The 142,642-nt window shown below is 41.8% G+C and overlaps 11 protein-coding genes, 3 long non-coding RNA genes and 7 pseudogenes across 20 annotated transcripts; 15 read left to right on the forward strand and 6 right to left on the reverse strand.

Moving 5' to 3' along the window:
• Positions 1–2,663: 2,663 nt before the first annotated feature.
• LOC113018215 (uncharacterized) lies at positions 2,664–20,144 on the forward strand. 2 transcript variants are annotated; one of them, XR_013906233.1, is made up of 4 exons: positions 2,664–2,913; positions 2,988–5,332; positions 8,394–8,753; positions 13,667–20,144. It is a non-coding gene; the product is annotated as an uncharacterized LOC113018215 (long non-coding RNA). The 2 variants fall into 2 exon arrangements; XR_013906232.1 differs by having other exon boundaries at positions 2,664–5,332.
• A 4,136-nt stretch (positions 20,145–24,280) lies between these two features.
• LOC145425540 (uncharacterized) lies at positions 24,281–27,091 on the forward strand. Its single transcript, XR_013906258.1, has 2 exons — positions 24,281–24,422; positions 24,529–27,091. It is a non-coding gene; the product is annotated as an uncharacterized LOC145425540 (long non-coding RNA).
• A 257-nt stretch (positions 27,092–27,348) lies between these two features.
• On the forward strand, positions 27,349–29,290 carry LOC113018248 (uncharacterized; annotated as a pseudogene).
• Positions 29,291–30,958: 1,668 nt separating this feature from the next.
• On the reverse strand, positions 30,959–31,338 carry LOC113018233 (histone H2A-like; the record flags this gene model as incomplete). The annotated part of the gene is made up of 1 exon (XM_026161300.2): positions 30,959–31,338. A coding segment is annotated over one exon (330 nt), but the record flags the coding sequence as incomplete, so codon positions are not given.
• On the reverse strand, positions 30,959–32,044 carry LOC113018208 (phosphopantothenoylcysteine decarboxylase pseudogene; annotated as a pseudogene). The gene has a single exon (XR_013906217.1). The product of XR_013906217.1 is annotated as a phosphopantothenoylcysteine decarboxylase pseudogene (transcript).
• A 252-nt stretch (positions 32,045–32,296) lies between these two features.
• Positions 32,297–33,634, forward strand: LOC113018221 (histone H3). Its single transcript, XM_080298618.1, has one exon. The coding sequence runs from the start codon at positions 32,333–32,335 to the stop codon at positions 32,741–32,743; it is 411 nt and encodes a 136-aa protein (XP_080154744.1). The 5' UTR covers positions 32,297–32,332; the 3' UTR covers positions 32,744–33,634.
• A 3,701-nt stretch (positions 33,635–37,335) lies between these two features.
• Positions 37,336–39,256, forward strand: LOC113018202 (acyltransferase PGAP2 pseudogene; annotated as a pseudogene). The gene has a single exon (XR_013906213.1). The product of XR_013906213.1 is annotated as an acyltransferase PGAP2 pseudogene (transcript).
• A 145-nt stretch (positions 39,257–39,401) lies between these two features.
• On the forward strand, positions 39,402–42,036 carry LOC113018212 (phosphopantothenoylcysteine decarboxylase pseudogene; annotated as a pseudogene). Its single transcript, XR_013906220.1, has one exon. The product of XR_013906220.1 is annotated as a phosphopantothenoylcysteine decarboxylase pseudogene (transcript).
• On the forward strand, positions 42,031–43,099 carry LOC145425511 (histone H2A-like; annotated as a pseudogene). The gene has a single exon (XR_013906222.1). The product of XR_013906222.1 is annotated as a histone H2A-like (transcript).
• A 793-nt stretch (positions 43,100–43,892) lies between these two features.
• LOC113018231 (histone H4-like) lies at positions 43,893–44,427 on the forward strand. Its single transcript, XM_080295767.1, has 2 exons — positions 43,893–43,939; positions 44,108–44,427. The coding sequence occupies exons 1-2, from the start codon at positions 43,893–43,895 to the stop codon at positions 44,382–44,384; spliced, it is 324 nt and encodes a 107-aa protein (XP_080151893.1). The 3' UTR covers positions 44,385–44,427.
• A 10,478-nt stretch (positions 44,428–54,905) lies between these two features.
• Positions 54,906–55,440, reverse strand: LOC145423375 (histone H3-like; annotated as a pseudogene).
• A 300-nt stretch (positions 55,441–55,740) lies between these two features.
• On the forward strand, positions 55,741–57,198 carry LOC113018193 (DNA/RNA-binding protein KIN17 pseudogene; annotated as a pseudogene). Its single transcript, XR_013906190.1, has one exon. The product of XR_013906190.1 is annotated as a DNA/RNA-binding protein KIN17 pseudogene (transcript).
• Positions 57,199–57,657: 459 nt separating this feature from the next.
• On the forward strand, positions 57,658–62,147 carry LOC145425514 (uncharacterized). Its single transcript, XM_080298621.1, has 4 exons — positions 57,658–57,993; positions 58,894–59,042; positions 59,741–59,905; positions 59,983–62,147. The coding sequence occupies exons 2-4, from the start codon at positions 58,986–58,988 to the stop codon at positions 60,070–60,072; spliced, it is 312 nt and encodes a 103-aa protein (XP_080154747.1). The 5' UTR covers positions 57,658–57,993; positions 58,894–58,985; the 3' UTR covers positions 60,073–62,147.
• A 4,638-nt stretch (positions 62,148–66,785) lies between these two features.
• On the forward strand, positions 66,786–69,992 carry LOC145425497 (keratinocyte differentiation factor 1-like). Its single transcript, XM_080298580.1, has one exon. The coding sequence runs from the start codon at positions 68,630–68,632 to the stop codon at positions 69,776–69,778; it is 1,149 nt and encodes a 382-aa protein (XP_080154706.1). The 5' UTR covers positions 66,786–68,629; the 3' UTR covers positions 69,779–69,992.
• An 8,252-nt stretch (positions 69,993–78,244) lies between these two features.
• LOC113018216 (mannose-1-phosphate guanylyltransferase catalytic subunit beta-like) lies at positions 78,245–80,085 on the reverse strand. The gene is made up of 2 exons (XM_080298589.1): positions 79,475–80,085; positions 78,245–79,292 (listed from the first exon to the last, which is right to left on the reverse strand). The coding sequence occupies exons 1-2, from the start codon at positions 79,692–79,694 to the stop codon at positions 78,565–78,567; spliced, it is 948 nt and encodes a 315-aa protein (XP_080154715.1). The 5' UTR covers positions 79,695–80,085; the 3' UTR covers positions 78,245–78,564.
• A 262-nt stretch (positions 80,086–80,347) lies between these two features.
• Positions 80,348–80,752, forward strand: LOC113018251 (uncharacterized). Its single transcript, XM_026161312.2, has one exon. The coding sequence runs from the start codon at positions 80,351–80,353 to the stop codon at positions 80,750–80,752; it is 402 nt and encodes a 133-aa protein (XP_026017097.2). The 5' UTR covers positions 80,348–80,350.
• Positions 80,753–96,609: 15,857 nt separating this feature from the next.
• Positions 96,610–98,767, reverse strand: LOC113018197 (keratinocyte differentiation factor 1-like). The gene has a single exon (XM_026161259.2). It carries the CDS (start codon positions 98,588–98,590, stop codon positions 97,469–97,471), a length of 1,122 nt encoding a protein of 373 aa, XP_026017044.2. The 5' UTR covers positions 98,591–98,767; the 3' UTR covers positions 96,610–97,468.
• A 285-nt stretch (positions 98,768–99,052) lies between these two features.
• Positions 99,053–99,484, forward strand: LOC113018218 (histone H3-7-like). The gene is given in 2 exon segments (XM_080299925.1): positions 99,053–99,359; positions 99,362–99,484. Coding segments are annotated over 2 exon segments (381 nt in total). The 5' UTR covers positions 99,053–99,101.
• An 8,163-nt stretch (positions 99,485–107,647) lies between these two features.
• On the forward strand, positions 107,648–113,707 carry LOC145425517 (uncharacterized). Its single transcript, XR_013906228.1, has 2 exons — positions 107,648–108,326; positions 111,424–113,707. It is a non-coding gene; the product is annotated as an uncharacterized LOC145425517 (long non-coding RNA).
• A 1,383-nt stretch (positions 113,708–115,090) lies between these two features.
• Positions 115,091–116,286, reverse strand: LOC113018195 (keratinocyte differentiation factor 1-like). Its single transcript, XM_026161257.2, has one exon. It carries the CDS (start codon positions 116,278–116,280, stop codon positions 115,123–115,125), a length of 1,158 nt encoding a protein of 385 aa, XP_026017042.2. The 5' UTR covers positions 116,281–116,286; the 3' UTR covers positions 115,091–115,122.
• A 23,095-nt stretch (positions 116,287–139,381) lies between these two features.
• LOC145425513 (histone H3-like) lies at positions 139,382–139,808 on the forward strand. Its single transcript, XM_080298619.1, has one exon. It carries the CDS (start codon positions 139,398–139,400, stop codon positions 139,806–139,808), a length of 411 nt encoding a protein of 136 aa, XP_080154745.1. The 5' UTR covers positions 139,382–139,397.
• The last annotated feature ends 2,834 nt before the right edge of the window (positions 139,809–142,642 follow it).

Consider the following 142,642-nt stretch of genomic DNA (forward strand, 5'->3'; position numbering starts at 1 on the left):
ATGCCCAATATCAATTAAACATAAATTTTCCAAAAATTTGGTGCAGGAGTGCATTTTTGAAAATGAGCCATGAATACCTATCAAAAGCTATCACAGTGGCACAAGAACATTCTTTATTTATTTTTAACTACCATGTTATAAAGAAGAGAACAAACTTGGAGCATCAGATGAATGACCTTCATACCCCTGAACAATCTTACAATAGTCCCTGTGTGGGCCTCATCGCAGTACCATTCCCCAACTTTGATTTAAAACATGGTTTTGAAGTACAATGACTCACACATGTGTCCCTGATGAATGACCTCTCACCCCCATGTGGAAATGTATCGCCTAAATTTTTGAGCGCCATTAAGTCACATTTGGACTTCTTTGCTTGCAGATGACACCAACACGTTGGCCCATTACGAGCTGCAGTAATACAATCCTGCCTTAATAAGTGTACTTGACTTTGTTGTATGCTGTGTAAATGTCACTTTTGGGCTGGGTGAAATATGCAAAGCAGAATGAATATTATATTTGCTAATTGCTAATGACTGGTTAGTGGCCAGTCATGTTACATGGTCCTACTATCAGTAGTAGGTGTTATTTTGTTTTATTTTATTTATAGTTATTTTTGGTTGATTGCTTTTGTAGAGATCACCTGGGGATTGTTTCCTCTGAAGTCTTCCCCCCGTGGATTACGAGTATGTTTTTTATTTTGTGCTGTACATTCAGTCATTGCACTCAGTTAAGTTAAGAGTTGTGTTCAAGGGTTGGTGCTGCAGAAGCTTACTATTGGCCTTTGCTGCCTTTTTTCCATTTTGTTTGGGTTTCCTCCTGTCCTTTCAGTAACTGGGCAGTAATTTGCTTTAGAGTCAGCTTTTTGTGTTAGATTTTTGTGGTGACCCAGAACATTTGATCTGTGTGTTTTACTTGGGTTTTGAAGTCTCCTTTTTATAACAGTGTTTAAACCACATGTGGGATCTATGGAAGCTATTAATGTTTTTTTTAATGTAAGTTATCTAATTAGTGAAGTTTGTTTCTGTAACATCTTCACAGTACTAATCGATAGGTCATCTGCTCTAAACTGAAGATTAAATTTATTTGGTAGTTTGAGTGTTTGGTTTCTGAAAGATGGATTTATAAATGCTTAATTTTGCTAAATCACTGGAATGATGCCCTTTTATTAGCTGCAGGTCACCAATATGTTTGTGCAGTAGTGTTAATCACAGAGGACATATTTGATTTCAGATTTTGAGTCTATTAATAAGTTATGTTTTTACTCACCATCTAAAGGCCTAAAGTGGAGGTGACTACTTGCCCTGGTGGTAAGATCATCCGTGGTTTGTGATTATTTATGCATCGCCCACTGGTAAGCCACAGCTCTGAAACAGCTAACAGCACACGCAAATAAATTATTGGCTCTTCTGATGTCTGTTTTACATTTCTGTTAATAAATTATTTATTTTACACTCTGAACCACGCCCGTGTCTCAGGTGTTGCAGACCTGGGTGCCTTCTTAGTAATTTGCAGTGTTTCAAACGCCCCCACCACGATGCCGCCCTGGGGAATTTCACCCAGAGAATATGGGTGGAATTCCCCAGGGCAGCGTTGTGGGGTTTACCCCGTGACTGTGAAACCTTCAACCTCCTAATCGCCACAACAACATTTTGTGTTTGCAAAATTTGATGAATTCGGGTCAGCTGTAGATAATAGCACCAAAACAGGCTAGGACCACCCCTGGTCCTAGCCTGTTTTGGTGCACTCCCTCCCTCAAAGTTTGTCCATTCTGCGCTGCAGATGGGTTGCTTGTGTTAAAAATTTTAATTGCCTTAATAGCGATAACGGCGTTAACCTTGATAGCCCTAGTTTTTTTTTTTTTTTTATATTGCGAGTTGGTTATTAGATGCCGCAGCCAGCCAGAGCATCCCCGCCGTCCCGCCCCTCTCCTCCCTGTGCAGCAAGCAGCAGGCGCACCTCATGGATGGAGGGCACCCAGTAAGCAAATGGGCAATAGAAAACGGCCTTTGCGATCGCAAGAATGCACTGGCATGATGTCAGGGCAGTAAGGGTGCGAGCAACCTTTTTTTCTTTTTAATACATGATGCACCACGATGCAGCCCTGGGCTACGGCCCATGTCGCCCATATCAAAAGCCGGCACTGATAATAGCGGCAATATACAGTAAACCCAAGTCTTTGAAAACCTGAATGAACTGAATTTGGATAAATTCCCTGAACTCTGTTTGTGTCTGACAAGACTGACAGACTTTGCAGTTAAATTATGGTCATTGGTTAGAACACATAGTTCCCCTTCCCCACAACCCACACAGTTCAAGGCCCTTCTCACTGTGGTAAAAGAGGAAATGTGAAATATGAGCTTTTAATATTGTTTTATGTGTTTGTTGTTTGTTCTGCTAAATTGCGGCCCAACATCTCAAAACAGAAACCATTCAAAGCAGTAAAGCATCATTATTATTTCTGATTCTGATTAAACATTAAACTAGTGACATATATACTCATGTGACTCCTCAAACAACTAACACGTTTTGTCACTTTACGTTATTTCTATGCTCTGTCTGCAGCTACATTTATTTCATCTCCCAGTCTGTATGAACTTCCTGTCCGTCCACGCTGGATGAGGAGTACAAAGTATTTTTGAATAATGTGTCCTGTAACCATGTGTGGCAGGATGAATGTTATCCCTCGGTCCAACCCACTTTCAGCCTGGCCCATTAGGGGGCGCTGGTATAAATAGTGGCCATATGAGTGTCTCTGCATCGCTTGCCTGTGATCTCTTTTTTGGTCACCTGACTTCCCCTCGGTGTGGTAGAGATCATTTGTGGGTTACTCCTCTAAAGTCTCCATCGCGGCTGGTCGTAGCTATAGAAGCCTCCTGAGCTATTCTGCTTACGTTCTGTGACACGGCTTACTTGGTACGTAATCAACTTTTGTCACGCTCTCTGCCTTCTATTGTTCTTTTATAGTAATTATTTATTATGTTTCGCAGGAAGTGTGGGCCGTAGTTTTGCGCCAAGCTACGCGAACTGAAGTGCTGCTGTTTTGCTTTGCTGTGTTTTTACCGTCTGTTCCCGTTGTGAGAATTCTCTCCCTGCTGCTGTCAGCTTTTACAGTGGACGTCGGCGTGGATAACGGCCATATGCATGCCGGTTATCTGAGTCAGCTGGCGTGCATATTGATTGACTGTTAACTTTTCGTCGTGTGGACGGCAAGTTGGAGCAGTACGGCGATTCCGTTTGCTCCAGATTTTAGAGTTTTATCCAGATTGTATGTTGTTTTATTGCTTTTGATTTGTAGTTTGGATTTTCTGTTACACCACTGGTGGGAGGCCCTTTTTCTAGCTGTGGATCACCAGTGTGGTCCTGCAGTTGGGTTATCCCCCGGTGCTACACATTAGTTTGTTGTAATATATTAAAATTTTCTTTTTCTTTTATTCAGATGCGGAGTGCCGACGTGGAGGAGACTAGGGTGCCTTGGTGGTGGGATCCCTTGAGTGTACACACCTGCCTTGTTTAGTTTATTAGTGTGATAGTGTGTTGCACCTGTGTGTTGGTGTGTTTTCTTTCTTTAGTTGTGTGTGGCATCCCTGCCCTCCACTGGTAAGCCTCAGCTCTGAATACCTTTTTAAGCATATTTGTACTTGAATATTTATGATTGTGCTTTTATATGGTGTTTTAAATAATTCTTAATAAATTATTTTGTTGATCATTGAACCTCGTCTCTGGATTGAGTATAGCGAACCTAAGTGCCTTTCTGGTGATTTAGTGTTACTTTCAGTATTCTCTGGGTGAAATTCCCAGGGTGGCGTTGTCTTTTTAAAACTGCAAAGAGTATTTACTTTATATCCCAACCTCGTCTCGCCACACATGCATCAAACGGTTGTTAAAAATAACACAAGTGGACCCCGGTAGCAGATCACTCAGACACGCTTGGTAGTAGTGAAACAGATTTATTTAGAATGGGAAAAACACAAAAACATTAAGGGGGCGAGGGAGCGCGCACACGGAGACACTCGAGCGTTAGTAAACAGGGAAAGGTGAGATACTTCAATGGTGGACATTGGTTGCACACAGATGTTTTACTTTGGCAGCAACTTAAACAACTGAGTCAAATTAACACTTAAATTCAAAACACATAAACCCAAGAAGGTGGTCAGTCTTCTTTTTTTTCAGTCTAAAAATTGGAGCGCTTACTTGTCACACATTTACTGAGGACTCGGACGAGGTGCGTGGACCTCGTGGCGGGGTTGGCCATGATAGTGTAGGCGGGCAGGGTGACTGACATCCAAAGGTGACAAACGAAGGAAAGGTAATGCAGACTGGCGAGCGCTGATGTGACCCTCAGGTTGTGGACGGCTGGGGTGACAGCGAAGCAAGGTGGCAGTAAAACAGGCGAAAATAATCCCAAAAAGACTTTGATTACTGGAGGATTTCCACACGAAACAGGACTGAGTCATTACCATTTGCTCAGACAATACTCTGACAACAGACTTCTACCACTCCGCTATTTAACAAGTGTGTAGGGAAATGCCGTGAGTCACCCCCCGCGCGCCTGCTACATAATGGGGAACCACAGCAAAACATGCGAAGCAGATGTAACAACAGACAGCTGTAGGGACCGAATGTTTTAAATGTAAAGGATATTTCAGTGATTATTTTGAAATATTGTCAAACGCTGTTACAGATTGTTCGGTTAATAAAGATGAAGTTTATACTAGACCGCGTTTGAGTGTGTTGGACAGCTGTAATTATGAAACGGGCTTGAGACGTGTGCAAATTTGAAAGGGTGGGCAGGGCTTTTCGGCTGAACTAACGAGGAAGTCCTGAAAGTTTTTTCTGCTTGAAAAGCTGCGTCATTTATTTATTCCCCATGTTGGGAGCCATGTGCAGCTGGATGAACAGTCGGAGCTCTTGAAACCCACGAAAACATCACCACAACTAATTGAAAAAAAAAAAAGTCGTTTGCATTTCTCCGCCTTGCATTGACAGGGCCTAAATTATTTTCTGCTCCTTCCATGTGTTGCTTGCCTGTGTTCCTGCCAGATGTCCAGAAAAGATAAAAAAAAAAAAAACAACAACAACCCCAAAACAACAAAAAAACGTGTCAGAATAAATGTATTACATAACAGCTGATAATCTAAGATGCACTATATAATAAAATACTTGATTGTCTACTGGAGCTGTGATATGAGTTATTTAATAAATGTTGTAAATAATGATGTAGTTAAATGTTCTCGTTCTGCGGTTTCACTCTTTAGGGCTCAATGAAGAATGCCAGGCTGCACAGCTCTCTTCTTCTCAGCATTAACAGCGACTCTCTTCTGTGCTGTAGTCGGTGAGTAGCTCCTAATGTTTCTGTTTCTAATGCATACACATTCTAAAAATAAATGTGTAAGCTAAAAAAATGTCAGTTTAAATTAATTTTTTGAGTTACGACAATTTATTTCAAAATTATATTGAACCCACAAACTATATAAAGTTAAGGGAATTTTGTCTCTACAATCAAAAGTCATTCTAATGAACCCTTACTTACTTTTGAGTAAACACCTTAAAATGTTTTTAAGTCAACCAATTAATATGTTCCTTAACAATTTTTCTACATTATTTAAAAGTATTTAATCTGTTATGCAGTTAATCACAGTCATTACAAAAGTTAATCATTAATCATTTAAAAAAATTAACTTGCTGATTTTCTTCATCATCATTTATTTTAGCGTTTTCTTGTTTTTGCATTTGTAATAGGTTATTAAATAAATTAATCTTAAATAAATTAAGTCAACATTGTCTAAGCAACTAATGATTTTATATGTAACTGTAGATATTTCAACACTTTATGTTTAAACATTGAAAATAAACTTGAAATGTTTTTTCCCCAAAATGTATAAACACATTAGCCTTCAGTAAATCGTTTGTAACATCAAAGTAAATTTACACAATCAGCCTTTATGTGTTTAACGCCACAGTAACAAATGTGTTGAATCTGTAACTCCACTTACAAAAAAACATTTAGCAAAAGGACTACCTTCAACCAATTGTTAAATACATGTTAACTTTCTATGCACTCTGAACCTCTTAAAGTCTTGCATCTTTCTTTTATATAATGCAGTAAAAAACGTTTAAAATCAGTTTTACACATACAAGACTCAGTTTTCATAACAACATAATTAACAGTATTGTGCAATGCGTAACAGAGTTCTATTATGTGATATTATGCACATGTGTAGAGCACAGCACCTTGGCATGTCCTGTCCCTCAAGGATTTTTGTTCCCTCCACCACACTGATTGTAGTCTTATTGTCAGATTCGGGCGTGTACTGGTCACCAATCAGCACACCAATTTTTTTAAACACCTGCTTTTCAAGGTTAGCCTTAAACTCTTCAGTATGTTAAAGAAAATCTAAAAAAAGGTTAGTGGATTATATCATACACTGTTATCCTAACTAAATCTTAATTAATTTAGATCATCAGTTTAGTTCTTATTTATTTTTTAAAATTACGATATCATAATACAAGTCAATAAAAACAGATTCACTATTTTTTTGTTTTATATTCCTCCCAAAGCAGATGTTTGGTTAATATATCTAACTCAAGTTATAATAATTAATTAGAAATTTCCAGTTTGTTATTAAATTTGTTTCCCTCTTCCACTTCTACTTCTATTTTGTCATGCAGACACTGAAATGATTAAGTGAAGCCCTAATTTCCTTATTTAAAAATTTTAAGGAGCCTTTTGCAATGGCCAACACCTATGCTGAATGGGCCACTGACATGTGTGTGATATGGGGCGATTATTGATCAAGATGTGACCTAAAGTGACTAAGACGGAATCATGATGAAGGGTATGCAGTTCTGAATAAATGGGTTTTGCAACATGATTTCAAAGTTGTGAGAGAGTGACTCACATTCATTCCTATGGGCAATTTATTGTTTCCAATTAACCTGTCCCCACCACTAACTGCCTGTCTTTGAACTGTGAGAGGAAGCGGGAGTACCTGGGGAGAACCCAAACAAACATGTAAAACCCACACAGAAATTGGTGGAATTGAACCCAGGCCATTCATGCTGTGAGACAATAGTGATAACCACCAAGCCCACCAAACTCCATGAAAAGGTTCTCTTCCAGGTTCAGTGGGTACTTCGATTGGGCCATTTAAGAAAAAACTCTAAGTATTGAAATAAGTATAAACCAACAAATTGAATTTTGAAGCCAAAGTTTTAATAATTATCATACTTCAAGACGCATGTCATTGATCTGCCCGATTCTCACTTCCCTTGATGAAACTACATCCATCAGTTTTGGGGTCCAGTGGTCAAGTTTAGCCATAAAAGTAGATTCAAGGCTTGCAGTGGTTATTTCCCCAAGAAACTTCGACCATTTTTACAAAAAAATGTCAGGCTTCACAAATATTTTCTTTTCAAAGCACACATTGCTTATGTAAAGTTTTAATGGCAAGTAGAGTCACATAGTCTTTGCCAGGATCATACTACTGAAAGCTTATTAACATATTCCCATATAGTCTGGTGGTTAAGCCTTCTGGTTTCCACCTAGGCGGCCTGGGTTTGACTCCTGGGAACTGTTTACATAATTTTGTTAGGAATTAATAAAGGATTCTGATATCATTAATATTGTCATATTAACATAGTATTTCCAAAAACGCAACTATTCCAAGAAAGGTAATAGTGATAGATACTGGTCTTAAGATCAAGAGCGATACTTCAGTTAAGCTTTATCACAAGCGTAACCGAAATAGTTTACAATATAATATAATGTGTTAGGCAAGTTTTATAAAGACAGAACGTGTGAGGCAAACAGACCAACTCTACAGGACCCCTTCTCACAGACGTATTCACAGTTTAAAGGCTTCTAACTCTGGTTAAAAAAAAAGAAAGTGATTGAAATTAGATAGCAAAATTTATAATATATGTATATAAGTCTTATCCATTCATATGCTAAAGTTCAAAATGGCTAAATAACATTGCTAAATAGTAGCATTACTTACATGTGGTAGTGCAATATTAGGTTGATGTAATTACCAAAATTATTAAGTCAACAGAACCCAAAAGCTCAGAAGACGTATCTCAATAATAAATTTGAGTTTTTCTGTTACAGCCATGCATTTAATCAAGTGGTGGTAACAGGTTTGATGAATTGTTTTTAGGGTGTGTACATGTACACATACAGACATGTACATACTTTAAACCTTTAAAAAAATGTATTTAGATTTATTTTCTTTAGAGCAGTCTAACTTCTGAGCTTGTCAGTGTGCTTAATGAATTTGAACGCCCAGTCTAACGGCTTGATTTGTCCGCTATTTGCTTATATACTCATTTAGTTTTGAGCATTTTTTTTAATTACTCCTAATTATTCTGTGTTGGTTTCTTTTTAACCCCTGAAGGTCAGACTAAATTCACTGTGAGTGCAAAACAGGAGGTCTACCGTGCAGAAGAAAACACTAACGTCACGATGATCTGGCTGCTCCATTTTGACACGAACAGGCCTCCTGACTCCCTGCTAATAGACCTAATGAATGTGAGAAGGACGACACAGATTTTCTTCTATGACAGTGAGAGTGACACTGAAGTGTACCCAGATGAGAACTACAGAGGGCGACTACATTGTAATCCACGGCTAGCCAGGAAAGGACGGCTTGAATGTCTTTTAACTGATGTGAGGCTCAATGATACGGGGTCATACGACTGTGTGATTGTCCTTAACAGAGAAAGTAGCTACAAAACATGTGACCTCAATGTTAAAGGTAAGACGACATCACCATCTCCTTTGTTGGTATCCAGGACAATAACTAGACAGGAAAGAAATATTTTGACCTGAATAATCAAGGGATACCCAATTAGTGTGTTTCTTACACTAAGGGACATTTTTCCAGCTTTATCACAGTCAAAAAATAAATGAATAAAAAGAATAAACAAATGTGTCATTTCAGGTTGGGAAAATTCACAAACTGTATATTAAAATATCTACATAGCCAACTTAATACTACTTAATACTTTAAAGGTATCTCCTTGAATGAAACGGTAACTAAACCCCATGCTATATTATCAAAATATAATATTAGAATTGCAATGAATGTACTCTGTTTGAATCTGCTTATGTAGGATACATACAGTAAATTTTATAGATTTTTTTTTTTCGTGCTACCTACATTGTAGAGAGTAACTTTACCTCCACTCCTAAAAAGAGAAATTAGTATGGTATTACAGTGGGATTCAGCAGGTGGGGGGACCCTAAGACCTGTGTAGTGTCTCAGCATGGGGAAAATAATCACAACTTACATAATTAATATGAGCTTCAGTAGGTTTTCTTAGTGTACATGATGTGTTCAGCTGACCTGCTGCTCTTTGCGGGTTTACACAACTGAATTCAACAAGTAAGCAGTTTCACATGCCATCTTGGCTAATGCCCATCAACTACACTCACAATATATGGAGAGATGACCCAAATGCAGGACTCCAGGCTGGCTAAGAAGGTTTTATTACAGCGATATGAGGAACAGGTAAATGTGCAGGGATGGTTTGGGTCCTGGCCTCCCTAACCCTAGGAGCAGGAACAGGCGTAGGAACTCCCTGGACACCAGCCCTCCCCACCCGAGGAACAGGTACGGGTGAAGGAGTGGACTGTGTCTCAGCTGCCCTCGCTCTGGGAGCAGGCGATGGCTGGACACTAGTTGCCCCCACCTGAGGAACTGGCACAGACATGCTGAGCCCTAGCCCCTCTAGGAACCAGGACAGGGACTGGCTGTGCCCTAGCCACCATAAGCCAGGAAACTAAAGTAGTAGTAGTAGGTTGGGTCTGAACCACTCTGCAAGCAGAAACAGGCAGTGAGAGAGGTTCTGGCATGACCACAGGAGGAGAAAAATGATCAGGTTCAAAGTCGTAAATGTCCTTCGTGAAAGCCTCAGAGGGCGGAACAGTCTTTATGGATGTAGCTGGGTACTGAACAGTCACTAGCGCTTTAGCAGAGTGAACAGAATCTTTGACTTGGGGTGAGCAGGAGGATGTCTATATCACTCACCCAAGGGAAGTGCTCTGCATGAGAAGAGCAATAGCAGCGGGAGCCTTGCCTCCCCTTGGCGGAGGGAGCAGAGAAACTGGGTGATTAGTCTCTGGAGAGCCCAGACAGGAGGCAGAGTTGCTGAGCCATGTCAAGGAGGAAAAGCTGGCATGAACCATGGTTTCCACCTCAGTTTCCTTTCCAAAAAGGAAAGCGCTGACTACTGCAGCTCATATTTTTCAGAATCCGCTGGGTCCATTCCATGTTCGAGTCACAGGTCTCGTCATTCTGTCATGTTCAGTGGGTGGAAAATGGAGAGAGGACCCAAATGCAGGGGCATTGAGGGCTTAAAAGAACTGGATAATGAGGAGGGTTGGTGTTACGCCCAGGGCTGGACTGGGACAAAAAATCGGCCTGGGAATTTTGACTAGAGACTGGCCCACCAGGATAAAGATTGAAAATGTGACGTCATTCAGGGGTAAAACCGCAAAGGATTCTGGGAACTTGTGGCAAGAGGTACTAGCGATAAAAAGAAACCCAAAAAATGGCAAGAAGCTGTTGTATTATTAACTGCAATAGCTGGTCGCATGACAGCCACGGGAAGCCGACGGGTAAAGAGATCGTTTTTTTTTTTTTATCGGATTACGTCGTTGAAGAGAAATTTTTTAAGCCATGTTTCCGAAGTAATAGCCGACGGATAGTCTGGATATACCAAATATAACGTCTCAGAACACTTCAGCTCACATGTTAGTCTGCTCCAAGCATTCCCACAAAGGTCAGTCTTCTGTTGTAGTTAATACGTCATTTTTCTTAACATAATTGGTGATATAGGTTACAAGCAAGTCTGGTGCTGAACAGAAATTGTCGCGCTATGCTCCTTTATTTATTGTGTTTATTGTGCATAAATAGTGAATTGTCCTGACACAATATTGCGTTTCGCTTCTGTTATTGCCATGGTACGTTGACAAAAACATATACTTTTATTCACAGGATAAAACAGTTGTTTTGTATCACTAATTGTCCAGTGCGATTACAACATACAATATTATTGTCATTGCTACATTTCTGTAATGCTACCAGAAATTATTTCCACTACAAATTAATTACCGTTGAGCTCAAAGGTTATATTAATAAACGGTTAACGAATGTGTATCTATGACGACGATTTGTGAGACTGGTAAACTTACCTTTGTTCGTACGATGGTCTTTCGTTCTACACGGTGCATTTCAAGGTCCTGTACCCATCCGTCGGTAAACTGTACCTGGGCTTGTTGTAGTGACCTGAAGTTACTAAACTTCATGAGTGTATGCACTCACTCCAAGAACCGTATAATTATAAATATGAGCGTGGTGAAAGTTGGGCAGCACGCTGACGTCTTTTGTCCACTCTGTGTGCTCGTAAGGGTCAGACCCTTTCACTGGTTTGATTTTTTCCTCGTATTTTTCTTTGTCTTTTCGTCGAGTCTGTCTTTGTACGGACCGGCATTGTTCTCCTTTTGTTTTGTACATTCCTTTTTTGTGCGGCAAAGAAAAAACAAGAAGGTATTGGAACCGGAGAATGAACGTTTTGCGGTGCTGCAAATGCTTGCATTTGATGCAGTACTTGGATTGTTTTGCCACAAGTTCCCGGCATGCAATGCGCGAAAATCACGTGATTGCTAAACAAGGGGGAGGGTGCATCCAGCCTCCTCGGCTGTAATTGGTCCAGCCCAGAGTCGATCATGACCAATTGGCCCATCCAACACCTTTCATTATATATACCCTTCCTAAAAAAAAAAAAAAAAAATCCATCGGCCCATAAAAACAAAAAATCGCCAGCGGCCCACCGGGCAAGTGCCCGGTATGCCCGATGGCCAGTCCAGCTATGGTTACGCCCCTAGTCTAGGCGTGTAGGGACGCACATAAGGTTGGAGGAGAGAGAGACAAATCCCCGCCCTGGTTCCCAAGCCAAACATCCAAACCAGTTGTGAGTAAAAAGGTGATTTTATCTAAGGAAAAGAAGCATAGCTCCAGGGTGAGCCCAGGCCAAAATAATAAACAAAACCAACTAAGTCCCACCAGAGAAAAACTAACTAAACCCTAGGAAAGAAACAGAACAAACAAATGACAGAGCTATCCCTCACTCCCTACCCGGAAAACAGGAGAAAACGGTTCCAAAAGAAAAGGCGGCTCACCCCTTCCGCTTCAGCCCAAGAGTGCCTACGCTCTCAGCTAATGCACTAGGAGCGGCTTTCACAATTCACGCTCACACAAATACACAATAAAAATACAGGCTGGGAAAACCAGGGTCAGGGCCGCGTCGGCTGTCAAGCTACTCGCTCGCTCCACTCTCTCTCCCTCTCCCTGTGGATCTGTCAGAGCGGCTTTTTGAAGGTAGTCACCCGCTCCATGGTCCAATCAGCCGCTCACTACTCTTCATTAGGGGAGGGACCTGGAAAGAGTCTTAAGCACAGTACAGAAACACAGAAAGAAAACAGCCCACACAGGGTCCTCATGGCCACAGCCGTAACAGTTGGAAATAGGTGAGAACACAGCTGGAATAAATCTAACTAGTGACCCTAATGACCCAGACAAAGTAGAACTAAACATAATGCACAAAGACAAGAGGTTATCACAATAAAACTGGAAACATACATGGGAAACTTAGTGACAAAAGTCCAAATGGAAAACACTAGGTCAAACACTGAGGTACCCTGACAGATGTGCACATACATTTTTTTTAATGCACGGCAGAACAAGAGCACAATGGTAAGGTGCAATCTCTATCAAAGAGATAAACAACTGGAGATTACTGTACTAGCCAAGCTACTGCTGGCTCCAGTTTCACTGCTCTGAGATCAGTGATCAGTCTGCACTTATTGTGGAAACAGGTAGCATTTGCAAGTATAGAAGCACCTTCATTTATCATCATAACTCATGAGTATGTATTATGTTAGAAACTTTTAATACCTTGTTTAGCACATGATTAATGAAAGCTTTGCTGATGGAGAGGGTAACTCCTGCCATGTCTGGTTAAACCACTTTATAGTTTCACTAGCCCCGCCCACTCAAGATCAAAGTGGGCTGTACACTATATCGCCAAAAGTATTTGCTCATCTGCCTTCACATACATATAAACTTGAATGACATCCCATTCTTAAACCACAGGGTTTAATATGATGTCAGTCTACCCTTTGCAGCTGTAACAGCTTCAACTCTTCTGGAAAGGCTTATCACGAGGTTTAAGAGTGTTTATGGGAATTTTTGACTATTCTTCCAGAAGCACATTTGTGAGGTCAGACACGTTGGATTAAAAAAAAAAAAATTCACATAAATTATGTGCAGCTAACATAACTGTGTGATGTCATAATGTCAAAATGGACCCAATTCTCATAGAAATGTTTCCAGGACCTTGTTGAATCTATGCCATGAAGAACTGAGGCAACTCTAAAGGCAAACGAGGGTTCAGCCTGGCAGCAAGATGTAATGAGTGAAATGGCCAGTTTGTGGTTTTTGGAAATTGTTTTCACACACCGAGGAAACGTAATAAAGAAGTTGTGTTGTGTAATCCTAGTGCTTAGTCTGTACCAGCTTCTCCATTTTTTTAACTAGTGACTAGGTTTTCTCAGAAGTTCATATTTATTGATCCTGTCACTCATGCTTGTTCAATGTCTTCCCAGCTGCCTTCAAAACACCTGTGGCAGAGACATCAACACCAGTGAAGAGTGGAAGGAACAGCCTATATGCAGTGCCAGCTTTGTTTATAGTGGCGATTTTTGTACTTTTCCTTTAGTAAATAACTACTGTCTATTTATGTGAAGTAGCAGCCCATTACAGATCACTCCTGAGACTGTAATGAGGCTGCTGACAGTTTTTTGAAGTATTGTCAAAATTCCTCAGAGCTGTACCACAGAGCAGTGCACACTTACATCATCCTCCACTGTCCCATATTTAACACAAACTTATGCACTTTTATTCCCAAGTTTGTTTGTTTTTTCAGTGATTTTTCCATTTTTTTTTCCTCTCTGACCTGCTGCATCCCATGTTGATATGTTTAGGCTAAAACATGTGGAAAAGAGAAGTTTAATCATCACTTCACCCAAAAATACTATTTATCCCAAATCTGAAACATGTTAGTTCATCCTAGCTGGATTGTTATTCACATCACAACATTGTCATTATTCACACAATGTATTTATTTTTCATTGGTACAATGTGTGACTAGCACAAATGCTAACCATAAACTGAAAGTAAAAGGGTTAGCAGCTGCTTTGTTATAGTTCTTACAATTTTAATGCTACCTCAGCTTTATAAGTTCTGAAGGAGTTAAAAAATATGCTGTTAATTAACTCTGGTGCTAATGGAGCTCCTTCAGTTTACATATAAGTGTTTTTGTATCGGCTTCTGTTTGCAAACCATCTTCTTCTATGGAGCAGTTTAGACTTGATAAAGGTTTATGTGCAGTAGAGGTCTGCGCGGGAATGTTTTTTTAGTCCCGCTCCCGCCCGCTCCCGCAAGGTTTTGTACCGCACCCGACCGCTCCCGCTGTATATTCAGTCTTTGTTCACCCGCTGCCCGCTTAGAATAATTTTCTACCCAACCCAACCGTTCCCGCTAAATTTAGATCTGGTTTCCAAAATCTCACATTTAAATGGGGTACCACCAAAAAATAGAGATAACAGATAAAACTGCAGGTTGTGCAATGATTGTATTTATTTTTCTTAAACAAGATGCATTTATCTGTCAACATGCAACATTTATCTTTTAACATGGAAAACGTGTTGCAAAAATAAAATAAATAAAAACGAATACAGCATTGTGGCCTACTTGTTATTTTTATGTAAAATACAAACGTAACATTTTTCTGTCAACACAGTAGGGAAAGTGTTGCGAAAAAAAAAAGTCACTTAAAATTGTAAACAAAAGAACAAAATAGTTGGCCACTGCGAAATTAAATGGTTGTTTAAACTATCAGTTTAACGAAAAAATGTCCCAATGTCGAATTCAAGGTCTCTCCTACAAAAGAAAATATGCATATATAAATACAACAATAAACGACATCTCAAAATTATAAACTATTAATCAAATGAACGAAACTTACTTAAAAAATCCAAATTATTTTAAATTTCCATGCAGGAAAAGAATGTCACTGACTGATGAGGGTTTCAGTACTGAACGTCTCTCCTCCAAAATCCGACCACAAAGGCTGAATGCTCTCTCGGAAGGTGCACTCGTTGCCAGGATGCAGAGGACAAATCTTGCAAGGTTGCTCAGGGCAGGGAACTGGGAACTGTTGGAATTCCACCACTGCAAAATGTTTTGTTGACTTGATAATTCAAGTTTCATGGTCCTGTACTCCTGAATCTGAACATCTAGTGATTTTGATCCACATGATTCTTCCTCTTCCTCCCAATCTGAAAATTTATGAAGAACAGTAGGCCTTTTGGCAGGTGTTGGTTCAACATCCTCATCATGTGCATGATCAAACTTTAAATCTTCGATCATCTCCTTGACTCCCTGTATCACATTCTGTCGCCCTCTTTCATCTAACATTCTCAGACCTCGCAGATTTGGTGTCAGAAAGGTTGCTATTTTATAAAGCATGTGAACAGAATGGGATGAAGTGCTGTCTGCTGACAGTAATTCTTTCAGCCGTGTTACACAGACGGTTGCAATTTCAGAGAGCAGAGGGTCTTTTGTGGCTGATGTACAGTGCTCAATTAATCGCACAGACCACGGAAGAACAAGTGAGGCACTGGGAGCTGTGTTATCAGTTTCCAAGTCGTCAGTTGCCTCTTTGAAGGGTTTTAGGAATGATACTAGTAACTTAAGAGTACTGATGCTAATGCGTCCGATCTTGTCATAATTATTGCTCTCAGTCAGCACAGATGCAATGTCTTCGTACTGTTCCAAGACAGAATTCAACATGTCAAAGTTAGAGTTCCATCGTGTCTCTGGATTGTTTCAGTGACTTTTTAAGCTTGCCCTGCTGTCCTGAGTGTTTGAAATATGTAACCAACTTTTTAACATCAGTCAGAAGGCTAGCGATCTCTGGAGACTTTTCGATTGTGGCAGTACCAAACGCACTGGAGAGAGTCACGTTTAGTATGTGCGCTGTGCAGTTTAGCCTCGTGTATTCTCGTAAGGCACTGATCATGTTGGCTCCACGATCTGTGACAAAAATAATCTTTTTGCCCATGTCTGTCGCATCAATGCCAAACACTCTTGAGATTCTGCAGCAGGTGCCTTCGAATGTTTTCACCTGTCTTTGAGGTGCTTGGGTCAAAAGGGGCAGCAAAAAGCACTCTTGAATGTAGCTCAGATTGCTCATTAACGTAATGGATGGTTGCAGACAAAAAGGACGTTTTTCGATATGTTTCTGTCCATATGTCTGCTGTAACAGCGCATCCAAACTTCGATATTGTTGCAGTGATTTCCTCCACAACATGTTTACGTAGACTCTGAGCCCTCATTTCAACATTTCTTGACACCGTTGTGGGGTGTGGTAGTATCTCACAGACATCGAATTTTCCTATTCTTGCTGCTGTGTCGACCAAATGTTGGGCCAGCTGTGTGAAGCCTTTTCCAGAGATGGTATCATACGGTCGAATGTCTTGGCAAACAAACTGAACACATTTGTCTCTGGTTTCTTTTTTAAACTTCTCTGGCACCAGCAAAGATTTAGTAAATGCCAGTTTTGTTTGCCCCTTTGTGATGGGACATGAGTGCCGCCTTAAACCTGAGGTTCCAGTCTTGTGACTGCAAAAGGGTAAAACTTTGAGGCATTTATCGCATTGTACAAAGGGTAATTTTTTTCCATTTGCGTCTATGACGCATGAAAAAGACTCCCATACATCAGACTTGCCTGATGTGGGTTTCCTTAAAGTAAACTGACCGTTGTCTAATCCCAGCTGAACGTCCTTCAAGGAAATTGCATCTTCAGTTTGCTCTGCCATGTTGGTAAAGCGCGCTCTGATGCAGGTGATGCGCGCACAGAGTCACAGACTGTGCAAGTAAAATGCACGTGCAAAAAGCACTGATCCATGCGCTCAGTGCGTGTAACAGGCGTGAGCACTGGCTGTAAAAGTGCTCAATTAGAATGAGGAAATCACAGATATGCTGTTCCGAAAAAATGTCGGGCACGCTATATTTTCAGACCGCCCGCTCCCGTTCAAATTACACCAGAGTTACCGACCGCTACCGCATTTTATTTGGAAATTTATTCCCGCGCCGCAAGAAATCTGGTCGGGTCCCGCGGCTCCCGCGGGACAGCCGCGGGAATGCAGACCTCTAATGTGCAGCTACGTTTTAAACCTCAACATGGTCAAAATTGTTTGCTGTTGGTCATTAACACAAGCTAGAGTTATGAAGTTCACTGATCAGTGTTTATCCATTGTTGACCTTAATGCGCTTTGCTCAGCAGCTCAAGACTTGATTGGAATCAGTAATTTGATGAATGTTTTTTTTATTTTTTTATTTCCTTGACGTTTCTACCTCATATTATCCACTTTACATTGGTCCAGAGGAGTCGTCCATTACAGATTACCTCTCAGTTAACCTCTTTCTGTAATGGAATGTTAATATTCACTGGGATTTCCTGGCCAGATTTGAATCATCCACCAGACACTGTAATGTCTGCTGGACATTTTTTTCAAGTTGTTGGTGTGACCAGGGAGGTTGGCAATGAGTGAGATTAATTACTTAGTGGAATATGTTCTAACTCATGTTTTATCAAAGGGAGCTTCATTAATTCATAAGATTCAGGCACGTGCAGAGGGGGGGGCTATAGGGGCTTGAGCACCCGCCCCTTTCCTGATGGGTGCCCAAAGTGCCCTTTTGATAAGGCAACTTTAAAAAAATATATATATATATATTTTTTTTTTTTACGTGTGTGTGCGTGCGGAGTCCTGTCTGTGCCCCTCAACAATAATATTTAACTATTAATCACAGTTTTGCTAAATAAAAGGATCTGGCTTGCATCAGTCACATGATCACATTTAACCAATGATCGCCCTTGACGGCAGAACGCGCTGGTTACGAGCCGGGAACGAGCTCACAAAGAGCACGCGCATTTTTTGCGGTCCGGAGCTGTAGGAGAAACACAAGTTAACTCAGAGACACAGACTGATGCGACACAACCAGTAAGTAGGTGTACAGCGTACACTGTAGTGTGTAGCACACAGGAGTATTAGCTTATTACGTACACGTTGGTAAGCTGTCTTGTTGCAACTGACGAACTGAAACAAACGAGCGTGCTGTGTGTGCAACAGCGCGACAAACATTACCTGTCCTTTTATTAACTGCACAAGTAGTGCTGGTCATAGCTGCTGGCTACCTGTGTAAGGCTGTCATGGGTCTGTAGCTCTGTCACCGTTTTAGGGAACATATTTAGTTTTAAAGTAAGTTTCCGGGCTTTTCCTGCCTTTCTGGAGGGATTATATTTCACTAAAAAACGATCTAATATGCATGTCCACATAATAATTATTATAATTATAATATATTAAAAAACACAAGCTGTATTTTAAAGAACATACATTAAGAAGCAGATTATATTAGATTTATATTTTAAATAAGACAAAATTAGGATTTTACAGCAGTAAAATGATTGTATCTCTACAGTTTAAAAATGTAATAAGCTTTGCCCTGCACAGAGTGGATAGTGAAACAAATGGAATCATCATAATGACATTATTTCATATTTATTACTTCCCCCTCCTCATTGCTTTATTATTGTAGCTCTAGTAATAAATAATAATGTAAGGATTCTGGATCAGCACAGTGATGCCCATAGTATATACAGTATTCTGAAGAAGGTCTAAAATGTCACTGTGTGTGCGTGCATGTGTGTGTTTTATGTATATGGATTTAAAAAAAAAATATTACTCAGGATATAACATTGTCCAGAAATGCCTGGTAAGGACATGAGGAGGAAACAGCAGGAGCTGTGTGAGGCTACTAAAGGCAGGGCTATAACATTTTTCTGTCATCATTTTATTATAGATTAAGTGCAAGAGTTGTTAGGTGTGGATAATTAGATTATAGTTTATTGCAATAACAAGTTGTGCCTTGTTCTCAGATAGACAGCAAGTGGAGAGTGATATATGAAATGATGGGATGGAAGGAAGAAGAGAAGCAAAGAGTGAATCACAGGCAGAGCCTAAATTATTTCTCACAGTTTTTTGTTGCCTTATGGTTCCAAGCGCTGTCACCAATCTTTGCATTTTGTTATTATCTCATGACACTTGTTTAATCAGCTACCATCTCTCCTATGGACTTTTTAATGTCTACAGTCTCAGATCAACACAGCCCTGCCCTTCCCATATTAGATTCTTGATGAATGTGTGTTGTTGTTATTCAGCCTGGTTCAATGTGCCCCTTTTTAACTTTGAGCACCCGCCCCTTTAAACCTCTCTGCACGGCCCTGATAAGATTAACCAATGAGAGGCTCTCTCACCTTATTTGTTGCTGTTATACTTTCTAATAAGCTTTTTTGGTCTCTGACTGGGGTGTTAGCTTTTTCTGAGCATTTTGTTGAACCATAGTATATCCCTCTGGTCTTAATTCCAGAGTTAGATCCTCGAGGTCTTTATTCCATCTCCTCTTTGTAATCAACTGAATGAACACTGATTTAAAAAAAAAAACATGATGACACATTGTTTTTCAGAAATTTCAGAGAAAAGCAGCAGAACAGCAGGAAAGTTTCACTGAGTAAAACATTCAGATTAATCTGTGGCATGTCTGCTTGAACTCTAGTGTCATAGTGTCCTGTTTTATAAACCTTCGAAACTGGACCATCATCATTAGCAGAGGTTGACAACGAGATCGATGCTCACACATACCACAGCTTCAGCTATTTGTTTATCAGCAAAACTGGAGACAGGGTTTGAGAACAATGCACTAAATGGGAAAGTATCCACAATTTGTGGAGGTTTACTCAAACACATCTCAGCCTAAGATGTCTTTATTATTTTTTTAAAAATAAAATACCTCAAACCTACTGAGAGAAAGCTGATCTCTCACCAACTTTATTGGGATGTGGAGATTGGGGGAATGCACTGCAAAGTGGGCAGACTCAAGGGCACTGATTTTAGGAGTTTGTAGAAGTACAGTACATGATCAACTGTAAAACTCTGCTAATAAAAACTGTATAAAAATAAAGAGACATGTCTAGATCTCCTTTTCGGGATGAGAAGTAACAAGAGTCCAAGTGAAACAATGCAACAGAAGACAGGTTATAAAATATTATTATAACTGCTCTTATATTATTATTATTATTATTATTATTATTATTATTATTATATTAGTTATATATTATTATAGTTTAATAGTCCGCGTTATTTTCAAATCTTTATAGAAAGGACAAACAACAGCCACGTTTTTGTCTTCTCACGGAAGCTGAAGAAGAAATACAGATCACATGACTGGAACAAAGTTTAAACTGTTTGTGTGTAAAATTGAGTAATAGTGTCTCTATTACGGATGAATCTCAAATTCACTATGAACACACACAATAATTTAAATTGAATTTTTTTAGGCTCATTTGTTGTTTTCTGTGTTTTCCATAATCTGAAACAAGATTGAGTCTTGTTCCAGATTTGTTTTCATTCTGCACTGAAACAGAATAAGTTTTTATCCAATAAACAGGTGCCCATTCTTCAAAGCAAACACCTGTTTATACCTATTTGACAGAGTTATACAGTTATGAATGTGTCTTTTTCAGTGGCTGTCTGTTTTTTTACAACAGATTATTCATTGCATTATTACTCAGAGCTGAGGTGTTGCGTACAGTGGCAATTTTCATTAATCATTTCTAAATCCAAACATATAACTACAAAAAACCCTTTCCAACTTTGTTAGAAATACAAAATGTGATTGTTTGTCAAACAGTTCAAAGTGTGCCTTACCAATTTTACTGGGTGATAGTAGAACTTCAATGATGCGACTGACAATTTTTATTTTACAGTTTTGACACAATCAGCTTTTTAGAATAGAATAGAATAGAATAGAATAGAGACTGTATTGTAATTCAGAACACACACCAGTTAGTTGTCATCAGAACGGAATTTCAGTGCATTTACTTGCCATCAGACTGCACGGTATAAATAAAAATAAATACAAATATAAAGGTAGTAGAAAAAAAAGAATCTAGGATATGTACACGTAAGAACATAGGAGACAATTTCTGTATAGACTATTGTTGGTGGAAACGATTGTACAGATTATTCAATGCTTTTTAATGTTTGGCTTCTTTGTGAGGTTGGGATTATCAGCTGTGTTGTGCAGAAGTCGGCTTTATTTGACAACTGTTAGAAACCATATAATTGTAAGAACCAATCACCTAAGTAAAGATAAACAGCAGTCCATCATTATTTTAAGAATAGTCAGTTCAGAAAACTGCTAAAACTTTGAATGTGTCCCTATGTACAGTTGCAAAAAGCATCAAGCACTATGATGAAACTGGCTCACATGAGGACCGCCCCAGGAAAGGAAGACCAAGAGTCACCTCTGCTGCTGAGGATAAATTCATCTGAGTCACCAGCCTCAGAAATCACCTCAGCCTCAGAGGTTAACAGTACCTCAGATTAGAGCCCAGATAAATGCCACACAGAGTTTCAGTAGCAGACACATCTCTACATCAGCTGTCCAGAGGAGACTGAGTGATTCAGGCCTTTATGGTCAAATAGCTGCTAAGAAACCACTATTAGGCAAAGCAACAAGCAAAAGAGATTTGTTTGTACCAAGAAACACAAGGGATAAAGATCAGACCCACAAGAAATAAAGATCAGACCAGTGGAAATCTGTGCTTTGGTCTGATGAGTCCATGTTTGAGATCTTTGGCTCCACCCGCCGTGTCTTTGTGAAACAAAGAAAAGATGAACAGATCTCTACAAGCATGGTTCTCACTGTGAAGCATGGGGCAGCTTGGAGGGGTAACTGTTGTTTGTAAACTCAGACCTAAATTTAACTTTTGAATCATATTCAAATTTGATTTTTTTTTTTTATCATATCAACAGCTGTAATGCAGACTTACATGAAGATGTTCTCTTGTTGTCTAACGTAATCTGGACTAAAATCCAGGAGGTAAACAGACAGAAGATGTTTTGTTGTTTTATTTAATTGAAAACCAAATGAAAAGATGACATATTTAATCAACGTGCAGGGTACTCCCATTAAATGGGAGCTCCCTTTGGTAGTTGCACAGCATTAGACTACAGTGAGAGAGACTGTTGTCTGTTTATTTATGTAATTCCAGAATATCATAGTTGTGAAACACAAATGTAGCAGGTGTCAATATATCATAAAATATAAGATAACTAAAGAACAGGACCTTTAATATAAAATAACTAAAGGACAGGACCATTAATATATTCTGCTAATATCCCAGCTGTAATTGGGACACCTTAAACCAGCAGTGAAAGGAAGTGTCACTGCTTCCTTCCGCCCTCGTGCTTTGAAGCTCGTGATTATTGAAAGTTGTGAATCAGAAAGAAGACATACAAGAAGGCGTATGAAACAAGAGGGAGGGGGGCACAAAACACATCAATCCACAAGTGTGCCTAATGATATGATCCCTTTGTGTTCGAATCCACACGAGGGGATTTATGAAGTTCAAATTATTAATGCTGTTTTTTTATGTCTGTTTTAGAGTTCTAGAGGATGCTAAAGACTGTGTGACCTGCAGAGAGTGACAAACAAAATAACTTTTTTTGATAAATGTTGTTGTTTTGCTTAGTTGTCCTCTCGAAGATAATAGTTGTGAGAACAGTTGCCAGAGTCAGTGGAAGAGCTGATTTTTATTGAAAGCTGTAGACTGTGCCTGAAAACGTACAAACACTGACTGTGAGTGTCTCGTTTTTTATCTGAGTGAAGCTCAAATGTGGAGTGGTTTCTGAAATCTATTCTTATGTTGCTGAGAGTTTTGTTACGTTAATATATTAATAAAGTTGTGAAATATTATCATAGCATTTTAACTAACTAATCTTCTACACGCTGTAAACATGATAATAGTTATAAATGCTTTTAAAACAATGTGGTTTAACCAACATCAGGGTTTTCCCTTTAGTTTATCTGATGAAGTGGCGCCATCGTGTGACGTAAACATTTCTTTTTTCTGCAGGCTGAAGAACAACAACACACATTCATCAAGAATCTAATATCGTATCACACTATATCACTGTCATCAGGTGGAGAAAATGCAAAGAAAACTTAGCCTGTGTTTTACCTGATGGGTACAATGTTACTGTTGAGAAGTTGCTGCTGCTCCTGCTGCTGATGGTGCTGGGGGGAAGGGCTGTGTTGATCTGAGGCTGTAGACTGTAAAAGGTCCATAGGAGTGATGGGAGCTGATTAAACAAGTGTTATGAGATAACAATAAAATGCAAAGATTGGTGACAGTGTTTATAAGGCAGCAGATTAAAAAAGAAACTGTGGGAAATAAACTAGGTTCTGCCTGTGAATCACTCTTTACGTCTCCATCTGCTCAGGGCCGCGGTTACCATAGCTACTGTGGAAGGTACAGTGAATTAAACAGCTGGCACTGCGATGACTTACTGGCGATATGATTGCTTATGTTTTTCATTACAAAAGAATTGTCTGATGTGGCTGTGTCCTCGGAAATCTGGATATACACCCCGAGGTGAATACATATAAAAAAATTGGATGGTGTAATCATTTCTGGAGGCTGGAGTTTTCAGTATACACAAACAACAAGCTGCTTCAGACACTGATCCTCCCGGTGGAAATGCACCTTCTCTTTCATCCTTGTATAAAACAGACTTTTAATGTTAGTTTAAATTCAAAATACACGGTTAAAAATATATATGAACACTAGATAATAAAGCAGGAGTGGGGAACTCCAGGCCTCGTGAGCCGGTGACCTGCAGGTTTTAGATGTGTCCTTGATCCAACACAGCTGATTTAAATGGCTAAATTACAACTTCAACATGTCTTGAAGTTCTCCAGAGGCCTGGTAATGAAGTAATCATTTGATTCAGGTGTGTTGACCCAGGGTGAGATCTGAAACCTGCAGGACATCGGCTCTCGAGGCCTGGAGAGGCCAACTCCTGTAATTAAAAAAAGTGAATGGTTCAGTCTCATGTGTTCTCTAGTAAGACATTAAATTTCACTAAAACTATGCAGTTATGAAACGTAACTTTAATCTGAGCCAAATCGATTTGCTTAGTTGTAAATAAAAGAGTGCAGTAAACGTGACCTGACAGACAGAAGCTAATTATGCCCTACGGAGCCCCCCAGGGGACATGGGAGAAAAAAAAATTACGGAGGAAAAAAAAAAAATTAGGGAGGAAAAAAAAAATTAAGACGGACTTTTGCGAGATCTCGCAATAAGTATTGCGAGCGCTCGCAAAAGTATTGCGAGATCTCGCAAAAGTTTTAGCCGCATTCTTCGGAGGCCGCCAGCTCGAAGCCGACCGGGAGGTCGAGGCACGATGTGCCGGGAAAGCGGTGTTCCTCCCGGCTGTAGTAGGTCTCGACTTCCCGTTAGCTTCGAGCTAGTGGCCGTCAGCTCGAAGCCGACCGGGAGGTCGAGGCACGATGTGCCGGGAAAGCGGTGTTCCTCCCGGCTGTAGTAGGTCTCGACCTCCCGTTAGCTTCGAGCTAGTGGGTGTCAGATCTCCAAAAACGTCGGAACTCTTTTGCAAATATGTGATGTCTTGTAAACTGAGCAGGTATCTGACGTTTACACAACTACATTCACGCCTCAAAATATCTTAAAAGTGTATTTTGTGACCCAGAAGGAGTAATATTACAACTAAGTAGCTGCCGCCATTGTTGGAGTTTTGCGAGATCTCGCAATACTTTTGCGAGCGCTCGCAATACTTTTGCGAGATCTCGCAAAAGTCCGTCTTAATTTTTTTTTTCCTCCCTAATTTTTTTTTTTCCTCCCTAATTTTTTTTTCTCCCATGTCCCCTGGGGGGCTCCGTAATGCCCAGTGTTTAACCTCCACTGAGAATAAAAACTCAGCAAGGTTTTAAAGCTGTGTGCTGGTGAGCAGTAAACTGTGATTATCACCAGGTTAAATGGACACAGAGACACGAAACCAGGTGGAATTGTAATTAAAATGATTTCATTGTTGGCTGAAGATAATACGGATACTAACACATCCATATCTGCCACACAGAGCTCTACATGTACTGCTCATTTAGAACAAATGACTGTCTCAGCAAACGAGGACACAATCACACAGCCCACTGTCTTTGTTAGATGCGCGCCTGTTTCAGCACAGTTCACAAACTCCCTCGAACACAACGTCCGGCCCACTGTGCGGCTCCACCAATGAGATCCGAGGGCCCGCGCAGTGGTATTAGCATACAGCCTGTATAAAAAGCACTGCTCTCAGTCACGGAGCTCATTCGTTACTTCAAAGTATCGAAGAGAGAAAATACCTGAACCCGCCAAGTCCGCTCCCAAGAAGGGCTCCAAGAAAGCTGTGACCAAGACCGCCGGCAAGGGCGGCAAGAAGAAGAGAAAGACCAGGAAGGAGAGCTACGCCATCTACGTGTACAAGGTGCTGAAGCAGGTCCACCCCGACACCGGGATCTCCTCCAAGGCCATGAGCATCATGAACTCGTTTGTCAACGACATCTTCCTTACTTTTTAGACTGTAGAAAGAAACTCACTAAAAATCCAGCATTGATATGACTTTGCCACTCGCGCCTTTTTATTGCACAGTCTTGTGTCTGTATCGTTTTTGGTTGTCTGTCTTTGTTTTGTTGCAGGGTTGTTTTTTGTTTTTTTTGTTGTTGTTTTTTTTCCCACACATGCACATTTGTGGTCATGTGTCTGTTATATGGAGCACCATGGTCTTTGGAGGAATGCTGTCTCGCTTCACTGTGTACTGTAGCACTGCACATGGTTGAAATGACAAACCCACTTGCTCACTAACCTTACAAACAAAACTAGACTAACTACTTTGATACATAAAGGGCTGATTTGTTGGACTATCAACGGGCAAAAATTGGCAACTACATGCCAAAATCTAAACTAAGAGAAATTCGTATTAGTTTGTTTTTTGTAATCCCCCCTTGGCAACCTTGGATGGATGACACCTTTAGCATTTGCCTTTACTGCCTATGCCACAGGCCCTGCTGTGTCCTTCACATCCAGCTTTTCTAGCTATAACCAAAGAGGAATTTCCATCAAAGCTGTCTTCAATCTAACTCCTAATTTGATGGCTCCATAGCCACCTTTTTTATCTGCCTTTATATAATGCAACTATTGTAGTAAGTGCTGTGCATAAGATGGAGGAGTTGTACAGGATGTCGGTAGGAATGATTTCCTGTGGTGTTCAGAGGTGAATTTTGGTTCTCAGTCTCTCACTCCTGTGACTGGTCAGCATTTTACTTATCTTGGACAGAAAATTGTGGTTACACATTTTTCAGTAGGTGGAAGAATCACAGAATCCTCCAGAAAGAAGAGCAGAGATATACTGGGCATAACTAAAGACACTAGATTAAACTGAGGTTGCTATCCAGGACATGAGATGAGCTTTATTAGTCCCACAGCTGGGAAATTCACCAACATGGGCAGAGCAGGATAAAATAAACAATTACAACAATATTACTATGAATAAAATGATTAAATATGTTTGACTAGTAGAGTCAACAAGACGAGGTTTAACTGGGAGATAAGCTGGATGTGTTTAGCAGGTATTGAGTATTACACATTGAGATACGCAGTGATCAGTTTGTGGATGTGTGTAGTCACGTGTTCGTTCACTGCTGTTGTTTATTGTAGAGTCAGTAACTGTAGAAGGAAACTGAGTCAATGCAGACTAAGAGATCAGAGCCAAAGTGTGGAAGCGAGCTGCTGTAAGGTCACTAATGAAGCTTCTGATGTACAACAATGTGAGTGAAACTGTGCTTTGGTTAGAAGCGAGCAGCTGTCACACAAGTCTCGCTGCTCCGTGGGCCTCCAGCAGCATCGGTGTGTTTGCTGGGAGCTCGCAGCGTCACTTTGTCCCAAAGCTGCGCTCACCAGATGCTGCTTTTAACTCTGAGTGTGTGAACAAACATGTGTATCAGCTGGAAAAGGCTTTTTACGGAGCTCTGCTGCGGCTCCACCGGTTTTAGCAGAGAGAAGAGTCCCAAGAAGCCGCCGAGCAGCGCTGAGCTCCGCACCGAGTCACTGAGCTTTGGGAGCTCCACGAACCGAGAGCAGAGAGCACGAGAGTCCGACACGAGGCGACACAAGCCCACTGTGGACGGCTCCACTGTCGACCTGCAGTGCTGCTCACACACTCACTTTAAGCTCTTTGATCCCGAGACACGAAACACAAAATGAAGCATTGCGAGGCACGCGCGAGAGCTGCGCGCGCTGCCTTCACTCTCAACGGTTCTCATGATGCGTTTAAGTGCAGCGTGGCGCTTCCGACTTGCCATCGCTGTACCGTGAATCTCGATCAGACGCGAAAGAGGAAAATGTCCGAGGAAGCTCCCGCACCTGCTGCCGTCCCAAGGCGGCCAACAGGAAGAAGACAACGACTTCCAAGCCCAAGAAGGCCGGCCCCAGCGTGGGCGAGCTGATTGTGAAAGCCGTGGCCGCTTCCAAGGAGCGCAGCGGCGTGTCCGCAGCCGCACTCAAGAAGGCTCTGGCTGCCGGAGGCTACGATGTGGACAAGAACAAGGCCCGCGTTAAAACCGCCATCAACGAGTGTGATCGTGTGTACACAGCATCTCTTTATGTTTGTCTCCACGTTGGTTGAGTGTGGAATAAGTGCATATGAGAGCATGAGGGTGGGAATGGATGTTTGTATCTGTGTGTGCCTGTATGTCTGTGTCTATATGTCAGGTTGGGTATCAGACGCCACCTCTCTGGGGACATCTCAGGCCCTCCAAGGTTTGGAGGCCTATCTCCCCCTACCACCACTTCCCCTGCCAGTGGCGGACTCCCTCAGACATCGGTGCGTTGGTGGTTCTTTGTGTCTGGGGGTGGGCGTCCAGGTACACACCGGCTCACTCCTTGGCGGCCGCTTATCGGGGCCTGGAGCCTGGGGCTCGCTCGGGCCACTTCGGAGGTGGGGTGCCCCCGACCTCTCGGCCTGGGGCTCGGTCACTCAGGCACAGCTGGCTGCCGGCGGAGCTCACGAGCGCGTCACTGCAACCCCCCCTGGCTTCTGCTCCGCGGCTGCTGAGTGAGCCCTCATCTGGGACTCTCCTCAGCTCTTACTGGGACAGTGGCGCGGCTGCCCCTCTGTGGGTCTTCCTTGGTCTCTTGTGTTCTGGGGGCCTCTGGATGTCTGGAGTTTTGATCTCCTCCATACCTGCTTCATGCCCTGGAGGACGGGGCTGTGGCCCCCCCACACCCTCTAGCAGATCATTACATGAAGGAACCTTTTAAAAACAAGCGCGTCCATGCTCACAGGTGTACACACGGGTGATCACACCCACAAACTACACCCTTTTTGGCTCCTACCTCAAAGCACACTGTGTTCTGTTGATCTTATGTGCTGCACAATAATGTTTAACATTTAGTATTTACTGTCATATTCCCATATATCATTGTGATGTTGTTTATTCTATTACTCTTGTTTTCTTCTGCTTGTTTTCTTTTTTCTTTCTCAGCAGGTGATCCAGGTGATCGATATATGCATTTTTTTTCTGCTCATTCTGTTGGTTTTTGTTTTTTGCCCTTCTCCCCCGTCCCTCTTCTCAGCTGTTTCTCTTTCCCTCTTTCTTTCTCCCCTTCTTTCCCCCAGTCAAGTCTGTCCCGTATTCAGCAAGTGAAAATAAAATAAACAATAAAAGGTGAATCAAATGGACCATTACGGCAAGGCTGGGATGGTCAATTTGGTAAAGTAAATCCGTTGGGCATCTTTCTTTGCCTTTAGACAACAATTCTGATGGCAAAAGAGTCAAACGGGACAGGCAAAAAAAAAAAAAAAAGACCGCCATCAAGAGCCTGGTGGCGAAGGGCACTGTGGTGCAGACCAAGGGCACCGGGGCCTCCGGATCCTTCAAGATGAACAAGAAGGTTACTGAGAGCAAAGCCAAGAAGCCCGCAAAGAAAGCCGCTCCTAAAGCCAAGAAACCGGCAGCAGCCGCTAAGAAGTCGCCCAAGAAGACCAAGAAGCGGCGGCCAAGAAAGCGCCCAAAAGCCCCAAGAAGGCGGCAAAGAGCCCCAAGAAGGTGCTCAAGAAGGCTCCTGCACCAAAGAAATCCCCCGCCAAGAAGGCCGCCAAGCCCAAAGTCAAGAAGGCGGCCACAGCAGCCAAGAAGAAGTGAGCTGACACCGCTCTCACACTCAACAACGGCTCTTCTCAGAGCCACCACAGCAACACACAAGAGCTCCTTCCTCTCACTCACTCACCACTCTGTCATTCACAATAATGTCCATGTTATTAAAACACGGTTTTTTTTTCTCCATTGTCCTCATTACAATTACAACTTGGATTACTATCATGGTGCACATTAGTGCTGTTTAAGCAAGTCTACAACTCCAGAGGAATACAAATATTAACGACTTAATATTTATAATCACACCTTCGTAATACAAGTCATAAACTGTTAAAAGTTAGCAACTACATTTTAAAATATTCTATTAAACAACACATAATACATTCATAGATGCATGTTATTATTCACGTATGAAATACTGAGTTCTATTTTTTAAAAGCCTACACTGGCTGTTGTACTGGAAGTACACTGTATATTTTAATGATACCTAGCTAATATAATCCACTTGAAATGCTCTAATCTACAACCTTACCTGACTAAATCTAGTCCAGTTGAATTGATACTGTGTGATTTCAAGGACACATTTTACTCCAAGCTGAGCCCGTACTGCTATTTATTTTACCATGGAGCTCTGTAGCGTGAAGGATGAGGGGAATTAAATTATTTCAAAATAGTCTTGAGGTTTACTTCTTGACCTCACCGATTCTTTGGATATCCCAGCTGAAGAAGAGTCCGGGGCTGCCCTGTGTCCCCCTCCACAACAGTTTTCCACTAATTCTATTGTTCAGTCTGGGGGGGCTGTCCTCTAACCAGACTAGTAACTGTGGCTTCTTGTTCTTGGCTGAGGCAGCTTTCACTCACTTTATAACAGGCAGACCCTCACTGTCAATGCATTTTTCACACTATACAGTTACACACCAAAGTTTATAGCTGAACCAACTGATTTGGCACGTCAGAGGTCAGCAACTTAATGTCATTCTTGGGAGCTTTAAGGTCGCATGAAATGCTTTGAGAACACAAATCCACTATTGTCCTTAAAACAGGGGTTGACAAAGACATTCTAACAAAAGCCACACTTAGGAATCATTTCCTGTTCTTCTGATCACCAGCTGCCCCCTATTATCCAAGCAAACTCTATTGTAATAGTTTTATTCTACTCACAATAGACACAAAAACCTAAGCGTAGATGTAAGTGACTTTGCAAAATGTCCCAAATTCAGCAGCAGTGCTGAACACGTCGCAAACAGCTGCACATTTTCCTCCCTCTGTACCAAACAAGTCCACCTGTCCCTCTCCACCTGTTTGGTGTTATGATTTCCTGTTGCGTTTGTGGTCTTGCCACATCATGAACTGCGTGTTGTCTGTTTCCATGAGCTTAGAAACTGTTTTAATTATAAAGCGAGTGAACCATGATGAGTGTCCACAGTCAGTTATGAAGCTAATAATTAGTGACATCCAATTTACTCTTAATTAGTAAGATGAGCAATGAGGTTGAACACGACCCCTAACCACAACGCAGGAGGCAGAGCTTTTTGCTTTAGTTTTATATCAAGACCTAAAGTTAGTTTTATTCACAAAAGAATAGACTAAACACACAGAGCTTTGGAGTTAATGAAAGTAGTTTTTCTTTGAAAGTGGATTTCAGTCCCTGATTATGTAAGATGACATGAATGAACGTACATTTCAAAGTAAATCAAGATGCATAATCTACATTTCCCAGTACACAACTTGTTACAAACACCATACCAGCAAGAAGGATGTTTGCTCAGAGAGAAGTGTGTGGCTCTTAAAAGAGCCTTTGTTTTTGGTGAAGCCGAGCGCTTTGCGTTTACTTGGCCTTGGCGGGCTTTTCGGTCTTCTTGGGCAGCAGCACAGCCTGGATGTTGGGCAGCACTCCCCCCAGGAGCTTGTTGAGCTCCTCGTCGTTGCACACAGCCAGCTGCAAGTGACGTGGGATGATACGAGTCTTCTTGTCGCGGGCTGTGTTGCCTGCCAGCTCCAGGATCTCAGCGGTCAGGTACTTGAGCACAGCTGCCAGGTAAACAGGGGCACCGGCTCCCACACGCTCAGCATAGTTGCCTTTGCGCAGCAGTCTGTGGACACGACCCACGGGGAACTGAAGCCCGGCACGGGAAGAGCGGGTCTTGGCCTTAGCTCTGCCTGACGTTCATGCCTCCAAAGATGACTCATCTGGTTTCTGAAGATACTCTTTGACAAGACTGACAATTGTCGATACTTCTGCCATGGCACCTTTACCTTCATCTCCACACACTAGCTTTTTGGCAACGCAGGGGATTTCCACATATCCAAACTCTTTCAGTCTGGATACCTGCTGGGCTGTAATAGGATGCAGCCACATAGCTGTGTTCATTGCAGGGCAGAAGAGAAGAGGACGACTGGTATCCCAGGCTCTTACCACACACGTCAGCAGATTATCACAAATACCACTAGCAATCTTTCCAAGACTGTTGGCATCAAGAGGGGCAATGACAAGTAGATCTGCCCAACGCCTTAGCTCAATGTGTAGCACAGGGTCAGATCTCTGTTTCCACAGCTCCCATTCATCCTCGTCACTGTAGATTTTGACTGACACCTCAGCAGAATTATAGAAGTGCTTGGCATGCTCTGTAGTGACTACTCGTACATCCACCCCAGAGAGTTCAAGAAGCTGGGAGACCAAAAGAGGCAGTTTCAAGGCTGCAACACTCCCTGTCACTCCAACAAGGACATTAAATGTCCCGGAAGTTTTCAACAAATCAGTTTTTAAACTTGACATGTGGTCGTCTTGCTGCCTGTCAGCAAAAAGAGTCTTGCCGCGCCCACTCATTTTGACAGGTTCTTTTCTTCGTAGTATCGAGACTGAGAGAAAATGTGGCCCGATCAGCTCAAAGCCTCGCTTATATTTCCGCAGAGCGCGGGCGGATTCGTCACGCACCAATCGCAGAGAGGCTTGCGGCAGCGCGCAACATCAATGCACTTTTCTCCAATGAGCAGCACACACCGAGACGGGGCGATGCTCCACGTGGAGCCCGTCACCAATCACGAGCCGGAGCGGCACCGCGTCACAGCCAGTCACACACTTTAAGAGCAGCGAGTCTCCTCTGTTCGCTACATTTTATGCTCGTATCACAAGAAAAGAATAGTGAGGAAGAATGGCACGAACCAAGCAGACCGCTCGCAAGTCTACTGGCGGCAAAGCCCCCAGGAAGCAGCTGGCTACCAAGGCCGCTCGTAAGAGCGCCCCGGCCACCGGAGGCGTCAAGAAGCCCCACCGTTATAGGCCTGGTACCGTGGCTCTGCGTGAGATCCGCCGTTACCAGAAATCCACCGAGCTGCTGATCCGCAAGTTGCCCTTCCAGCGCCTGGTCCGCGAGATCGCTCAGGATTTCAAGACCGACCTGCGCTTCCAGAGCTCTGTTGTTATGGCTCTGCAGGAGGCCAGCGAGGCTTACCTGGTCGGACTCTTCGAGGACACAAACCTGTGCGCCATCCACGCCAAAAGGGTCACCATCATGCCCAAAGACATCCAGCTGGCTCGCCGCATCCGCGGAGAGAGAGCTTAAGCTGCACGCTCTCCTACCAACAACTGCTCTTTTCCGAGTCACCTCACTCACACCAAGAGCTCGCTCCAGTAGTAGCAGTAGTATCTCGTACTCACACTTCAATCTTCATGCTCTTTTTATTCTGGAAACGACAGTCGGCATGAACATGGAATTCACTAACTTCCGTAAAAAAAAAAAAAGAAAGTAGTTTTGTAAGCATGAATTGTTATGCTAAATGGCTCCCTCCTTTAATTATTCACATATTATTTTCCAACGCTCATCACATTTCAGTTCTTTGTACTAGACAATATGATAGACAAAGTGCTCCAGCGTAGACTCCTATTGTTTAAATATGCTATAAAATACTATAAACTATAGACATGACAGTAAGGCAAACATGTTAATATTAGTTTGCAGAGGCTGTTAAAATGTTATCTAACGTTAACATGTTGGTGACACAATTTCATCCTAATGGTACTGACCTATTCATAGGATTCATTTGAGACATATCAAGATCTTCACGAATTGACAGAAGCACTGAAGCAGCTACCCATTTTATTCTTGTCATCTATGTCCTATTGTCACGTGACAGAAGAACCAAAACAGTGTCCTATAACTGAAGTAATGTTGTTAAGTCCTTAAAGTCATATAATTTTATTGTCATAACTGTATTTCAAGCTTTTTTTTTATTTTTGTATGATACCTGATTTATATGGAATATGGCTGAAGTAAACTAAAGTCTGAAATTCTTAGTTGGTCATTTGTTCAATAGTAATTTAGAAGAAGAAGAAGAAGAAAACTTTATTTGTCAATTTCTTCAAATGTACTTGCCATACAAAGTAATTGAAATTACATTTCACACTGTCCCATTGACAACAATAAAGTGCAGATGCACAACAAAAACAGCCCTAACAATAAGGTAATATTAAATAGGTAACAGGATAGAAGCGCCATTCGTCACAGGGAGGCGCCCGAGCGAGATGAGCCATACCACGCCTCTCATGCTTTCGGATAATAATTTGTCTTGTATATATATATATATATATATATTTTTTTTTTTTGCCTGTCCCGTTTGGCTCTTTTGCCATCAGAATTGTTGTCTAAAGGCAAAGAAAGATGCCCAACGGATTTACTTTACCAAATTGACCATCCCAGCCTTGCCGTAATGGTCCATTTGATTCACCTTTTATTGTTTATTTTATTTTCACTTGCTGAATACGAGACAGACTTGACTGGGGGAAAGAAGGGGAGAAAGAAAGAAGGAAAGAGAAACAGCTGAGAAGAGGGACGGGGGAGAAGGGCAAAAAACAAAAACCAACAGAATGAGCAGAAAAAAAAGAAATAAATAAAAAATGCATATATCAATCACCTGGATCACCTGCTGAGAAAGAAAAAAGAAAGCAAGCAGAAGAGAACAAGAGTAATAGAATAAACAACATCACAATGATATATGGGAATATGACAGTAAATACTAAATATTAGTTTCTAAAATTGACGGCGTCTTCATTAATCCCATGCAAACGTACACCTATCTGGAACAAGCCTGTCTTGTATATTTTTAACTATTAAAAGATTTTCATCTTGATTTGCATATTTATATTGAATTACACCTTCATTTTTGGTTTCATTAATTTTTTTATAGATATTTTTCGTATTATCTTGGAGAATATCCATCCATTCGCTTCCGCTTGTCCTTTTCAGGGTCGCGGGGGGCGCTGGAACCTATCCCAGCTGTCATAGGGCGAGAGGCGGGGTACACCCTGGACAGGTCGCCAGTCTGTCGCAGGGCCAACACACAGGGACTAGGGTCTCATCTTCATCACAGTCGGTCATAGGACATTTCATGGTGGTAACAAAACAACTCCACTTCACCACCGCCCTCACAGGGAGGCGCCCGAGCGAGATGAGCCATACCACGTCTCTCATGCTTTCGGGTAATAGTTTGTCTTGTATATTTTTAACTATTAATAGATTTTCATCTTGATTTGCATACTTATATTGAATTACACCTTCATTTTGTATTCCATTAATTTTTTTGTAGATATTTTTCGTATTATCTTGGAGAATATTTAAACCATAATGTTCCCATTGACTTAATAAATCACCAAACATAAGTCTGTGGTATGGAACGCCCGCTCTGGCCCTGCCTCTTTTCTTTTGCCACAATTGCTCTTTCCCTCGAACCCACGGGGCACCCCGAGAAATTGCGCTTTGAGTAATTTTTATAAAAGGAATTCGCAAAACAATCTCTAAGTCTGGGGCTCCCAAACCCCCGTGTTTCCTAGTCTTGTACATAAATTTTCTCTTAGTCACTTCTCGATTGGATCCCCAGATAAATTTAATGCACATCTTACTTATTTTCATTACAGTTGTTCTCGGAGGAGGAAAAATTGCGGCAAGGAAAAGAAGTTTCGAAATTATGTGTGTTTTTACAATATTAATACGCGTTTTATAATTTGTATCTTTGTTCTCCCATTTCATAATTTCCATTTTAATTTCATTTTCTTTCTTATTCCAATTTAGTAAACTAGAGTCAGTATTATCAATCCATATACCCAAAATTTTAATCTCCCTACAAAGAGAGATCATCATTTTAGTTTGTCTGGTCGGATGTCCAAGCCACACCCCTTCAGTTTTTTCTTGGTTAAGCTTGGCACCTGATGCCTGTTCGTAGTGGTGTAGTATCTCCATAACTGAAGACAGTTCGTTTTGATTTCTAATTATCACCGACACATCATCTGCATATGCCAAAGCTGCGATTTTAAGGGATTTATCTAGGACGTATCCCTTGATCCGTTTATCATCATTTATCCTTTTCAATAAGGGATTAATTGCAAGGACATATAACGCAGCACTCAAAGGACATCCTTGTTTAACCCCGTACTCAGCACTAAAAGGGGATGAGAGCTTTCCATTTACCTTAACTCGCACTAGGGACTTTTTATAACTCAATTGAATAATGGAAATAAATTGGTCCGGAAAATTATAAGCTTTCATTACTTTCCATAAATAGCAGTGAGAAACAGAATCAAAAGCCCTCCTTTGATCTAATCCTAAAATGCAGAGTTCTGAATCCTTTCCATTATAAATAATTTCTCTTAACATACTTAAGTTATCCCACATCAATCGTCCCTTAATTGCGCATGTTTGTTCTTTTTCAATGATAATATCTAATACATCCTCTAGTCTAGACATAATTATTTTAGCAAAAATCTTATAATCTACATTCATTATTGTCAGTTGCCTATAATTGTTAATGTCTTCTCTTTCACCTTTCTTATATAATAAACACATAACTCCCTCATAAAACGATTTACCTATTGTTTCTCTTTCTATTCCTTCATTAAAATACTGAGTTAACAATTCAGACAGTTCTTTACTCACAATTTTGTAAAATTCAGAGGGGAGTCCATCCAGACCAGGTGTTTTATCGGTACTAAGTTGGTTAATTACTGACTCCACTTCCTCTCTTTTAATTTTTCCAATCAAAGTTTCATAAATGACAGGATCTAATGGTTCAACCTCACTCAAAAAATTGTTAATAGCGTCGCTGTTTGTAACTATGGATGAAAACATCTCCGAACAATAGTCTCTAATTACTTGTCTTTTCCCCTCTTCTTTAAAAACTGACTTTCCATGTTTATCCTTAATTGAGACAATAAAGTCATTCCGACTTTTCTTTTGATTATTAAGAATCATATAATCGCTGTTCCCGTGAAAGTCAGTACGTCGCAACATATTAAATAAAACTTCTCTATTGACTCGATCAATGTCCTCTTTAAGAGACATCATTTGATTTTCCTCCTCCTCTTCCTTCTCCTTCTTATTTCTTAAATATATATATCTACTCACATCTTCATTATATTTTACATTCTTTGCATGATTTATTTCTCTCGCTTTAAATTTAAAAAATTGACACATACGTCGTTTAAGGAGCTCCCAAAGTTCCGAGAAAGAGGTAGTAAAAATCTTAAGATCTAATATTTTCTTAATTTCAGATTTAACTTCGAACCTAAGTAACTCGTCTGCTAACAAGGATGTATTCAATTTCCAATAGTTCAAAAATTCATGGGGACAACACGACACTGTTGCCATAACCACCATATGATCAGAAAAGTCTGTTAAAAGAGTGTCATATTTCAGACCTTGAACATTATGTGATATGTAGAATCTATCAATCCTTGTTTTAGTAAACGAATCGAATCTAGTGTAATGGACGGTATGTGGATGCAAGTGCCTGTATAAATCACGAAGTGCTGCTTCCTTACAAACCTTAACCAACAATTTGCTTTCTCGCAGTTCTCTAAATTCAACCTTGGATATTCTGTCAGTTGCTTCAGTAACGATGTTAAAATCTCCACACAAAATTATATTAAAACCAATCTCTAATAAATACTTCAATTTTTTCAGTAATTGTATCTTTTTCGTTCGTTCGGGTGCATTATAAACATTAATAATACGCAACCTTTGCCCGTAATAACAGCAATCAACAAGGAGGACTCGTCCCGGTATTATGTCTCTTCTTTTGATTATATTCACCGTATCTTTTTTAAAGAAAATACCCACTCCGTCAGAGCTGTCTTCCCCTATCGATATTATTGAATGGGCAGTGTTCCACATTTTATTTAATTCACATACATCTTCATCACAGTCTGTCATAGGACATTTCATGGTGGTAACAAAGCAACTCCATTGTACCACCGCCCTCACAGGGAGGCGCCCGAGCGAGATGAGCCATACCACGTCTCTCATGCTTTCGGGTAATAGTTTGTCTTGTATATTTTTAACTATTAATAGATTTTCATCTTGATTTGCATACTTATATTGAATTAAACCGTTATTTTTGGTTTCATTAATTTTTTTATAGATATTTTTCGTATTATCTTGGAGAATATTTAAACCATAATGTTCCCATTGACTTGATATGTCACCAAACATAAGTCTGTGGTATGGAACACCCGCTCTGGCCCTGCCTCTTTTCTTTTGCCACAGTTGCTCTTTCCCTCGAACCCACGGGGCACCCCGAGAACTTGCGCTTTGAGTAATTTTTATAAAAGGAATTCGCAAAACAATCTCTAAGTCTGGGGCTCCCAAACCCCCGTGCTTCCTACTCTTGTATGCGTCCACTCATTTTCCCGAAGCCTTGTAGAAACACTACTTGGTTCGTGCCATTCTTCCTCACGTTCCTTTCCCTGTGATAAGAGCATAAAATGTAGCGAACAGAGGAGACTCGCTGCTCTTAAAGTGTGTGACTGGCTGTGACGCGGTGCCGCTCCGGCTCGTGATTGGTGACGGGCTCCACGTGGAGCATCGCCCCGCCTCGGTGTGTGCTGCTCATTGGAGAAAAGTGCATTGATGTTGCGCGCTGCCGCAAGCCTCTCTGCGATTGGTGCGTGACGAAGCTGCGCGCGATCTGCGGAAATATAAGCGAGGCTTTGAGTTGATCGGAGCTAGCCTCGGGAGCCGTGAAGGATGCTTCAGGGGCCGTACAGCAACCTGGACCGGGACCGGCTCCTCATCCGGCTGCCTTTCAAAAGCTTCTCCGTGGGGACGTTTCTGCTGCCGGTGACCGGCTTCATCGCCTGTATCTTCATCTCCCTCTGGTACCACTATGAGGAAGCGACGTACACGCACTGTAAGGTGTCCAACTACCTCCCGTCCATCAGCTCCGCCATCAGCGGTGCGCCCGAGCGCTACATCTGGAGCGGCTGCATCGGGCTCCACTCGGCGCCGCGGTACCTGGTGGCCTTCGCCTACTTCAGCTTCTACCGCAGCCGCTTCGCCGACAGGCTGCCGGAGCTGCTGCTGAGCGGGCTGGCGCTCCTCTGCAGCCTCGCCGAGAACACCGGCCTGGTGATGCTCACGTACGTGTCGTCCACGGAAACCTACAGTGTTCATAAGTACGGGTTCATCACGTTCATAGGGAGCTCGCTGGTGCACATGCTCATTACGTGCTGGCTGTGGTGCGTCATCAAGAGACACTACGTGAGACCAGAGGAAGTGACATCATATCACTGGAAGCTGCGTCTCTTCCTGTTCAACATCAGCTGCTGTGTGATCGCCGCCTACTTCTTCAGACGCCACAACAAATACTGTGAAGCAGGAATCTACTCCCTGTTCGCCGCCTTCGAGTACCTGGTGGTCTTCTCCAACATGGCCTTCCACATGACGGCCTTCTGGGACTTCGGGAGCAAAGAGGTGACCGTGGCCACGCCGCCGGAGGACAAACGATACTGAGCAGGAGGGGGCGGGGCGTTAATGCCGTTTCTGAACTCAAGAGCAGAGAGAGGAGTCTGATGACATCATTCCAACGACACCCTGACCTTCGGAGCAGGACGGCGTGATGGAGACGTGGACCAGAGTTCTTCTTCTGTTGTTGTTTCTCTAGTGTGCCTGTGTCTTTGAATCATCAGAAATGATGCGTATTGATGATGTCACACTTGTTTACAGAAACAGCTGATCAGGGTTTTAATGGTTTTATTTCCACACAGATAAAAACCATCAGAGACTAAATAAATGTGATGGTGATGATGATTTCATGGTGGTGTTCTTCATCCTCGTCGTCACCAGACGTTTAGTTTATTAAAAACAAGAAAAGCTTTTCCAAAGTGGCCGATGAATAAACGCTGAAGGAGAAAGTGTTGGAAATGTAAAGAAATACAAATGAACCTTTGAGTAAAGAACAAAATGTTTTGACAGAAATCAGAGAGGCTCAGACGGTCTGAGCATGTGAAGAGGACGGAGGCGGAGCTGCCGGCCTGCAGTGTTTGTATCTTAAACAATCCTGCAGCACGTTACTGAGAGCACACAGGAAATCGTTTTAGTTACACAGGACGTGAAACATTGCGCGCCGGTTGGCGGCTCACAGACTTTAAAGAAGAAAAAAAAAAAAGCAAGACTCTTTTTGCTCTTTTTGCTGACAGGCAGCAAGACGACCACATGTCAAGTTTAAAAACTGATTTGTTGAAAACTTCCGGGACATTTAATGTCCTTGTTGGAGTGACAGGGAGTGTTGCAGCCTTGAAACTGCCTCTTGGTCTCCCAGCTTCTTGAACTCTGGGGTGGATGTACGAGTAGTCACTACTGAGCATGCCAAGCACTTTTATAATTCTGCTGAGGTGTCAGTCAAAATCTACAGTGACGAGGATGAATGGGAGCTGTGGAAACAGAGATCTGACCCTGTGCTACACATTGAGCTAAGGCGTTGTGCAGATCTACTTGTCATTGCCCCTCTTGATGCCAACAGTCTTGGAAAGATTGCTAGTGGTATTTGTGATAATCTGCTGACGTGTGTGGTAAGAGCCTGGGATACCAGTCGTCCTCTTCTGCCCTGCAATGAACACAGCTATGTGGCTGCATCCTATTACAGCCCAGCAGGTATCCAGACTGAAAGAGTTTGGATATGTGGAAATCCCCTGCGTTGCCAAAAAGCTAGTGTGTGGAGATGAAGGTAAAGGTGCCATGGCAGAAGTATCGACAATTGTCAGTCTTGTCAAAGAGTATCTTCAGAAACCAGATGAGTCATCTTTGGAGGCATGAACGTCATATTGTACATCCAAGCAAAGGCCAAAGCAAAAGAAACACTATGCCTTGTTGTTGGATTTGTCAAACTGCCACGGTCCAACACACTCATGGTAAACACATTTACTTGCTTTCACCTGTTTTACTTCATAAATTCACTTCTTAGAATGTGTGGGTGTGTCCAGAACATCATGACTGAGATCTCTCTAAATCCTCTTTTGGTATTGTTAAACCTCTTGGGGCACAGCGGCTTTACATTTCAAAGACGTGCATTGACTTTTTCAACATTAATTCCCATCATATCACCTCTGGAGCCTGATCAGCCCAGAGGTTAAAAACAAAAAAGTTGGTAGTGTGAGACGTTAATTTTTAGCTGTCACCATCAGTTTTTTGAGGTACATTTTAAACAGTTTTGTGTTGTTTTTTTGTATATTTATTTTGTTTAGATAGTAACACATTATTTGGTATCCCAAGTAACATAAAAGATAAGGTAGCAACAGCTGCATCTCTCAGAGATGACATGAAAGTGCGTTTTGTATTATGCATTTTTTCCTGACTTGAACAGACAGTTTGAGCCTGTTTACGATGTGCTCGACTTGTTTTTCCTGGAAAGGCTTTCCTCTGAATTTACCTTTGTTTATTCTTTTTGTTTAATGTTAGCTGACGTATTCAGATATAGATATAAGGATAATGAAAACTGCGACATGCCACATTACTGTTTGCTAAGTACCACCCTAAATGAACATCTAATAATATACCTGTTAAAAAGGCCATATTTATACTCCAAGCTGTAAAATGTGTGATTATACATTTTGTTTATTTGCTAAAGGAACTAAAATTTTTGTCATTATCAAAGGGAAAGAGACAAAAGTGCAACAAGTTAAAATTTCAGTCATGTATTCCCATCAGATTCATGAAAGCCGTTGTAATTTGGGGTTTTCTGTGGGTTTTAATTAGTTCTTTGAAGTGTCCTTTTTCCAGGATCGATTATTGAGCATAATCAATCATATCAGACATACAGGATGTGCCTTTAATGACTTAAAAAAACAAGAATTGGGTGCATGAGAATTTCTAACTCTGGTTGTTTTCCTTTTAAGCATAGTCCACACATTTTCATTAGGGTCGGGGAAGGTGATTCCTGAAGCTTGCCTTATCTATTCCAAAACCAGGTTTAGTTTTTGGATTGTTGTCCTGTCCAGCTCTTGATTTGAGAAAAAGTTGACGAATTTGGAGGTAGTCCTCCTCCTTTAATATTCTGCCAGTATTGCTGGAAGCAAAACAGCCCCAGAGCATGCTGCTACCACCACCATGCTTGACAGTTGCTACAGTGTTTGTCCATTTGAAAGCCTCACCTGTGCTCCTCCTAAACATACCTCTTTATTGTCTCAATCTTTGTCACATCTTTGACCATAAAACTTTTTTCCAGAAGGCTTGTTCACATGTGGACAGCTGCAAATTTCAGTCGAGCTTAAAGGGTTTGCTTTTGGAGGAGGAGCTTCTTTCTTGGTTGGCAACCTCTCAGTCACTAAAAGTTGTAATCAGTCGCTAACGACGAGTTATTAGACCTTGGCTTTGTCGACCTAAGACACTGTAGAACCTTCAGCACCAATTATTAAAAAATGTAAGTAAGTGCATGTATATATTTGAGCCTGCATTTATATTTTGACCCTGTGTGGATAAGAGACAATCCAAAATGAATTTTTGTTTTTTAAAGTCACTGAAGATGAATGGTGAACAATCATTCCACTCTGGGAAAGTTTTAAAATAATAAAAAGCCCAAAATTACCATGACATTCATGCCCATGGTGTGTATATGTAAGCTTGGTTGTTCATATGTGTGTGTATATAAAATAAATGATAAAATATGCAAGACTGGAGGCAAAGCCAGAGCTAAGGCCAAGACCCGCTCATCCCGTGCCGGGCTTCAGTTCCCCGTGGGTGGTGTCCACAGACTGCTGCATAAAGGCAACTATGCCGAGCGTGTAGGAGCCGGCGCCCCTGGCAGCTGTGCTCGAGTACCTGACCGCTGAGATCCTGGAGCTGGCTGGCAACGCAGCCCGCGACAACAAGAAGACTCGTATCATCCCACGTCACTTGCAGCTGGCTGTGCGCAATGACGAGGAGCTCAACAAGCTCCTGGGGGGAGTCACCATCGCTCAGGGTGGTGTGCTGCCCAACATCCAGGCTGTGCTGCTGCCCAAGAAGACCGAGAAGCCCGCCAAGGCCAAGTAAACGCAAAGCGCTCGGCTTCACAAAAAAACAAAGCCTCTTTTAAGAGCCACACAATTCTCTCTGAGCAAACATCCTTCTTGCTGTGACTGTGTCTGTAACATTTTGTGTATTGGGAAATGTAGATTATGTATCTTGATTTATTTTGAAATGTATGTTCATTCATGTCATCTTACATAGTCAGGGACTGAAATCCACCTTCAAAATATACTATCATGAGTGCTTAAGCAGTGTGTTTCTTTTATTCACAAGACAAGAATAGACGGTCTTAATATAAAGTCAAATTAAAACTAAAGCAAAAAGCTCTCAGTCTCTCCTGCTGAGTGGTTAAGGCTTGTGCCTTGTTCAACCTCATTGCTCATCTTACTAATTTAGAATAAATAGGATGTCACTAATTATTAGCTTCATAACTACAACTGTAGACACTCATCATGGTTCACTCGCTTGATAATTAAAGCAGTTTCTACGCTCATGGAAACAGACAACACGTGGTACATGACACTGTGGCAAGATCACAAACCTTGTCAAACACAATAGGAAATCATAACAACGTGAGGAGAGGGACAGGTGGACTTCTTTGGTGCTGCAGAAACTACCCAGGTACAGAGGGAGGAAAATGTGGAGCTGTTAGCAACATGTTCAGCACCACTGCTGCTAAATATGGGACATTTTGCAAAGTCACTTACATCTACGCTTAGTCAACCCCTGTTTTAAGGACAGTAGTGGGTTTGAGCAGGATTCGAACCTGGGCCTCCTGGTCTCAAGGCGGCTATTCATCCCATTGTGTTCTCAGAGCATATCATGCGACCTTAAAGCTCTCAAGAATTCCATTAAGTTGCTGAACCCTGACCTCTGACGTTGCAAATTAGTTGGTTTAGTTATAAACTTTGGTGTGTAACTCTGTAATATCTATAAAAAAATTAATGAAACCAAAAATGAAGGTGTAATTCAATATAAGTATGCAAATCAAGATGAAAATCTATTAATAGTTAAAAATATACAAGACAAAATATTATCCGAAAGCATGAGAGACGTGGTATGGTTCATCTCGCTCGGGCGCCTCCCTGTGAGAGCGGTGGTACAGTGGAGTTGTTTCGTTACCACCATGAAATGTCCCATGACCAACTGTGATAAAGATGAGACCCTAGAACATCTTCTATTGGATTGTTATAGGACAACTGAGATCAGGCAGAAAATGACAGAGATTGGCTATGATGTGGATGTTAATATTAAAGCAGTTAAATATGGTTTGTTTAAAGAAAAAATGTGTGACGACAAAAGGAGACTCTTTTGGTTAGTAATGTGTGTAATAAACACACATATTTGGAAAACCCGTGCCAAAGGAGTACTTGAACAAAAGATGATAAGTAGTGATGTTGTGAGTAAACATATCATTACAGATCTGCGGAGAAGACGAACAATGGACCTGAAACTTGGGAAAGTTTTCCCCTGGAATGTATTGAAATTGTAAGTTTTAAAAGTGGTTTGTGGACTCAGATGCTCGATTTTCCTCCTTGTTTGACTTTTTCTTTGGTGAGTGGTGTGTGATCACGGTTTTGTATATGTAATTGTATGTGTGTGTACATTTTATATGTAATTTTGTATACTTTAAATAAAGTGTTTAAAAAAAAAAAGTAAAGGAGGCGCCAAGCGTCACCGTAAAGTTCTCCGTGATAACATCCAGGGTATCACCAAACCCGCTATCCGTCGTCTGGCTCGCCGTGGCGGAGTGAAGCGTATTTACGGTCTGATCTACGAGGAGACCCGCGGTGTGCTCAAGGTGTTCCTGGAGAACGTCATCCGTGATGCCGTCACGTACACTGAGCACGCCAAGAGGAAGACTGTGACCGCCATGGATGTGGTGTACGCTCTGAAGAGGCAGGGCCGCACTCTGTACGGCTTCGGCGGTTAAACTCATTCGCCCTAATCCATCAAACGGCTCTTTTAAGAGCCACACACTTCACTTTGAGAGCTGTTCTGTTATGGTGTTATATTTTTTTTTCTGAAGTCTTGAAAATATTAGTGAAATACCTGCCAGTATTTCCATACCGACTGCTGATGTAGTGTGTTAGAACTTCACGAACGATTACCGACTGACATTGCCTACATATTGTAACGGACTGGGTTACAAGTTAGTTGACTGTTGTGTTATCAGTGTTCTGTGTTGAGAATTGCAAATTACTTATGGCATAGTTGGACCACACCCGCAGCATGGTGATTTACTGAGTGTCCTTGAATGTGCAGTAGTCTAGAGGCCGGTTAGCCTGTCAATCAGATCAGCTACCAATGACAAAGTCTGGAGGAGAGCAGGTGTGTGTGTGTGTGTGTGTGGTTGGCGGAAGAGAGAAGAGTGTCGGTGGTTGTGCTGTTGCTGTAGAGCGCACTTTTTTCCCCTGTTTTGGCGTTGGCTACGGCCCACAGTAGCCCGTGTTACTATTCTGAATAAACACCGGTAACCGGAACGCTGATCGTCTGTCTTCTGTCGAGGGACGCTACAATATTATATTGACTCTTCGTTTTGCTATAAGATTCAGCTGTAATGCGTGCTTTTCTTCACAACGTTACAATAACTGACATGACCACAAACTGAACTTCAGAAGTTAGAGACAATGTTTATGCTTCTGACAGCATAAACTCTGACAGCACTGAGCAGCTCCTTTAGTGGCAGGCTGCAGCACCCACGATGTGGGACAGAGAGATTACTCAGGTCTTTCCTCCCCACTGCTGTCAGACTCTACAACAAAGACTTGCAGCTGATCAAACACACACATCCACACAAGTGCAATAAGACTGCTATATGTGCAATTCTTTTTTTCTGACAAAGTTGTACTTTTCTATTTTCTTACTCAGTTGTATATAGCATTTGTATTCTATTTTATTCTATTGCATACCAATGTTTTCTAATTTCCGCTACATAACTTTGCACTTTTGCTGTAACAAAATAAATTTCCCACCTGTGGGACTAATAAAGGTCATCTAATCTTATCTTATGCACTTACGACACAGATCTCTGGTTTCAAAGCAAGTTTTTAAAAAGAAAAGTCTGGGTAATAACTTCACAATTTAAGTCAGTCAGATTTTTATTCATGTACTAAAACAACTAAATGTGTTGCACATACTGATAGACTAACAGGGCTGTCCCACTTCAGTTCTAGTGTGAACATGAGTTTGACACCTATGGATTAAAGATTTAGTTTCATTACTTTAACCAAGTGTACTCTCAGAGGTGAGTGGCTCTTACAAGAGCTGTTAGTCGGTTGAGGAAAGTGGCTGGATTTTATTTAGCTTTCTCATTCTTCTTGGCCTGGATGTTGTGCAGCACACCACCCTGAGCGATCGTCACTCAGCCAAGCAGCTTGTTCAGCTCTTCGTCGTTGTGGACGGCCAGCTGCAGGTGGTGGGGGATGATCCTGACAAGGGCGTGTTTTGGCAGTGGTGGGGACGGATGATTCAACCACCGAACCCTGCCCTGCTTTTGTCTTTGTTTCTTGATAAAAAAAAAAAAAGGAGAAATACACTTGCCTACATTTGCTATTCTACATGCGTTTAAACAATTTAAAATTACAGTTCATAGTTTTATATGTGAATTACTTAATGTTAAATTACCATTAAACAAATGACTGAGTAAGTATTTTAGACTTTTGTTTGCTTCAGTCATATTCCATATAAATCAGGTATCATACCAAAAAAAAAAAAAAAAAGAAGAAGCTTGAAATACAGTCATGACAATAAAAGAATATAACTTTAAGGACTTAATAACATTACTTCAGTTATAGTGCACCAACATCTCTTATACATTAGCACTAAGGGAACACTTATTGACCTGGTGGTTTTTTTCCAACTACGATTACCACAAAGTAAAAGATCTCTCAGCAAAACGATGCAACATTTTAGGCACAATATTGCCCCGATCAAATCAGTGAGCTGGGATGTTTTATTCTCAACATGAACTACTGTTACAGCAAAAGACATGGACTACTGGTGTCCCACACAACAACTCAATGTCCACTATGTGAAGGAGCCAAACACATGCCTGCTCCTCTCATTAACTGAGATAAACTGCTGGCATATTTGTTTTACATCTATACTGTCCAGTCTCTCCTGGTGGACATGGCATACATCAGGATTGTTTAATCTCATTTGAGTCATTGTTGACCTTAGCCATCTTTTTAGTCTTGTGAGAGCACTGAAGCTTCTTTCAGCCTCAGTACATGCGTTTTATCCTCAGATTAAAATTATTGTGTGCTTGATGTGCCTCACCTTTGGCCCTGGCTCTTCCCCTCTGACTGCACTAGGACATATTGCTACCTGATAAAATAACACATGGATTCGTGCCATATAAAAAGTGAGACATGTCGATTCAGATTCTTTGTCAAATATACACTAATGAAACAATTTACATGAGCAGCCTAACAATTGTCATGATAATAAATACTAGTTAATCTATAGCACCAAATCATCAGTCAGTCACCTGTGACCTCGCCTCTTCACCTCTGTCTGAGCTACAACATGGCAGAGCTGCCTCTGTCACCTGATGAATAACAGTGAGCCATTCCACATACATACAGTCACACATGTGCTTCAAATACAGTCATGAACCACCAAGTCATCATCCAACTTCACCTGTGATTCTTGTATCTCCATTACTCCACCACTACACCATTATTAAAACAATTTGTGCAAAGTGCACTCCAAGGTGGAATATTTGCAAAATCATGACTACCTCATGATATTTTGTCTCAAAAATTAACCCTATGAATATGTCAGGATATGTTTACATGTTTGTTTTGCATCTATGAACAGAATCAACTTTCTGGAGATTTACTTTCCTGGGTGACTGAGAATGCATCAAGACGTAAACAGCTCCCTGAAAGGCACAGCCAATCACATTGACCATAGTGAATGAGGCAATTCTGAAAATAAAGTCAGTGAATTCCACGTTGATCCCAACTGTAACTTCTGGTATAGAAACAGCATGAAGATTTAAGTGTGAGCATAAGACTTATATTATAAAAACAATACTAATAAAAACAGTAAAGGAGCGAGCTCTTGGTGCAAGTGAGTGAGGTGGCTCTGAAAAGAGCCGTTGTTTGTAGGAGAGCGTGTAGCTTAAGCTCTCTCTCTGCGGATGCGGATGTGAAGAACTTGTCTGTGTCACCATTTCAGAGAATATGATCAAGAGATGACAATAGCCAAATTGTCCAGCAGGTGCCACTGTGGAGATGGTTTCAGATTGTTTTGAATCACAAACACTTCAAATCTTTCATGAAGCCTTGCTTTGCTCATCATGGTGACACCTTCACTGGAGATCTGTATCTCATCATTGCCATAGTTATGTCACAGTGTAGCTGGAAGCTGAGCCAAAATCCAGATTAAAGGGCAAACTTCATAAATCGCAAAACTGACCTTTATCTTCTGAAGCAGAAAGTCCACATTTATTCCCAACTAAGGGTTTAAATGCACAAAGGGCCAAAATAAGACAGAAATAAAACAGGAAACAAACACTGAGACAGAGACTAAGATGCACAAACTTGACAGGGACAAAAAAGAAAACAAACATGAAGCTGAAACCAGCTAAACACATGTGACACAGGGTTCATAAGAACAACAGGCAAATTTTTACTCAAACACAAAGTCCCCAGAGAGATGCATGCTTCACTACCACAAACCTATCATCCAGGGGAAGGACAAAGAGCCCAAAACAGTAAGTAGTTTATCTGTAATTCTGTTTTTATAAATTCCTTCACCTTCTTTTACTTTGTGTTTGTAAGTGTGGCTTTAAAAGGACAATACGAGATCTAGTAAGGCTATAATTAGGTAACATGTTCTTATTCTTATGAGGTAGGCCTGATACAGTTTGTTTGCACCATCTACTTTCAAAAAGTTTAAAAAGAAGAAAGATCAGAAACTAACAGAGATCAGTGGAATTATTTCCTCTCCTCAATCTAATCCACTGACCTTAAGTGTTACTCTAATTTAAAAGCTTTGTGAGCTCCTGATGTCATTTCAGTGTTAGAATTCATAGACACTGTTGTGTCTGACACTTTACTATCAGGTTGAAGAAACCTTTTGTATTTCCCATCAGTTTCAGTGCAGTGTTTTCACACGTAAAGAACAACATGGGGAAATTCTGTAATTCTTCACCAACGTGTCTGATCAGATTAGTGGAATAAAGAAATATTTATGGCTTTTTAACTTATTGCATTTATTTTCTGTTAGAAAAAATTAAAACATTTAATTGTAAACTGATTTGGTTACTACAAATTTGTGTATGAACATATAAACTCTGTCGTTTCTTGCATGGTGAACTTCACAGTCACCATCATTATGTGATGTGTTGGTTTAGTGTGTGACCAGCTCAGTTAGAAGAGACTCCCCAATCAGGGCAGCAAACAATACAAACAAACAACAAATCTGCAGAAGCAAAGTTAGTCACCAGAACTATTCTGTTAGCAGACATTTATCACAGATGGCTGGTCTTTGACTCTGACCACACTGCAAGGTGTCACCCCTTATTCAACAGAGCATGTCTGTATCAGAGTGTGCAGATCCTCTCTGGAAACCCTAACTGTAAAGCAGGTCTCAGTTTATTTTTCATAGTAAAAGGAAACCTCAACATCTGTCAGCCTACGAGACCCTCCACAGATTTTTCAGGACTCAGTGAACAAACACCAGAGATTTTTTTTTCTATTTGTGGACTAGGTAGAGGCACAGGACTCTCTCAGCCAACATGGGACCCCAAAACTACAAGCTCGACATCAATATTGTATCTAGATCAGCTCTCTCAAGTTACTGAAGTAATTATGTGCTTAAGAATGCATTCTTCGGGTGGCCAGAGAGAAAGGCCAGATTCTATGGCGTGGGGCGAAGATAATGTTTTTTTTCGGATTACTCCCGACTAACCATGGACCGGCGTGTGTCCTTTAAACAAATCAAGTTGGAGTTGAGGGAAAGAGGAGTGGAATACTCCCTGCTCTACCCTGCCACTCTAGAAATAAAACATAATGGAGCAAGGCACAGATTTTCTTCACCTGAGGAGGCTTCAAAATTCATTAAGAACACCCCCCACGCACACACACGCACAAACGCATCCTCCAACCGTTTATGCATGGACGATGAATACAGAGTTTATCATGCAACATCAAAGGGATGTGCCTTTTTTCACGTCACGCTGTGCGCCACGTTATTGTTTACATGAGATGAATTGCAGAATGGCAGATAGAGACAAAATACTGTTACTCTGACTATCTTCAGGTTTTACAGCTTACATATACACACGCAGTTACTGTCCCTCCATTTAGAAAGGCAGAGGCATCACAGTGTGATTATTTTACATGTAGTTGTTTTTCCCCTGTGTAATAATATTCAACATTGCTATCAATACATTTTTCAAAAAATGCCTCTCTGTGCAAAATGGGTTCAAAAACATAAACAGCTGTGGGATACTGTTAGTCTGTGATTTGAACGGGGAACAAATTGTGGCAGGATCAGCCTGATGTTATTTGTATCCCGCTGTAACTTCACTGTATAAAGAGCTAACATCTCCAAAATGTCAGGAGTAGTTAGTCATTACAACAAGTGTTTGTGAAATAAAAATCAAGAATGTGGGATACTTTAACTGAACAAACACACACATCCACACATGTGCAATAACACTAAGTGCAATAATCTTTTCTGGCATCGTTGTATTTTTACTCAGTTGTATATAGCATTCGTATTCTATTTTTATCTTATTGTATATATTTATTTTATTTTATTCTACTGTATATAGTATATTATTTTATTCTATTCTGTACAGCTGTGTACTGTATTTATTCTTATTGTATTCTAATTTTTGCGTCATAACTTTTGCACTGTCCACTTCCTGCTGTGACAAAACAAATTTCCCACGTGTGGGACTAATAAAGGTTATCTTATCTTACTGTTTGTCCGTGATTTGAAGAGCCCAGCGCGTGCTCCGGACGAAGGGAAAAGCAATTACGCAGGGGAGACCTACCTTGGCATTTGTGCAGGTAAAGCCAAAGGGAAGATATGCTTCACCATATTTTCTAGTCTTTGGCTTAGAATGAAGTTGGTTTGGAAACATATTCAGCTATGCTTCCTCTCCTGCTTTGCGTTTCTTTGTGCTCCCCGTGCTAGCAGTGTCCAAGTATTTTTTTGGGTTTTTTTCCCTTTCATTGGTCCCCCTTTAGAAGCTGGCTTTCTGTAACTTGAAGAACAGAGGAGTAAGGACAGAGTGGTGGTGTGGGGATTGGTGTGCGAAGAAAGAATAGGAAACCTCCCTTTGTCTTTGTTTTTTTTGTTGTTGTTTGTTTGTTTGTTTGTTTGTTTGTTTTTGAATTACTTATTTATGTATTTATTTTTCAGTTCTGCTATCAAAGTTTAAAATGAAATAAAAATTGTTGATGACAAAAAAATTAATTTTTTTCATATCTTTTCTTTTACTTTAAATATATAAACTTATACATATATAAAATATATAAACTTAAGCTGTAGCTGTGGCTCATGTTTCTGGAGTTTTCAATTCAGAATCTTCACTCTCAGGCTGTAGTGCAGTGAGTGACACCTACTGACAGGTACTAAGTGTGGTTGCTGTCAGCTTTGGTAACGTACTATACCTTTGTGCAGAAAAGAGTCACACTGACACATTCAGACAGTTTAAGAAGCGCTTGGAGAAAAATGATTTAAACAAAAATACCTAACTGTGTGCAGTTTTTTAAAGGATAAATAGTCTACATACATGTCTGAAAGTGATTATTATGAAAGTACTCATTTTATCTGTAGCCACAGTCATGCTTCTAATTATCAGGTGCCCTCTGTATTGCTGTTACACTGCTTAGGTCAAATTGAAACATTTTCAGATAATATAGACTAATATCAGTGAAAGTGATAAACTTTTCTGTACTTAATCATCAGTCAGTGAAGGACTGAAAGCCAGAGAAAAAGACTTTTATAGTTTCATTTTCTTTATGAGTTGAAACATGGCGCCACCTTGTGGATAAAAATCATTTCTGAAGCTCTGAAGACTTTAAAATGTGAAATATTTTCGGAACAAATTAAAGTGCAGGTTTTTCCTCTGGTTGTTTCTACTGCAGTGGTTGTAGGTCTTGTAGTTTTGATCAGTCAGTGTTATTATCTGACTGACATTTTCCTTCTTCTGGCTGTACTGACTGACCTTTGACCTCATGTGTTGATGACTCTTCGCCTCTGTCTCCTCTCACAGGGAGAAGATGACCTGCAGGATCCTGCTGCTCATCATCCTCACCTCATGTGTCTCTGGTTAGTTTACAGCTTCACTTTATGAACTCCAAATAAAGCTCAACAACAGATTTGTTCCAGGCAGGCAGAGGAGAACCACAACATCACACTGGAGTGGACGTTCACCACCAAACCAGACAGATCTCCAAAACTCTCAACATCCTCTGTGAACTCTTTATCAGTGATAAATCCAGGCTCAGGACTGATGACTCGGGTCTTTACCTGTGTGAGGTGAACACTGATTATGGCTTCAGTGTTGGAAGATGTCAACTCAATGTCACTGATAAGATGATTATAATTGCTATTTTTATCTTTATTTAAATAAACAAGAAGTGAATGACAGGTGTTAAGAACTGTATTATCTTGTACATGGCAATAAACATCATGAGTTAAAGTCCACATGGTCCTGGGACTGACAGCAGCAGCTCTGTTTGTCTGCTGTCATTATTTTTGTTTTACAAAGGAAAAACATCTCTTACTGTTACGTCTGTTTTATTGCCAGAAAATAAATTATATACAAGGTAATGAAGCCACATATAGGGGAAGTTATATACATATGTGGATAGATACAGTGTTGACAATGACTGTTGACAGTGTTATAACTACTTGCACTTTCAATTCAGTTTCCACCCGCATGTAAGCTACAAGATCTACAAAACACTGCTTTTGCTTATTATTACTTTCTTTTGGTCGTGTGAAGGGAACCTGCAAAGTAAGAATTTCATTGCTCTGCGTAACCATTTGTGTTTTGCGGTGTACATGACAATAAACTTCTTGAATCTTGAACACTTTATTAATCCGAGGTGGGAAATAGTTCTGTTTTAGATGATCAGTTGAATTATGAAAGCTAAAAAATGTAAACATTGGAAATATAAACAAAGTAAGTAAAAATAAGTCAAATAAAGTGAAATCATAAATTAAATATTTCAAAGTTAAAATAACACCATGGGGAGCGTAAGACTCATCATGAAGATCGATCACTCCACAGAGCTGGGAAACAAGCTCTGAGGACTGGGGTTCACGCCATCAGGAAGTTTTCTTCTGATTGGTCAGCAATCAAGGTGAGTGTGTGACAGTTCATGTAATCAAAGTTGGGGTAACAGTCAGGTCTCTCTCCTGAAACATAAGATTGATGCGGATGAAAGCTTTACCCTTGAAATACACGAAAACTTTACAAAGGATGTAAACATATTACAGTGATTATCACACCAAACATTAAATTAAACAAACCCCAAAATCACAGTTTTGTTTTCCAATCCAATGAAAGAAATAAACGATGGTAATTATGAGAAAACAAACAAGTGTACAGTGTAAATTGCTCGTTTTGGAAAAATTGTGTAACAGAGGGCTGAATATGGATGTTTACTTATTGTCTCCAGTGTGTTTACTGGTTCTATGACCTGCAACTCTGGCACTCTCCCCAACTTCACACCACATGATTTATATCATTATGTTATCAACAAGGCCTCAAGTTATCCTGGATAGGATCTGAAGGCCTACAAAAGCTTGGATGCTTCTCAGTATTTTGTGCCATGATGAGAAACAGTGTTAGTGTTAGTGTTAGACCGTGGGTGCAGCGTGTTTCTGAAACACGCTGCACCCACGGTCTCTGTCACTGCTCAGGTATTTATGTGATGAGAGAAGAAACTGGCAGAATGAAAGTTGGAACGAGTCTTCTGCTCCTCGCTTTTTCCCCTTATAGACTGTAGACTTGTAGTCAAGACCGCCTAAACCAAGACCAAGACAAAGTCGAGATGACACCGAGACAAAAAAGTCTTTAAATTGCAGCCAGATGCTGCTTTGTTTACGGGTTTCAGGCATATTTATGTGTTCTTGCTTTCACACAGCCCTCCTCACTGCTGTCTACTGTTTCACTCACTTACTGAGAGGACAGACGCACGCTCCACTTGACTGTTGCGTCTCTCACCCTCTCTGTTTTTCACACAATGATATTATCCTATATCCTCGCATGTGATTGGCCACAATATGGAGGGATTGGAGCACAGCTGAGCCAAGAGCTGAGCAGTGAAAGGAAATTAATCTCATTTGAGTCATTGTTGACCTTAGCCATCTTTTTAGTCTTGTGAGAGCACTGAAGCTTCTTTCAGCCTCAGTACATGCGTTTTATCCTCAGATTAAAATTATTGTGTGCTTGATGTGCCTCACCTTTGGCCCTGGCTCTTCCGCTCTGACTGCACTAGGACATATTGCTACCTGATAAAATAACACATGGATTCGTGCCATATAAAAAGTGAGACATGTCAATTCAGATTCTTTGTCAAATATACACTAATGAAACAATTTACATCAGCAGCCTAACAATTGTCATGATAATAAATACTAGTTAATCTATAGCACCAAATCATCACCTCTGTCCGAGCTACAACATGGCAGAGCTGCCTCTGTCACCTGATGAATAACAGTGAGCCATTCCACATACATACAGTCACACATGTGCTTCAAATACAGTCATGAACCACCAAGTCATCATCCAACTTCACCTGTGATTCTTGTATCACCATTACTCCACCACTACACCATTATTAAAACAATTTGTGCAAAGTGCACTCCAAGGTGGAATATTTGCAAAATCATGACTACCTCATGATATTTTGTCTCAAAAATGAACCCTATGAATATGTCAGCACCATTAGGATGAAATTATTGTGGCACCAACATTTTAACGTTAGACACATACTTTTAACAGCCTCTGTAAACTAATATCCTGGCCTGCTCGAGGCTGCCGTTTTCTCTGACAGTTTCAATCAAAATTGGAAATGCTACTGTGGGAGACTGAGAGAACTAATAGTGCTGCCTGTTGTGCAGTTAGTTTCCAAAACACGTTATTCATGGTTACATACAATTTCAGACTGATGTGGGCCAAAGCCTAGCATAGCCTATAACATTATTATGAAGGACACATTTTATGAGTGAACTTGAGTTCAAGTGACTAACAGGTTTCTTTGAAAAATACTTTAAATATAAATTTCGTAACTGAAGTCAGTGAATTCCATGTTGATGCCAACTGTAATTTCAGGAATAGAAACAGCATGAAGATTGAAGTGTGAGCATAAGATTCAATTTTAAAAACAATACTAACAATAAGAATAAAGGAGCGAGCTCTTGGTGTGAGTGAGCTCTGAAAAGAGCCGTTGTTTGTAGGAGAGCGTGCAGCTTAAGCTCTCTCTCCGCGGATGCGGCGAGCCAGCTGGATGTCTTTGGGCATGATGGTGACCCTTTTGGCGTGGATAGCGCACAGGTTGGTGTCCTCGTAAAGTCCGACCAGGTACGCCTCGCTGGCCTCCTGCAGAGCTCTGGAAGCGCAGGTCGGTCTTGAAATCCTGAGCGATCTCGCGGACCAGGCGCTGGAAGGGCAGCTTGCGGATCAGCAGCTCGGTGGATTTCTGGTAACGGCGGATCTCGCGCAGAGCCACGGTACAGGCCTATAACGGTGAGGCTTCTTGACGCCCCCGGTGGCCGGGGCGCTCTTACGTGCGGCCTTGGTAGCCAGCTGCTTCCTGGGGGCTTTGCCGCCAGTAGACTTGCGAGCGGTCTGCTTGGTTCGTGCTATTCTTCCTCACTTTTCTTTCCCTGTGATAAGAGCAGAAAATGTAGTGAACAGAGGAGACTCGCTGCTCTTATAGTGTGTGACTGGCTGTGACGCGGTGCCGCTCCGGCTCGTGATTGGTGACTGGCTCCACGTGGAGCATCGCCCCGCCTCAGTGTGTGCTGCTCATTGGAGAAAAGTGCATTGATGTTGCGCGCTGCCGTAAGCCTCTCTACGATTGGTGCGTGACGAAGCTCCGCGCGCTCTGCGGAAATATAAGCGAGGCTTTGAGCTGATCGGGCCACATTTTCTCTTAGGTTCTTTTCTTCGTAGCATCGAGACTATCAAAACGAGTGGCCGCGGCAAGACTGGACATTCGCAAGTTTTTTCGTTTATTCGCGAGGGTATGACGTAGAAGCACACGCGGAAACTGTTTACCCTAGCAGCGAGCGCTGGTCTGAGCGGCTTTTCGAGGAAAAACGTTTTTTTTTAATCATTTTATAAAGTGTTTCGTGTTAAAGGTAACTAGTCATAATGGGAAAAGCAGATTTTCTTTCACCCAAAGCGATAAGCAACCGAATAAAAGCCAAAGGTCTACACAAGTTGAGATGGTATTGCCAGATGTGTCAGAAACAATGCAGGGACGAGAACGGATTTAAGTGTCACTGCATGTCCGAGTCCCATCAGAGGCAGCTACTGCTGGCCTCTGAGAACCCCACCAAGTTCATGGACTACTTCTCAGATGAATTCAAAAGTGACTTCCTGGAGCTGCTCAGGAGACGATTTGGGACCAAGCGAGTACACAACAACATCGTCTACAATGAGTACATCAGTCACCGGGAGCACATCCATATGAACTCAACGCAGTGGGAGACTCTGACCGACTTCACCAAGTGGCTGGGCAGAGAGGGTTTTTGCAAAGTTGATGAAACCCCCAAAGGCTGGTACATCCAGTACATCGACTGCGACCCAGAGACCATCCGACGCCAAGAGGAGCAGGCGAGAAAGAAGAAACAGGAGCTTGACGACGAGGAGAGGAGTGCCAGAATGATCGAGGAGCAGGTCCGCAAAGGCCGTGAAGGCAAGGGCACTGATGAAACTCCAGTCTACACAGAGCTCAAACGGGAGAGTGAGGAAGAAAAAGTTGCTTTCAACTTGGGTGCCTGTTCTTCTGTCACTGGCCCCTCCAAATCAAGTTCGGTTCTGGGTGCTAGTGCGCTTAAAGCAGCATCATCTTCGTCTTCGACCTCAGTAAAAAGGAAAGACTCCAGCTCAGACTCCAGAGGAGGGGAAAAGAAGAAGAAATCAGCTTTGGAGGAGATCATAGAGATGGAGAAGAAAAAACAACAACAACAGCAGCCGGTGAGAACTGATGACTGGCTGCAGCCCAATATTATAGTAAAAGTAATCACCAAAAGACTGGGGGAGAAATACCACAAAAAGAAGGCTGTCATCATGGAGGTACGAGACAAATACACCGCAGTGGTAAAAATGATCGACTCTGGAGACAAACTGAAACTGGACCAGAATCACTTAGAGACAGTTATACCTGCCCCAGGTAAACGAGTTTTGATCCTGAATGGTCCTTACAGAGATATGGAGGCTCTGCTAGAGGGCATTGATGAAAAACATTTCAGCGCTGCACTCACTCTTGACTCTGGACCTCAGAAAGGAAAGAGAGTGGACATTGCCTACGAGGATTTCTCAAAACTGGCCTGAATAAGCATACTTCCTGTTTAAACCTCAGGTAGCTTTTTAGCTGAAGGACTCTACTGTGTCAGAGTTTATTCTCCGGGAATCTCTTGTGTAATAGGTGAAACCACACTCAGAAAAATTATGGTTCTTAAATGGTTCTTCAGATGTCTTCATGGTTCTTTAAAGAACCATCATACGTCAAAGAACCTTTTTATTTTGTGGATGGTTCTTCAGCTATAACAAATGGTTCTTTAAAGAACAAAAGGTTCTTTATCCTTAGCAATCTAAGTTTGATGGTGTAAATGGCATAAATATTTATTCACTATAATGAGGCTGTGAATTATACTGTGTGTTTTCTTTGTGTGCATGTGTGTGCGAAGGGGGAGGGCGGGATACCTGGCAATTACCCTTTAAGAGAAGATGGTAGGAAACTGAATATTCAAATAAAAGTTAGAAATATTTGCAAACAATAGACACAATACACACATTCAAATACTGTACTTTAGTTTTAAATTTTAATAAAGCATTACTATTTTCTACTCCAAGGCATTGCTTTTGAGATTATTATATATTTTTGAAAATATAGCATAATGATAATACTAGTTATTGTAAACTTTACAAACCACCCAGCAGTATGTAAAGTCAAATTATAAAATACAAGTAAATAACAATTGCAGGACAGAATGTCAGTGTAATGGACACAGACTTCGTTTTGACAAAGCACACTGCTTAGGTAAATGATCTGAGTAGTTGTTCATCACTGATCAATTTGTTAATATGTGTTTCGAGCCAAATAAATGACAGGGAGAGAGAGAGTGACGTCAGAACAGGTCATACTATAACCTCCCGGGAGCGGACGGAGGGGGTCAGTCGTTGGGATGCGCATGTGCAGACAGAGTGTGCGAGCGGCGGGCCTTGACCTTCGGGAAAAAAAAACTCACGGACGGTGACAGCGAAACGGATAACAGTCTTCAGTACCTGCTGGACTTTGAAGCTGTGGATTCTGGGATTGTTAGAAAAGGTAAAACATTATAACCTTATTACGGTTTTATTTTTGTTACTCGTCATTGTAGCTTGCTGTTAATGTTGTGCTAACAGTAGCGATTAGCTAGATACGTTAGCCGTTGAGGTCAACGCAATTTAGTATCCAACTGTTTTCCTAACAAAACCACTGTTATAATTAAGTGAAGCTGCTCCCAGCTAATTTGAACCTTTGGCTTCTAAAATATGTGGTTCAATTGCGTGCTGCGTACATAACCTAATGTCAGCTAGACCGAAATTAAAATGTAATATATTGTTAAAGTCACTAAAATGGCGCCTGAAGCCTGTTGTGACGTGAGCTCTGTGTCTGCTCTAGAAACTCTGAAATTCTGTAGATCTGAGCCGTACATTAAATACTCACATGAACCTGTACCTTGAATTCTGTATGAGCTGTATAAAATGCAGCTATGCATAAGTGTTTTGAATGAATAATTAGATTAGATGACTCTTTATTGTCTAATCGAATTATATAGAAATGAATAGAAATGTGACATGAGAAGGTGTGTCTTCCTGCATAACTTAGTTTCGGACTAGTTGACAAGTTATGCTCCGGTCATTTGATGTTTCCAAGGTAGATGTTCTTTTGTAATATAGTTAATTTTTTTGTATATTTCATTTATCCACCATCATACATACAAGCTAAGAAGAGGTCGTTATACTAACAAGAGGTATCAACGCTGGGCCAAAGTTCAGCACATGGTTAAAGTTTGTAATCCAGCCAGGGTGTAAATATCACTCAGCAGCCAGAGCTGAAGCAGGTAGCATCAACACATAAATCTACTCTACCCGGCTTAAATCACAAGAGCACCTCTGACCAAAAAGCTGTAGATTTTTCTTGTTTGCACAAATTAATCCAGATTCACATTAATTGTGTTCACAGCTCCAACAAAATGAGGAAGAGGAGGGGGAGAAACACAATTAGGTTGAATTACAATTGGATGGAAGGTGAGGACAAGGAGAAGGAAGCTTAGGATGAGGAGGAAGAGAAGCAGCAGGAGCATCTTTAGGGATCCCTATGATGTCATTGAGGTTGGTTTCATTAATATGGTCCTCTCACAAAGAACGATGACTTGTTTTAGTTCACGTACTTCCTGTATTAAATAGTGATGTGCAAAATGTTGTGAAAAACCATGGAGCAGGTACGTATAGTGCATCTGCAGGTAAATGAACATCAAATCTCTAAGACAGACTGAAATTTGTATATTTATCACCCTTATGATAAAACCCATGTCAGCCATTGGTTTATGGACTTTGTATTTTGAAGCCTCAACATTTTCTTTATTGCTGTTGCTATGTTGGGACCATATTAGGATGAGGGATCAGAATCTGGAGTCATGCACACTATTGTTTCATTTAGTGTGTATCCATAAGATTCGTACAGCAGATCCAAGTTGTGCCTTGAAAACAGGAAAGTCGTCTGCATAGAGGAGAACTGTAATAGCAGGCTTGTAAAAAGTGAGGCTTTGTGCTCTCGTTTTACTTCTGTCACCCTGTTTTGATGCAGATTTCACTTGAAATCAGGCAAGAACTGGACTTATTTTTTTATGTGTTCTTGTGAATTGATTGTGTATCGCATATGTTTGATTTGACTTTCTGCAAGACAACAGTTGTCCGCTGGCCAAAAAAGTTTTCCAAATACCTCCACGTGATCAAGCCTGGATTTAGAAAAGAATAGCAAAAAAATCTGCACCTCCTGCTTCAGATGCAATTTGTGTTTCTGTGTTCAGAGGCAGCGGCGAGAGGGGAGACCTCGGCTCATCCAGCTGGAGAGCCTGACCAGGAGTCGTCGAACATTAACTGAGCTCTTCCAGGGCACCCTGCAGACTCGGCTGTTGGCATCGGCGAGGGATGACGTGAACGCCAAACTGGAGTCCATCACAGGTCAACTGCAGGTATGCGAGTCAGACCTTCTGAGGAGGGTTTCACTTTTCTCTTCTTTATAATTGACTCTTTTCTCGATCTCTTTCAGCTCCTTGTCTCAGAGTGGGAGGGATTTGAAGCACAAAGGGAGGAACTTGTCATTTGGTTGGCTGATATGGATGTGAGGTTGACCAGCTGACAGGAAACACCAGTGAAAAACTGAAACAACTGCAGGTGTGGGCTTGTTTTGATATGACATATACAGGGAGTGCAGAATTATTAGGCAAGTTGTATTTTTGAGGAATATTATTATTGAACAACAACCATGTTCTCAATGAACCCAAAAAACTCATTAATATCAAAGCTGAATGTTTCTGGAAGTAGTTTTTAGTTTGTTTTTAGTTTTAGCTATTTTAGGGGGATATCTGTGTGTGCAGGTGACTATTACTGTGCATAATTATTAGGCAACTTAACAAAAAACAAATATATACCCATTTCAATTATTTATTTTTACCAGTGACACCAATATAACATCTCCACATTCACAAATATACATTTCTGACATTCAAAAACAAAACAAAAACAAATCAGCGACCAATATAGCCACCTTTCTTTGCAAGGACACTCAAAAGCCTGCCATCCATGGATTCTGTCAGTGTTTTGATCTGTTCACCATCAACATTGCGTGCAGCAGCAACCACAGCCTCCCAGACACTGTTCAAAGAGGTGTACTGTTTTCCCTCCTTGTAAATCTCACATTTGATGATGGACCACAGGTTCTCAATGGGGTTCAGATCAGGTGAACAAGGAGGCCATGTCATTAGTTTTTCTTCTTTTATACCCTTTCTTGCCAGCCACGCTGTGGAGTACTTGGACGCGTGTGATGGAGCATTGTCCTGCATGAAGATCATGTTTTTCTTGAAGGATGCAGACTTCTTCCTGTACCACTGCTTGAAGAAGGTGTCTTCCAGAAACTGGCAGTAGGACTGGAAGTTGAGCTTGACTCCATCCTCAACCCGAAAAGGCCCCACAAGCTCATCTTTGATGATACCAGCCCAAACCAGTACTCCACCTCCACCTTGCTGGCGTCTGAGTCGGACTGGAGCTCTCTGCCCTTTACCAATCCAGCCACGGGCCCATCCATCTGGCCCATCAAGACTCACTCTCATTTCATCAGTCCATAAAACCTTAGAAAAACCAGTCTTGAGATATTTCTTGGCCCAGTCTTGACGTTTCAGCTTGTGTGTCTTGTTCAGTGGTGGTCGTCTTTCAGCCTTTCTTACCTTGGCCATGTCTCTGAGTATTGCACACCTTGTGCTTTTGGGCACTCCAGTGATGTTGCAGCTCTGAAATATGGCCAAACTGGTGGCAAGTGGCATCTTGGCAGCTGCACGCTTGACTTTTCTCAGTTCATGGGCAGTTATTTTGCGCCTTGGTTTTTCCACACGCTTCTTGCGACCCTGTTGACTATTTTGAATGAAACGCTTGATTGTTCGATGATCACGCTTCAGAAGCTTTGCAATTTTGAGACTGCTGCATCCCTCTGCAAGATATCTCACTATTTTTGACTTTTCTGAGCCCGTCAAGTCCTTCTTTTGACCCATTTTGCCAAAGGAAAGGACGTTGCCTAATAATTATGCACACCAGATATAGAGTGTTGATGTCATTAGACCACACCCCTTCTCATTACAGAGATGCACATCACCTAATATGCTTAATTGGTAGTAGGCTCTCGAGCCTATACAGCTTGGAGTAAGACAACATGCATGAAGAGGATGATGTGGACAAAATACTCATTTGCCTAATAATTCTGCACTCCCTGTATTTGATATGAAACATACGTCAGAGACATTATCCTAAACTGGACTAACAAAGGACCATGAGTACAACATGAAACGTACATTACATAGCGTAATGCTAAAGTTCATTGATCATTTTAATCATAAACTTGTTGTTGAAATATTTTTACTGAACATGCAAACATCTGCTGATGAAAATGTGTTGATTTATTGGTCTGTTATGAAGCTATTGCTATTTCTAATGTGTTTTATCACTTTCTGATGTTTTATTAATTAAACAATACATGTATTGTTGTGTTATCTGTAGCTATAGTATTTATATATATATTTATTTATAGTATAGCAAATATATTTAATTATTACTGTTTAAAACACTAATATGTGACATGTATTAGTAGTGATGTTGTGCTGAGGGTTAAAATGCCTTTTTGTCTTTTGGTAACTACAAAATGACAATAAACCATTAATATATGTCTATGCTGTGCTCGTATTTATTTTTACCCTACTCAAATTCAATTTATGATGCATTTTATTTTGAAAGATTTAAAATGTTTTTTTAAAGAACCACTCAAAAAAGGTTCTTTAAAATGGTTCTTTTAAAGAACCATTTTTAAAAAGGTTCTTTGAAAAACCATTAAAGGTGCCCCAAAGAACCATTTCTTGATGGTTCTTTGGGGCACCTTTAAAGGTTCTTCAATGAACCACTGAAAGAAATGGTTCTTCAAAGAACCATTGTTTGAAAGGTTCTTTGTGGCACCAAAAAAGGTTCTTCTATGGCATCAGTCTAAAGAACCACTTTTGGTTCCAGTTGGCACCTTTATTTTTCTGAGTGCAGGAGAAGTTTTTACTGAATCATTAGAGCTGAACAGGTAATGAAGAAACAGGTTTACATTTTAGGTCACATGAATGAGTTGAAGGGAAGTTATGAACTGTTTATGAGAGACAAATAACACCAGGATCCTTTTCTATGTAGCTGACATCTGGTAACTGTGCAGGGGCGGATCTAGCAAAGTTTTGCCAGGGGGCCAGGTAGGGCATTAACAGGGAAAGGGGGGCACAAAGACATAATTTTCTTTCTTATTCTCATTTAAAATGTCTAGCTTTTAATAAATAATTATTCTAAATCTTACTACCAAAGTGGTGATCTGGTTAAATGTATAGAGATCCATTATTGTATGTAGTAAATATTAAGTCTAATATATACTGTAGTAATAGTAGTACATACAGCACTTTTTCCTTTGGGAAGGTACCATCTGCGCTGTCTGCAACTGTATTGAAGAAAAATATTGAATCTAATTATTATAGAAAAATAATTGATTTCTGTGCATTAAAGTAGATTACGTCAATTAAGCATTATCAGGCGGAGGGTGCGGGGTGGTTTCCTAATATTTTTGCTGGGAGTTGGCAGCCCTATTAGTTAGTTTAATATTTCTATGTACTGTTTAGAATACCTGAATAAGGAGGATGGTGTAAGTTTTTTAGGTTGATCAGTATTGCTGAAGTATAAAATATTTTGGGTGCAGTGTATTTTTTGCATACAGGTATAACAGAATAGCTTTAATGTTTTGTTTTTAAAACTGAGTATGAACTTATACAAAATGCAGCAAAATATTTATAAAAACAGTTTTATTTATTATAAAATACACTATATCGGATTCATATCGGCATCGGCAGATAATCAAATTTATGATATCGGTATCGGACATAAAAAAGTGGTATCGTGCCATCTGTAGTTTGCACAGAGGCACAAGTAAGATTAGTTTTGTTACAAGGGAGTATCATGAAGTAATGCACTAATGGCTTGGAAACGGTAATTGTTTGTCTTTCTAAAGTTTTTTTTTTTAATTTTTTTTTTTATTTGTCTTCCTTTTCTGGCAGATTTTCTTCCCCTTATGTGTTACTGTTTATTCAAGAAGATGGTGTTATTTTGGTAAGTACATGCAAATTCCTTACATATTTATCACAACAGTATTTGTCACAGTATTGCAGAGACAAGTTTATCTATCTCATCTTAAGGGTTCTTGTGATTATTAATATTGATATTATTAATATCAATTAATATATATGATTAAATTTCTTTTATCCAGGACAAAAGAAAAAAAAACTTCTGAAAGTGAAATGAAAAACAGGAATTTAGTTCTTGTGAGTTAAGAGGATGCAGAGCATATGCTTAGATGGAGGTGGATCATTCACTGTGGTGATCCCTGAAGGAAACAGCCAAGAGAAAGAGGATCAGATTGCAAAAAAAATGTGGTTTGTGTGCATACATGAGTCTTTACGGTACCCACAGGACTTCTGAAGTACAAGTACTCTGAAGTTTGCATAGCAATTTCAGAGATGTTTGGGGATTACATGGCAAGCATGTTTTTAGTTGCACATCTAAATTTTCTCTGCTCTCTGTTTGGGCCAGAGATCCAATGTTGTCCATGACTATCTCCCCTTCAACAAATATTCCAATGTCATCATAATTAGGGCTGGGTATCGTCACTGATTTCTAGAATCGATTCAATTCCGATTCACAAGGTCCCAAATCGATTCGATCCACGATTCGATTTAATTCGATTCGATTCGATTTAAATCTGGGAAATTTTGACAGTCAGAGATATAATTCAGATCAGAACATTTACATATTTTTGTATCTATAAAAAGGAAGCTGGCACTCGCAAGACTTTATCCAAGGTGTGAGCATCACAGCAGATGCCTTTGTGTCAAAGTAGCTGAAGATAAAACACAGAAAAACATGAAGGTGATTTTCCTGGCCTGGGATTTTATAAAAATATTCTGCAGTACATCAAAAACGAAAGAAAACCATTAATTAATGAACATTGCCTCTGACGTTACAGCGCTTTTATTAGACACACGGCTAAGCATTTTGCATTTTGAATAATATTAAAAAGTTTAAATTTGTTCAGTATTGAACAGCAGAAATGAGGTTTTCTTTTCGGAAGAATGTAAAAGGGAAAAAAACAGCGGCCGACAGCGCTGTAAACAACAGTAGACTTGTGCGTAACAAGCAAGCGAATAATGAAGAAAGCGAAACTGTTCGAGAGAGAGGGGGGGGAGGGAGAGAGAGAGAGCTGCGCATCGCAATGGAAGCAAAACAGTAAAAGAGTGAATTCATGACGATGTTTATGTGAAGCGTTTGGATCTTCTTTTGCTGCTGGTTCGGTCAATATTGTTTGGAGAGAGATCAAACTAACAGCTTTAGAATCAGCGCATAAAGGGCGTGAACACAAAGCGCGGACCCGGATCAGCGAGCTGTCGGCTTTCAGCCCCGACTGTGAGAAAGGCGACATCTAACTGATTCTGATCCGCGGGTTGTGCTGTGTGTTTAAGTCTATGTGCAGAATCCCTGTACCTGCTCTCATTTACTGTTTGGTGGTTCTTGAAATTTTGTGAGATGTCACCAGAGATTCTGGCATTTCGGACAAAATAAATTTATATTAAAAAATCGATTCAGGATTTTAATGAATCGATTTTACGTTATCCAAGCCAGAATCGATTTTAATCGATGAATCGATTATAAAAACCCACCCCTAATCATAATGTCCATTTTGTCCATCCTCCTTGTTGATGACATAAATGCCCATGGTGTGCTTCTTCAGGTCTGTCTGGATATCATCTCCTTCAATGTCCTAAACATTTAATATCTGCTGGATAGGAAGATTTCTAAAACCACACATCAAGAGAATGCTGTTATGTAAATTACCAATGACTGGTGCTCTTGTGAATAGGAGTGAAACTCTTGTACAACAATCATTTGTTCTGTGTTATGTTTTGATTGAACATTTTAACTTTCAATAATGAATGTTTCACGTGTGGTACATTTGAGTAGCTTGAAGAGCAATTTTGTAATTATTCAGTTATAGCTGCTGCCCTGCGTATAATCAGTGTTAACTCAACCGAATTTAAAAGAAAACAAAAAAAAATAATTCATGATTACCACACTGCAGCACACTGGTAACACTTTAAAGACTATTAATTGTTTTGAAGCGAGTATGTTAGGTCAGAAAACATGTAAAACATTCAGAATCTTCAAGGAAGGACTAGAATGGAAAGACAGTGGTCAATAAGCAGTAAGGAAAACACAAGTTTAGTTTTAAGTCTAATTACCTTATTAAAATGCAATTTCTAAATATGGATCGCAGAACAGCAAGTCTGAAACTGGTTAGTTTGTGGATGCATCAGTTTCTTTTTTTTTTTTTTCTCCCCTGTCCCATTTGGTTCTTTAGCCATCAGAATTGTTGTCTGAAGACCAACAAGGATACCCAATGGATTTACTTTGCCAAATGGATCATCGTGGCATTACCTTATTGGTCCATTTGGTCGATCTTTTTTTTTATTATTTATTATATTTTATTTTCAGATGTTACAGACGGGACAGACATGAGTGAGGGATAGGAAAGGGAGAAAGAAAGAGGAAAGAAAGGTAAAACAGAAGGGGAGAGGGACAGTGAGAAAGGGGGGGAGAAAAAAAAATAAAAATCTCCTGGATCACCTGTTGAGAGAAGAATAGAAAACAAGCAAAAAAAAGACAAAAAAAAAACAAAGCAACATACTAAACACAACACCATCGCATTAATCTAGCTAAGTGTAAACAGCAGCAAATACTAAATATTCAATGTTGTTGTGCAGCACGCAGGACAGATGTGCTTCGAAGTAGCAGCCAAGAAAGGTGTAATTTGGGTCTACGAGCAGTGAACACCCGTGTGCATACCTGTGTGGATCAGCGCGCTTGTATTCCAAAGGTTTCTCCATGTAACGATCTGCTAGGGAGTGTGGGGGGGCCACAGCCCCGTCCTCCAGGGTGTGAAGCAGGTATGGAGGAGATCAAAACTCCAGACATCCGGAGGTCCCCAGAACACAAGAGACCATGGAAGACCAACAGAGGGGCAGCCGCGCCACTGTTCCAGTAAGAGCTGAGGAGAGTCCCAGATGAGGGTTCACTCAGCAGCCGCGGAGCAGAAGCCAGGGGGAGTTGCAGTGACGCGCCCATGAGCTCCGCCGGCCGCCAGCTGTGCCTGAGTGACCGAGCCCCAGGCCGAGAGGCCGGGGGCACCCCACCCCCGAAGGGGCCCGAGCGAGCGCCAGGCTCCAGGCCCCGATAAGCGGCCGCCAAGGAGTGAGCCGGTGTGTACCTGGACGCCCACCCCCAGACACAAAGAACCACCAACGCACCGACACCTGAGGGAGTCCGCCACTGGCAGGGGAAGTGGTGGTAGGTGGAGATAGGCCTCCAAACCTTGGAGGGCCTGAGATGTCCCCAGAGAGGTGGCGTCTGATACCCAGCCTGACATATAGACACAGACATACAGGCACACACAGACACAAACATCCATTCCCCCCCTCATGCTCTCATATGCACTTACTCCACACTCAACCAACGTGGAGACAAACATAAAGAGACGCTGTACACACGATCACACTCCCCAAGCGTACTCTACAAACCGGGTCTAGGTACCCTTGCCCCTGGAGGGGGGAACCGCACCCAGACCCAGGTGGTGTTACCCTTTTCCCTGCGGTGGGGAGAGGCAGACCACTCCGACTCCGTAGCAGCAGGGAGGCCCCACACTCCAGACCGCAGTCGGACGGCCAACTCCACCTAGCCCTCCCGCTCCAGCAGGCCGCAGAGAATGGGGGTGGGAGAAGACTCCAAACCTCCCTCCACCCGCTCATTGTAGTGTTGATGCATGTGTGTTCTAAGGTGCAATTAAAACCCAGGAGGGCATGGAGCTACCTGCCAAGGAGCAGCAGGTAAGCACATAGTCCCTCCTGATAGCCCTCAATGTCTAAGTGTATTTAAAATTGAGAGGTGGGCAACGACGCCAGGGGTGAGGTGTACACCCTGATGGTAATTTGGACTTCGTGATTGTGCCCACCCCCAAGATCCTATATGTATGTGTAATGAGAGTGTGAATAATGTGAATGTCTAAGTTGTGGGATAAAATTGAGGCAGAGGCAGCCAGAAGGGGACAGAGGGGGGGGGGTAGCCTCCTCTGCACCCTGGTGACATACCCCTACTCCAAGGCCCTGCATGTGTGGGTGGTTGTGGTGGAGCGGGAAGAGGGAGGCAGCTGGAGATGGGGAGGGAAGGAAGGGAGGGGCAGGTAACCCCTCCCTGGGGCCAGCTCCCCCGCTGACCCCAGTAGGCACTCCCACACTCCGCGACCCGCCAGGGGAAGGGGGCCCAGGCCCATCCAGACCGGGGCCCAGTGCAGCAGCGCCCCCCGGCCCCACAGAGCCCGGGACAGTCCACCCAACCCCACCACAGAGAAAACTGCACCCACCCCACCATCAGTTTCTAATTGTGATACTTTATACTGCTGGCAGTGTTTTATTCTTTTATGTAAGGAGTTTTTTTTTTCTTTTTTAGAGGAAGAGAAACATTGGTTAACATTTCTCTTGTCTGTTGTTTCTGTTTTGTTTGAATACAGCTTTGTAAAGCTAGTTCATAGGCAAAAGTTTTGTAATTTGTATTATACAATTTGCCTCAATTTCCCTTAGAGATGTGGATTCTTATTCTGTTTGCAACAAATTTAGCATTAATAAATGATGTGAAAGAATTTTGTAGTTTTCATTATTGACGTTTTTAAAAACTACAAATCAGGGTAAGCAATATTTTTTTAAGTAAACTTAACTTAATTGAAATAGAGAGAAATTAACAATTTGATTGATTTGAATATAAGTTTGGGACATAAGTGTAAAGGAAACAAATTATTCTGGTACACTTAACACGACCTTAGTTGGACTTACTAATAATATTTGACTAAGTCGTATCCACAACAGTTAAGTTAAAGTAGCTTAAAAATATATGTTGGTTTTACTCGCTTAAATTAAATTCAGTGTACTTAAAAAATATTTCTGGATTCAAACAAATTTATTTTGTGCAACAACTTGTCATAAAAAAAATTGAGTAAATTGAACAAAACATTATTTTCAGTGCAGGCTTTTTGAGCCATGCCTGGCCACAGCACAGGGGCTCCACGCCACAAGTACCCCAACTCTTGCTCTAGGGCGGACAACCATCGAACCAACCGGACTATATCCAGGGACAGCACAACCAGCCAAGACTCCTACAAGGATCCTCATGGGGAGCAAATACGTGACCACTCCCGCTATTCAGAGGGCAGGTATGGTCGAGGAAGAAGCCACCCTCGAAACGGCACAGGAAGGGGTTCAGAGACAATAGGATTTATTCCGGGGTCGGCAGACAGCGTGCCGAGCAGCAGGCAGTCCTGTGCCTCCATGGGCTGGAGTAGCTGTAAGGCTCTTATCTGTTCTGTTCTCACCTGTGGATTTTATGGCACCTGGGAGCCCTGGGTTAACGAGAGCTCCACAGACCATACCCCCAAAACGGTCGGTGACCCTCGACCTCCTAACGGCATAGCTGTGAAAACCCCTGGCATGTCTTTGGAGCCCAATAATAAGCAGCCCAAGACCCCCAGGTTGCCCCTGAATGACAGTTTCCGTTACCCAGATGTGCACATAGCAGGTCAGAAGGTAAAGTACCCAGTTGCTGACCCCAAACGGGGTCGCGCATCAGGTAAAGGGGATAACCAGCGGCCGGTCAGCAGCACCAGCCTTATATCCTACGAAGACTACGACTTGGATGAGCAGAGCGACAAAGACATTGACTCTCTGATCACCAAGAAGCTGCTGGAGCTTTACGCCCTGCATCAGATTGACCAGCTGGCCAAGTGCACCTCTGATTCCTCCTTCTCCCGCGAGATCAGCGAGCTCATCTACAGCATCGCTCAGGACTACAACCTGGAGGATCAAGAGGCCGAGTGCAAGCTGGTGCACGGGGTCATCCGCATCAGTACGCGGAAGGGCAAAAGGAACAAGGGCTACCTGTCGACCGGGCAGCATCATAACAGCAGGAGGGATGGGACCCTCCCCGACAGTGGCAACGAGACCATGACAAACACCTTCATGAGCAGTGATTTTCCAGAGGTGAAAGTGTCGGAGCAGACACCATCAGACGAGCTGGCGAGAAAGATGAGAAATTACAGCGGGCGAACATATTCCTCCAGCACTACTACGGCTTACTCAGCGTACCACCACGACACTGAAACCTACTCCTCAGGCGCTCCTCTGATTCTCTAAAAGTCAAACAAAAACAATGAGATGTAGCCAGTTACATGTTATGCATTGTGATTTATTTTGAAATGTACGTTCATTCATGTCGTCTTACATAGTCAGGGACTGAAATCCACCTTCAAAATATACTATCATGAGTGCTTAAGCAGTGTGTTTGTTTTATTCACAAGACAAGAATAGACGGTCTTAATATAAAGTCAAAATAAAACTAAAGCAAAAAGCTCTGTCTCTCCTGAGTGGTTAAGGCTTGTGCCTTGTTCAACCTCATTGCTCATCTTACTAATTTAGAATAAATTGGATGTCACCAATTATTAGCTTCATAACTACAACTGTAGACACTCATCATGGTTCACTCGCTTGATAATTAAAGCAGTTTCTACACTCATGGAAACAGACAACACGTGGTACATGACACATGTGGCAAGATCACAAACCTTGTCAAACACAATAGGAAATCATAACAACGTGAGGAGAGGGACAGGTGGACTTCTTTGGTGCTGCAGGAACTACCCAGGTACAGAGGGAGGAAAATGTGGAGCTGTTAGCAACATGTTCAGCACCACTGCTGCTAAATTTGGGACATTTTGCAAAGTCACTTACATCTACGCTTAGTTAACCCCTGTTTTAAGGACAGTAGTGGGTTTGAGCAGGATTCGAACCTGGGCCTCCTGGTCTCAATGCGGCTATTCATCCCATTGTGTTCTCAAAGCATTTCATGCGACCTTAAAGCTCTCACGAATTACATTAAGTTGCTGAACCCTGACCTCTGACGTGGCAGATTAGTTGGCTTAGCTATAAACTTTGGTGTGTAACTCTGTATGGATCGAAGAATGTATTGACAGTGGGGGTCTGCCTGTCGTAAAATGAGTAAAAGCTGCCTCAGCCAGATAAACAATAGAATTAGAGGAAAACTACTGAGGAGGGGGATACAGGGCAGCCCCGGCCTCTCCTCCAGCTGGGATATCCAAAGAATCGGTGAGGTCAAGAAGTAAACCTCAAGGCTATATTTTGAAAAAAAAAAAGGAATTCCCAGCATCCTTAACTCTACAGAGCTCCATTAGTTCAAATGTACACAAATCAAATTGGTTATGAAATCAGTAATGAAATCAATACATGCTAAAATAATAGCTGTATGGGTTCAGCTTGGAGTAAAATGTGTCTTTGAAATCACCTAATATCAGCTCACTTGGCCTAGATTTAGTCAGGTAAGGTTGTAGAGCATTTTGAGTGGATTATATTGGCTAGGTATCATTAACCTATACGTGTACTTCCACTAAAACAGCCAGTGTAGGCTTTCAAAAAATAAAAATAGAACTCAATATTTCATACAGAGATAATACCTTGCAACTATAAATGTAATACTTTCAGTCATATTTGTTGTTTTTTTAATATAATGTTTTTAAATGTGGGTGATAACTTTTAAAGGTTTATTTCTTTTCTGATAGTGTTTCATAGTAAAACAAGAAGTGTTGTGATGTCTTGTACTATGAAGGTATGATTGTAAAGAGCAAACGGGTGAGGTGTTTCAGGTGTGCAGATCCGACTACAAGCCAACGAAATGAAGATAAAAAATTTCAGAGGTGGGCCATTCTGGTGTCACAAATTTATGAAACGAAAAGGACTGTACATCTGACAGAGTGGAGAAGTGTGAAAACATCCACGATCACCAACGGATTTCAAAGGGCTGGACTGCTGCTTGATGGAGATGAGGACACCGCCACGGCCCTTCAGAGGGTGTTCGACTCCAACACTGACAACGAGAATTTTTTTGGTTTTGAAAGCCGACACTGGAGAAGAGGACTTTGGTGGTTTTAGTGCGCAGGAAGAAGAGAAAGATGGTGGTGAATGACTGACTTTTCTTCTTGTTAAAGCCATGTTACTGCACCTGAGCCTAAAAGGTAGGCCGAATCGTTTTTTCTGGTGTGCTGTAGGTTATTGTTATGTACTACTACATTTGTTACTCGTTCTTGTAATTACCGGTACTTGTACATAAAAAGTTGTGCAAATATGTACCGGTAACTTCTTTTTCAAAATATTAATACAAGGGATGTGTTCCCAAACAGCCATCTCTTTCCTGACAATCCCCTTTGTGCATATTCTCTTACATATGGTAAGTAAACATTAAAGCACCTGCGGCTTTTAGTCAGGTGCGGCTGATGTAGGTACAAAACAGGATTTTCCCCTGATTTTAGCTTGTGCGGCTAATATTCAGGTGCGCTTTGTAGTCCGGAAAGTACGATAATTTAATTTCAAGGGGAAATTAAGTCTCACTGAGGTTAAAGGCCAAAGAATAAAAGTGGGTTTTCAGACGCAATTTAAAATTGGACAGTGAAGGGGCCTCTCTAACGTGCAAGGGCAAATTATTCCATAATTTTGGAGCCACGATAAAGAAGGCCCGCTCCCCTCTGAGCTTCATCCTGGATCTCAGTACCTCCAGGGGCAGCTGGTCAGCTGACCTGGGAGACCGACAGGGTGTGTGGAGATGAAGAAGCTCAGAGAGGTAAGGCGGGGCAAGACTGTGAACATAAGAATTTTAAAATTAACTCTAAAAGACACAGGGAGCCAGTGCAGTGAGGCTGGGACAGGGGTTATATGCTCTATTTTAAAAGTTCCTGTTAGGAGTCATGAAGAAGCATTTTGAACCAGCTGCAGACTTGAGAGCAATGACTGACTGACCCCCACGTAAAGTGCGTTACAGTAGTCCAGGCGCGAAGAAATAAAAGCATGGATCACTGTTTCAAGGTGCTGCCTTGAAAGAAAAGATTTTACTCTTGCCAGTCGCCTTAAATGATAAAAACTGGACTTCACCACTGCTCTGATTTGGTTGTCCAATTTAAAATCACCATCCAACTTAAAACCACGATCAGTAACAACAGGTTTAAGATAAACTTCCAGGGGTCCCAAATCTACAGAGAAGGACTCGCAGGGACCACTGGGTCCAAACACCAACAACTCTGTTTTCTTTTCATTAAAATTTAAAAAGTTTAGAGCCAACCAAGCTTTAATGTCATCTAGGCATGTTGTGAGAGGTTTTATGGAGATGCCACCCTTCTGCTTCAGGGGCAAATAAATTTGGATGCCATTATCATCTAGAAAATCTTTCAGTTGACTAAAAACAATTTTCTCTAAAACCTTGGAAAGTAAAGGGAGCTTGGAAGTAGGCCTATAGTTCGCTAAAACTGTGTGATCAAGGCCAGGTTTCTTAAGCAGTGGCTGCACTAGTGCATGTTTGAAACTTGCAGGAACCACACCAGAAGACAGACTGCTGTACCTTCTCTCTGTATTTAGACTCATTGTTGTTGGTGATGAGACCCACCACTGTTGTGTCATCTGAAAACTTGATCATGTGATTTGAGCTGTACTGTGCAGTACAGTCATGTGTTAGCAAGGTGAACAACAGTGGACTAAGCACACAGCCCTGTGCTGATCCTGTACTCAGTCTGTGTTATTTCCTATGGAGACAGACTGGGACCTGTCAGTTAGGAAGTCCAAGATCCAGTTGCAGAGAGTGATGTTTATTCCCAGTAGGTCCAACTTCTTTACCAGCCTCTGGGGAATGACAGTGTTGAATGCTGAGCTGAAGTCATTAAACAGCTATCTGGCATACGTGTCCTTTTTGTTGAGATGGGAGAGAGAATGGTGAACAGCAGACGAGATGGCATGATTTCTGGAGCGGTTTGGGCAGTAGGCAAACTGTAGCAGCTCCAGATTTGGTGGAAGGTGAGTTTTCATGTGCCTCAATACCAGCCTCTCAAAGCACTTTGCGATGATGGGTGTAAGTGTCACCAGCCGGTAGTCATTGAGGCAGGAAACAGTGGCACTTCTTTGGCACTCGGGTGATTTTTGTAGTTTTGATGCATAGATCAGTGGTGTATTTAAGATTGTCCAATCTGGGGGAGGGGTGAAGCCTTGTATGCTGAATGTTTGAGTAAACAAGGTCTAACATGCTGTCCCCTCTTGTCGCAAAGTCAATGTTCTAATGAAATTTGGGCAGAACTGATTTTTATCAGGTATCTCTCCCTCCTTTTTTGTGACATTGGCAGGACTTTTGTTTTGTTGTAATTATAAAAGACCAAATTGGTTGTGAGAGTTGATCATTCAAGATCAGCTTAGCAGACAAAACACAGTTTAAGTGTCATGGTGAGCTGTGCTGGAGGCTAGAGTAGGGCCCAAATACAGGACTCTGAGACAATATTAACTTAAAGAGGCAGCTTTTTTTGATATAGTAATTACATAAAGCAAAGTACAAGACAAAACACTAAAAGAAGCAAACAAAAGATAAACTTGAACTCAGATCTTGGCAACTGAAGCACTCATAACCAGATATAACTGAGAGAACATGAAAGACACTCTATGGCACAGCTACTATGGAGAACATGACAAAGAACAGAGGGCACACATGAAGGGTAACGAGGAGATGGGTAACAGGTGTGAACACAGCTGGGACTAATCAGTCATGGCCAGACACAGAGGAAGGAAAACCGGTTACACTTTGTTTTCTTTTATTTTTCAATACCAAACTGTCATAATACACATAGGTACATATAGAAATGATCTTTTTCTTTTTTATAGCATATAAAAAAAACATAAATGGGATGAGTACCTGAATACCCCCACTCCCTCCCAATAATGTAAAAATGAATATGTTACAGAGGAAATGAATTAACCCATACAAAATATACAAAAAAAAGCAAGAACAAGAAATCAACAATAAGATAGTAGTGCGTATCCTTATAGTTTAATATTAACATTAATAAATATTGATATAAATCTTAACAAATATTAAGAGTAGTAACAATATTAATATTACTGAATCCCTGCTCAGCGGTTGAAACAAATTAATAATGCTGGAATATCTTTAAATAAAGCATTCTTATAAGGTAGAACAGCCACTGCCGGGAATAGCAGAACAATTTGTACACTGTCATATGGTGGACTACAGAGAGAGTTCTACTTTTCTAAGTATTTAAGTAATGGTTTCCAGTGAGTAAAAAAAAAATAAATCTATTGGATGAGCCTCTGATGGAGAATTTTATCTTCTCCAATTTTAAGAGTCCTAAGATATCCTGTAGCCACACTTTAATTAATGGTGGCTGAGATGATTTCCACAACAACAAAATTATTTTTTTAGCGATGAGAGAAGCAAAGGCCATAAGGTTATTTTGAATAGTTGTAGTATGAAGGTTATTTGGTGGTTTTCCAAATATAGCGATATGTGGAGTCGGAATCAATTTTATACCCAATATATCTGAAATTATTTTGAAGAATTGATGCCAAAATTCAGACAACCTAGGGCACGCCCAGGACATATGAGTAAGATTGCAAGGTATCTGTGAGCATCTGTTACATTTATCATCAAATTTATCTGGGTAAAATGTTGACAGTTTTTCTTTACTGTGTAAAGAAGTGTAATCTGTGGAAAACTGTAAATTGTATTAATGAAAGTCTGGCGCAACTACAAGACAAATTAATGGCCCCTACCGCTCCATCCCACAACAACTCAGAAAAACTCATATGGAGTTCTGACTCCCATTTCATCTTGGTACTGTTTAAAAGAGATTCACTAAAATCGGATTTAATGAAATTAAAGCGAGTAACTAGTTCGTTAAAACTTGCAAAAACCTCATTTACGTATAGATCATCAGTACCTTTATGTTCTAAAACAGAGAATCTTAAGTCAATCTTTGCTGGAACAAATAAGTGATTGTGGCAGATCGGGGTTGCAAGAGGGAGGGTGAGCCAACCAAAGTGTCAAATTTTTAATGTTTCAGTAACAACTGGGTTGGAAGACCGGTTTAATAGGGATGATTGTGAGGTATCACATGCTAAAGCAAGTAATGACGAGGAACAGGAGGCTGCTTCACTCTGGCACCAATTAGTATAGGGAGACATACACCACAATAATGTATTATACGTGTTAGATGCCCAATAACACAGCTTTATTGCTGGAGGGAAACGGCGAAACAAACTGATAAGAAACTACACTGGGAAGCAATACACTAGCACACAGAGAAACACACGGCCATGAATGAGGGAGAATGTGACACTGAACAGAGGGAGAGACAGACATAAATACACAGAGATTTAACGAGGGAGGTGGGAGCACATGGGGAACACAGCTGACACAGATAATCATAACGAGACAGGGCAGGAGCAACACAACATGACACATACTGACGGGAGACTGTCAAAGTAAAACAGGAAGTACACAGAGGCGCAGACAGGAGGAGAGAGGGAGCACGGGGAGAGCACAGACATAACGGGCTGGGGAAAACGTGGAATAAAACACGAGGAGAAACGAGGGCTCACAGATACACAGAGGGGCACACAGGGGGTAAAAGTCACAAAGGGAAGTCAAATAAGGAACAAAATTCAAAAATACATGAAACTAAGAATGCTGGGCCAACATGGCCCAGGATCATGACACCTCCAGCTGATCTATCCCCATAAAGAAGCGAGCGAGCCCTTGGACGTTTACCGGCCCAAATAAATGATGAAATAGTGTCATTTATAGTTCTGAAATAATTAGACAGACAAATGGGCAAACTTTGAAATACATATAGATATCTAGGTAATGCATTCATTTTAACATGCATTAACGTCTAAGGTGCACCATCAACACTAAACACAAACATGAAAGCAATGTTATGTGATTTGATTATTTTCATTTTATGTGCACATCAAAATGTGTGTAAATGTGTTGCTAGGCAACCAGGAGTGCCACAGTTGTTTTACATTGATTTCTACACGGTGAAAATATCTCCTGTGGTAATTCTAGATTGAAATGGTCATAGTTTATTTTTCCCACACATCCCCAAATTCTCTATATGGTGATAGGAGAAGCTGTGTTACTGTTGTGGATTTTTATGACGTATATATCATACACTGGACATATATTCACATGTACACTATGCAATCATATATATACACAGATTCTCTCTCTCTCTCTCTCTCTCTCTCTCTCTCTCTCTCTCTCTATATATATATATATATATATATATATATATATATATATATATATATATATATAACACCCAGCACGCCCCTGCGGGCGGTTTATCCTTCAAGCTCGGGTCCTCTACCAGAGGCCTGGGAGCTTGAGGGTCCTGCGCAGTATCTTTGCTGTTCCCAGGACTGCGCTCTTCTGGACAGAGATCTCCGATGTTGTTCCCGGGATCTGCTGGAGCCACTCGCCTAGCTTGGGAGTCACCGCACCTAGTGCTCCGATTACCACGGGGACCACCGTTACCTTCACCCTCCACATCCTCTCGAGCTCTTCTCTGAGCCCTTGGTATTTCTCCAGCTTCTCGTGTTCCTTCTTCCTGATATTGCTGTCATTCGGAACCGCTACATCGATCACTACGGCCGTCTTCTTCTGTTTGTCTACCACCACTATGTCCGGTTGGTTAGCCACCACCATTTTGTCCGTCTGTAGTCAACTGAAAGATTTTCTAGATGATAATGGCATCCAAATTTATTTGCCCCTGAAGCAGAAGGGTGGCATCTCCATAAAACCTCTCACAACATGCCTAGATGACATTAAAGCTTGGTTGGCTCTAAACTTTTTAAATTTTAATGAAAAGAAAACAGAGTTGTTGGTGTTTGGACCCAGTGGTCCCTGCGAGTCCTCCTCTGTAGATTTGGGACCCCTGGAAGTTTATCTTAAACCTGTTGTTACTGATCGTGGTTTTAAGTTGGATGGTGATTTTAAATTGGACAACCAAATCAGAGCAGTGGTGAAGTCCAGTTTTTATCATTTAAGGCGACTGGCAAGAGTAAAATCTTTTCTTTCAAGGCAGCACCTTGAAACAGTGATCCATGCTTTTATTTCTTCGCGCCTGGACTACTGTAACGCACTTTACGTGGGGGTCAGTCAGTCATTGCTCTCAAGTCTGCAGCTGGTTCAAAACGCTGCTTCATGACTCCTAACAGGAACTTTTAAAATAGAGCATATAACCCCTGTCCCAGCCTCACTGCACTGGCTCCCTGTGTCTTTTAGAGTTAATTTTAAAATTCTTATGTTCACAGTCTTGCCCCGCCTTACCTCTCTGAGCTTCTTCATCTCCACACACCCTGTCGGTCTCCCAGGTCAGCTGCCCCTGGAGGTACTGAGATCCAGGAGGAAGCTCAGAGGGGAGCGGGCCTTCTTTATCGTGGCTCCAAAATGATGGAATAATTTGCCCTTGCACGTTAGAGAGGCCCCTTCACTGTCCAATTTTAAATTGCGTCTGAAAACCCACTTTTATTCTTTGGCCTTTAACCTCAGTGAGACTTAATTTTCCCTTGAAATTAAATTATCGTACTTTCCGGACTACAAAGCGCACCTGAATATTAGCCGCACAAGCTAAAATCAGGGGAAAATCCTGTTTTGTACCTACATCAGCCGCACCTGACTAAAAGCCGCAGGTGCTTTAATGTTTACTTACCATATGTAAGAGAATATGCACAAAGGGGATTGTCAGGAAAGAGATGGCTGTTTGGGAACACATCCCTTGTATTAATATTTTGAAAAACAAGTTACTGGTACATATTTGCATAACTTTTTACATATATGTACAAGTACCGGTAATTACAAGAACGAAACATGTACTCTGCTTTATAAACGAGTAACAAATGTAGTTGACAAGACTTCACTCCTGCTGATCTGCCAGATCATTCTGTTCAAAGTATCTGGCAACAAGACAGATGAGCAGGTTGAGGGCGGGCAGTTTATCATCTTCCTGGCTGTCCAGCGTGCTGCGGAGCTGGGCGCATCTCCATGCAAGCTGTCTGATGGATGAGTGAGCTTGACGCTACATGACGATTCGCGGCTCCGGGACTGACTCGTTGATGGATTTGTGAGGCAGGACGTTGGCACCGTTCAGGTAAAGCTCATCATTGACGATCACGTCCTCCCCCAGCACCGTCACATTCTCCATACGCACCCACTGGCCGACTGACGAGCTCCACCCCACGATGCAGCTCTCCAGCCACGAGTGCGATCGAACCCTTGACCCTTTCAGCACCGTGCACCTCTTTATCCTCACGCCATCCTCCACAACAACGCCGGCGCCGATGGTGACATTCGGGCCGATGGTGCAGTTCTCCCCGATCTGTGCTGTGGGATCAACCAAGACGTTGCCGAGGAAACCGGGGCCTGTGCGTAATCTCTCAGGTGCGTGTTGTCGTACTGACTGGAGGTACATACACATCCCTGTCAGGAAGTCTTTAGGCTGGCCGATGTCCATCCAGAAACCTTGCAGCTCCATGGCATACAGCTGTCCCTCCCCTGCCATGACAGGAAATATTTCTTTTTCAATGGATGTTGGTCTCAGCTGGATCCTGCTGAGCATGCTCGGATTGAAGATGTACATGCCGGCATTAATTTTGTTGGAGACAAAGACCTGTGGTTTCTCCACAAAGTGATGGATCCTCCCGCTGTCCGCCTCATACACCACCACACCGTACTTAGAGGGCTCTTCCACCCGTGTTACCACAATGGTTCCCTCCTTGCCGTGGTTGCGGTGGAACTGCAGCAGATCTTTGAACGGAAAATCACAGATGACGTCGTGAGTTGAAAACGAAGAACGGCTCACTGTCATCATTCAGAAAACAAAAAAAAAAAAAACATATACAGAATGTACTACAAGGACAGAAGCTATGACTTGTCTGAAGACCTGACAGGAAACACTGCTTTACTCCCTGCACAATTAAATCATCCACCTCTGTATGCACAACCCAGATGTGACTGCTGCAGTAAATCTTGGGCATCTCTGTTTAGTCTCCTTGGTTTCTGTCCCATCTTGGATTCAGTCTGAATCTCCCGCCTCTGCTCCGATGGCTCCGGCCAACTCCTCTTCATGGCAACGCAGACAATCACGGATGAGTTCAGCAATGGCTCTCTGTGTTCTCCTCTCCAACTTCTCCAGTTTCTTTGCCACATCGCGCTTTAGATCCCAGTCTGGTTTTCTTGGGGCAAGATTGGCTAAATCCACTTCCTCAATGATGGGCTCTGGATTATAATTTACTTTATCTTCCACTGATGCTGGATTGGCCTTAGGCACCGGTATTTCCTTTAGCTCTTCATCCTCTGGAGCGTAATTCCTCAATGTCAGTTCTCTGTGTTCCTCTTGAGTGGCCTCTTCTAATGTGGCTTTTTTGCTCTCTGGCTCACAATCGTCCTGCTCTCGCCCATGAAGCTGTTTCTCTCTTAGCGCCTTTAGCCTCTCCTTCCTCTTTAGAGCCTGCTCCTGCCGAGTCTTGCCGCGTCCACTCATTTTAACAAGTTCTTTTCTTCGTAGTATCGAGACTAAGAGAAAATGTGGTCCGATCAGCTCAAAACCTCGCTTATATTTCCGCAGAGCGCGGGCGGATTAGTCACGCACCAATCGCAGAGAGGCTTGCGGCAGCGCGCAAATTCAATGCACTTTTCTCCAATGAGCAGCACACACCGAGGCGGGGCGATGCTACACGTGGAGCCCGTCACCAATCACGAGCCGGAGCGGCACCGCGTCACAGCCAGTCACACACTTTAAGAGCAGCGACTCTCCTCTGTTCGCTACATTTTCTGCTCTTGTCACAGGGGGGAAGTGAGGAAGAATGGCACGAACCAAGCAGACTGCTCGCAAGTCTACTGGCGGTAAAGCCCCCAGGAAGCAGCTGGCCACCAAGGCCGTCCGTAAGAGCGCCCCGGCCACCGGAGGCGTCAAGAAGCCCCACCGTTATAGGCCCGGTACCGTGGCTCTGCGAGAGATCCGCCGTTACCAGAAATCCACCGAGCTGCTGATCCGCAAGCTGCCCTTCCAGCGCCTGGTGCGCGAGATCGCTCAGGACTTCAAGACCGACCTGCGCTTCCAGAGACATCCAGCTGGCTCGCCGCATCCGCGGAGAGAGAGCTTAAGCTGCACGCTCTCCTACCAACAACGGCTCTTTTCAGAGCCACCTCACTCACTCACACCAAGAGCTCGCTCCTTTATTTTTATTCTTAGTATAGTTTTTTAAATCTTATGCTCACACTTCAATCTTCATGCTGTTTCTATTCCTGAAATTACAGTTGGCATCAACATGGAATTCACTGACTTCAGTTACGAAATTTATATTTAAGTATTTTTCAAAGAAACCTGTTAGTCACTTGAACTCAAGTTCACTCATAAAATGTGTCCTTCATAATAACGTTACAGGCTATGCTAGGCTTTGCCCCACATCAGTCTGAAATTGTATGTAACCATAAATAACGTGTTTTGGAAACTAACTGCACAACAGGCAGCACTATTAGTTCTCTCAGTCTCCCACAGTAGCATTTCCAATTTTGATTGAAACTGTCAGAGAAAATGGCATCCTCGAGCAGGCCAGGATATTAGTTTACAGAGGCTGTTAAAAGTATGTGTCTAACGTTAAAATGTTGGTGCCACAATAATTTCATCCTAATGGTACTGACATATTCATAGGGTTCATTTTTGAGACAAAATATCATGAGGTAGTCATGATTTTGCAAATATTCCACCTTGGAGTGCACTTTGCACAAATTGTTTTAATAATGGTGTAGTGGTGGAGTAATGGTGATACAAGAATCACAGGTGAAGTTGGATGATGACTTGGTGGTTCATGACTGTATTTGAAGCACATGTGTGACTGCATGTATGTGGAATGGCTCACTGTTATTCATCAGGTGACAGAGGCAGCTCTGCCATGTTGTAGCTCGGACAGAGGTGAAGAGGCGAGGTCACAGGTGACTGACTGATGATTTGGTGCTATAGATTAACTAGTATTTATTATCATGACAATTGTTAGGCTGCTGATGTAAATTGTTTCATTAGTGTATATTTGACAAAGAATCTGAATTGACATGTCTCACTTTTTATATGGCACGAATCCATGTGTTATTTTATCAGGTGGCAATATGTCCTAGTGCAGTCAGAGGGGAAGAGCCAGGCCCAAAGGTGAGGCACATCAAGCACACAATAATTTTAATCTGAGGATAAAACGCATGTACTGAGGCTGAAAGAAGCTTCAGTGCTCTCACAAGACTAAAAAGATGGCTAAGGTCAACAATGACTCAAATGAGATTAAACAATCCTGATGTATGCCATGTCCACCAGGAGAGACTGGACAGTATAGATGTAAAACAAATATGCCAGCAGTTTATCTCAGTTAACAAGAGGAGCAGGCGTGTGTTTGGCTCCTTCACATGCACATTGAGTTGTTGTGTGGGACACCAGTAGTCCATGTCTTTTGCTGTAACAGTAGTTCATGTTGAGAATAAAACATCCCAGCTCACTGATTTGATCGGGGCAATATTGTGCCTAAAATGTTGCATCGTTTTGCCGGTAATCGTAGCTAAGGGGTTTTATGGACAAAAACCACCAGGTTATTCAGTGTTCCCTTAGTGCTAATGTGTTAGAGATGTTGGTGCACTATAACTGAACTAATGTTGTTAAGTCCTTAAAGTCATATTCTTTTATTGTCATGACTGTATTTGAAGCTATTTTTATTTTTATATGATACCTGATTGATATGGAATATGGCTGAAGTAAACTAAAGCCTAAAATACTTAGTCAGTCATTTGTTTAATAGTAATTTAACATTATATAATTCACATATAAAACTATGAACTGTAATTTTAAATGATTTAAAAGCATGAAGAATAGCATATGTAGGCAAGTATATTTCTCCTTTTTTTTTTTCTCAAGAAGCGACAAAAAGGAAAAAAGGAACAGGGCAGAGTTCAGTGGTTGAATCATCCGTCCCCACCAATGCCAAAACCAAATCTACGCCCTTGCTATGTGTTGTAACCAATGACTATGATGTAACTGTACAAAGTGTGTCAGTCTTGTCAGCCCACTAGCCCAGACACCGACCAAACCCCTACCCCAGGTTTAGCTGGTTTCAGCTTCATGTTTGTTTTCTTTTTTGTCCCTGTCAAGTTTGTGCATCTTAGTCTCTGTCTCAGTGTTTGTTTCCTGTTTTATTTCTGTCTTATTTTGGCCCTTTGTGCATTTAAACCCTTAGTTGGGAATAAATGTGGATTTTCTGCTTCAGAAGATAAAGGTCAGTTTTGCGATTTATGAAGTTTGCCCTTTAATCTGGATTTTGGCTCAGCTTCCAGCTACACTGTGACATAACTATGGCAATGATGAGATACAGATCTCCAGTGAAGGTGTCACCATGATGAGCAAAGCAAGGCTTCATGAAAGATTTGAAGTGTTTGTGCTTGTATTGACGATTCAAAACAATCTGAAACCATCTCCACAGTGGCACCTGCTGGACAATTTGGCTATTGTCATCTCTTGATCATATTCTCTGAAATGGTGACACAGACAAGTTCTGCACAACTCCAAACAAAACCACTTATCATACCAGACCATCCATAACTCTGATCATCACATTTTGGAGAAATCCTCAAAGAAACAAGGCACCTTGCCTTTTATTGGATAGTAATAGTGAAAATGAAGAGTAAAGTGCAGAGGAAGAGGGAGACGGGGAAGACATGCAGCAAAGGGCCGCAGGTTGGACTCGAACTCAATCCGCTGTTTTCCACTGAGCTAAACTGGCCCCCGTGTTTGGTTGACTTTTAGGTTTTCTAGCACTTCTAGTTTTACTAAACTGAAAAGTAACTGAAAACGGCTAAATCACCAAAACACACACTTCACAGAGGAGGAGCAAGCAGCCACCAGACAAAGCTCACCAAGGTGGGAGAGTTGACAGGACACACCCACACAAGGTCATTAAAAATTCCCCTCTCGCCCCTGCGGGCGGTCTATCGTTTAAGGTCCTCTACCAGAGGCCTGGGAGCTTGAGGGTCCTGCGCAGTATCTTAGCTGTTCCTAGGGCTGTGCTCTTCTAGAAAGATCTCAGATGTTGATCCTGGGATCTGCTGGAGCCACTCGTCTAGCTTGGGAGTCACTGCACAAAGCACTCTGATTACCACTGGGACCACTGTTATTTTCACCCTCCACATCTTCTCTGAGCCCTTGGTATTTCTCCAGCTTTTCGTGTTCCTTCTTCCTGATGTTGCTGTCATTCAGAAGTCCCACAGGATCTTAGCTCGGTCATTCTCAACTACCTTCAACTCTCCCAGTTTGACTTCCAGGCCACACTCAGCACAGATGTTTCTGTATACTAAGCCGGCCACTTGGTTATGGCGTACCGTGTAGATGCCTGCTAGCACCTTGCACCCTGCTGTTATGTGCTGCATTTGTCATGAACAGGCTGTGTGCTGGCATTGGAGGACCCAAATGCAGACTTTGGCTACCTTCACACTGCAGGGGAAAGCGCATCAAATCTGACTTTTTTGACCCTATGCGACCCATATCGATCATGGTATGACAGTGTGAACAGCACAAATCCAATATTTTCAAATCCGACCCAGGTCACTTTCGTATGTGGTACTGAATTCGATACATATCTAATGTTTTAGAAAGCGACTGCTGTTTGAATGGCCATGTCACCTTAAATCCGTCTTCTACTTCACTGACACAAGACAGACGCCAATTATCAGCGCCGGAGAAGAGCCCGAGAAGACATGGTGAACGCTTCCTGGCATGTAGATGTCAGTGAAACTGTTGGGAAGACAATGTTGGAGAAACATGAACATTTTATTTGTACTGTATAATCTGCAGATTCTGACAGAAATCTGCAACTTTCCTTTGAAGCACTGCTCCTCTAAAACAGCAATAAGGATAATTATTAGGCCATATGTAAATAACAAAATAACTTTAAAACTTAAAGCAAAATTGGGAAACGTAATGTTAGAGTTTGTATTGTTGATTGTCATTTATGCTTAGAAATATTTAACCATAGATGCTTAGAGGTGTATAATCAATTGTGTAGTGATAAGTTGTGTGATCTTTAACAGGCTACAGAGGCTTGGTGTGCATTCCACACTAGAATGCACACCTACATCCTGGGAGCACGGGAAGAGGTCGCATCTTGTCTTAATTGTTTTATGGTAGGATTAACGTAGCTACGTCTGTTCTAGTCTAAGTGCTTTTCTGTTTAGATGAACTGCTGGACTTCCTCACCGGGGGGGGTCTAGTCTACCCTCTTCCTGACCAAGGATGTTTGACCCTTTGATCAGCAACACACACACACACACACACACACAGGCAAGGTACTCTTTGTTTGTATGTAGACGTCGTATGTTAATGAACCTATGCATATTCATGTAACCTCAATAAAAGGACAGTGTTACGGGAGGACGGAGAGACCAACTGGAGTCAAGCGGTTGTCCGGTTCTCTCCCGTGCACGAGTAACATGAAGAACTTTGCCTATTTGTGTCTTGCTTAGCAGTGTAATTATATTGTCTTAACGTTCCAGCGAATAGGTTTATGCTACAAACCTATCACGTAAAGTCTGAAACAAGTCTTTATATTAAGGGCCATCAGTCAAACAATACTGTTTGGTCTGGGTCTAAACAGAGCACGTTGTGTGTGACGTCTTTTGCGCACGCGGGCCGCTTTGAGGGTTCACACTAGAGTGTGTTTGCTGTCACATTTTATTTGTAGTGTGAACAAGGAGACAAAGAAATCGGATTTGATCAGAAAATCGGAATTGAACATTAAGACCTGCAGTGTGAACGTAGCCTAACAGAGGCGAAGAGTAAACCAAAAAAAAAAACCCCAAAGCTTTATTTGCTGGATGGGAGCTACACTAGGAAATAATATAACCTAACACACAGCAAGGGAAACATGGGGCTTAAATATACTGAGGGATAATGAGGGAATGAGACACTGGAGGAGAGCACAGCTGGGAGAAATGAAACGTGACGGGACCAAGGGGAGGCAAAACTTGAAACACTGGCATGAGACAAGGGAACGTCAAAGTAAAACAGGAAGTATAACACAAAGATGTGGACTTGACATTGAACAAAGGGAACACGGAGCACAGAGACAGGAGTGAAAGAAGACATGACTGATTGGGGAACAAGATAATAAACATGAAGACTGAACTAAACCTACCTAACTGAGAACTGTTTCAGGCAAAACCCAGCAGACTACTGTGTTTATACCAAGGAGGCAGAACATGGCAAGGTGATCACCTGGGTGGATAATTGCAGCTGGCAATGAAAAGGTAATGAAGGATGTGAAAGAAATGCTTTCAGTCCGATTTAAAATGAAAGACTTGGGCAGACTTCAGCATTTTCTGGGTATTGATTTCACTCAGTGTGAGGGATGTATAACAATGTCACAAGAAACATATGTCAATAAGATACTGATGAGGTTTAACATGCAGAACTGTAAACTCAGAGTAACTCCCTGTGCTCAAAGGTGAGAGATGTGAGGACGTATAGAGAGGCTGTAGGCAGTCTTATATACCTCACATCAGGTAGTAGAACTCTCAACGTCAGAACTCCATATGAGTTTTTCTGAGTTGTTGTGGGATGGAGCGGTAGGGGCCATTAATTTGTCTTGTAGTTGTGCCAGACTTTCATTAATACAATTTAAAATTTTCCACAGATTACACTACTGTAAAGAAAAACTGTCAACATTTTACCCAGATAAATTTGATGATAAATGTAACAGATGCTCACAGATACCTTGCAATCTTACTCATATGTCCTGGGCGTGCCCTAGGTTGTCTGAATTTTGGCATCAATTCTTCAAAATAATTTCAGATATATTGGGTATAAAATTGATTCCGACTCCACATATCGCTATATTTGGAAAACCACCAAATAACCTTCATACTACAACTATTCAAAATAACCTTATTGCCTTTGTTTCTCTCATCGCTAGAAAAATAATTTTGTTGTTGTGGAAATCATCTCAGCCACCACTAATTAAAGTCTGGTTACAGGATATCTTAGGACTCTTAAAATTGGAGAAGATAAAATTCTCCATCAGAGGCTCATCCAATAGATTTATTTTTTTTTTACTCACTGGAAACCATTACTTAAATACTTAGAAAAGTAGAACTCTCTCTGTAGTCCACCATATGACAGTGTACAAATTGTTCTGCTATTCCCGGCAGTGGCTGTTCTACCTTATAAGAATGCTTTATTTAAAGATATTCCAGCATTATTAATTTGTTTCAACCGCTGAGCAGGGATTCAGTAATATTAATATTGTTACTACTCTTAATATTTAAGATTTATCAATATTTATTAATGTTAATATTAAACTATAAGGATACGCACTACTATCTTATTGTTGATTTCTTGTTCTTGCTTTTTTTTTGTATATTTTGTATGGGTTAATTCATTTCCTCTGTAACATATTCATTTTTACATTATTGGGAGGGAGTGGGGGTATTCAGGTACTCATCCCATTTATGTTTTTTTTATATGCTGTAAAAAAGAAAAAGATCATTTCTATATGTACCTATGTGTATTATGACAGTTTGGTATTGAAAAATAAAAGAAAACAAAGTGTAACCGGTTTTCCTTCCTCTGTGTCTGGCCATGACTGATTAGTCCCAGCTGTGTTCACACCTGTTACCCATCTCCTCGTTATCCTTCATGTGTGCCCTCTGTTCTTTGTCATGTTCTCCATAGTAGCTGTGCCATAGAGTGTCTTTCATGTTCTCTCAGTTATATCTGGTTATGAGTGCTTCAGTTGCCAAGATCTGAGTTCAAGTTTATCTTTTGTTTGCTTCTTTTAGTGTTTTGTCTTGTACTTTGCTTTATGTAATTACTATATCAAAAAAAGCTGCCTCTTTGAGTTAATATTGTCTCAGAGTCCTGTATTTGGGCCCTACTCTAGCCTCCAGCACAGCTCACCATGACACTTAAACTGTGTTTTGTCTGCTGAGCTGATCTTGAATGATCAACTCTCACAACCAATTTGGTCTTTTATAATTACAACAAAATAAAAGTCCTGCCAATGTCACAAAAAAGGAGGGAGAGATACCTGATAAAAATCAGTTCTGCCCAAATTTCATTAGAACATTGACTTTGCGACAAGAGGGGACAGCATGTTAGACCTTGTTTACTCAAACATTCAGCATACAAGGTGCTGCGAGATCGATCAACTTCAGACCAGACAACAAACGACGGAGGCTCCGGAAAAGTGCAATCAAACGATGAGTTTTATTATCACAGGAGAACAACCAACCGTCAGCATACGGATTGTTTTGCTCTGACAAGAATACATTGGGTTCTGGTTTTATAGGATAAAATATCACACCTAGGTCAATACAGTTCAAAAATACATGGTGACAGACAGGCAAAAGTTCAACTCGTGCAGACAAGGGTACATCACATACACTTTTAATAACCATAAACCGACATATAACTTCTCTTTTCTACATTACTTGCCTTTTAAGGTAATAACTTCAGGTCTTGGCATCTCTGAGAGCTAATAATGGACCCTCGTCATTAATCACTAAGTAGAGTACTTTGCAGCCAGTCTCAAACTGAAGTGGAAGACGCTTAGGCCTTCGCTCAGACCTGCTACTAGATTAATATGTGTATCGTAAGCGTGCATGCAATTAACCTGCTATGTTCTCATCTCCCCTCAGCATGTATCATCTGGACCTTCTCACCAGTGAAGCTTAAAACCTTCTAGAATGGAACATCAACTCTTAACCAAGCACATTTATGCATTGTGTATAAAATGAACTCAACCTGTAAAAAGAGAAAGGTCAATGTGATGACAGACATATTCAATGCAATTTTATAAACCCTGCAGGAAATATTACTGATAAATGATACTGTAAAACATATTATTAATACATTCTTCATAAGGCAGATTATATGGTAGCAATAAAAGAATCTCTGAATCCCAACAAAGGCTTCACCCCTCCCCCAGATTGGACAATCTTAAATACACCACTGATCTATGCATCAAAACTACAAAAATCACCCGAGTGCCAAAGAAGTGCCACTGTTTCCTGCTTCAATGACTACCGGCTGGTGACACTTACACCCATCATCGCAAAGTGCTTTGAGAGGCTGGTATTGAGGCACATGAAAACTCACCTTCCACCAAATCTGGAGCTGCTACAGTTTGCCTACTGCCCAAACCGCTCCAGAAATCATGCCATCTCGTCTGCTGTTCACCTTTCTCTCTCCCATCTCAACAAAAAGGACACTTATGTCAGATAGCTGTTTAATGACTTCAGCGCAGCATTCAACACTGTCATTCCCCAGAGGCTGGTGAAGAAGTTGGACCTACTGGGAATAAACATCACACTCTGCAACTGGATCTTGGACTTCCTAACTGACAGGTTGTCACGGACCCAGCTCTGGAGGACTCGGGGTCCGTGAGCAGTTTTGACTCACCTCCCGTTGATATTGTTGTTATTATTATTTTGGTGATGTGTGTGTTTTTCTGCACTGTGCTGTGTTAGTCTGTGTCCCACTCATATGTATAGGCAGGGTATGGGTGTGTATGTCTGCGGGTGTGGCTGGAGGATGGAGCTCAGCCACCTGCAGGCCTGAGGGGTGTGGCCCTGCGGAAGGACTGGCCACACCTGAAGTTCATGCCACACCTGTTGGTGATCAGGGCTCGTCGGGGGAGCTACTTAGGAGAGAGTTGGAGCTCCCACCGGCGCGGGATCATCAAGCTAAGACTCCAAGTCAGTGTGTAGCATTAGGAAGTGTGGATCGTGTGTGTGTGTGTGTGTGTGTGTGTGTGTGTGTGTGTGTGTGTGTGTGTGTGTGTGTGTGTGTGTGTGTGTGTGTGTGTGTGTGTGCGCGCGCGCGCGGGTTCAGTGTTTAACGGCTGCTTCTGTATTGTCCTGCAGGTGAAACGAGGGACCAGAAGGGCAGCACGCACAGGGTGTGCAGTAACACAACAGCGGGGAGCACGAGCACGAGCACAGACGTCGGAGGGAAGCACGCACACGGGGTTCGAGGGAGCAACGGGGAGTTATTGTGTTTACAGCTTTCCACTGTAAATAAAGAGCACTGTTTGCATCGCAGAGTCTGCGTTTTGGGTCCTCCTTTCCCCACATCCCCACGGTCTGCCCTCCAGACCGTGACACAGGTCCCAGTCTGTCTCCATAGGAAATAACACAGACTGAGTACAGGATCACCACAGGGCTGTGTGCTTAGTCCACTGCTGTTCACCTTGCTAACACATGACTGTACTGCACAGTACAGCTCAAATCACATGATCAAGTTTTCAGATGACACAACAGTGGTGGGTCTCATCACCAACAACAATGAGTCTAAATACAGAGAGAAGGTACAGCAGTCTGTCTTCTGGTGTGGTTCCTGCAAGTTTCAAACATGCACTAGTGCAGCCACTGCTTAAGAAACCTGGTCTTGATCAGAATCAAATCAAATCAAATCAAATCACTTTTATTGTCACATCACATGTGCAGGTACATTGGTACAGCACATGTGAGTGAAATTCTTGTGTGCGAGCTTCACAAGCAACAGAGTTGTGCAAAATACAATAATGTAAACAAGCAAAATACAAGAATGGCTACATCTGAAACTAATAAATATATGTACAATATATAATAGATATATAATAGTATATGCATTTCTGGATGTGTATACTAAATATCTTTCTACGTGTGTGTGTGTGTGTGTGTGTGTACATATTTTACAAATTAAATAGACTAAACAATAAATAAAATATATAAAAATATACAGAGTGAGACATGTGCAAAACAGTGGCATTACTGTACAGTATGGAGTGCATAATGTTAAAGTTCCAGTAGTGAAGCTGAGGTGTCTATGACGTGTTCAGCAGTCTGATGGCCTGGTGGAAGAAGCTGTCTCTCAGTCTGCTGGTTCAGGACCGGATGCTGCAGAACCTCCTTCCTGATGGAAACAGTCTGAACAGTTTATGGCTGGGGTGACTGGAGTCCTTGATGATCCTCCCCGCTTTCCTCAGGCACCGCTTCCTGTAGATGTCTTGGAGGGAGGGAAGCTCACCTCCAATTATCCGTTCAGAGCACCGCACTACTCGCTGGAGAGCTTTGCAGTTGTAGGCGGTGCTGTTGCCATACCAGGTGGTGATGCATCCAGTGAGGATGCTCTCAATGGCACAGTGATAGAAGGTCCTGAGGATGCGGGGGCTCATGCTGAATCTTTTCAGTCTCCTGAGAAAGAAGAGGCGCTGCTGCGCCTTCTTCACTGTTTTGTTTGTGTGTACTGACCATGTAAGATCCTCAGCCAGGTGTACGCCAAGGAACCGGAAGCTGCTCACTCTCTCCACAGTAGCGCCGTTGATGGTGATGGGGGTGTGTACTTCTCTGCACCTCCGGAAGTCCACTATCAACTCCTTTGTCTTTGCGACGTTGAGGGTGAGATGGTTGTCTTGACACCAGTGGGTCAGGGCGCTGACCTCCTCCCTATAAGCCGTCTCATCACCATTGGTGATAAGACCCACCACTGTAGTGTCGTCCGCAAACTTCACAATGATGTTGGAGTTGTTAGTGGCTGTGCAGTCGTAGGTGTAGAGTGAGTACAGGAGAGGGCTCAGTACACACCCCTGTGGAGCACCAGTGTTCAGTGTGATGGGGGATGAGGTGATGTTGCCCAGTCTGACCACTTGGCGTCTGTCAGACAGGAAGCTAAGGATCCAGCTGCAGAGGGAGCTGCTCAGTCCTGGATCCTGCAGTTTCCTGTCCAGCTTCGAGGGAACGATGGTATTGAATGCTGAGCTGTAATCTACAAACAGCATTCTCACATACGTGTCTCTCTTCTCCAGGTGTGACAGGGCAGTGTGTAGTGTCAGGGCTATGGCATCAAAATCAGAATCAGAAAGGGTTTTATTGCCAAATGTTGAGCAGGTTTATAACATTAGGAAATTGCTGCGGTGCTTCAGTGCAAACATACTCTCATAAATTACGCTAAAATAGACATTAAAATAAAAAGAACAAGAATTAGAAGTGCTAAGTAGATAGATATATACATGATATATACATGAGTGCAGGTGGTGATCAGTGCCAAACATTGAATGATGCAGTGAACACAGCGTAGGGTCATGTGTTAGTGGTGGGAACAGTCATACGGTTATTGTTCATGTGTCCAACAGCAGAGGGGAAGAAACTGTTCTTATGGCGAGAGGTTCTGGTGCGAATGGACCGGAGCCTCCTGCCTGAGGGGAGCAGGTCAAACAGACTGTGTCCAGGGTGAGATGGGTCAGCTGAGATCCGAGCTGCACGCCCCAGTGTCCTGGAGGTGTACAGGTCCTGCAGAGATGGGAGTCTGCAGCCAATCACCTTCTCAGCAGAGCGCACAACACGCTGCAGTCTCTGTTTGTCCCTGATAGTGGCTCCAGTGTACCACACGGTGATGGAGGAGGTGAGGATGGACTCGATGATTGCAGTGTAGAATTGCATCATCGTCCGTGTTGGCAGGTTGAATTTCTTCAGCTGCCTCAGGAAGTACATCCTCTGCTGGGCTTTCTTAATGACGGAGGTGATGGTGGGCTCCCACTTCAGGTCCTGGGTGATGGTGGTACCCAGGAAGCGGAATGAGTCCACAGAGGTGATGGGGGTGTCAGTCAGGATGATGGTGGGGAGTGGAGCTGTGTGCTTCCTGAAGTCCACAATAATCTCCACTGTCTTCTGGGCATTCAGCACCAGGTTGTTGTGGCAGCACCAGGACACCAGACGTTCAACCTCCCTCCTGTAGGCAGACGCATCCCCGTCCGAGATGAGTCCAATAACGGTGGTGTCATCTGCAAACTTGATTAGCTTGACAGACTGGTGGGTGGAGGTGCAGCAGTTGGTGTACAGGGAGAAGAGCAGAGGAGAAAGAACACAGCCCTGAGGGGAGCCGGTGCTGATGGTCCGGGAGTCTGAGACATTCTTTCCCAGCCTCACATGCTGCTTCCTGTCCGTCAGGAAGTCAGTGATCCACCGGCAGATGGGATCAGGCACATTAATCTGGGAAAGCTTGCCTTGGAGATGGTCTGGAAGGATGGTGTTGAAGGCAGAGCTGAAGTCCACAAACAGGATCCTGGCGTAGGTTCCCGGGGAGTCCAGATGCTGCAGGATGAAGTGTAGGGCCATGTTGATGGCGTCATCTACAGACCTGTTGGCTCTGTATGCAAACTGCAGGGGGTCCAGGAGGGGGGCCGTGAGGGTCTTGAGATAGGAGAGAACCAGGCGCTCAAAAGACTTCATGACCACAGATGTCAGAGCCACGGGTCTGTAGTCATTTAGTCCAGTGATCCTAGGTTTCTTGGGGACAGGGATTATGGTAGAGGACTTGAAGCAGGCAGGCACATGACATGCGTTGAGTTGAAAATGCCAGAAAACACTGGGGCCAGCTCGTTTGCACAGTGTCTGAGGGTGGCAGGAGACACACCGTCTGGGCCGGGAGCTTTTCGAGCATTCAGACTCTTAAACTTCTTCCTCACACCTTCTTCATGAATATGAAGAGTTGTGGTGGGAGGAGGTGGTGTGAAATCCTCTTTTGTGTGGGGTGAGGAGGGGGGTGTTGTAGATAAAGTGTTTGAAGGTGGTGATGGCTCTATGGAGGGGGGAGAGGTGGGGGAATGAGTGTCCAAAGTGCCTCTATTGTTGGGGTCGTTGGAGGTGTGAAGGCTGCCTGATGGCTCGTCAAAACGGCAGTAAAAGTCGTTAAGGGTGTTGGCTAAGAGCAAGTCATCAGTGGAGTGGGGGGTTTTAGGCTTGTAGTTGGTGATATTCCTAAAACCTTTCCACACAGAGGCCGAGTCATTCTCTGAGATCTGCTGCTGCATCTTCTCAGAGTGCTGGTGTTTAGCAATGTCCACTTCTTTAGTGAACCTGTACTTGGCCTCTCTGTAGCAGTCCCTGTCTCCGCTTCTGAACGCCTTTCTCTTTTCCAGCCACAGCTTTTTGAGTTTAGGAGTAAACCAGGGTTTGTCATTGTTATAACTCACCCTGGTGCGTGATGGCACAATGCTGTCCTCACAGAAGTGGATATAGGAGGTGACAGTGTCCGTAAACTCGTCCAAGCTGTTAGAAGCAGCCTTCATTGTGTCCCAGTCTGTAGACTCCAAACACGTGCGAAGCTCCTCCACAGCCTCATTGCTCCACAGTTTTTTGGTCCTCACGACAGGTTTGGAGAGCTTCAGCCTCTGTCTGTACGCGGGGATTAGAAGGATCATGACATGGTCAGAAAGTCCGAGTGAAGCGCGGGGCACCGCACGATAGGCCCCGCTGATCGTGCTGTAACAGTGGTCTAATGTCCTCTCCTCTCTGGTCGGGCATTTAATATACTGCTTGTATTTGGGAAGCTCATGGCTCAGATTGGCTTTGTTAAAGTCCCCAAGAGCAATGATGAGAGAGTCCGGAAATGTCCGCTCCATATGCAGTATCTGCTCCGTGATTGCGCACTGAGCTGCCTGCGCATCCGCATCTGGCGGGATGTAAACAGCGGCCAGGATGAATGAAGCAAACTCCCGCGGAGAATAAAACGGTTTGCAGTGAATAAAAAGGTATTCCAGAGAGGAAGAGCAGTGCTGAGCAATCACTGTTTCATCTGTGCACCAGCCACACAGTTTTAGCGAACTATAGACCTACTTCCAAGCTCCCTTTACTTTCCAAGGTTTTAGAGAAAATTGTTTTTAGTCAACTGAAAGATTTTCTAGATGATAATGGCATCCAAATTTATTTGCCCCTGAAGCAGAAGGGTGGCATCTCCATAAAACCTCTCACAACATGCCTAGATGACATTAAAGCTTGGTTGGCTCTAAACTTTTTAAATTTTAATGAAAAGAAAACAGAGTGGTTGGTGTTTGGACCCAGTGGTCCCTGCGAGTCCTCCTCTGTAGATACGTGGGGGTCAGTCAGTCATTGCTCTCAAGTCTGCAGCTGGTTCAAAACGCTGCTTCATGACTCCTAACAGGAACTTTTAAAATAGAGCATATAACCCCTGTTCCAGCCTCACTGCACTGGCTCCCTGTGTCTTTTAGAGTTAATTTTAAAATTCTTATGTTCACAGTCTTGCCCCGCCTTACCTCTCTGAGCTTCTTCATCTCCACACACCCTGTCGGTCTCCCAGGTCAGCTGCCCCTGGAGGTACTGAGATCCAGGAGGAAGCTCAGAGGGGAGCGGGCCTTCTTTATCGTGGCTCCAAAATTATGGAATAATTTGCCCTTGCACGTTAGAGAGGCCCCTTCACTGTCCAATTTTAAATTGCGTCTTAAAACCCACTTTTATTCTTTGGCCTTTAACCTCAGTGAGACTTAATTTTCCCTTGAAATTAAATTATCGTACTTTCCGGACTACAAAGCGCACCTGAATATTAGCCGCACAAGCTAAAATCAGGGGAAAATCCTGTTTTGTACCTACATCAGCCGCACCTGACTAAAAGCCGCAGGTGCTTTAATGTTTGCTTCCCATATGTAAGAGAATATGCACAAAGGGGATTGTCAGGAAAGAGATGGCTGTTTGGGAACACATCCCTTGTATTAATATTTTGAAAAACAAGTTACCGGTACATATTTGCATAACTTTTTATGTACAAGTACCGGTAATTACAAGAACGAAACATGTACTGTGCTTTATAAACGAGTAACAAATGTAGTAGTACATAACAATAACCTACAGCACACCAGAAAAAACGATTCGGCCTACCTTTTAGGCTCAGGTGCAGTAACATGGCTTTAACAAGAAGAAAAGTCAGTCATTCACCACCATCTTTCTCTTCTTCCTGCGCACTAAAACCACCAAAGTCCTCTTCTCCAGTGTCGGCTTTCAAAACCAAAAAAATTCTCGTTGTCAGTGTTGGAGTCGAACACCCTCTGAAGGGCCGTGGCGGTGTCCTCATCTCCATCAAGCAGCAGTCCAGCCCTTTGAAATCTGTTGGTGATCGTGGATGTTTTCACACTTCTCCACTCTGTCAGATGTACAGTCCTTTTCGTTTCATAAATTTGTGACACCAGAATGGCCCACCTCTGAAATTTTTTATCTTCATTTCGTTGGCTTGTAGTCGGATCTGCACACCTGAAACACCTCACCCGTTTGCTCTTTACAATCATACCTTCATAGTACAAGACATCACAACACTTCTTGTTTTACTATGAAACACTATCAGAAAAGAAATAAACCTTTAAAAGTTATCACCCACATTTAAAAACATTATATTAAAAAAACAACAAATATGACTGAAAGTATTACATTTATAGTTGCAAGGTATTATCTCTGTATGAAATATTGAGTTCTATTTTTATTTTTTGAAAGCCTACACTGGCTGTTTTAGTGGAAGTACACGTATAGGTTAATGATACCTAGCCAATATAATCCACTCAAAATGCTCTACAACCTAACCTGACTAAATCTAGGCCAAGTGAGCTGATATTAGGTGATTTCAAAGACACATTTTACTCCAAGCTGAACCCATACAGCTATTATTTTAGCATGTATTGATTTCATTACTGATTTCATAACCAATTTGATTTGTGTACATTTGAACTAATGGAGCTCTGTAGAGTTAAGGATGCTGGGAATTCCTTTTTGTTTTTTTCAAAATATAGCCTTGAGGTTTACTTCTTGACCTCACCGATTCTTTGGATATCCCAACTGGAGGAGAGGCCGGGGCTGCCCTGTATCCCCCTCCTCAGTAGTTTTCCTCTAATTCTATTGTTTATCTGGCTGAGGCAGCTTTTACTCATTTTACGACAGGCAGACCCCCACTGTCAATACATTCTTCGATCCATACAGAGTTACACACCAAAGTTTATAGCTAAGCCAACTAATCTGCCACGTCAGAGGTCAGGGTTCAGCAACTTAATGTAATTCTTGAGAGCTTTAAGGTCGCATGAAATGCTCTGAGAACACAATGGGGTGAATAGCCGCATTGAGACCAGGAGGCCCAGGTTCGAATCCTGCTCAAACCCACTACTGTCCTTAAAACAGGGGTTGACTAAGCGTAGATGTAAGTGACTTTGCAAAATGTCCCAAATTTAGCAGCAGTGGTGCTGAACATGTTGCTAACAGCTCCACATTTTCCTCCCTCTGTACCTGGGTAGTTCCTGCAGCACCAAAGAAGTCCACCTGTCCCTTTCCTCACGTTGTTATGATTTCCTATTGTGTTTGACAAGGTTTGTGATCTTGCCACATGTGTCATGTACCACGTGTTGTCTGTTTCCATGAGTGTAGAAACTGCTTTAATTATCAAGCGAGTGAACCATGATGAGTGTCTACAGTTGTAGTTATGAAGCTAATAATTGGTGACATCCAATTTATTCTAAATTAGTAAGATGAGCAATGAGGTTGAACAAGGCACAAGCCTTAACCACTCAGGAGAGACAGAGCTTTTTGCTTTAGTTTTAATTTGACTTTATATTAAGACCGTCTATTCTTGTCTTGTGAATAAAAGAAACACACTGCTTAAGCACTCATGATAGTATATTTTGAAGGTGGATTTCAGTCCCTGACTATGTAAGACGACATGAATGAACGTACATTTCAAAATAAATCACAATGCATAAGCTACATTTCACAGTACACAAAATGTTACAGACACAGTAACAGCAAGAAGAATCTTTGCTTAGAGGGAAGTGTTTGGCTCTTAAAAGAGCCTTTGTTTTTGGTGAAGCAGAGCGCTTTGCGTTTACTTGGCCTTCACTGGCTTCTCGGTCTTCTTGGGCAGCAGCACAGCCTGGATGTTGGGCAGCACACCACCCTGAGCGATGGTGACTCCCCCCAATAGGGGGGGAGAGTCTCCTCAGTGGGCCTTTTGCTTGAAAACAGCAGGTAGTAGCTGGACCACTTAAAGGCAGAAGTACAACCACTCGGGGTAAAAGGTGCTCAACTTGGTAACAGCGGGAGGATGAAATAGCCCATGTAACTGGCTACATCTCATTGTTTTTGTTTGACTTTTAGAGAATCAGAGGAGCGCCTGAGGAGTAGGTTTCAGTGTCGTGGTGGTACGCTGAGTAGGCCGTAGTAGTGCTGGAGGAATATGTTCGCCCGCTGTAATTTCTCATCTTTCTCGCCAGCTCGTCTAATGGCGTCTGCTCCGACACTTTCACCTCTGGAAAATCACTGCTCATGAAGGTCCCATCCCTCCTGCTGTTATGATGCTGCCCGGTCGACAGGTAGCCCTTGTTCCTTTTGCCCTTCCGCGTGCTGATGCGGATGACCCCGTGCACCAGCTTGCACTCGGCCTCTTGATCCTCCAGGTTGTAGTCCTGAGCGATGCTGTAGATGAGCTCGCTGATCTCGTTGGTCTTGCGGGAGAAGGAGGAATCAGAGGTGCACTTGGCCAGCTGGTCAATCTGATGCAGGGCGTAAAGCTCCAGCAGCTTCTTGGTGATCAGAGAGTCAATGTCTTTGTCTCTCTGCTCATCCAAGTCGTAGTCTTCGTAGGATATAAGGCTGGTGCTGCTGACCGGCCGCTGGTTATCCCCTTTACCTGATGCGCGACCCCATTTGGGGTCAGCAACTGGGTACTTTACCTTCTGACCTGCTATGTGCACATCTGGGTAACGGAAACTGTCATTCAGGGGCAACCTGGGGGTCTTGGGCTGCTTATTATTGGGCTCCAAAGACATGCCAGGGGTTTTCACAGCTATGCCGTTAGGAGGTCGAGGGTCACCGACCGTTTTGGGGGTATGGTCTGTGGAGCTCTCGTTAACCCAGGGCTCCCGGGTGCCATAAAATCCACAGGTGAGAACAGAACAGATAAGAGCCTTACAGCTACTCCAGCCCATGGAGGCACAGGACTGCCTGCTGCTCGGCACGCTGTCTGCCGACCCCGGAATAAATCCTATTGTCTCTGAACCCCTTCCTGTGCCGTTTCGAGGGTGGCTTCTTCCTCGACCATACCTGCCCTCTGAATAGCGGGAGTGGTCACGTATTTGCTCCCCATGAGGATCCTTGTAGGAGTCTTGGCTGGTTGTGCTGTCCCTGGATATAGTCCGGTTGGTTCGATGGTTGTCCGCCCTAGAGCAAGAGTTGGGGTACTTGTGGCGTGGAGCCCCTGTGCTGTGGCCAGGCATGGCTCAAAAAGCTCCAAACGGAGAAAACAAAACCACCTACAGATTTTTAGGTTTGTGTACTTCAGCAAAGTTTGCAAACCCAAAACAGAGTCCGGCAGTCCGAGGGGAAAAACACAGCTCAGCAGCGTCGTTTGTCTTTCAGTGAAAGGACGTTTACAGTCTTGCGTTGCTGAGAGTCTCCCAATGTTTGGCTAGGTTCTTTTCTTCGTAGTATCGAGACTAAGAGAAAATGTGGCCCGATCAGCTCAAAGCCTCGCTTATATTTCCGCAGAGCGCGGGCGGATTAGTCACGCACCAATCGCAGAGAGGCTTGCGGCAGCGCGCAAATTCAATGCACTTTTCTCCAATGAGCAGCACACACCGAGGCGGGGCGATGCTACACGTGGAGCCCGTCACCAATCACGAGCCGGAGCGGCACCGCGTCACAGCCAGTCACACACTTTAAGAGCAGCGAGTCTCCTCTGTTCGCTACATTTTCTGCTCTTGTCACAGGGGGGGAAAGTGACGAAGAATGGCACGAACCAAGCAGACTGCTCGCAAGTCTACTGGCGGTAAAGCCCCCAGGAAGCAGCTGGCTACCAAGGCCGTCCGTAAGAGCGCCTCGGCCACCGGAGGCGTCAAGAAGCCCCACCGTTATAGGCCTGGTACCGTGGCTCTGCGAGAGATCCGCCGTTACCAGAAATCCACCGAGCTGCTGATCCGCAAGCTGCCCTTCCAGCGCCTGGTGCGCGAGATCGCTCAGGACTTCAAGACCGACCTGCGCTTCCAGAGACATCCAGCTGGCTCGCCGCATCCGCGGAGAGAGAGCTTAAGCTGCATGCTCTCCTACCAACAACGGCTCTTTTAAGAGCCACCTCACTCACTCACACCAAGAGCTCGCTCCTTTATTCTTAGTATAGTTTTTAAAATTGAATCTTATGCTCACACTTCAATCTTCATGCTGTTTCTATTCCTGAAATTACAGTTGGCATCAACATGGAATTCACTGACTTCAGTTACGAAATTTATATTTATTAAAGTAATTTTCAAAGAAACCTGTTAGTCACTTGAACTCAAGTTCACTCATAAAATGTGTCCTTCATAATAACGTTACAGGCTATGCTAGGCTTTAGCCCACATCAGTCTGAAATTGTATGTAACCATGAATAACGTGTTTTGGAAATTAACTGCACAACAGGCAGCACTATTAGTTCTCTCAGTCTCCCACAGTAGCATTTCCAATTTTGATTGAAACTGTCAGAGAAAATGGCATCCTCGAGCAGGCCAGGATATTAGTTTACAGAGGCTGTTAAAAGTATGTGTCTAACGTTAAAATGTTGGTGACACAATTTCATCCTAATGGTGCTGACATATTCATAGGGTTAATTTTTGAGACAAAATATCATGAGGTAGTCATGATTTTGCAAATATTCCACCTTGGAGTGCACTTTGCACAAATTGTTTTAATAATGGTGTAGTGGTGGAGTAATGGTGATACAAGAATCACAGGTGAAGTTGGATGATGACTTGGTGGTTCATGACTGTATTTGAAGCACATGTGTGACTGCATGTATGTGGAATGGCTCACTGTTATTCATCAGGTGACAGAGGCAGCTCTGCCATGTTGTAGCTCGGACAGAGGTGAAGAGGCGAGGTCACAGGTGACTGACTGATGATTTGGTGCTATAGATGAACTAGTATTTATTATCATGACAATTGTTAGGCTGCTGATGTAAATTGTTTCATTAGTGTATATTTGACAAAGAATCTGAATTGACATGTCTCACTTTTTATATGGCACGAATCCATGTGTTATTTTATCAGGTGGCAATATGTCCTAGTGCAGTCAGAGGGGAAGAGCCAGGCCCAAAGGTGAGGCACATCAAGCACACAATTTTAATCTGAGAATAAAACGCATGTACTGAGGCTGAAAGAAGCTTCAGTGCTCTCACAAGACTAAAAAGATGGCTAAGGTCAACAATGACTCAAATGAGATTAAACAATCCTGCTGTATGCCATGTCCACCAGGAGAGTCTGGACAGTATAGATGTAAAACAAATATGCCAGCAGTTTATCTCAGTTAACAAGAGGAGCAGGCGTGTGTTTGGCTCCTTCACATGCACATTGAGTTGTTGTGTGGGACACCAGTAGTCCATGTCTTTTGCTGTAACAGTAGTTCATGTTGAGAATAAAACATCCCAGCTCACTGATTTGATCGGGGCAATATTGTGCCTAAAATGTTGCATCGTTTTGCCGGTAATCGTAGCTAAGTGGTTTTATGGACAAAAACTACCAGGTTATTCAGTGTTCCCTTAGTGCTAATGTGTTAGAGATGTTGGTGCACTATAACTGAAGTAATGTTGTTAAGTCCTTAAAGTCATATTCTTTTATTGTCATGACTGTATTTGAAGCTATTTTTATGTTTGTATGATACCTGCAATCATGTATTTGCACGTGTACTGTTAAGTGATTCAGAGCCTGGATTACCAGTGGGCGAATGCATAAATAATCACGAACCACGGAATATCCCACCACCAGGGCACCCAGTCACCTCTACTTTAGGCCTTCAGAGTAAAAACACAACTTATTAATAGACCCGAAACGGGAAATCAAATACGTCCTCTGTGGTTAATCCGACTCCACAAACATACCAGTAGTACGAACAGCCTTAATCAACCAAAAATAAATATAAATAAATAAATAAATGAATCAAAATAGCAGCTACTATTTATAGTCGGACCATACAATTTGATTGGCCACAACCGATGATTAGCAATGCAATGTTAATCACGGATTTCACCCAGCTCAAAAATCACATTTACACAGCATACAGCAGAGTCAAGTACACTTGATGTGTGGACTTTATAACAGTTTTTAAATTGTGTTGATAGGCACGTGAAACCAGTTATGATTATATATATATATATATATATATATATATATATATATATATATATATATATATGCAATGTTTGTGTAGGAGCCATAATTGAATGTATTGAATTTTGATGATCACTGGGTTTTTATTTGTTTGGTTGTTATGGGAGTCACGTGGGTGCTAGCGGTGACATAAATGGGCGTTGTCAGTCTGTCATTCACTGGGTTTTGATTTTGACAGAGAGGAGGGCTGGGTAGCCGTAGTTTTTGTTGACCGCTGCACTACATGTTTCGCTTCGTTATATTAGAGCCTGTGACGTTGTAAGAGTCTGAATCAGGAGCTGATGATATTACTCTGTAAACTCTCAAAGCACTTTAATAAACAAGCAAACAATTCCACCTCTCGCATTATTGCGTAAAGTTGACAGCGCGTTAGGCAAATAGGCAGGCTCCAGCCCCGGCCTGTAGCGACTGTGGAAGTCGCTACATCTTTAGTCAACAAAAAACGGCATTCTGGAGAAGCAAGCCGCAAGCAGGATCAAAGAAATCAGATCAAGGAACCTGAAAGACGCCAAGTAAGTGCAGCGCATCTGTATGAGTGAGCCCAGCAGCACCGACACACCTGACGCAATTCTGAGGAGCGCAGGTAAGAATACCTGTGTATGTCTGGTTGTGGAAAAGGAAGCCACATTGTGCATTAGCGCTGAGATACTTCAAAAGGACACACTGAACGGAATGGAATGGATGTTGGTTAAATGTGCAACGTTTTGGCTGCGCTCTTGGAATGATGTCTGCGCTGCGTCTTATTAATTATGCTGCTTGGATGACGTTTAAATGGACAATTAAAGTGCCGTTACGTTGAAAGGATTTCATGGTCAAAGTCTATTGTGGCTTCCAGTGGATATGTTTTAATGGATGATCCCTTTGTGACTTTTACCCCCTGTGTGCCCCTCTGTGTATCTGTGAGCCCTCGTTTCTCCTCGTGTTTTATTCCACGTTTTCCCCAGCCCGTTATGTCTGTGCTCTCCCCGTGCTCCCTCTCTCCTCCTGTCTGCGCCTCTGTGTACTTCCTGTTTTACTTTGACAGTCTCCCGTCAGTATATGTCATGTTGTGTTGCTCCTGCCCTGTCTCGTTATGATTATCTGTGTCAGCTGTGTTCCCCATGTGCTCCCACCTCCCTCGTTAAATCTCTGTGTATTTATGTCTGCGTCTCCCTCTGTTCAGTGTCACATTCTCCCTCATTCATGGCCGTGTGTTTCTCTGTGTGCTAGTGTATTGCTTCCCAGTGTAGTTTCTTATCAGTTTGTTTCGTCGTTTCCCTCCAGCAATAAAGCTGTGTTATTGGGCATCTAACACGTATAATACATTATTGTGGTGTATGTCTCCCTATACTAATTGGTGCCAGAGTGAAGCAGCCTCCTGTTCCTCGTCATTACTTGCTTTAGCATGTGATACCTCACAATCATCCCTATTAAACCGGTCTTCCAACCCAGTTGTTACTGAAACATTAAAAATTTGACACTTTGGTTGGCTCACCCTCCCTCTTGCAATCCGATCTGCCACAATCACTTATTTGTTCCAGCAAAGATTGACTTAAGATTCTCTGTTTTAGAACATAAAGGTACTGATGATCTATACGTAAATGAGGTTTTTGCAAGTTTTAACGAACTAGTTACTTGCTTTAATTTCATTAAATCCGATTTTATACGGTACTTCCAGGAGCCAAAACTTTGTTAAAGGGTAAAAACTAGCTTCTCCACCTAGTGAATCTCTTTTAAACAGTACCAAGATGAAATGGGAGTCAGAACTCCATATGAGTTTTTCTGAGTTGTTGTGGGATGGAGCGGTAGGGGCCATTAATTTGTCTTGTAGTTGCGCCAGACTTTCATTAATACAATTTACAGTTTTCCACAGATTACACTTCTTTACACAGTAAAGAAAAACTGTCAACATTTTACCCAGATAAATTTGATGATAAATGTAACAGATGCTCACAGATACCTTGCAATCTTACTCATATGTCCTGGGCGTGCCCTAGGTTGTCTGAATTTTGGCATCAATTCTTCAAAATAATTTCAGATATATTGGGTATAAAATTGATTCCGACTCCACATATCGCTATATTTGGAAAACCACCAAATAACCTTCATACTACAACTATTCAAAATAACCTTATGGCCTTTGCTTCTCTCATCGCTAGAAAAATAATTTTGTTGTTGTGGAAATCATCTCAGCCACCATTAATTAAAGTGTGGCTACAGGATATCTTAGGACTCTTAAAATTGGAGAAGATAAAATTCTCCATCAGAGGCTCATCCAATAGATTTATTTTTTTTTTTACTCACTGGAAACCATTACTTAAATACTTAGAAAAGTAGAACTCTCTCTGTAGTCCACCATATGACAGTGTACAAATTGTTCTGCTATTCCCGGCAGTGGCTGTTCTACCTTATAAGAATGCTTTATTTAAAGATATTCCAGCATTATTAATTTGTTTCAACCGCTGAGCAGGGATTCAGTAATATTAATATTGTTACTACTCTTAATATTTAAGATTTATCAATATTTATTAATGTTAATATTAAACTATAAGGATACGCACTACTATCTTATTGTTGATTTCTTGTTCTTGCTTTTTTTTGTATATTTTGTATGGGTTAATTCATTTCCTCTGTAACATATTCATTTTTACATTATTGGGAGGGAGTGGGGGTATTCAGGTACTCATCCCATTTATGTTTTTTTTTTTTTATATGCTATAACAGTTTGGTATTGAAAAATAAAAGAAAACAAAGTGTAACCGGTTTTCCTTCCTCTGTGTCTGGCCATGACTGATTAGTCCCAGCTGTGTTCACACCTGTTACCCATCTCCTCGTTATCCTTCATGTGTGCCCTCTGTTCTTTGTCATGTTCTCCATAGTAGCTGTGCCATAGAGTGTCTTTCATGTTCTCTCAGTTATATCTGGTTATGAGTGCTTCAGTTGCCAAGATCTGAGTTCAAGTTTATCTTTTGTTTGCTTCTTTTAGTGTTTTGTCTTGTACTTTGCTTTATGTAATTACTATATCAAAAAAAGCTGCCTCTTTAAGTTAATATTGTCTCAGAGTCCTGTATTTGGGCCCTACTCTAGCCTCCAGCACAGCTCACCATGACACTTAAACTGTGTTTTGTCTGCTGAGCTGATCTTGAATGATCAACTCTCACAACCAATTTGGTCTTTTATAATTACAACAAAACAAAAGTCCTGCCAATGTCACAAAAAAGGAGGGAGAGATACCTGATAAAAATCAGTTCTGCCCAAATTTCATTAGAACATTGACTTTGCGACAAGAGGGGACAGCATGTTAGACCTTGTTTACTCAAACATTCAGCATACAAGGCTTCACCCCTCCCCCAGATTGGACAATCTTAAATACACCACTGATCTATGCATCAAAACTACAAAAATCACCCGAGTACCAAAGAAGTGCCACTGTTTCCTGCTTCAATGACTACCGGCTGGTGACACTTACACCCATCATCGCAAAGTGCTTTGAGAGGCTGGTATTGAGGCACATGAAAACTCACCTTCCACCAAATCTGGAGCTGCTACAGTTTGCCTACTGCCCAAACCGCTCCAGAAATCATGCCATCTCGTCTGCTGTTCACCTTTCTCTCTCCCATCTCAACAAAAAGGACACGTATGCCAGATAGCTGTTTAATGACTTCAGCTCAGCATTCAACACTGTCATTCCCCAGAGGCTGGTAAAGAAGTTGGACCTACTGGGAATAAACATCACTCTCTGCAACTGGATCTTGGACTTCCTAACTGACAGGTCCCAGTCTGTCTCCATAGGAAATAACACAGACTGAGTACAGGATCAGCACAGGGCTGTGTGCTTAGTCCACTGCTGTTCACCTTGCTAACACATGACTGTACTGCACAGTACAGCTCAAATCACATGATCAAGTTTTCAGATGACACAACAGTGGTGGGTCTCATCACCAACAACAATGAGTCTAAATACAGAGAGAAGGTACAGCAGTCTGTCTTCTGGTGTGGTTCCTGCAAGTTTCAAACATGCACTAGTGCAGCCACTGCTTAAGAAACCTGGCCTTGATCACACAGTTTTAGCGAACTATAGGCCTACTTCCAAGCTCCCTTTACTTTCCAAGGTTTTAGAGAAAATTGTTTTTAGTCAACTGAAAGATTTTCTAGATGATAATGGCATCCAAATTTATTTGCCCCTGAAGCAGAAGGGTGGCATCTCCATAAAACCTCTCACAACATGCCTAGATGACATTAAAGCTTGGTTGGCTCTAAACTTTTTAAATTTTAATGAAAAGAAAACAGAGTTGTTGGTGTTTGGACCCAGTGGTCCCTGCGAGTCCTTCTCTGTAGATTTGGGACCCCTGGAAGTTTATTTTAAACCTGTTGTTACTGATCGTGGTTTTAAGTTGGATGGTGATTTTAAATTGGACAACCAAATCAGAGCAGTGGTGAAGTCCAGTTTTTATCATTTAAGGCGACTGGCAAGAGTAAAATCTTTTCTTTCAAGGCAGCACCTTGAAACAGTGATCCATGCTTTTATTTCTTCGCGCCTGGACTACTGTAACGCACTTTACGTGGGGGTCAGTCAGTCATTGCTCTCAAGTCTGCAGCTGGTTCAAAACGCTGCTTCATGACTCCTAACAGGAACTTTTAAAATAGAGCATATAACCCCTGTCCCAGCCTCACTGCACTGGCTCCCTGTGTCTTTTAGAGTTAATTTTAAAATTCTTATGTTCAGTCTTGCCCCGCCTTACCTCTCTGAGCTTCTTCATCTCCACACACCCTGTCGGTCTCCCAGGTCAGCTGACCAGCTGCCCCTGGAGGTACTGAGATCCAGGATGAAGCTCAGAGGGGAGCGGGCCTTCTTTATCGTGGCTCCAAAATGATGGAATAATTTGCCCTTGCACGTTAGAGAGGCCCCTTCACTGTCCAATTTTAAATTGCGTCTTAAAACCCACTTTTATTCTTTGGCCTTTAACCTCAGTGAGACTTAATTTCCCCTTGAAATTAAATTATCGTACTTTCCGGACTACAAAGCGCACCTGAATATTAGCCTCACAAGCTAAAATCAGGGGAAAATCCTGTTTTGTACCTACATCAGCTGCACCTGACTAAAAGCCGCAGGTGCTTTAATGTTTACTTACCATATGTAAGAGAATATGCACAAAGGGGATTGTCAGGAAAGAGATGGCTGTTTGGGAACACATCCCTTGTATTAATATTTTGAAAAAGAAGTTACCGGTACATATTTGCACAACTTTTTATGTACAAGTACCGGTAATTACAAGAACGAGTAACAAATGTAGTAGTACATAACAATAACCTACAGCACACCAGAAAAAACGATTCGGCCTACCTTTTAGGCTCAGGTGCAGTAACATGGCTTTAACAAGAAGAAAAGTCAGTCATTCACCACCATCTTTCTCTTCTTCCTGCGCACTAAAACCACCAAAGTCCTCTTCTCCAGTGTCGGCTTTCAAAACCAAAAAAATTCTCGTTGTCAGTGTTGGAGTCGAACACCCTCTGAAGGGCCGTGGCGGTGTCCTCATCTCCATCAAGCAGCAGTCCAGCCCTTTGAAATCCGTTGGTGATCGTGGATGTTTTCACACTTCTCCACTCTGTCAGATGTACAGTCCTTTTCGTTTCATAAATTTGTGACACCAGAATGGCCCACCTCTGAAATTTTTTATCTTCATTTCGTTGGTTTGTAGTCGGATCTGCACACCTGAAACACCTCACCCGTTTGCTCTTTACAATCATACCTTCATAGTACAAGACATCACAACACTTCTTGTTTTTACTATGAAACACTATCAGAAAAGAAATAAACCTTTAAAAGTTATCACCCACATTTAAAAACATTATATTAAAAAAACAACAAACATGACTGAAAGTATTACATTTATAGTTGCAAGGTATTATCTCTGTATGAAATATTGAGTTCTATTTTTATTTTTTGAAAGCCTATACTGGCTGTTTTAGTGGAAGTACACGTATAGGTTAATGATACCTAGCCAATATAATCCACTCAAAATGCTCTACAACCTTACCTGAATAAATCTAGGCCAAGTGAGCTGATATTAGGTGATTTCAAAGACACATTTTACTCCAAGCTGAACCCATACAGCTATTATTTTAGCATGTATTGATTTCATTACTGATTTCATAACTGTCAGAGTATTTTTGCTTTTAAAGGTTTTATTATTCATATAATAATCAGCTAAGAGTGTTTATATTTCTGTTCTGTACTCAACCAGCTGCATATTTTAATTGCTGGCTCCCTACTTTATAACGGAAACTGCTTGCCTTCACATTATCAGTCTTTGCCTTCACATTGTCACTGTTTGCCTTCACACTAGCAGGAAACCGCCACCCACGAGTAAGAAACAACCTTGTAGAGAACACGAAGTTTTTTGATAAACCACACCTGTTTTCTTGACAAGATAAGGATGATATTTCCTTTTTTGTATGCTTCATGATGTGTATAAATAAAGCCAGACTGCACCAAGGAGGTGTGTGAGTCTCTCCCTGAGTCTCTCATCCGTGCACGTTTAAAACTGCTCTAAGTGTCTGAGTGATATTTCATTGCATCTGAGTACTTTGATAATAAAATATCTTTAACATTTAATTGGTCCTTCTGAGCCGGAGTGGACATTGATATTTTTTCAATGCTCCAATAGGAGACCTTCGTCAAGTCCTGACGTCGTGAGAAGCCCACGCTGTCGACTCCTCTCCAGGCAGAGGATAAAGTCCAGAGACGTGACGTTCGGGTTCTGGCCAGCGTTCTTATAAGAGGTCCACGACTTCAGGGGTTGATGAAGGAAACCAAAGCAACCACACAATAACTCAGGTGAATATTTAGCACTCACTCACATCTTGCGCAAAACGACTGAGGCAACCTGTGGTCTGTACATTAAATAGTTTCCCGTCAATGTATGACAGATTAATTAAGTAACATTCTCGTCTGAAAAAGGACTGGTAGAGGTTACAGCTCGCCTGAAAAAGGGCTTGGAGCAAGTTTAATGTCAAAATACGACAGGATAGTAACATTCTCGTCTGAAAAAGGACTCGTAGAGGTTACGAAGCAGCTCGCCTGAAAGAGGGCTTGGAGCAATGTAGAAAGACACAGTGTTGCCCAGAATAAAAAACTCATTACGCGTATAATCTGTTGTTTTACTGTTTTGTTGGTGGAGTAAGTTGATTTTACAGCACATTAAGGAGGCTGAACTACTCCACCGAATTGTTTACCGTTGGTTGCTCGAGTTCTGGTGGAACGGGAAAAGGTTGTGTTTCATCACATAAAATTGACACCGCTTTCAAGGCTAGCTTGAAAGTAGAAGGCCGTGTCAATAGCCTCTCCCATTCCTCGTGCCAGAGAAAGCACCACGGGTGTGTATGTGTGTGTGTAAACGTAAATATATCTATGAGCTAATAAAAATAATAAGAAAGAAAAATGGGTAATAAATCAACAAAACTCACTGCTGACGAGCAGTGGCTAGAGAAAAAAATGTCCAGGCGCCGGACAAACTGCAGTGACTGATAAAACCCTTATTAAGTGAAAACTAGAGATCAAAGTAGTTTAAAAAGGTTGGAAACAGACCTCAACGAATAGATATAAATATAAGAAGTACAAAAATAAAATAAATAAAGACAAAATTACATTAGAACTTATTTTTAATGTATTGAAACTAATAATAGGAAGGATAACAACCTGTAAACTTATATTAACAATGAAACATAGTTGGCAAGACGTTCATGCCCAGAATGTATAAAATAAATAAAAGGAAATAATTCACACGAAAACCTTTTAAAGAAAATAGAGAGATGCATAAGGTACATTAAGGCTGTGTCATTGGTCAGCCAAGGAAAGTGTGTGAAAAGGTAAATGTCTCCAGCTTGGGAAAAGGTGAAGCTGCAGATCACCCGAAGCCCTTGATGGACACAAAATAAAATATAAAATATATAATAATAAATTGCTTGGTTAGACATGCAACAGAAAGAATGAAAGTGACCGAAGGTTGGATCTGAGATGAGGCAAACAGAAGACCAGTCTAAAAAGTAGGCACAAACCTGTTCAGAGAAGAAGCAAATTTGTACAGATTGGATGAATTCTAAGTTATCTGTTTGCTGAGTAAGATGATCCCAACTATTAAATTGGCTCAGTAGTAGTATAGTAATATACACTTTTATATACACTGATAAAATGTTGTAATATACTGTTGTTATTATATGGAAAGAAAAAGATGATAATAATAAGAAGTAACCTAGTCAGTATGATGTGAGATGGACAATTGTTATGAAGTAGTCTGCATCAAGCTTAAGGTTTGCTCAAACTCAGTATAATGACATAGGAGATGAAGAAAATAAAGGAAATATCTAAACTACTTAGGTGCATAGAGGCACTTGACATGCTTGAAAACCTGGATAAAATATTACTGAGATATAGAGCACATCTATAGTAACAACTAATAAGCCAAACCCTGTAGACAACAGCTAAAGTTACAGGATTGTGAAGCTGAATTAAATATGTGGACACCGCTAAGTTGATGAGCATGTTACACATTTTCTTTTATTTTTTTATTTATTTGTTTTTAGAGCAGAAACTGCATAAAAGCCAACACATGCAGCTGTCTGTGAGCTCAGTTTTCCCTCACATGTCTGCTCTGTTTCAGTAGCAGCATTTTTCTTTTTGGGTCCTGACTCATGTATGTTTTCGGTTTTGTTTGATTATTTTATTTTGTTGATTTGGAAACAAATTTGTGACAATACTTGTTTAAAATATGTAAGATGTGTGAGATGTGTGAATTCTTTGAAAAACTAGAAATTATCTAAAAATGCCTCAAGTGAGAATGTAATGTTCCATCTATAGAGAAGAAAAAAAAAAATCTTGCTGGAAGTGATCACCTTGCCAAAACAATTGGCACTGTGCACATGTGGAGCACATCAAAAAGACAATTATATTGTCACAAAAGGAAATAATTTTGCAGAACAAGCAGCAAAACAGGCTGCAAACAATCGGCAGAGCTACTAGAAACCAACTACTGCCTACAAATACCACTTGATGTACTAAAAACCGAACAACAAGCTGCAACAATCACTGAACAAAACAAGTGGCTGAAATGTGGAGTAAACTGAAAGATGACTTAATGGTCTGTGATGGAAAACCTATATTAACAGAGTCATTACACAGGACAGCGGTTGTAGTGACACATGAGGTAAACACCTGTGTCAACAGGAGGGAGATATAGTATAGATAAACAATGCAATACACACTATAAATTTTGAAACTTTAGCGAATAATTTGTAAGAACATGCCTATTCTGTCAAAAAACAAAAAACAAAAAAAAACAACACAACTCACAAGGAAACCCACATGGATTTTATTGAACTTAACGAATGCCAAGCATCAAGATATGCTCTAGTAATTATAGATGTATTTTCAAAATGGCCAGAAATCTATCCAGTAAAAAGAGCAGATGCAATATCAGTGGCAAAGTGTTTATGCAATCACTTCATCCCCACATATGGCATTCCCAGTCTGATAAGGTCAGACAATGGAACACATTTTGTTAATGACATCATCAGCAAAGTCTCTGAAGCTCTAGGATTTAGCATCAAACATCACTGTGCATATCACCCACAAAGCGCAGGATTAGTGGAAAGAACTAACGGCACAATAAAACAGAGATTAAGAAAATGCATGGAAGAAACAGGAAGACCATGGCCTGAATGTCTAGGCCTAGTAAAGATGTGGATGAGAATAACACAAGGTTCTCAGAAACTTACACCTTTTGAAATCATCCACGGGAGAGCGTTTCCATTGCCAATTACCAGTGAACCTATTAATAAATCAATAAGGGAAACTACCCTAGCAGAATGGATGACTAAACTGTTTGAAAATAAAGAGATTGTGTTAAACAACCAACTGCCGAGTGATTTCTCTCCAGTGTCTTGCAGGTTACAACCAGGTGATTGGATCCTGATCAAAGTACTCCAGAGAAAGAATTGGAGTTCACCAAGGTGGGAGGGCCCATACCAAGTCCTACTTACCACACCCACCGCCTGCAAAATAGCAGAAAGACCATCTTGGATCCACCACAGCCACTGTAAAAAAGTGAGTGACAATCCAGACGCTTAGACGCCGGCTCCCCTGGCTTCTAGGTGATCTATTGGTGAAGGGAAGGGCTGATTGGGTATATCCCGCCCTTTTTTTACTTCTCGCCAATAGTCTACTCACCAGAAGTCTAGGTGTGCCTGGTCATCATGAAGACACTTGTCCTCCTAGTGGCCAGCATTGCGCTCCTAGTGAGCCTACTAACACTCACCCAGATGAGAGGAAATAAACAACACCACCTGCAAAAAAGATGGACACATGATAATTCGCATCTACGTGACCTGAACCAAGACCATAACCACCCATGGATGAACAACGCGTGGTATAGATATGTGTATGATAGAACACGCACCGACAACAGCACGGAATGCTATGTATGTTCACATATGCCAACAACAGCCGTACACGCAACAATATATGGAAAGGCACCTGAACTTGACGAAGCGATGTGTGTGTTCAACAAAGCAACAACTGGAAATTGCACACGCAGAGATTTGATGGCAACAGGACTGACCCTAAAAGGTCAAAGCACAAAGAAAGAAGACCTAATTCCATGGTGTAGTGACACAGACGTCAAACGTGTCACGAAACCACTTTCACAACGACGTATCCTAATTGAACAGACAACCCCTTGTGCCTACAATCTGACGAACTGGAACTACACCTGCAACGAAAAACATTGGGTAAACGTCAAAGCCAACAACACAAAAAACAAATCATTCGCCATAGTTTTGCCGCCGGACATACAGCACCCAATGTGTTTCAACTTCTCCGATGGAAACAGGAAACTTGGACGAAACCGCAACTGCACACAGACACTTGACCTGACCCAATCCAAAGGAATACACACCTTCAAAAATTGAACTTTCTGGGTCCAGGGAGCCGCTTGGGCCTGCGGGCCTAAAACCTACTTCATGCTCCCACCGAACTCCACCGGTCTGTGTGCACCAGTACTAATTTCAGACCACACCTTCAAGATCACAGCAGAGACACACACGTCAAGAGCAAAACGTGAAGTTGCTGAAGTCACTGAAGTAATGCCACATGACTCAATCTATGGATCAGATGTGCCCAAGAACTTCAAACTATGGACTGATGGTCAGAAAGTCCTCCACTCCTTGTTCCCTTGGGTAGGAGTTGGGAAAAACATGCTGAGGATCGAGACACTTGACTATCGATTTGGACTGTTCCTAAATGCTTCAATGAAAATCAACAAAGCGCAAAATGAAGAACTCGACGCAATACGCATTGTAGTGATGCAACACAGAGTCGCACTAGACATGATTCTAGCTGAAAAAGGAGGTTTGTGTGTATTGTTTGACACTACATGTTGTACATACATCCCAGACAACATACACTCACAAAACATGACCGACGCTTTGAACACCTTGAGAAAGATTGAAGATGCTGAACAACAAGACTATGTCACAAGCACTGATGATTGGTTGACATGGTTACTAGGTGGTTCATGGAAGTCCCTTCTGATTAAAGGACTTGTTGGAATAGCATGTTTGCTTTTACTGTTATGTGTTTTCACAACATGTGTAGTACCCTGTCTGAAGAAAATGGTATCAAACATGGTGACAACTTCTATCAATGCTTATGTGATGATGTCTCAAATGGAAGAAATTTTGAAAGATGATCCATACAGTAATGTTTAGTTTAATTGAACACAGGACTGTTTTATGACGTTCAAACCGAAAATGTTTAGACAAGAGGTTATGAACTGACAAAAATAACAGTACTGTCATGTGAGAAATCTAAACAACAGGAGGGAATGTCAGAGTATTTTTGCTTTTAAAGGTTTTATTATTCATATAATAATCAGCTAAGAGTGTTTATATTTCTGTTCTGTACTCAACCAGCTGCATATTTTAATTGCTGGCTCCCTACTTTATAACGGAAACTGCTTGCCTTCACATTATCAGTCTTTGCCTTCACATTGTCACTGTTTGCCTTCACACTAGCAGGAAACCGCCACCCACGAGTAAGAAACAACCTTGTAGAGAACACGAAGTTTTTTGATAAACCACACCTGTTTTCTTGACAAGATAAGGATGATATTTCCTTTTTTGTATGCTTCATGATGTGTATAAATAAAGCCAGACTGCACCAAGGAGGTGTGTGAGTCTCTCCCTGAGTCTCTCATCCGTGCACGTTTAAAACTGCTCTAAGTGTCTGAGTGATATTTCATTGCATCTGAGTACTTTGATAATAAAATATCTTTAACAATAACCAATTTGATTTGTGTACATTTGAACTAAAGGAGCTCTGTAGAGTTAAGGATGCTGGGAATTCCTTTTTTTTTTTCAAAATATAGCCTTGAGGTTTACTTCTTGACCTCACCGATTCTTTGGATATCCCAGCTGGAGGAGAGTTCGGGGCTGCCCTGTATCCCCCTCCTCAGTAGTTTTCCTCTAATTCTATTGTTTATCTGGATGAGGCAGCTTTTACTCATTTTACGACAGGCAGACCCCCACTGTCAATACATTCTTCGATCCATACAGAGTTACACACCAAAGTTTATAGCTAAGCCAACTAATCTGCCACGTCAGAGGTGAGGGTTCAGCAACTTAATGTAATTCTTGAGAGCTTTAAGGTCGCATGAAATGCTCTGAGAACACAATGGGATGAATAGCCGCATTGAGACCAGGAGGCCCAGGTTCGAATCCTGCTCAAACCCACTACTGTCCTTAAAACAGGGGTTGACTAAGCGTAGATGTAAGTGACTTTGCAAAATGTCCCAAATTTAGCAGCAGTGGTGCTGAACATGTTGCTAACAGCTCCACATTTTCCTCCCTCTGTACCTGGGTAGTTCCTGCAGCACCAAAGAAGTCGTGGGGCGATCGTGGCTCAAGAGTTGGGAGTTCGCCTTGTAATCGGAAGGTTGCCGGTTCGAGCCCCGGCTTGGACAGTCTTGGTCGTTGTGTCCTTGGGCAAGACACTTCACCCGTTGCCTACTGGTGGTGGTCAGAGGTGGCGCCAGTGTCCGGCAGCCTCGCCTCTGTCAGTGCGCCCCAGGGTGGCTGTGGCTACATTGTAGCTTGCCATCACCAGTGTGTGAATGTGTGTGTGAATGGGTGGATGACAGGTTGTGTAAAGCGCTTTGGGGTCCTTAGGGACTAGTAAAGCGCTATACAAATACAGGCCATTTACCAAGTCCACCTGTCCCTCTCCTCACGTTGTTATGATTTCCTATTGATTTCCAGTTGTAGTTATGAAGCTAATAATTGGTGACATCCAATTTATTCTAAATTAGTAAGATGAGCAATGAGGTTGAACAAGGCACAAGCCTTAACCACTCAGGAGAGACAGAGCTTTTTGCTTTAGTTTTATTTTGACTTTATATTAAGACCGTCTATTCTTGTCTTGTGAATAAAAGAAACACACTGCTTAAGCACTCATGATAGTATATTTTGAAGGTGGATTTCAGTCCCTGACTATGTAAGACGACATGAATGAACGTACATTTCAAAATAAATCACAATGCATAACATGTAACTGGCTACATCTCATTGTTTTTATTTGACTTTTAGAGAATCAGAGGAGCGCCTGAGGAGTAGGTTTCAGTGTCGTGGTGGTACGCTGAGTAGGCCGTAGTAGTGCTGGAGGAATATGTTCGCCCGCTGTAATTTCTCATCTTTCTCGCCAGCTCGTCTGATGGTGTCTGCTCCGACACTTTCACCTCTGGAAAATCACTGCTCATGAAGGTGTTTGTCATGGTCTCGTTGCCACTGTCGGGGAGGGTCCCATCCCTCCTGCTGTTATGATGCTGCCCGGTCGACAGGTAGCCCTTGTTCCTTTTGCCCTTCCGCGTGCTGATGCGGATGACCCCGTGCACCAGCTTGCACTCGGCCTCTTGCTCCTCCAGGTTGTAGTCCTGAGCAATGCTGTAGATGAGCTCGCTGATCTCGTTGGTCTTGCAGGAGAAGGAGGAATCAGAGGTGCACTTGGCCAGCTGGTCAATCTGATGCAGGGCGTAAAGCTCCAGCAGCTTCTTGGTGATCAGAGAGTCAATGTCTTTGTCGCTCTGCTCATCCAAGTCGTAGTCCTCGTAGGATATAAGGCTGGTGTTGCTGACCAGCCGCTGGTTATCTCCTTTACCTGATGCGCGACCCCATTTGGGGTCAGCAACTGGGTACTTTACCTTCTGACCTGCTATGTGCACATCTGGGTAACGGAAACTGTCATTCAGGGGCAACCTGGGGGTCTTGGGCTGCTTATTATTGGGCTCCAAAGACATGCCAGGGGTTTTCACAGCTATGCCGTTAGGAGGTCGAGGGTCACCGACCGTTTTGGGGGTATGGTCTGTGGAGCTCTCGTTAACCCAGGGCTCCCAGGTGCCATAAAATCCACAGGTGAGAACAGAACAGATAAGAGCCTTACAGCTACTCCAGCCCATGGAGGCACAGGACTGCCTGCTGCTCGGCACGCTGTCTGCCGACCCCGGAATAAATCCTATTGTCTCTGAACCCCTTCCTGTGCCGTTTCGAGGGTGGCTTCTTCCTCGACCATACCTGCCCTCTGAATAGCGGGAGTGGTCACGTAGTTGCTCCCCATGAGGATCCTTGTAGGAGTCTTGGCTGGTTGTGCTGTCCCTGGATATAGTCCGGTTGGGTCGATGGTTGTCCGCCCTAGAGCAAGAGTTGGGGTACTTGTGGCGTGGAGCCCCTGTGCTGTGGCCAGGCATGGCTCAAAAAGCCTGGGAGAAAACAAAACCGCCTACAGATTTTTAGGTTTGTGTACTTCAGCAAAGTTTGCAAACCCAAAACAGAGTCCGGCAGTCTGAGGGGAAAAACACAGCTCAGCTCATCGGCGTCGTTTGTCTTTCAGTGAAAAGAGGGTGGGGGGTGGCAGGTAGGTTGGGGGTGTTATGAGTTTCAATGGCCACTTCTAGGTCAAGGTTTCTCCTTTTGTCACCCTTGCCTCAATGTATTCAATCCTCCTCTCCAGCGCTGTCAGCTTCTCGTTGAGTGTGGCCAAACGAGATCGACACGACATGTCAAACGAGTTAAGAAAGTCGGCGATCTTCTTGATGCTGCTCGTAATTACTTCTATGTACTCTCGATTCGCCCAGTCTTGGTGAATCTCTCTTTGCACTTGATCTTCCTGGCCAGCCATGTTGGACGAGTTGCAGTATGCCGCGGCCACTCGTTTTGATAGTCTCGATGCTACGAAGAAAAGAACCTAAGAGAAAATGTGGCCCGATCAGCTCAAAGCCTCGCTTATATTTCCGCAGAGCGCGCGGAGCTTCGTCACGCACCAATCGCAGAGAGGCTTGCGGCAGCGCGCAACATCAATGCACTTTTCTCCAATGAGCAGCACACACCGAGGCGGGGCGATGCTACACGTGGAGCCCGTCACCAATCACGAGCCGGAGCGGCACCGCGTCACAGCCAGTCACACACTATGAGAGCAGCGAGTCTCCTACATTTTCTGCTCTTATCACAGGGAAAGGAACGTGAGGAAGAATGGCACGAACCAAGCAGACCGCTCGCAAGTCTACTGGCGGCAAAGCCCCCAGGAAGCAGCTGACCACCAAGGCCGCCCGTAAGAGCGCCCCGGCCACCGGGGGCGTCAAGAAGCCCCACCGTTATAGGCCTGGTACCGTGGCTCTGCGAGAGATCCGCCGTTACCAGAAATCCACCGAGCTGCTGATCCGCAAGCTGCCCTTCCAGCGCCTGGTGCGCGAGATCGCTCAGGATTTCAAGACCGACCTGCGCTTCCAGAGACATCCAGCTGGCTCGCCGCATCCGCGGAGAGAGAGCTTAAGCTGCACGCTCTCCTACCAACAACGGCTCTTTTCAGAGCCACCTCACTCACACCAAGAGCTCGCTCCTTTATTCTTATTGTTAGTAGTGTCTTTAAAATTGAATCTTATGCTCACACTTCAATCTTCATGCTGTTTCTATTCCTGAAATTACAGTTGGCATCAACATGGAATTCACTGACTTCAGTTACGAAATTTATATTTATTAAAGTATTTTTCAAAGAAACCTGTTAGTCACTTGAACTCAAGTTCACTCATAAAATGTGTCCTTCATAATAATGTTATAGGCTATGCTAGGCTTTGGCCCACATCAGTCTGAAATTGTATGTAACCATAAATAACGTGTTTTGGAAACTAACTGCACAACAGGCAGCACTATTAGTTCTCTCAGTCTCCCACAGTAGCATTTCCAATTTTGATTGAAACTGTCAGAGAAAACGGCAGCCTCGAGCAGGCCAGGATATTGGTTTACAGAGGCTGTTAAAAGTATGTGTCTAACGTTAAAATGTTGGTGCCACAATAATTTCATCCTAATGGTGCTGACATATTCATAGGGTTCATTTTTGAGACAAAATATCATGAGGTAATCATGATTTTGCAAATATTCCACCTTGGCGTGCAGTTTGCACAAATTGTTTTAATAATGGTGTAGTGGTGGAGTAATGGTGATACAAGAATCACAGGTGAAGTTGGATGATGACTTGGTGGTTCATGACTGTATTTGAAGCACATGTGTGACTGCATGTATGTGGAATGGCTCACTGTTATTCATCAGGTGACAGAGGCAGCTCTGCCATGTTGTAGCTCGGACAGAGGTGATGATGATTTGGTGCTATAGATTAACTAGTATTTATTATCATGACAATTGTTAGGCTGCTGATGTAAATTGCTTCATTAGTGTATATTTGACAAAGAATCTGAATTGACATGTCTCACTTTTTATATGGCACGAATCCATGTGTTATTTTATCAGGTAGCAATATGTCCTAGTGCAGTCAGAGGGGAAGAGCCAGGCCCAAAGGTGAGGCACATCAAGCACACAATAATTTTAATCTGAGGATAAAACGCATGTACTGAGGCTGAAAGAAGCTTCAGTGCTCTCACAAGACTAAAAAGATGGCTAAGGTCAACAATGACTCAAATGAGATTAAACAATCCTGCTGTATGCCATGTCCACCAGGAGAGACTGGACAGTATAGATGTAAAACAAAGATGCCAGCAGTTTATCTCAGTTAACAAGAGGAGCAGGCGTGTGTTTGGCTCCTTCACATGCACATTGAGTTGTTGTGTGGGACACCAGTAGTCCATGTCTTTTGCTGTAACAGTAGTTCATGTTGAGAATAAAACATCCCAGCTCACTGATTTGATCGGGGCAATATTGTGCCTAAAATGTTGCATCGTTTTGCCGAGAGATCTTTTGTGGTAATCGTAGCTAAGTGGTTTTATGGACAAAAACCACCAGGTTATTCAGTGTTCCCTTAGTGCTAATGTGTTAGAGATGTTGGTGCACTATAACTGAAGTAATGTTGTTAAGTCCTTAAAGTCATATTCTTTTATTGTCATGACTGTATTTGAAGCTATTTTTATGTTTGTATGACACCTGATTGATATGGAATATGGCTGAAGTAAACTAAAGCCTAAAATACTTAGTCAGTCATTTGTTTAATATTAATTTAATATTATATAATTCACATATAAAACTATGAACTGTAATTTTAAATGATTTAAAAGCATGAAGAATAGCATATGTAGGCAAGTATATTTCTCCTTTTTTTTTTTTCTTTTTTTTTTTTTTCTCAAGAAGCGACAAAAAGGAAAAAAGGAACAGGGCAGAGTTCAGTGGTTGAATCATCCGTCCCCACCAATGCCAAAACCAAATCTACGCCCTTGCTATGTGTTGTAACCAATGACTATGATGTAACTGTACAAAGTGTGTCAGTCTTGTCAGCCCACTAGCCCAGACACCGACCAAACCCCTGCCCCAGATGGCGAACAGAGAACGGGGGTGTGTGAAGACCCCACGCCTCACTCCTCCCGCTCACTTATTGTGTTGATGCATGCACTGATCAGTGGTCTTTGATCAGTGGGTTTGGGTCAGTGGTGTTGATCAATGGTCATGAGAATTTGCATAATTATGATTAAGGAACTGACCTTCCAGCCCATTGTTCCTTCAGTGGGCTGGTTTCAGTCATTATGCAAATGTACTGTTTATAAGATTGGAAACCTGCAGTTAGCTGAGACTGATAAAGTCACTTGGATGAGTGACGAAACGTTTCTCCCACAAAACGCTACGTCCAGATGAACAGAATCAACTTTTGGAGATTTACTTTCCTGGATGATTGAGAATGCATCAAGACGATGCATGCTATTCTAACGTACATTTAAAACATGGGAGGGGCATGGTGCCATGCCTGAGGCTCAAACACAGGTGAATAAATTTGTTTATTATTTATTCAAATTCAGTTAATTCCGTTTTTTTTAAGACTCGGGTTTACTGTATATTGTCAGGATTATCTATGTACAGCTGACCAGAATCCATCAGATTCTGCAAACACAAATATGGTGTTGTGGCGATCGGGAGCTTAAAGCTTTACAGTCACAGGGGAAACCCGACTACGCCAACCTGGGAGTTTCACACAGACAGTATCTATAGATACTATGTACTATGCAAATGAACTATATAACTATAGTTAGTGCCTTCCTGTTCATTTACATAGTTTCTAAGGTTTGTAACACTTGAGCCAGAGCCGTGATTGGGAGTAAAATAACGAATTTATTGACAGCTATTTAAAACAGACATCAGAAGATGCAATCATGTATTTGCACATGTACTGTTAACTGATTCAGAGCCTGGATTACCAGTGGGCGAATGCATAAATAATCACGAACCACGGAATATCCCACCACCAGGGCACCCAGTCACCTCTACTTTAGGCCTTCAGAGTAAAAACACAACTTATTAATAGACCCGAAACGGGAAATCAAATACTCCTCTGTGGTTAATCCGACTCCACAAACATACCAGTAGTACGAACAGCCTTAATCAACCAAAAATAAATATAAATAAATAAATAAATGAATCAAAATAGCAGCTACTATTTATAGTCGGACCATACAATTTGATTGGCCACAACCGATGATTAGCAATGCAATGTTAATCACGGATTTCACCCAGCTCAAAAATCACATTTACACAGCATACAGCAGAGTCAAGTACACTTGATGTGTGGACTTTATAACAGTTTTTAAATTGTGTTGATAGGCACGTGAAACCAGAGTTATGATTATTTATATATATATATATATATATATATATATATATATATATATATATATGCAATGTTTGTGTAGGAGCCATAATTGAATGTATTGAATTTTGATGATCACTGGGTTTTTATTTGTTTGGTTGTTATGGGAGTCACGTGGGTGCTAGCGGTGACATAAATGGGCGTTGTCAGTCTGTCATTCACTGGGTTTTGATTTTGACAGAGAGGAGGGCTGGGTAGCCGTAGTTTTTGTTGACCGCTGCACTACATGTTTCGCTTCGTTATATTAGAGCCTGTGACGTTGTAAGAGTCTGAATCGGTCAAAGAAACTATAACCATGAGTGGAAGGGGCAAGGGAGGTTTTGTTGCCTGAGTTTATCCCTTCCCTTCTGCTTGTAGCCCTTGTGTTCTTGAACATGCCCCCTTATGTGCCTTTGCCCTATGCCTCTAAATTTGGCAATCTATGGGTAAGGTTGAAATATGGTGGAAGTAACGATCCACCCTCCCGCGATTATGTGGCGGAGGAACTCCTTTTCCAATCTTCTTGGGTAAATCCCCAGGACATCTATTCTTTCATTTCGTTACCCAATAGAAGAGAGTTTGAGCTGTGCTTCCTTCAAGAAGCCCCCTTACGACGGTTCTTGGAAATTCATCATACCAACTTAAATCACCCGAAGTGGAAGGAATGGTCTGTAGAATCTTCAGTCCAGCTAGAAGTCACAACAATTGTGGTGAAATTTTGGACAGGGAGAGTTCCAGACCAAGACATTGAGCTCTATCTACAAAGGTACTGTGGAGTCTTGCAACCTCCTGTGAAGCCGGCTGACAAATTCGGCTTATGGTACGGAGTAAGAAAATTCAAAGTACGAATGCGGAGAGATGGAGCAGGTCATATTGTTTCCATCCCTAACTCCATCTCTTTGGGCCCCTTTAATGGGCGTGTCATATATCCTGGACAGGCAAACAGATGTTTCGTCTGCCAAGCTTTAGACCACCAAGTAAGAGACTGTCCTACCTTTAAGTGCTGGAAATGCGGCGAGTTGGGTCATAAAGCTAAAGAATGCCAAAATGACAGCGAGTGTTCTCTATGCGGACTGAAGGGACACACCTTCTTTAAATGTCCCAAATCCTTTGCTAATATAACTAAAGCCTCCCAGCAGCCCTCCACGGGTGCTCTTCGCACGAACCCTCCAACCATCTCAGCGCTGTCAGTGACTTCAAATCCAGCCCCGCTACAGGAAAGGCCCGCACATGGAAATGTGTCCTTGATAAATCCATTGGCTGTCTCAGATGCTGCCTCAGGACAAGAACCTGGCAGTCGTAACACAACAAATCTTCCGGGAGTAACGGAGCCGCAGACACACAATAACAACATAAAAGAGGATTTGACGCTTTCAAGACAACCCGAAGAAATGGCAGTTGGAGGTGGAGAGGAACCGGGAGACCAATCCTTCTCACAAACCTCTGATGTGGAATGTGAGAGCGATGACGAGCGAAGAGAAAGCGAGGAAGAAAATTCATCTGAAAGCTATCTAAGTGCAAGTGATAGTGAAGAATCACCCATTTCGACTTCTGTGGAGATTTCTCCTACAGATGATCCTGCAGGACAAGATGACGTGGATCCACAAATGGGGATTTTTCCTAACAAACAGCATCCTGCGATGAAGGAATTGGTCAATGAAACAACGACAGGAGGAAGGAAAAGAAGTGTCTCGATGGCGTCTTATGGCAGAGATAAAAGAAAAGACGATCGATCCAGCCCTCCGCAAGGTACTGTTTGAATTTACAATGTTCCCTCCCTCTACTGAATAACCCTCCTACTACATAAATATGAGCATTCTTAAAATAATAACATGGAATGTTAGAGGGTTACAATCAGAAAGACTAAGGAAGAAGAAAGTGCTTTTTCTGCAAAAACTGGACTATGACATATTATGCCTACAAGAATTAAGATTGAAAACCAAGGAAGATGTTGAAGAACTGATTAAATTATGGGGTCCAAGCCACTCAGTAGTCTCAATAGGGGAAGATAGTGCAGACGGGGTGGGCTTTTTCTTCAAAAACACTCATGTGAACATCATAAAGAAAAGAGATATAATACCAGGACGGCTGTTACTTGTTGATTGCCATTATGGTGGTCAAAAATTTCGGTTAATTAATGTGTATACTGCACCAGAAAGAACAAAGAAAATGCAATTGCTAAAGAAAATGAGACATTTGTTGGAATGTGGGTTTAATATGGTTACGGAAGAGAATGATAGGATTGCTAGTACGATTTTCAAAGAGTCCAGGGAAGGCAAATTACTTACACAAATATGTAATGACGCATCTCTTAGGGATTTATATAGGATCTTAAACCCTCAGACAATTCATTTTACAAGGTTTGACTCATCCTCTAAAACTAGAATAGATAGGATTTATATATCTTCCGAGATTGTAGCTTTAAGATATAATGATTTCGTAACTGATTTCTCTGATCATAAGGTAGTCAGAGCTACGATTTTGTGTGGCACTGACCCCCCTTCCACTTATTGGAAATTAAATACGAGCTGTCTAAGTGACGGGGCACTAGTTTCGGAATTAAAGGTAGAAATTGTGAAAGTTTTGCAACTTAAAAAACTCACAACATCTGATATACAATTGTGGGAGATACTGAAAGAACGGATGCGAAATTTTTTTAAATTTAAATGTAAAGAAATAAATTATGCAAAAAATATAAAGTATAACGAACAAGTAAATCAATACATATTGTTGAAGAATAAAAAATTTAGAAAAGAGGATGAAGAGAACCAGATTGAAGAACTTAGAGTTAGTATTGAAAAAGTAAATAATGAAATATTATTTAACATACAAAAATCAATGGGAGGTGATATAAATGGTAATAAAGATTATATGATTGGTGCTAACCAAAAGAAACGTAATAATGAGTTCATTTCTTCTAAGAGATGAGGGAGGAAACTCCTTCGTAAAAGAAAAGGCGAGTTATCAGAAGGCTATGTGCCCATATGTTCTCTCCGTTATCTACAAAAACAAGTGCAGTAAAATATTTGTTAAGTAAAATAGAGCCTCTGGACTCCATCCAATATACCTCACTTTTAGGAAATATTACTAAAGAGGAGGTAGAATGTGCGATCAGTCAGTTAAACATAAACAAAACCCCTGGTTTAGATGGACTTCCGTCCGAATTTTATAAAATAGTTGTGAATGAAATATCCAAATTTTTAGCCACTGTCTTTAACGAAGGCATGCATGAGGGAACTTTGGGTGACTCCTTTTATAATGGATTAATGTGTTTGCTATATAAGAAAGGGGAAAGAGATAATATAAATAATTATAGACAATTGACAATAATGAATGTTGATTACAAAATATTTGCTAAAATAATTATGAATAGGTTTGAAGAGGTATTAGACAAAATTATAGAAAAAGAGCAAACATGTGCAATAAGAGGTCGTCTGATGTGGGATAATTTATGTACTCTGCGTGAAATAATTTACAGTAGAAAAGACACAGATTTTTTTATTTTAAGTCTCGACCAAAGGAAAGCTTTTGATTACATCTCCCACTCTTATTTGTGGGAAGTAATGAAAGCATATAATATGCCTGAAACCTTCATCTCCATGATTAAAGTATTATATAAAAAATCCCTTGTCCAGATTAAAGTAAACGGAAGACTGACCGAACCCTTCCATGTCGAATGTGGAGTGAAACAAGGATGTCCTTTAAGCGCAGCCTTATATGTTCTGGCAATAAATCCGTTACTTAAAACAATCAATAGTGATAGCCGTTTTACTGGATACATCCTAAATGACACCTACAAGGTGACTGCCCTTGCTTATGCGGATGATGTCTCTGTAATTATTAAAGATCAAAAGGAGCTATCAATACTTAAGGATTTGCTAACAAAATACGAACAAGCTTCTGGTGCTAAGCTAAACCAGGAAAAGACCGAAGGAGTTTGGTTTGGACAAAACTTAAAAGAACCTGTAATTGATTTAAAAACTAACAAGGAGATGAAGATTTTAGGTATCTGGATTACTAAAAATGATCCATGTCTTTTGAATTGGAAAAAGAAAGAGAGTGAAATAGAAAACGAAGTAGCTAAATGGGACAATAAAAATACAAACTATAAAGCGCGTGTGAATATCGTGAAAACACATGTAGTCTCAAAGTTGTTGTTTCTGGCTACTGTCTTTCCCCCTCCTCACAAAACTGTTATTAAATTAAGTAAATTGTGTACCAAATTGATTTGGGGGACAAACCGCGAAGTAACACAGAGGAAATTAATGTATAAAGGAAAAGAAAATTGAGGATTAGGAGCGCCAGATCTTAGCGTTAATTTGATGATTCCTTTTCTAAAAAATGTATATAGCGCATTTGAACGAAGCACCCACTGGATCCAAGGGAAGGAATCTTTGTGGAAAAAAAATGAAAGGGAGAGCCCGAACGGGAGTACCATACTTTAAACTTGTGTTTGGGGATCTTGTGGATCAGTGGAAATTGGATGACTTAAATCTTTTACAATTAAATTCAAAACAGATATATAATAAAATCAATCTAAAAAAAAATGAAGGTATGATACAATATAAGGCTGTGGAAAAAGAAGAAAATCAGAAAATAGTTAAAAACATATATGACAAAGTAATATCCGAGAACATGAGAGATACAGTGTGGCTTATCTCTGTCGGACGTCTCCCAGTAAGAGCTGTGGTTCTGTGGAGTTGCTTCGTTACCACTAAGAAATGCCCTATGGAGAATTGTGATGAAGACGAAACTCTTGATCATCTATTGATATCGTGTTACAGGACGGTTGAAATAAGAAGGAGGATGGAAAAACTAGGTTTTAATATTGAAAATAATATAAAATCAGTAAGATATGGTTTGTTTAAAGAAAAGGTGAGTGAAAATAAAAGAAGATTGTTTTGGTTGGTGATGTGTACTATAAATGTCCACATATGGAAAACAAGAGCTAAATGTGTTATAGAACAAAAAATGATAAGTAGTTTCACCGTATGTAAAAACATTGTCACTGAGTTGAGAAGAAGAAAAACGAGAGATATGAAATTAGGAAATGATTTGCCGTGGGAGCTTTTATTTTTGTAATATGTAAAATAAGATGTGAATAATTTGTGCATGGTGCTTGTATTATGTGTATTTGTAATTGTGAATTTGATATTTAAATAAAGTGATTTAAAAAAAAAAAAAGAAAGAAAGAAAAGGAAGCCACATTGTGCATTAGCGCTGAGATACTTCAAAAGGACACACTGAACGGAATGGAATGGATGTTGGTTAAATGTGCAACGTTTTGGCTGCGCTCTTGGAATGATGTCTGCGCTGCGTCTTATTAATTATGCTGCTTGGATGACGTTTAAATGGACAATTAAAGTGCCGTTACGTTGAAAGGATTTTATGGTCAAAGTCTATTGTGGCTTCCAGTGGATATGTTTTAATGGATGATCCCTTTGTGACTTTTACCCCCTGTGTGCCCCTCTGTGTATCTGTGAGCCCTCGTTTCTCCTCGTGTTTTATTCCACGTTTTCCCCAGCCCGTTATGTCTGTGCTCTCCCCGTGCTCCCTCTCTCCTCCTGTCTGCGCCTCTGTGTACTTCCTGTTTTACTTTGACAGTCTCCCGTCAGTATGTGTCATGTTGTGTTGCTCCTGCCCTGTCTCGTTATGATTATCTGTGTCAGCTGTGTTCCCCATGTGCTCCCACCTCCCTCGTTAAATCTCTGTGTATTTATGTCTGCGTCTCCCTCTGTTCAGTGTCACATTCTCCCTCATTCATGGCCGTGTGTTTCTCTGTGTGCTAGTGTATTGCTTCCCAGTGTAGTTTCTTATCAGTTTGTTTCGTCGTTTCCCTCCAGCAATAAAGCTGTGTTATTGGGCATCTAACACGTATAATACATTATTGTGGTGTATGTCTCCCTATACTAATTGGTGCCAGAGTGAAGCAGCCTCCTGTTCCTCGTCATTACTTGCTTTAGCATGTGATACCTCACAATCATCCCTATTAAACCGGTCTTCCAACCCAGTTGTTACTGAAACATTAAAAATTTGACACTTTGGTTGGCTCACCCTCCCTCTTGCAATCCGATCTGCCACAATCACTTATTTGTTCCAGCAAAGATTGACTTAAGATTCTCTGTTTTAGAACATAAAGGTACTGATGATCTATACTTAAATGAGGTTTTTGCAAGTTTTAACGAACTAGTTACTTGCTTTAATTTCATTAAATCCGATTTTATACGGTACTTCCAGGAGCCAAAACTTTGTTAAAGGGTAAAAACTAGCTTCTCCACCTAGTGAATCTCTTTTAAACAGTACCAAGATGAAATGGGAGTCAGAACTCCATATGAGTTTTTCTGAGTTGTTGTGGGATGGAGCGGTAGGGGCCATTAATTTGTCTTGTAGTTGCGCCAGACTTTCATTAATACAATTTACAGTTTTCCACAGATTACACTTCTTTACACAGTAAAGAAAAACTGTCAACATTTTACCCAGATAAATTTGATGATAAATGTAACAGATGCTCACAGATACCTTGCAATCTTACTCATATGTCCTGGGCGTGCCCTAGGTTGTCTGAATTTTGGCATCAATTCTTCAAAATAATTTCAGATACATTGGGTATAAAATTGATTCCGACTCCACATATCGCTATATTTGGAAAACCACCAAATAACCTTCATACTACAACTATTCAAAATAACCTTATGGCCTTTGCTTCTCTCATCGCTAGAAAAATAATTTTGTTGTTGTGGAAATCATCTCAGCCACCATTAATTAAAGTCTGGTTATAGGATATCTTAGGACTCTTAAAATTGGAGAAGATAAAATTCTCCATCAGAGGCTCATCCAATAGATTTTTTTTTTTTTTTACTCACTGGAAACCATTACTTAAATACTTAGAAAAGTAGAACTCTCTCTGTAGTCCACCATATGACAGTGTACAAATTGTTCTGCTATTCCCGGCAGTGGCTGTTCTACCTTATAAGAATGCTTTATTTAAAGATATTCCAGCATTATTAATTTGTTTCAACCGCTGAGCAGGGATTCAGTAATATTAATATTGTTACTACTCTTAATATTTAAGATTTATCAATATTTATTAATGTTAATATTAAACTATAAGGATACGCACTACTATCTTATTGTTGATTTCTTGTTCTTTCTTTTTTTTGTATATTTTGTATGGGTTAATTCATTTCCTCTGTAACATATTCATTTTTACATTATTGGGAGGGAGTGGGGGTATTCAGGTACTCATCCCATTTATGTTTTTTTTTTATATGCTATAAAAAAGAAAAAGATCATTTCTATATGTACCTATGTGTATTATGACAGTTTGGTATTGAAAAATAAAAGAAAACAAAGTGTAACCGGTTTTCCTTCCTCTGTGTCTGGCCATGACTGATTAGTCCCAGCTGTGTTCACACCTGTTACCCATCTCCTCGTTATCCTTCATGTGTGCCCTCTGTTCTTTGTCATGTTCTCCATAGTAGCTGTGCCATAGAGTGTCTTTCATGTTCTCTCAGTTATATCTGGTTATGAGTGCTTCAGTTGCCAAGATCTGAGTTCAAGTTTATCTTTTGTTTGCTTCTTTTAGTGTTTTGTCTTGTACTTTGCTTTATGTAATTACTATATCAAAAAAAGCTGCCTCTTTAAGTTAATATTGTCTCAGAGTCCTGTATTTGGCCCCTACTCAAGCCTCCAGCACAGCTCACCATGACACTTAAACTGTGTTTTGTCTGCTAAGCTGATCTTGAATGATCAACTCTCACAACCAATTTGGTCTTTTATAATTACAACAAAATAAAAGTCCTGCCAATGTCACAAAAAAGGAGGGAGAGATACCTGATAAAAATCAGTTCTGCCCAAATTTCATTAGAACATTGACTTTGCGACAAGAGGGGACAGCATGTTAGACCTTGTTTACTCAAACATTCAGCATACAAGGCTTCACCCCTCCCCCAGATTGGACAATCTTAAAAACACCACTGATCTATGCATCAAAACTACAAAAATCACCCGAGTGCCAAAGAAGTGCCACTGTTTCCTGCTTCAATGACTACCGGCTGGTGACACTTACACCCATCATCGCAAAGTGCTTTGAGAGGCTGGTATTGAGGCACATGAAAACTCACCTTCCACCAAATCTGGAGCTGCTACAGTTTGCCTACTGCCCAAACCGCTCCAGAAATCATGCCATCTCGTCTGCTGTTCACCATTCTCTCTCCCATCTCAACAAAAAGGACACGTATGCCAGATAGCTGTTTAATGACTTCAGCTCAGCATTCAACACTGTCATTCCCCAGAGGCTGGTAAAGAAGTTGGACCTACTGGGAATAAACATCACTCTCTGCAACTGGATCTTGGACTTCCTAACTGACAGGTCCCAGTCTGTCTCCATAGGAAATAACACAGACTGAGTACAGGATCACCACAGGGCTGTGTGCTTAGTCCACTGCTGTTCACCTTGCTAACACATGACTGTACTGCACAGTACAGCTCAAATCACATGATCAAGTTTGCAGATGACACAACAGTGGTGGGTCTCATCACCAACAACAATGAGTCTAAATACAGAGAGAAGGTACAGCAGTCTGTCTTCTGGTGTGGTTCCTGCAAGTTTCAAACATGCACTAGTGCAGCCACTGCTTAAGAAACCTGGCCTTGATCACACAGTTTTAGCGAACTATAGGCCTACTTCCAAGCTCCCTTTACTTTCCAAGGTTTTAGAGAAAATTGTTTTTAGTCAACTGAAAGATTTTCTAGATGATAATGGCATCCAAATTTATTTGCCCCTGAAGCAGAAGGGTGGCATCTCCATAAAACCTCTCACAACATGCCTAGATGACATTAAAGCTTGGTTGGCTCTAAACTTTTTAAATGTTAATGAAAAGAAAACAGAGTTGTTGGTGTTTGGACCCAGTGGTCCCTGCGAGTCCTCCTCTGTAGATTTGGGACCCCTGGAAGTTTATTTTAAACCTGTTGTTACTGATTGATCAATGTCCTCTTTAAGAGACATTTGATTTTCCTCCTCGTCTTCCTTCTCTCATCTATATATATATATATATATATATATATATATATATATATATATATATATATAATATTGCACATACAAAAGGGAGAAACAAGGAGGAAAATCTAGCATCTGAGTCCACACAACGTTCACAAGACTTACAGTTTTAATTCGTTCCAGGGGAAAACTTTCCCAAGTTTCAGGTCCATTGTTCGTCTTCTCCGCAGGTCTGTAATGATATGTTTACTCACAACATCACTACTTATCATCTTTTGTTCAAGTACTCCTTTGGCACGAGTTTTCCAAATATGTGTGTTTATTACACACATTACTAACCAAAAGAGTCTCCTTTTGTCGTCACACATTTTTTCTTTAAACAAACCATATTTAACTGCTTTAATATTAACATCCACATCATAGCCAATCTCTGTCATCTTATGCCTGATCTCAGTTGTCCTATAACAATCCAATAGGAGATGTTCTAGGGTCTCATCTTCATCACAGCCTGTCATAGGACATTTCATGGTGGTAACAAAACAACTCCATTGTACCACCGCCCTCACAGGGAGGTGCCCGAGCGAGATGAGCCATACCACGTCTCTCATGCTTTCAGATAATAATTTGTCTTGTATATTTTTAACTATTGAAAGGTTTTCATCCTCATTTGCATACTTATATTGAATTACACCTTCATTTTTGGTTTCATTAATTTTTTTTATAGATATTTTTCGTATTATCTTGGAGAATATTTAAACTATATTGTTCCCATTGACTTGATAAGTCACCGAACATAAGTCTGTGGTATGGAACACCCGCTCTGGCCCTGCCTCTTTTCTTTTGCCACAATTGCTCCTTCCCTCGAACCCACGGGGCACCCCGAGAAATTGCGCTTTGAGTAATTTTTATAAAAGGAATTCGCAAAACAATCTCTAAGTCTGGGGCTCCCAAACCCCCGTGCTTCCTACTCTTGTACATAAATTTTCTCTTAGTCACTTCTCGATTGGATCCCCAGATAAATTTAATGCACATCTTACTTATTTTCATTACAGTTGTTCTCGGAGGAGGAAAAATTGCGGCAAGGAAAAGAAGTTTCGAAATTATATGTGTTTTTACAATATTAATACGCGTTTTATAATTTGTATCTTTATTTTCCCATTTCATAATTTCCATTTTAATTTCATTTTCTTTCTTATTCCAATTTAGTAAACTAGAGTCAGTATTATCAATCCATATACCCAAAATTTTAATCTCCCTACATAGAGAGATCATCATTTTAGGTTGTCTGGTCTGATGTCCAAGCCACACCCCTTCAGTTTTGTCTTGGTTCAGTTTGGCACCTGATGCCTGTTCGTAGTGTTGTAATATCTCCATAACTGAAGACAGTTCGTTTTGATTTCTAATTATCACCGACACATCATCTGCATATGCCAAAGCTGCGATTTTATGGGATTTGTCAAGGACGTATCCCTTAATCCGTTTATCATCATTTATCCTTTTCAATAAGGGATTAATTGCAAGGACATATAACGCAGCACTCAAAGGACATCCTTGTTTAACCCCGCACTCAGCACTAAAAGGGGATGAGAGCTTTCCATTTACCTTAACTTGCACTAGGGACTTTTTATAAATCAATTGGATAATAGAAATAAATTGGTCCGGAAAATTATAAGCTTTCATTACTTTCCATAAATAAGAGTGGGAAACAGAATCAAAAGCTCTCCTTTGATCTAATCCTAAAATGCAGAGTTCTGAATCCTTGCCATTATAAACAATTTCTCTTAACATACTTAAGTTATCCCACATCAATCGTCCCTTAATTGCGCATGTTTGTTCTTTTTCAATGATAATATCTAATACATCCTCTAGTCTAGACATAATTATTTTAGCAAAAATCTTATAATCTACATTCATTATTGTCAGTTGCCTATAATTGTTAATGTCTTCTCTATCACCTTTCTTATATAATAAACACATAACTCCTTCATAAAACGATTTACCCATTGTTTCTCTTTCTATTCCTTCATTAAAATACTGAGTTAACAATTCAGACAGTTCTTTACTCACAATTTTGTAAAATTCAGAGGGGAGTCCATCCAGACCAGGTGTTTTATCGGTACTAAGTTGGTTAATTACTGACTCCACTTCCTCTCTTTTAATTTTTCCAATCAAAGTTTCATAAATGACAGAATCTAATGGTTCAACCTCACTCAAAAAATTGTTAATAGCGTCGCTGTTTGTAACTATGGATGAAAACATCTCCGAACAATAGTCTCTAATTACTTGTCTTTTCCCCTCTTCTTTAAAAACTGACTTTCCATGTTTATCCTTAATTGAGACAATAAAATCATTTCGACTTTTCTTTTGATTATTAAGAATCATATAATCGCTGTTCCCGTGAAAGTCAGTACGTCGCAACATATTAAATAAAACTTCTCTATTGACTCGATCAATGTCCTCTTTAAGAGACATCATTTGATTTTCCTCCTCCTCTTCCTTCTCCTTCTTATTTCTTAAATATATATATCTACTCACATCTTCGTTATATTTTACATTCTTTGCATGATTTAATTCTCTCGCTTTAAATTTAAAAAATTGACACATACGTCGTTTAAGAAGCTCCCAAAGTTCCGAGAAAGAAGTAGTAAAAATCTTAAGATGTAATATTTTCCTAATTTCAGATTTAACTTCGGACACAAGCAACTCGTCTGCTAACAAGGATGTATTCAATTTCCAATAGTTCAAAAATTCATGGGGACAACACGACACTGTTGCCATAACCACCATATGATCAGAAAAGTCTGTTAAAAGAGTGTCATATTTCAGACCTTGAACATTATGTGATATGTAGAATCTATCAATCCTTGTTTTAGTTAATGAATCGAATTTAGTGTAGTGGACGATATGTGGATGCAAGTGCCTGTATAAATCACGGAGTGCTGCTTCCTTACAAACTTTAACCAACAATTTGCTTTCCCGCAGTTCTCTAAATTCAAACTTGGATATTCTATCAGTTGCTTCAGTAACAATGTTAAAATCTCCACATAGAATTATATTAAAACCAATCTCTAATAAATTGTTAGCAGAGACGGGTCTTCCAGCGGAATCTGCATGAATATTGAAGATACTTATATTGTCTAGACGGAGGAATAATCACACGTGGGGCATCGGCTTTTCACCGGAACAACACTTAGTTTTTATTATTGAACTCTCGCGTGCACTCTGCAGCATAACAGGAAGCATCCTTTCAAAATAAAATCACAACAGATGACAACGAAGGCATACCTATTAACTAGCTCAACACCCCCACTTGCACTCACGTTGTCAGCTTTACATGCATTCCAAAAGAAACAGTTTTTCTTTACTATTTGTTTACACTCCAAACATATATTTCTCAAACTTCAATAACTTCCCCTTTGTTGCTGGCTTTGTCATAACATCGGCCACCATCAGACCTGTCGGACAATACTCCAATATCAAATTTCCAGCATTAACTGTTGATCTCACAAAATGATATTTGATATCGATATGCTTACACCTCTGTCTGTTAACAGGATTCTTTGCCAATGCAATAGTCCCTTGATTGTCCTCAAAAATCTTTGGCGGTCTCTTTTGATGCTCATACATGCTTTGCAACAGTTGTGTCAAGTACAAACATTCTTGTGTTGTTGCTGCCAAAGCTATGTACTCTGCTTCACAAGTTGACAAGGCAACAGTTGGCTGCTTCTTTGTTCGCCATGACACCAAAGTACCTCCTTCATTCAGGCTTACGCAGTAACCTGTAGTACTCCTCCTGTCAGTCACATCCGCAGCCCAGTCTGAGTCACTGTGACCTTGTACTCTCAAATCTTTGTCACTTTTCCTGTAGCACAATGTCTTGTCTTTTGATTGTTTCAGGTACCTTAGAACATGTTTCACAGTAGTCCAATGTTCCACAGCTGGTTCTTTGAAGTGCTGTGACAGCTTACTTACAACAAAACTCAAATCTGGTCGTGTGCAAGAGGTCAAGTAAATAAGGCTACCTACTGCCTCTCTGTACATTCTGACATTGTTCATTTTCTCAGCATCATCATTGTAGTTCAACCTTTGTTCACAAGGAGTTGATCTTGGTTTACAGTCTTGCATTTGAAATCTTTCCAGTATGTTTTCTACATATCTCTCTTGTAACATTTTTACACAATCTTGGGTTTGCTCAAAATCAATACCAAGAAAATGTTTGAGTTTCCCCATATCTTTCATTTTGAATCTTGCAGTTAGCATTTCCTTCACAGTTTTCAAAACCCTTTCATCACTGGCTGCAATAATAATATCATCAACCCATATGATCATGATCACTTTTTCTTTTCCTGTTTTCCTTGTGTAAACACAATGATCTACAGGACTCTGCATGAAACCGTTCTCTATCAAATAGTCATGTAATGTCCTGTTCCAGTTTCGGCCTGACTGTTTAAGCCCATAAAGTGACTTTTCCAGCTTGTAGACCAGTTTCTCATCTGTTTTTCCTTTTACTTCATAGCCTTCTGGCTGCTCAACATACACTTCAAAATCTATTGGTGCATGCAAGTATGCGGTTTTTACATCCATCTGATGCAAAATCAGGTTTTCTTGTATTGCACACTGCATCAATACTCTTATGCTTGTCAGGTTAGCAGTCGGAGAAAAAGTTTCATCATAGTCTATCCCAAAACACTGGTTGTAACCTTTAGCTACGTACCGTGCTTTATATTTTTCTGATCCATCACCACTGTTTTTCTTCACATATACCCATCTACCCCCCACTGCTTTCTTTCCCTCAGGTAAGATTGTTAGGGTAAAGGTGTTGTTCTCTTTTAAGGATTGCATTTCTTCATCCATAGCTGCTTTCCACTCTCTAGAGTTGGGTGACCTTGCAGCTTCACTGAATGTCACGGGTGAGTTACTTATCAGTCTGTAACAGTAGTCTATGTTAGTCAGCACTTGATCATCAATGTCTTCTCCTGACTCATATTCATTTAGATAATCTGGTCTCTTTCTTGTTCTAGAAGGATACCTTCTGGAGTTTTCAGTCTCATCACTAAGTGGCATCTGACTGTTCACTTCTGGTTGGTTGTCAGTATCTGGTTCCTGTGAACTGGTACTGGGGCTTTCCCTGTTCACGTTTGGTCTCTCCCTCACCTGTATGTCTTCATCCTCAGATGTCGTATCAGTTTGTGTTTGCTTTTCCTCATTGTGTTTGGTTACAAACTTAACCAGCCTAAACTTTTGCACTTTGGCGCTGTCTGGGAAATAAACCTTGTATGCTGGACTGTTTTTGTCGTAGCCTACAAAAATCCCTTTTGTACACTTAGAATCCAGCTTACCCTTGTTTTGCTTGTAAGCATAACACTCACACCCAAACTTTCGCATTCTGGATAGATTGGGCTTCCGCCCAGTCAGCAAAAAGTAAGGTGTCTGCCCTGTCCGGTTGTTAAAGCATCTGTTTCTCACGATAGCCGCTGTTTGAACTGCATACGTCCATAATTCCTTTGGTATGGCACTCTCAATAAGCATGCACCTCCCCATATCAAAAAGTGTTCTCCAGCCACGTTCCGCTGTACCATTCTGGTGAGGGGAATATGGGGCTGAAGTTTCATGTCTTATTCCATGTTTGTTTAACAATACCTGGTAACTCTTTGCCATGAACTCTGTGCCGTTGTCTGACCTGATACACTTTACCTTCCCGTGTGGGGCTGTATCGGCCAAAAAGATTTCAGTTGCTTGCATTGTTTCACTTTTGTTTTTGAGAAAATATACAAATACTGCACCGGAAAAGTCATCGGTAAACAATAATGCATATCTGTGTCCATCTCGTGATTCTGGATCTATCGGCCCTGCTAGATCCGTATGTACCAGCTCGAGAGGTTTCTCAGCTCTCCTGTCAGGGTTTCTATTCCTAGTCTGGACAAATTTTCCCTGAATACACACCTCACAGTTCAAACTTTCTTTGTCAGTTTTCCCTTTGATTTTCATACCTTCAACCACATTTTGTAGCTTCAGAATGTCACTATGATTGCAATGTCCCAAAATTTCATGCCATGTCTGCACATCAAAACAATTATTACACTTATCATCGTACTCACTTACAGTCTCAAGGTAATAAAGTCTGTTGTGCTCATGGATGTGAAACTTTGTACCGTCTCTGTGTTGAAGGACGTTCCTTCCTTTCTTAAAGATGATAGTGGCTCCGTTCGTGGTGGCCGCTCTCACAGAGAAGATATTCTGTGGAAATGAGGGAATGCATAGGGCGTCTTTCAGTGTTGTTTTACACTGTCTCCCTCTGCTGTCTATCAAGCACACCTCTGCATCTCCTCTGCCTTCAGCCACTCCTTTACACCTGGTGCCATCAGCTAATTCCACACAGTGCGTTCCCGGCTGGAAGTCGTCATTAAATTTCTTGAACGCTGTTTTATCATTCAGGATGTGTGATGTTGCGCCAGTATCCACCATTAGGCCTTTGGTCCTGATGTCTTGTGGCTGTTGAGGTGCCGCGTAGTCATCGCTCATCCGGAAGACATAGGTGTCGTCGCTCTCTGCGTTGTCGCCCTCCTCCGAGGCTATGCGTGCTTCATCATTCCGTTGTCGTCTCCTGCAAGTCGACTCTCGATGGGTGTTGCTCCTACAGTGACCGCACCACTGTCTGTAGCGGCATGCTCTGGCCTTGTGTCCCCGTTGGCCACACTTAAAACAGACTATGTCTGACATGTCTCTCCTGTGGTCATTAGCAGCTGCTGCGGGTCTCACGCTGGGTTGCACTCTCGCCTTCATGATGTTATCCTCTTGTTCCATTAAGCGCATTTTCTCAGTGTCCTCATAGCTGCGGAGTTTCGTTTTAAATTCCGCAAACTTGATTTCTGATTCACTTTGCGTAATGTGAACGGAAAAAGGTTTAAATGTTTCTGGTAAACCTTTTAACACCATCGCTACAAGCAGACCATCACTAAGTGTCTCTCCAGCATTTCTCAGGGCTGTAATAAATGTCTCTGCGCGTATGATGTACTCCGTGACGCTCTCACTGCTTGCTTTCTTCAGAGAAGTCAGTTCGGTATAAAGGCTGATAATTCTTGGTTTACCTTTTCCTGCATAATAGTCTCTTAAAATTTTCAGTGCCTCGCGTCCATCATCGGCAGCTTCTCTCATCACGAGCGATAAACTCTTATCATCCAGGAACTGTATTAACTCTGCATAGGCCTGGGCATTCTTATCTTCGTCGTCCTCATCGTCGTCATCACTTTTCAATATTGTGTCTTTTAGACCTTATAATCTAAGATGTCCCAAAAATTTTGTCTCCCACAGTTCATAATTCTTCTCATCGCCGTCAAAAACCAGCCTTGCCCATCGGCCACTGGGTTCACCAGCACGCTTATTCATGGTGCTAACTTAGCACGCTAGCCCTCACCGAACACGCTGTACTTTGCGACTTTTCTGGTGGTAAACTTTCCCCTGGCGTAGCTTCAATGTTTTCCTGGGCCCATAACCTGTTAGCAGAGACGGGTCTTCCAGCGGAATCTGCATGAATATTGAAGATACTTATATTGTCTAGACGGAGGAATAATCACACGTGGGGCATCGGCTTTTCACCGGAACAACACTTAGTTTTTATTATTGAACTCTCGCGTGCACTCTGCAGCATAACAGGAAGCATCCTTTCAAAATAAAATCACAACAGATGACAACGACGGCATACCTATTAACTAGCTCAACATAAATACTTAAGTTTTTTCAACAATTGTATCTTTTTCGTTCGTTCGGGTGCATTATAAACATTAACGCAACCTTTGCCCGTAATAACAGCAATCAACAAGGAGGAGTCGTCCCGGTATTATGTCTCTTCTTTTGATTATATTCACCGCATCTTTTTTAAAGAAAATACCCACTCCATCAGAGCTGTCTTCCCCTATTGATATTATTGAATGGGCAGTGTTCCACATTTTATTTAATTCACATACATCTACGTGTGTCTTTAATCTCATCTCTTGAAGGCACAAAATATCATAATCAAGTCTTTTTAAGAAATCAACCTTCCTTTTCCTGCTCTTATCTGATTGGAGACCTCTGACATTAAATGTTATTATTTTGATGTTACTCATAGGTTGACTAAAGGAGAGACCATCTCAGAAATATTACTCACGGAGGACTTGGTCTATTATCCTTCCGCTTATCTCTTCCAGAGCTAGAAGCAGAAACGCTCCTTTTTCTGCTTCCTCTCGTATCCTCGTTGACGAGCTCGTTGAGGGCCGGGTGACTTCCACTAAAGAAGGTCTTCCGTTTTACTTTCGTTTCCCCGGGCAGCGAAGCAAGAGCCAGAGATGCCGCCTCTGAGAGAGGGAAGGATCCATGGTCCTCGCTATCTCCGTCGTCATCAGGTGTCTGCTCGCTGTCAATTTCTTCGTCATCACTATCGCTTTCATTCTCACCATCCGATGTCTCTATGATTAGGTTACCATCTAGCTCTTCATCACTCTCGTCGCTTTTTTTACTTGACTGAGACAGTGGAGATGGTAACTCATTTTGAACAGGGCTAGACTGGGTATCCTGATCATCCACTTGTGGATTGTCCAATCCAAGCGAAACTGGGAGTGACAGTGAGGTAGCTGTCGGAGGAAGGTGGGGGGGAGTAGAGGGAGGGGGCTCTCTCACCTGGTCATTCACGGGGGGATCCAAGACTTGGGAAGGATCCACCAAAGAAGGGAAATCCATGGTGGCAGAAGGTCGAGGTTGTTGGGAAGATTTAAGTATATTCACAAAAGACTTGGGGCATTTAAAGAAAGTGGGTCCTTTCGCACCACAGAGGGAGCACTCACTTTCGTTTTGGCAAATTTTAGCCTTGTGGCCCAGCTCACCACATTTCCAACATTTGACAGTGGGGCATTCTCTCGCCTGGTGGTCTGGACCTTGGCAGATGAAACACCTCACCGATTGGCCCGGATAAATAATCCTGCCATTGTAGGGGCCCAACGAGATGGAATTCGGAATAGAGATTATATGCCCAGCTTCGTCTCTACGCATCCGAACTTTGTATTTTCGGACTCCATACCAGAATCCGAATTTATCCACTGGCTTGACTGGGGGTTGAAGAATCTCGCAATACCTTTTAAGATATAACTCGATATCTTGGTCTGGAATCCTTCCAGTCCAGAACTTAACAACAAGAGTCACTACCTCTACCTGGACAGAAGACTCCACTTGCCAGTCTTTCCATTTCGGATGTGATGCGTTGGAAAGAGAGATCTCTAAGAAGCGACGTAAGGGCGCCTCTTCGGTGAAACACAGCTCAAAATCCCGTTTACTGGGGAGAGCAATGAAGGAGTATATGTCCTGCACATTCAGCCATGATGTTTGCAATATCAGCTCTTCAGCAACATAATCACGGGTCGGGGGGTCCCCGTCTCCGATGTACTTGAGTCTCACCCATAAATTGCTGAAGTTTGAAGCAAACGATAATGGGGCATACGGGGGCATGATTACATAACTAATAACCAATTACTTCGGTTTTGCCACGCCCACTCATTTTGACAGGTTCTTTTCTTCGTAGTATCGAGACTAAGAGAAAATGCACTTTTCTCCAATGAGCAGCACACACCGAGGCGGGGCGATGCTCCACGTGGAGCCCGTCACCAATCACGAGCCGGAGCAGCACCGCGTCACAGCCAGTCTCACACTATAAGAGCAGCGAGTCTCCTCTGTTCGCTACATTTTCTGCTCTTATCAGAGTAAAAGGAAAGTGAGAAAGAATGGCAAGAACCAAGCAGACTGCTCGCAAGTCTACTGGCGGCAAAGCCCCCAGGAAGCAGCTGGCCACCAAGGCCGCCCGTAAGAGCGCCCCGGCCACCGGGGGCGTCAAGAAGCCTCACCGTTATAGGCCCGGTACCGTGGCTCTGCGCGAGATCCGCCGTTACCAGAAATCCACCGAGCTGCTGATCCGCAAGCTGCCCTTCCAGCGCCTGGTCCGCGAGATCGCTCGGGATTTCAAGACCGACCTGCGCTTCCAGAGCTCTGCTGTCATGGCTCTGCAGGAGGCCAGCGAGGCTTACCTGGTCGGACTCTTCGAGGACACCAACCTGTGCGCCATCCACGCCAAAAGGGTCACCATAATGCCCAAAGACATCCAGCTGGCTCGCCGCATCCGCGGAGAGAGAGCTTAAGCTACACTCTCTTCTACCAGCAACGGCTCTTTTCAGAGCCACCTCACTCACACCAAGAGCTCGCTCCTTTATTCTTATTGATAGTATTGTTTTTATAATATAAGTCTTATGCTCACACTTGAATATTCATGCTGTTTCTAGAAATTACAGTTGGGATCAACGTGGAATTCACTGACTTTATTTTCAGAATTGCCTCATTCACTAGGGCCAATGTGCCTTTCAGGAAGCTGTTTACGTCTTGATGCATTCTCAGTCATCCAGGAAAGCAAATCTCCAAAAAGTTTGTACTTTTACTAGATCAAAGGTGGGTTAGTTACCTTAAAAAAAACAAACAAACAAAAAAAAAACGAAATGAGCTGTTGTAGAGACCCACCTTTTAGCACATCCCAGCACACCCACTCACGTCACCAGATGCACCTTGTTTAGTTCTCTCACCTTTGATTGGGTGTGGTGCTTCTCCTCAATTGCACTCACCTGTCACACATTATATAAGGACTGCATTCACTTTTGGCTCACTCTTTCTTCACTCCCACACGGGGCGGCAGCTGAGGTGAGGTTCTGTTTGGGTTTTTATTTTATGTATTGTTTAAGGTAATGAGTAGTGATGGGCAGATGAAGCTTCATGAAGCACTGAAGCTTTTCATCCAATTGGTTCATCCCAGCGCAAAGCTTCTTGAAGCTTCATTTGCTCTAGTAGGACACCTACTGGACGTAAAAATATTAGTTGGCATGAATTTGAAGAGTGTGGCCTTTTGCACACAGCCTGTAAATGTCAACAACAAAAGGAGTGTGTAAAACATGTATATTGTAGTGATGGCAGTATACTGTGTATATTTATAGTGGCAGTATGGAAAATGATTATTTGGAAATGCTTGACATGGAAATGATCATTTACTGTGAGGTGAGGTGTGGTTGGGGTGTGGACAGTAGTTGTGCTTTTGTAACGTTGAGGTATGGACAGCTCCTGCCTGTTCACATCTTATTCTGTAAAAACTGCATTTCCACTGCTTTTATGGCCTTTTTAGTGGGAAGAACATAGCTAGGATTTAATGATTTAACAAATCTTTTGAATCCTTTGTCCTCCACAATGCTAAATGGCTGGGAGTCCTCAATCACCATGTTAACCAGGTCTTCATCTATTTGAGATTGTTCTCCTGAGGAAAGACAATAAAGACAAAGCACAAATATAAATATCACACACGTAACTTATAACAGTTGTATAATATTGTTATATCATTTAGTAACATTACTGCATGCTATATTATCATTGCATTTGATGGCTCACCTGGTCTTGCTCCACAATCGGTGTTCCCCTTATTCTCATGCAAAGCTCTGTAGTGCCTAAGCATGGATGAGGTGTTGTTATATCCCAGCTCCCTGGCACATAGCAAACACTTCACCTTGTACAAAAGTCAAGACAGCTTAACATAAATTGTATTGCACCATCAGTATCATGAAAATACATCTTCTGTAGAAATTTACATACCTTGTTGGGAGGAATAAGATCAAAATGTTCCCACACAGGGGAGGACATCCTCCTCTTCTTAGCCGGCTCCATTCTCTCCTGACTTTCTCTCCTCACTCTCATAAACCTCCAAACGGTCTCCAAACTCTCACTAACCGCAACTCTCCATCAAACACCTACATTTTGAATGAAGTCTGAGGGGTTTATATCTGTCATAGCTCGCGGCAAAGTTCGAACCACTTCATGAACCAGTCACGTGGTACAGCCGGGCAGCGAGGCTTCGGACGTCATCATTTTCAGCTCCTCCCATAAATGAAGCAAGCCTCGATACGCGCATCGCGGAAACGCCCCCTCCATTACTCGACACAAGCTTCGAAGCCTCGATACAGAACGTCACATCACTAGTAATGAGTAACTTAAATCTCTGTTTTCTTTCAGCATTGGCAGTCCATGTGTCTTTCCTTCCTTCCTTCTTTGCCTTATTGATTTGGAGAATAAAAGGAAAACCCTGAGAATAATTAGATGAGTGCTGATTCTTATTCTAATCGGATGAGCCCATGATGCTGATTGCTTAAGCCCTGAACCTTCCTTCCTTCAAAACATGAGCACTTCTCCTTCAAGCGTATTTCTGGCAGGAAGACATTTACAAATAAACCGATGAATAAGTGATATCTATCCTTTGTTTGGTTTATGACTGTTCAGTGAGTATTAACAAACCGTGGTACTGAATAGGCCTGTAACCAGTGTTGCAAACTCCTCAGTAAGGAAAATCGCTATTGGTTGTCCTAGAAGTCGCTAAATGACGTCATCGCCTAATTTGCATAGTTGGTCATGCTAATGTAATTGTAACCTATGTTGTTGGAGAGAGAAATAACATCGTGGAAGAGAAAGTGAGTAAAAATGATCCTAAATGCATTTAGAGTTTATTTAGAACTACAAATTAAATTTCTTTTAGCAATTGTTTTTTTTTTAATGTCACAATTCCAACCCTGCTCCTTTACCCGGGCTTGGACCGGCAAAAGTGACCCGAAATAGGCACTGGTGGAGTTACTTTGTGATCCACAAAACACATAAGAGTAAAAGAACTGACTGCGTTACAGCACCCGCTGCTTGTTGAGAGTAAAAGCGATATGCGCTTTCACGTCTTTTTTTTTTCTTTTTTCTTTTTTTAGAGAAGTCTCTAACGGGTCTCATAACTCGCTAAATATAGCGGCTAAGTTGGCAACACTGCCTTTAACCTGTGAAGTTCAGTTTGTGGTCATGTCAGTTATTGTAACGTTGTGAAGAAAAGCACGCATTACAGGTGAATCTCATAGGAAAACGAAGAGTCAATATATTGTAGCGTCCCTCGACAGAGCGTACACCACAT

The sequence above is a fragment of the Astatotilapia calliptera genome, chromosome 3, assembly GCF_964374335.1.
Source record: "Astatotilapia calliptera chromosome 3, fAstCal68.1, whole genome shotgun sequence".
Lineage (NCBI taxonomy): Eukaryota > Metazoa > Chordata > Actinopteri > Cichliformes > Cichlidae > Astatotilapia > Astatotilapia calliptera.

What these genes read in the sequence shown, in the direction of transcription:
- LOC113018221 (XM_080298618.1), top strand. Translation starts at nt 32,333, where the DNA reads ATGGCACGAACCAAGCAGACCGCTCGCAAGTCTACTGGCGGCAAAGCC.
- LOC113018231 (XM_080295767.1), top strand. Translation starts at nt 43,893, where the DNA reads ATGGACCTGAAACTTGGGAAAGTTTTCCCCTGGAATGTATTGAAATT. An exon ending in CCCTGGAATGTATTGAAATT is followed by an intron (nt 43,940 to 44,107) that starts GTAAGTTTTAAA and finishes AAAAAAAAAAAG; the next exon opens with TAAAGGAGGCGCCAAGCGTC.
- LOC145425514 (XM_080298621.1), top strand. Translation starts at nt 58,986, where the DNA reads ATGAGGAGGAAGAGAAGCAGCAGGAGCATCTTTAGGGATCCCTATGAT. An exon ending in ATCCCTATGATGTCATTGAG is followed by an intron (nt 59,043 to 59,740) that starts GTTGGTTTCATT and finishes TTCTGTGTTCAG; the next exon opens with AGGCAGCGGCGAGAGGGGAG. An exon ending in CCATCACAGGTCAACTGCAG is followed by an intron (nt 59,906 to 59,982) that starts GTATGCGAGTCA and finishes GATCTCTTTCAG; the next exon opens with CTCCTTGTCTCAGAGTGGGA.
- LOC145425497 (XM_080298580.1), top strand. Translation starts at nt 68,630, where the DNA reads ATGCCTGGCCACAGCACAGGGGCTCCACGCCACAAGTACCCCAACTCT.
- LOC113018216 (XM_080298589.1), bottom strand. Translation starts at nt 79,694, where the DNA reads ATGTGGCAAAGAAACTGGAGAAGTTGGAGAGGAGAACACAGAGAGCCA. An exon ending in TCTGGGTTGTGCATACAGAG is followed by an intron (nt 79,293 to 79,474) that starts GTGGATGATTTA and finishes TTCCGTTCAAAG; the next exon opens with ATCTGCTGCAGTTCCACCGC.
- LOC113018251 (XM_026161312.2), top strand. Translation starts at nt 80,351, where the DNA reads ATGGCACGAACCAAGCAGACTGCTCGCAAGTCTACTGGCGGTAAAGCC.
- LOC113018197 (XM_026161259.2), bottom strand. Translation starts at nt 98,590, where the DNA reads ATGCCTGGCCACAGCACAGGGGCTCCACGCCACAAGTACCCCAACTCT.
- LOC113018195 (XM_026161257.2), bottom strand. Translation starts at nt 116,280, where the DNA reads ATGCCTGGCCACAGCACAGGGGCTCCACGCCACAAGTACCCCAACTCT.
- LOC145425513 (XM_080298619.1), top strand. Translation starts at nt 139,398, where the DNA reads ATGGCAAGAACCAAGCAGACTGCTCGCAAGTCTACTGGCGGCAAAGCC.